This window comes from Phyllopteryx taeniolatus, chromosome 9 (assembly GCF_024500385.1).
Source record: "Phyllopteryx taeniolatus isolate TA_2022b chromosome 9, UOR_Ptae_1.2, whole genome shotgun sequence".
Taxonomy (NCBI): domain Eukaryota; kingdom Metazoa; phylum Chordata; class Actinopteri; order Syngnathiformes; family Syngnathidae; genus Phyllopteryx; species Phyllopteryx taeniolatus.
In genome coordinates this window covers 29785360-29923149 of record NC_084510.1, presented here as the reverse complement: position 1 = coordinate 29923149, position 137790 = coordinate 29785360, and the positions used below count along the sequence as shown (strand labels likewise).

Genomic DNA, 137790 nt, shown 5'->3' with positions numbered 1-137790 from the left:
AATGATGATCACATGAGTCAAAACAATTGATGGCTTGTTTAAATTCAAATTGTCCAAAGCCTTGTAATGATCCCGAGGGGCTCCCAGGCCAGCCGGCGTGTCCCGGGCCGTCCCCGGGGCCCGACCGCAGGTGACACTTCACTGAAATCGAAAGATGAAGATCAATTTTCAGGATGCTGCGTGGACCACAGGAGGAGAAAATGAAAGTGTGTGTTGAGTCATCACTCTGTGTGTGTGTACAAGGAAGTCATGACCCCCCCCCCCCCCTCCCCCACCCCCCCGTGGAGCGGTTGAGGTTTGCGCGCGACTGTTGCCACATTGCTGCAACGGAAGCATCTGCACAATCACAACGGAATCTGCGCTGGAAGGATTTAACACGAGCGTGTTCGAGTGACTTCATGTGTATATGTTGCTGTTGTTGTTGTAAGATAAACCATAAAAAGAAAGTAGACCATCTGTAGGCGGTGTAAATGTGCGCGGTGGGGGGGGGAGCCCACAACAACAACAAAAACAAGTGTCAGCAGCTAAGCTCATCTGTTCAGCTTTATTACCTCCAGCAAAGAGATTAGAGCGCTTTCATTAGCGCCGAATTTCTCGTTTATGTGTTCCTTTGCAACTCGCTGTCCGTATTGTTTTTTTTTAGATTGTCTGCTTTGTCTATACGCAGTATGTCTAAAGATTAAGAATATACACATTATATTATCGCATTTTTTTATTGTTATATTACATTTTGAAGTCAGTCGTCTCATTTTCATTGTTTCTGAAAAAGTCGACGACGATCCGCATCGATGAAAAATGCCTCAAACTGTCGCCTTGAGAGGCAAGTTGAATTTGTTTCCTGACCCCATTCATAAGTCAAAACAATCATATCTCATTCGTTTTCAGGCTTGTCCCCTCCCAAAACAACAACAACGTTTGTACTATTGTTGTTCGTAATCAGAATAATGTTATATTTTCTAAAAACGTACAGTAACAAATAGAATGTACAGAATGTTTTCACCATTTTTATTTTTTTTTGCTTCGATTCAATGGACATTGTGCTGCTCCTGGTGTGCACGTCTTGGCCACTTCGGGGAAGAAAAACAGCAATCTATAATATATTTCATAAAAAGATACAGTATCAAATAGAATGTACAGAATTAAGCAGTTTTTAACCGACTTTTTTTTTTTTTGCTTCGATTCATTGGACATTGTGCTGCTCCTGGTGTGCACGTCTTGGCCACCTGGGGGCAGTACAATACAGACAGAGACACGGGAAAAAAAATTCACAACTGACTCAGCAAGCTGCAGTAACATGAGGATCAAGAATGATTATTTATATATTGTCTGTCTGCACGACACCGATGCTATTCGTTAGCCTGTCTGTGGTGTTTCGCATTGTTTGTTAGCATTAAGCTAAACCGTCTTTATAGAGGCAAAGCTACAGTATGCGCTTGTTTGTTCTCGCACTTCCTGTCCTGGGTCAATAGTAACACGCACACACAAAAGGAAGGTTTACAAGACAACGCACACTTTTTGAGTAAGACAAAAGTTGGGTACACGCGGCGGTCTAGTGGTTAGTGCATCACAGTCGAGAGGTTCTGGGTTCGAATCTGATGTGGAGTTTGCATGTTTTCCCGTGCTTGCATTGGTTTTCTCCGGGTACTCCGATTTCCTGCCACATTCCAAGAACACGCGTGTTAGCTTCGTTTGATAATTGATGGACGGATTGACGAATCAACTTTTGGAGCAGTACGTTGGGGAATGCGATTAGCATGTCTGCCTCACGGTGTGATGTTCTCGGTTCGAATCTGGGTTGGGTTTTTGTCTCCGTGTACTTCGGTTTCCGCTCGCATTCTGAAAACATGCGCCCTCACTTGTCCGTTTCTTGAAGCGTTATAACACGACGACGCCAATGCTAACTGTTAGCCCGTCTATAGCGCTTTGCATTGTTTGTTAGCATTAAGCTAAGCGGACTTTCCTAAGGCAACTTTACGTCATGCGCTTATGTTAAATACAGTTGAGTTCAGTGCCACCATACGGAACTTTAGCTTGAGTTGCCTTTGTTTCCTTCTCCTCCTCGTCCTCCACGTGGACCCGCAAGCTGCTTCCCGATTGGCCGAGAGCAGAGCTTCCTCTCAGGCCATTGGCCGGCAGGGCAAACAGTCGATCACGGCCCCTCGTGTGCTGCGGCATGCAGGGATTGCATACGTACACATGCAAACACTCTGTACGATGTGCGCGCGCACTGTATGACCTCTTAGCGTGTGCGTGCGTGTGAATGTGTGTGTGTGTGTGTGTGTGTGTGTGTGTGTGAACGTGTTTCTTGGAAATGGGGAGTTCACCAAGTAGTCAGACTGACTGACAGCTGTTTTGCATTGGTTCTGATCGTTCGCTTGCAACCGCATCACATTTTATTCCAACTGTTGACACCGCGCCAAGAGCGTCTTTTCATCCTGTTTCTTTTTCTTTTCTTTTTTCTTTTGGTTTTTTCCAGTAGCCTCCCGCAGCAGTCCGCACATACGCGCATCTAAAAAAAGTACCCCCCCCCCAAAAAAAAAAAAATATATATATTGGCAGGCTCCGAAGGGCTGTTTCAGCCTGTTAGAAACTTGAAAAAATAACAGCGTCGGCCTTTGTTGTGCTACAGAGTTGATATTTGTTTTCATCAGCCGAGCTTTCCAACGATCAAAAGTCGTTTTTGCATTCATTTAGCCATCGTTTTTCCTAAAATCCGTTGATTAAAATGTCATTATTATTATTTTTTTAATAATTATTTTAGTTTTTATTCATTTATCGAATTAAATAATTAGATCATAATTATTCTTTTATGATTAAAATAACCTACAATATTTCTAAAAAAAATGATATTCATATATTTTGACAGTTTCTTTTTGTTCTCTAATTTTTTTTTTTTCTATGTTTTTTCAACCAGCAGATTTCTCATTTATTTATTGTTTTCATAAATAAAAAAAAAAAAAAAAATACCAAAACAAATCACTGCCATTTTAGGGCATTTTGTCTGTGGAAATGTCAGAGGAAAAATTTATTGATTCTGTTTTGAAATAAGGATGTAAGAACAAAAAATGTGGAAAGAAAGTGAACTTTTAGAGCTTTTTAGACTTTTCAGGGGAAGAATTTTTAGTCATTTTATTTTTTATTTGATCTTGGTGACGCACTCACTGTGATTAGTTAAGACGGGCTACCGAAAAGAAGAGGGTGGGGCTAAGCTATTGTTCTGCGATCTTGTGAGGAGGACCCCCGCCACCTTCACCTCTGCTGTCATCGGCCATTGTGCGCCCCCAAATAATGGCCTCCGTTTGATCATGTGTGCAAGTGGCGATGACCAGTCAGCACACTTTCAAGGTCTGAGCTCAAAACAAGACTGGACAATAATGAACAGTGAGGGGAGATCCTCACAGCGCTTTACGTGGGCCCCTTCATATTATAGAAGCTGTAAAGACCACCCCACCCCAAGCCCCAGTCACCCTCCTTTTTTTTTTTTTTTTTCTTGTGGCAGACTTTGAAAGGCGGTCGCGGCCATGGGTGGTACTGGGATGCATTCCGGAGAAAATATGGGGGGTTCTTGGTAAAACGTGTGTGTGTGTGTGTGTGTTTTATCCCAGAAACTCCATCTGTTCACGCTTGTTCCCAGATTCTCGCGTTCTTCTTGTGTTACGGCGGAAGAATTCTACGCAGATGCTCCACGACATCGATCGGCATTCTTTCAAACTCTGTGACACGCCACCTTTTGTGGGGGGAAGTATCCGAGTACAAATACTTTGTTGCTGTACTGAAGTAGATTTTTCAGGTGCTTTTTTTTTTTTTTTTAGTGTTGCTCCCTAAATTTTAAACCAGATACAATGGTGCCTTGACTTACAAGTGCCCCAACTTATGAGTTGAACTAGTTTGAACTAGTTTGGCCTGCGACAAGATTGAGTCCGACACCCCGTTTATAGAGTCCTATTTTGTGTTCCGAGCATGGTCACGGAACAAATTACACTTGTATCTCAAGACACCGCCGTACCTGTAACGGCGTGAATGTAGCTTGTTACTTCCCACCTCTAGGGTGCTGTATGTGGGCCACGAGCCATATTTTGCCCCACCCTTGCTTTACGCAGAAAGGCCTCCGCTGATGTTTTCCAAAATGTCCACCTTAAACCCCTTTTCAAAGGTTTGTTGTCATGTAATCGCTTCCAGTTGCTAATGCTAATGCTAAGGGGCCGCTAAGACATTCGAGACTCGGACGCCTTCTCCCGATTGGCCGCCTCCTTTGGAGAAGCTAATTGCATTTAACGCATGGCGCCAACGCGCAAGATTAGCGCGACAATTGCGCATTGAATCCCAAAATGAGTCTCGGCAGGAGGTGTCGGGGGTCCCGACGGACAAGACTCTTTTGTGGATCCTTCAAAGACCTTTGACCCCGTGAGGATTTTCCCTCATTAACTGCAGACCCCCACTCCGCACTCCACCCCCGCATTTGCGAGTCCCGAAGGCCCCCCGGAGTGGATTAAGGGCTGACCGTGAAGTGGCTCAGGATGGTGTCCCCGCTAGATTAGGAGTCACTCCGGTTTGTCCCACGAATGGCGCAGGGCTGCGCTTCAGGGGGGGTCGACGGCGCTCCCCGACGGCCCATCAGCTGATCCCGCGGAGCCGCATTTAAGCAGCTCGGCCCTCCCGCGGCCGCGTTTCCCCCCGCTCGCCGTCACTCGGCTGCCACTGAGGCGGGGGGGGGGGGAGCTGCGGGTACCCCCGGACCTCCAGAGCCGAGCGGGAACTTTTGCAACGGAGCGCACGTGGTGAAACATTTGAAGTCAAACGCACTTCTGATTTTCCCTTCCGTCTGTCTACCGCGACATTTCGCACGGCGACACGGCATTCAGTAATTCCGTAATTCCCAAAATTGGATGAGGTCGACAGCGGCGTCCGCCGCGATGCGTGAACGCTTTCAACACGACGGGGGTGGCGCCAGTGGGCGTCGGGTGTTGGACTTCACGCGCCCGTCTCGCTGTCGCTAACACCGACGCCGTCTCGTCTGTTGCGGCGCCGTGCACCAAACCGGGAAGAAATGCGGGAAAAAAAATCTGGACAAATGCTGTTGCGAAATTTGGGAATTAAATGCGCAACGGAGGAGGCGGAATTTATTCATTGAAATGTTCTCACAAGCACGAAATCATCACCTCCGAAATACACTTTTCACGTGTCCAAATGTCAACAAACATGACAAAGATCCATTTTTAAAGGTCATAAGTCTTTTTAAAGTCTTTCACGTCCGTGTGAGACAGCTGCGGCGTGCGTGTGGCCGTGTCAAATCATATCGAAGAAAAGAAACATTTTGTCTTCGCCGCTGGACGTCGGTTCATCTGTCGCCGCCACTCGTCTCGAAATGAAGGCTCTCGCTGTACACGCACGCACGCGCGCGCACACGCACGCGTAGACACTCGTTGTTCTGCTGTGCACAACCATTTCATTTGCACATGAACTCTCATCTAGCTAGCGAGCTAGCTAGCTAGCTATCTGTCCATTAGAACTTGGAAGTCAACGATAATTTTTCATGCTAATTTGTCAACGTGTCACTTCAGTGTGTGTGTGCGTGTGTGTGTGTGTGAGTGCGCCAGGCGTGCACAGTTGCGCACTGTTCAACTGTGTGTGTGTGTGTGTGCGTGCATGCGTGCGTTTGTGTGTTGCAGCTGTGCGCTCAACCCTCAGCAGACCGCCACTGTCGCTCTTTACCATTTGGCGCTGCCAGATGCTCGCATGCTAGCATTAGCGTAGCATTACGCATAAAGGGCATCAGTCTATGTTTGAATGAATCAAAATGCTATTAATCTGTTCCTGCCCCCCCTCACCCAAATAATATTGGGTTGCTTTTTTAATAAAGAAAAATAGAAAAATCTATTGTACAAAAACAATACAAAAAGACAATGTGACTAGTTTAAAAATGATCGTACTTACTGTGGTATTCAAGAGGTGGACATGTAGCTTTAAGGGGCGTGGCCTAGTGAGTGACATCAGAAGCGTGGACTCCGTCTGGTTGTGTGCCCTCCCTGCTCCCTGTGAGTGTTTTCATTTCGTATTTGTGTTTTTTGTTGACTTGGTTTTCCGGCGTGACATGTTCACGTCTTTTGCGCTGGTTTCGGTTTTCGTCGTCACCTCGTGTCGACCAATCGGCTCCCGACAGCCACTCGTGTCTTGTCCAGGTGTGCCCCGTTGTCTCGTCCATTTGTATGGAGTTCCCTGGGTTTGTTTTTCTCTGCAAGTCATGTTTCTCGTTTTGTCTCGTTTTCTGTTGTAGTGCACGTTTTGGTTCCTTGTGTTTCTTTCTTACTTTCAATCAATGGGCGAAGGTGTATCGGCAGTTGTGGTTCTCCTTGCCCGCACTTCAGGGCATCGCTGCCGCTTAATCGCTGCCGTTTTCTTTTTCCGCTTGACTCAGGTGGCGGCGTACGCAAAGTTGAGTTTCCACTTGTGGAAGCTTTGTGTTTGCCCACCATGCTTTCTCACACTCTCACACACTTTCGCTTCTTGCTCTGACTTCCCATCGTGTCACGCTGGCAGAGAAGACGAGGGTGGGGTCTTTCCTTCCTTTCTTTCTTTCTTTCTTTCTCTCATTCTTTCTTTCTTTCTTTTCTTTCTTTCTTTCTTTCTTTTTGTGTGTGGGCAACAAACAAGAACAACAGCAGCAAACACAGCTGGCAGGTTTCCCCATCATGGGGGCGGGGCGGGTTTTTTCATGCGGGGTGGGGGAAGGTTAGCGGGGGTCGAAGGCGCCCGGGGGGCGGGGGGGGGGGGGTTGCGGCGGGGCTCCGGTTTAACGACTTTCACAGCCATCACGGTAGTGGGGGAGGGGGAGGATGAAGAGGAGGAGGAGGAGCTGTGGACAATCCAGACAGCAGATCACCAGCGCAGTAGTAAGGCAAGAATTTCACATTTGATCACTTAACTTTAAACCCTAACGCTGGCTGCAAGCTCCAATTTAAAACCGTAACCGTGGTTTACCAAAATGGGAAACCTTACCTTCGTTTGCAACACAACCAAGCTTGAATCTCTCATTAAAAACTTCCGAATTTGAAGTACGAACACGAGCCTAACTTGAAGCCCTAACAGTGGTTTGAAACCCAAACTTGAAACCCTAATTTGTTTCTATTTTAAAACCCTACTTCGAAACCCTGACCCTGTTTTAAAACCCTAATTTAAAACCTTAACCCTAACTTGAAACCCTAATCCTGTTTCGAAAACCAACTTTGAAACCCTCACCCTGTTTTAAAACCCTACTTTGAAACCCTCACCCTGTTTTAAAGCCCTACTTTGAAACCCTAACCCTGTTTCCAAACCCTAATTTGAAGCCCTAGCCCTGTTTGAAAACGCTAATTTGAAACCCTACTTTGAAACCCTAACCCTGTTTCACACCCTAATTTGAAACCTTAACACTGTCTTAAAAGCCCAATTTAAATGCCTTAATGTTTAACCCTCGCAATCTAATCCTGGTTTGAACCCATAATTTGAAACTTCCAAATCCAAACTTGAAACCAACGTAATTGGCATTGCGACGTTCATTTGAAACCCGAACCCATTTCTTGAACCCGGCGACCAAATTTGAAAGCGTGCCTTCTCCGCTCCTGCGACCGCTTAGCGGCAACCGTTTTCACTGAGCCGCGTTTCGGTCGTCAAATGACGTCGACGAGCGACTCGATGTAAACGAGGGGCAGCACCGCGCCCGGAGGGGAAATCGAATATTCAAAACAGAAAAGCTTGAAAATTCCCCTCTGTTGTTTTCTTTTTCCTTTTGTCATTCGTCCGCCTACTGACGAGCGGCTCGAGTCGGAAGCTGCTTGCAGAAGCTTTCTTCAGGCCTAAAAATGAAAACAAAAAAACCCACTTCAAAATCTCCTAACATTAAGGGTTCATTGTCCTTGTGCTTCTAGAAATTAAACTAAAGAAGATGACTTCCTTCTTGTCGTATTTATTCCTCCTGTGTGAGTTTGTCATGTCCAAAGTGTGTGTTGATTGTGCGCAAATGTGACGGGCAACCCGCACGAAACAAAAATCATTCACGCCTATTGTAGACTTATTAGACTTTTGCATCTATTTGCACTCGTTTACTAACCAAAACAGCAGCACTTCCCAAGGCACATCAACCCTCTGTGGACTTGTTCAAGATGTGGCGAGTAGCGTTAGGCGCGGCCGCTCCGCAACGTTGTGCCGTCATGGATGCCTGACCCCTCTGTAGTTGAGTAAATAAGTACATTTGGGCATTTTTTTGGTCGATGTCCTTCAATTTGATTTATCGAGGGGGAAAATAAACGATTTAAAGCTACTCGGCCCTGTGTGAAAAAGTAATTGCCCCCCTTTGTTACATGAGGAATTAACTGTTGCTAATCCCACTTTTGGGTTCAGTTTCACTGACCACACCCATTCCTGATTATCCTATTATTATGAAAGTTGAACTTTTTGGTAGGCGTGTGCGTAAATGTAACGCAGCAGTCAAACATGGTGCTTGTAGTGTGATGATCTGGGACTGCTTTGCCCCATCAGGACCTGGACAACTTGCTGTGATTGATGGAACCATGAACCTCCTGAAGAAGAATGTTCAGCCATCATTTGGTGACCTCAAGCTGAAGCGCACTTGGGTTCTGCAGCAAGACAATGATCTGGGTTTTGACGAGTGACCGGTCCAGGGTGGATCCTGCTTCTCTTACCAAAATCACCCGAGATAGTATGTCTGAAAACACACAAACGCACACACGTCCATAGAGACCCACGGAGTGAGCCTGTCTTGCGCAAGACGCCAGAGTGATGCACCCCGCAGGAAGAAGCCTCACTTCACACTTTGACCCCGAGACAAACTTCGCGTATCTCGTATGTGCAACTGGCTGAAGAAGTGGACTCGTTGAAGATTTTCACTATAATTATTTGCCTCTCCAGAAACACTTTTAGTCCATGAAAAACACTAACAGTTTTAATTTTAGAGAATGAGAATAATATAATATGAAATTTGTGTGCAGACAATCCAAGCAGACACATTTCCCAACGCTCGTTCTTTAATTTAACTTAAAAAAAAAAAAAAAAAAAAAGTGCTGGTGAAAAAAAAGAACATCTTTCAATTCACAAACAATTCAAACTGACAAACCCCTATAAAAAAAAATTAAAATTAAAAAAAATAATTTATGATACAATTGAAAAATAAATGTGCATTTAAAAAAAAAAAAAAAAAAAATCTGTACAGTATTAGCCACTGATGAGCGGGTACGGGGGACACAGTGGGGGAGTGGCGGGGGCGTGACAAGGCGGAGGTAGCTTTTCAAATTCATCCCTGCGGTTCTTTTTTTTGCTTCGACGACCAACAACTTCCCGGCAAGACTGCGACGACGACGCTTTCCTCCTGACCAGAAGTCCCAACATTTAAGACATCAATCAACCAATCAGAGAGGATCACAGCAGCTACTTCCTGTTTCGTCAACAGGGAATGTCAGGAAGAACGAGAAGGGGGGAAAATTTTTTTTTTTTTTAAAATACATTTATAAAAAAAAAAAAAAAATAAAATAAAAAATAAACCTGATCCTGGCACATTTCATCACCTTCACGTCAGAAAACTCCGGAAATGGAACGTGCCGGTACATCAGGAAGTAGGAAAACAGCTAACTTGAGTGTCACAGTGTTCCTTCCGGAAAGTCACGACAAACTTTGGCGAGGTTACGGTACAGGTGTCAAACTCAAGGCCCGGGGGCCAGATCGGGCCCACCCAAACAAACCAAGTGTCAACTTCATCATGGATTTTGAAAAATTTATTTTCACTTGGGTACAAGATTTGGGCCAAAATTGGAATTTGTCATCACTTTTTAACAAATATTACAAGCATTTGTTTTTCTAATCAAATGCCTTCTAAGATAAATTGAACAATAGTTGAACAGTGGACCCCGTGAGCAGCAAAAACCTGGGAAATTTTTTTTGTTTCCTTATAATTAGGGACATTTCATACCTTTTTTTTTTGACCGATACCACTAGTAACCTTTACATGAAATTTAAATTACCACAGTGACAGATGTATTTAACCAAAGACCTTTCTTTTCGATGAGTCGTATGTGTCAAACAGCCGCAGTGTAGCGCCAACTACTGGCGAGGGGGACTTTTTGGGGGGGCCTAAAGTATTGGTAGCTGGTATCGGCCGCCTTAACAAGTACCTTATACCTTGAAGCAAGGCTGGTATTCGCCCATCCCTAATAATTACATTACACAGGTTAAGTCAATGCCATGAAAAAAAAACCTAATAAAACAGGTTGGGGTTCCCAGAAAAAAATGCGAATATGCGGGGTCCACTGTATACTTCAATATCTGTCACCAATTTCCATTTAGTGAGCAATTATGTATTGAATGATAAATCTTAAAACACCAAAATGATACAAAAATGAGTTTGACACCATTGCGAATCAAAGGCATCAAATGCCGACTAAGGAAGAAGTTCCTGGAACTTTACGTCTCCCGCAGAACAAAAACTAATAATCGGAAGGCCATCAACATCGCTGACGGCGGAGGGATTGCTGGTTGCTATGGCTAAAGACATCCTGAATACACTCCTCTCAAAATGTTCGGGATATCGGGCCTTGTGGGGTCATTTCAAGATGAATGCAAAATTCACCTTTTACAGGTGAAACCCACTTCTATGCCTTTCTGTGACTCCTCCGGTCTCTCAGGTTGACGTGGAGTCACTGAAAGGCATTTTAGTTCCATCCTGGAATTTCAGCCCATAGCCCAAAATCCCAAACTTTTTGCGAGTCGCGCAAGAACTGACTTCGTTCGTGTGTGTGTGTGTGTGTGTTCAAACAGTCAGCAGTCAAGGCATCGCAACGTGTCAAAGTCTATATTTGTGACCGAAATGTCCATCTTTGTGCGTACTTGTCAGAATGTCCTCATTCCTGAAAGCAAAAAGCTCATCTTTGTACGAAAAAAACAACAACAAGCTTCGTTCCTGAAAGCAAGAGCTTGTCTTTGTACAAAAAAACAACAACAATCCTCATTCCTGAAAGCAAAAAGCTCGTCTTTGTACGGAAAAATACGACAATCCTTGTTCCTGAAAGCAAAAGCTTGTCTTTGTACAAAACCAACAAACCAAAAAGTCCCTCCTTCCCTTTTTCCTCACGAGCGGGGCCGGCGTCCGGAGGCGCTGCAGTCGCGCTTTGAGCTGCTCCTGCCTGGCGCGCAGTTTGTCGCGCTTGGACTGCAGCTGGTGGGCGTGGCCCTCCAGGCCTCGGATGCAGTCCGTGGCCTTCTTCAGGATGACCACCTTGGAGGCTTTGTCGTTGCGGGACAGCTCGGGGATGTTGTCGCGGAGGCGCACGAAGCAATTCTTCAGCTCGTTGCGCCGCTGCCGCTCCATCACGTTGTGCGTCCGCCGCCGCTCCTCCTCGTCCTCCGCGTCCGCCGCGTGCCGCGATGACGGCTGGTGGCGGGCGGACGGCGAGGAGGCGGCGTGATGGCCGCCGCGGGGGCGTTTGTTGGACGAGGAGGGCGGCGGGGAGGCCGGGCGCGGCGCGGCGTAGTTGTGCTGCAGCTGGATCTCCAAGTGGTGGCGCCGGAGAGCGCAGCGCTCCTCCTCCTCTTCCCGCCGCTTCTGGCGGCGGGACGAGAGGTCGGCCGAGGGGCGCCGCCCCACCGTCACAACGTCGATCTCTTCCTCTGCGAGACGACAAGACGAGACTTTAATCACACCGCGTCACCCCCCAAAATTTTTGTATTCTTTTTTGGACTTTACAAACATTCTAAAAAAACAAATATTTAAAAAAAAAATTATATATACATTGCTTAGTTTGGGGGAATTAAAAATCATACATTAACCCTTTTTCATGTTTTAAAAAAATAGCATATTTTAAGTTTTATGATTTAAAAAAATATCAATTCTAATACAAATTAATTTAACATTTGTACAAAAAACAATTTACAATTTCATTAAAAATATTTTAAACTAAATTCAAGAATTCAACAAAAATGTTTAGTGCAATGAAGTTCATAAAATATTTTAGATTATCAAGATTTCTTTTCATTAAATTTGAATTTGTATCATTTAATTTGTCAGCGTTATTTTTTTCTGAATCCTAAAACAAATATTTTTCTAGTTTTTATTGACAAAAGTAAAAAAAAAAATGAATTTCTCCAAATTGTGTTCTGAAATATACTTTCATACTTTCATTTTATAAATTAAAAAAAAAAAAATTATGTTTTAAGGTTTCATGAATTAAAACTAATTTGTTTTATGAATTGAAAGTTAGAAATTATGACTATATATTGCTACCCCTTTTAAGTAGCTTAATGCTTAATTTTTCATATTGTATTTCATATGACAAATGCTTTTATACATTTATTTTTTTTTAAACCTGATTAAAAATCTCCTTTCCAAGCGTGTCCTGGGCAGGACAACGAGGAGTAAGGAACACAATTATATATATATATATTTTTTAAAATACATGAATCCTAATCTAAATCTAAATTATTTAAAATATTTTTAAATATATTTATTGTACGTCTCGAATTTTTTTTTTATAGTTGTGAGAAATAAATTTGCCACTTCCTGTGTGGTTAACGGTCAGCAAGCGGCATTGCCAGTGGACTGCAGTCAGTGAAATGAGTGAGTGACATGTTAATGGTTTGAGACACACAAGCACACTCGCGCTTCCGTTACGCTGTCAGTCCCCAGCGGTGACCCCGCCCACACTTTAAAAAATGTATACATATATTAGTATGCAGGAAAGCACGAGCGTGCCGAGACCCGAAAGAGCAACGACGCGTCGGGTCCGTCGATCTCACCGGAGTCGCTGGACGAGTACGTGGACATCTCTCCTCCGGTGGAGCAGTAGTCGGAAGTGGCTTCGCCGCTCTCCCGGCTCTCCATCAGGTCGTGGCAGTCCAGCGTGGAGCCGGCGAGCCCCTCGAAGATGGCGGTGTCCATGTCCGACAGCAGCGGGCTGGAGCCCAGCACCGACGACGCCGGCTTCTCCGACGCCAGGCACCGCCACAGGCCGTCCTCGCCGCTCTCCTCCTCCGAGGGCCGGCGTCGACGCCCCCCGCCGCCTCCGAAAGTACCCGCCTTCTCGTGGATGAAGGCGCAGTTCCAGTTGAGCTGCATGTCGTGGTCCTCCAGCAGGATGTCGGACACGAAGCTCAGCTGGTCGCCGCTGGAGAGGGGCTCGCCTCCCCGGCCGGCGGCGCCCGCCGCCTTCGTGGGGGGCGACTGCGGAGGAGTGGGCAGCGACTGGAGGTCCTTCATCAAGCTCTGGCAGAAGTCGTCGTCGAAGAGCAGCGGCTCAGAGTAGAGCCAGTCCTGCGGCTGGGCGAAGCTTTGCAACATTTTCAAACTGCAGACCAGAAAAATCAGGTTAAAATCCGGACAAGCGCGTTCATCCGAGCGCACGAACGCACGCTTGAGGGAAAGTCAACTCCTCCAAAGTCGGGTGCTCCCTTTTATTCGTGTTGACATCTCTGGGGATCCACCCATGGCTGCTAAACCCCGAAAAAAAAACAAAAAAAAACCACGCCCTCTTCTCCCCACGTCACAGCAACAGCTGGACGAGACATGGCTGGCGTTTCCACAATTGACATTTTTGTCAAACAGCAGCAGCAGCTCAGCGAAGCACACGCTCTCTCGCTTCGGACCAGGACACGCCGAAGCCGGCAGGGCGTGGAGGTCATGTCACAATCGCGTCACATGCTGCGTGGATGTGGCGCGTGCTCGCCGTGTACAACAAAGCCACACTGTGTGCTGCGTGCATTTGACGCACACACCCACTGTACAAAAGATTGAATGGAGAGTCGGGGAGTCATTCAACGCCCTTGTGTGCAGCGTGGAAACTGAATCCACGCGTGGGAATTATTATTATTATTTTTTTTAAAGTTCGTTTCAACAAAGCACACCGACGCCGATCTACTCTCCAAGACAAAAAAAGGAAGATAGAAGCCGCACAATTAGCAGAGAGTGACGCGGTTTGGGAGCAATTAAGCAGCTGGTGAAAAATACGCGCATTTCCTAATGAGGCTTTGGCGTAGCGCAGCTGCTCCTAAGTGAGCGTTAAAGAACGCCCGACTGCAGCGTGAAAGACAAGCCACGTGTGCGAATTTGTTGCATTTGAATTTCGTTTTAAGCGCACACACCGACGCCGATTCACTTTCCGGCACATTACACGACCGTAGACGGTGCACAATTAGCAACGAATGGCGTGGTTTTTGAGTAATTGCGCAGCTCGGGGCAAATGTGCGCATTTCCTAACGGGGTTCTGCATGCCGTCGACACCCAGCGGCGTCTTGAGCCACCACATTTACTCAACGTAACCCACTCACAGTTCAGTTCCCCTCAACCGGCCCCCGGTTGTCGTCAGGTACACTTTGAACTTACTCGTCACAAAGACAAAAAAAGGGAGAGAGAAGCGTTCTTACCGGTAGTCGTGCTTTCAAACAACCAGTCGGGATTTCAACGAAGTGGAAGAAAAGTATCCGAGAAGGTTAAAGTCCACGAGGGTCGAGGAGGACGACTACTCGGTGGTGAAGACAAGTCGCTGTGGTCGCGCGTAGTCGGAGCGGGAGCCAGGCAGCATGTTGCGGGGCGGTGCGGTGCGTTTTCGGGCTGAGCGAGCGGCCGCTTCGCTAGCAGCGCACAAAGTGGGTGTGGCCGGCGCGGCCGCAGCGCTTTTATGGGCGCGGCTCGCCGGTGGCCCTCCGCGACGAAAAACGGCGCCAAAACCGCCCAACCGGCCACCGATCGCGCACCGACTCGCGACCTGTCGTTTAATCGCCGCCGTTCGTCGCCCTTCGCATCCGGTCCGGGCGGAAGCACCGGCGACGAAGGCGGCACCGCGGCGTTTATCGCGGGGGTCGGGTCTAGCTCGTCTCGCCGGCGCAGGGATACCGGGCAGGGGCGCAGGCTGCGTTTCAAGGAAAAGGATGGCGGTAAAAAGGGAGCACATTTACACACGTGGACTGAGAGGAGACACCGCCTCGCTAATCGTTATTTAAAGTCGCAGTACACCAATCCCCATTCGACACAAGCTTTTTATTTATTTATTTATTTTTTATTTGTGTGGAATGTTTTCCTTCTGTTTTTTTTTTCAGAGTAATTCTTACATTAGAAGGATTGTATACAGTCTCAAACTGTACTTAATGATTTGTTTAAGATGTATTGCACATAACCAGTCAATAGAAAAATGCACCTGAATGTTTAAAAACAAACATTTGTTAAATATTACATGCAACTGTACTGAACGTAAAAGTTAAATACAACTGAACTCGATTTGGCCAGTGGTTCCTTTGTATAGCACTAGAGGGAGCCGAGTGCTCGTAGCACACTTTGAGAAACTGGTCTAAAACATAACTCGAGCACCCAAAATAGGTCTAGTAAAAAGCTGATTTCATTTTAAAATCAGAAGTCAAGGCAAATAGAAATTTTTTTCAACAATTGTTCCGTTTGGTAACAAAAAAAAAAAGGCTTGAAATATCTCACACTTTGCAAATTTGCTACCGATTTGACAGTCAGTGTTTGTATGTACACCATTGGTTTTAGCAGAGGCCCGCATCTGGTCCTCAGGCCTTGAGTTTGACACCTGTTCGATGAGCAGTACAGAAAATGGATGGAAAAAAAAAAAGAAAATGGATGGAAAGATGGATAAAATACATCAATGTATTAATCAAATGCATGTCCGTGCGCAGACATTTTTGGGGGCAGGTGCTCAAGCACCCCCCCCCCCCCAAAAAAAGGTCACCCAACGCCAAAATGATTCATAAAATGAGGACAAAAAACAGTAGTAGGTATTCAACTCATGCATTTATTTCTGTTAACACACTTAACACAGTCAATAATGCAACTATTAACAAAAGAGGTGAAGTTTGGCTAGAGTGGCTATAAAAAAAAAAAGTCAACACACCCCTGCTCAAATGGCAGCTTTTGGGAAGGAGAAGGAGGGGGCTTGGGTCAAGGCTCAACTCTCACAAGGGCTCAAATAAACGGCCATAAGATTTCAAAAACACTTTGGGTAAAGTGGAAGGAAGAAAAAAAATGGCGTACAACAACAACAACAAAAAAAAACAGCGTTTTTTTTTTTTTTTTTTGGGGGGGGGGGGGGGTTTCCAGGGCAAAGGGGCACGTGCTTGAGCACCACCTTGTGGCTATGTGTGCGCGTGCCCGATCAAACGAATGTAGGTAAATGGGTGACTGTGTTGTACTAGTTTGGATTCAAAGTGCAATTTGGTATTTTCCATTGACTTGCTCCCTATTTTATTCCATTACTGCACTGTTTTACTTCATGGCCCTGTTTTTGCTTTCTTCTTCTTCTGCGGTGGCAACGCATCAAGCGGCACGGGGACGTGTGAAAGAGGTGAAGTGTGTCCGAGTTGGCGTGAATCGAGCTCCGGTACCGCAGCAACTCCTCCTTCCTCCGCCTCCTTACATAACGGACGGGAGACTCTGTCTGTCGCGCACGTGCCGGCCCGTGCGGCCAATCGGAGCTGGCGTGGCCCGGCGTGCACGTGAGTGCCTCAGAATGCTCCGAGGAATGCTTGCTGCAAGGAGGCGCCGAGTCTTCCACGACCCAAAATCGACTCGAATACATCGGCAACACATACTGCTCATCAACAAACAAACAAACAAACAAACAAAAAATGGTGTTTCTGAATTGATGCACGCTCATTGGTGGATTTAAAAAAGCGTGGACCCCGTTTCAGGCCCCGACCCCAAGTTTGGAAAACACCGGTAAAAAAAAGGAATTGAAATTTATATTATTGATAAAAACATAACATATATGCAAAATGTGTTGTTTTAAACATAATCGTATCAAAAAACAAATCAGGACAAGAAATAAGTTGTCCATGAGTTCCCACATACAAAATTATTTGATTTGGTTTCATATTTTTTTTTTTCAGGATAATTGATGCTTGATTGTAATTTATTTGCAATTTAAAAAATGCTTTTTAAAGAAAAATACATCAAATATTTAATTACATTTTTATTTCAATGTAATATATTTTTAAGAATATTTATGTTTAATTATAATTTTAAGCCCGTTCCTCTTGGTTTGCCTGTGTTGCAGATACACAATTGTTTATTTGTTTATATTTTTTGATTATTTTTTTTTAAATATAATTTCTTTTTTAAGATAATTGAGTAATGTCATGTAATTCTAAATAATATTTGTATTTTTGTATCCCTTTTTTTTTTTTTTTTTTTTTCAAAGCAAGAAACATGTTGCCCAATATATATTCTGTGCTGGCGTCAACGTGTACGCCGCGCGTGTGCTTGGCGTGCATTTGTGTTTGTGTAGCTCAACATGGGTATAAGAATATGATCTAATATATATAGGCCATAATTGCAGCCTTGCAGGGAGTCTGGCACATGGAAACTATTTTTCAGCTGAGTGCAAATGCACTTTTTTGTTTTTGTATCTCCCTCAATGGCAGCAAATTGCAACGTGACGCTTCCGATGAAAGACGGCGCTCCAGATTGGCGGCGGTCGGGTGGCGGCGGTTGTGTGACACAAAGAAGGGAGGCGGCCCAGTCGACAAGTGGGTTAACGTGCCACCTACAGGCCGCCCGCCGGACTGACTGATTTAACGGCCTGCCGATTCACTGACTTCATTAGGGAACGACCGCTGCAATGTGCCGGCTTTCCGGCTTGTTCCGTGCCGGTCGCGCCGCCCGACGGATCTGCGGTCGCGCGTGAAATCCATCTGGTTTCGAGTCGGAGCGACTCCGCATGACGCCACGCGTTCTTTGTTCATGACGGATGGTGGCGGGAAGTCACCGAGTACAAATGCAGTGCGGGATTAAAGGGGAGGGCTCAGGGTAAGGGTTGGCAAAATTAGGTTAGGAGGTCAGAGGTTATGGGTTAGGATTAATGGTTAGTACCGCCCAAGTCACCGTAGGTTGGATTAAGGTTAGGAATATGGTTGGGGTTAGGGTCAGAAGGTTAGGGTTAGGGTCAGAAGCAGGTTTTCGGGTTAGGGTTAAGTACTTTGCCACGGTACTTGTTACTTTTTTCGACCTCCGCAAATGACAACATGACGTAATCAATGCTATCTCTAAAATATTGTCAAATTCTAAGCTAACTAAGGAGAAATGACCACGTTCGTCCTTCGTTCACATCCGACATTTCATTAAATGGGGGGAGCCGGGTGAGCCACCTGGCCTGGCAAACTCACGTAAGCGAGTCGGCTGGCATTATAGCCGCGGAGCATGTATGTGCGCCGCTGCGCGCCCACCCCAAAAGTCATCTCGTCCTTATTAGGTCTGTCCCGTCGGCCTGCCTGCTCCGCGCTTTAATTAGACCGTAGCCTCTCGCTTGGCTCACGAGCGCAAAGCGGATCTCTGGTCATCGAGGCTACGGGACTAAAAATGACTTCAGTTGAACCAGAAACGGGGGCGAGGTTTTGGCTAGCGGACGGATTTGGGATTAGGCTAAAGGGTTGGCTGGATGAGTGAGGTTACGGTTACAGCGGAAAGGGGATCCTTATCATTTTCTCTTTTGATCTGCTCCCCGTGTCGTTTTTCGGGCTTCGCTGGAACAAAAGCAAACTTTTCCAGACACTTTTCCTGGAAATGTTCAGTCCATTCCTTGTCGTTTGACTGCCAAACTCTTCACTATTCAGATATGTGCACCAGTAAGGACTGCAGCAAAACACATGGCTAACGAGTATTGCTGACTCGGACTCCCCCCCCCCCCCCCCCCCCTGCCCCCTCCCCCCTCTTGCACAAACTACAACTGGACCGAACGTAGAACTTCCTGTCGGGACGACGGACACTTTTATTTGGAGACGAGCAGACGTCTCAACGTGGACTCACGTCTGACGCTGCCTTACTTCCCTCTCAGAAAAACGGAAAATATCAAACATGGTCCAAAATAAAGCTATTTGAAAACGTGACTCACGCCAATGGTTCTTCACAGACCGTGAATAAGGAAAACATTTTCAAGGGTGCATTCCCATATTTCTACATAGAGCAACATTTGAGGGGGGTTGTTTGTTGACAGACTTGGAGACTTGCTAAAATGATTGACATGTGAGACTGACTGCTGCAGCAGGACTGCACGGTTAAGGTTAGATTTAAATTTGGGGGTACCTTTGGGCTTAGGGTTAGGCGACTGGGATTTAGAGGTTACAGTCGGTGGAGTCCCTTTATGTATGATGGTCAGTTCAATTCTTGTAAATAGAATGTATTCAAACTACACAAATTCTGTGCAACTTTAACCTGGGATAACTTAATGTGTTCTCCAAATGCAGCCTCCAGTATCAATAGGTGGAATATTCATTCTCGTGCGTAGCTCTACTTCACGCAAAAAGAAAGTGACACTTCCCTCAGTACCCTAACATATTCCGATGTCATCGAATCTGTTTAAGGGCACGTTATGCGACCAAACCTGATGAGAGGATTTCTGTTTTTATGCCGATTTCATCAGGTATTCCACACTACTGATGCAAAAAAAGATGAGACCTTTCGGATACTTTTCAAGTCTGGGGGGAAATGTTTGCGGTTCGAATTAGGGTCGACTTCAATCATCAGGTCTACAGACTTTTACAGCTGAAACTTCACCTCCACGAGTCGGGACCAGTCCGTTGTTTGTCTCTATGTGGCCTGACGTTGACTGGCGACCAGTCCAGGTTGCAGCCCGCCCAAAGTCAGCTCTAGAAAACGGACGGACGGTGTCGTCCTCCTACACATTCCTCTACACAATTTTACAAGCGGTGTCGCCTTGCGTCCACTCGCCGGTGACATAGTAGCACATTTACTCCCTGCCTGGCCCGTGGGGGTGCAGGGCGAAGCGGTGCTAAAGGTCAGCCCTTCACGTCTCGGCGGTGCGCGCATAGTTAGCATACCAACTGTATTTAGCATTTTGTCAACTCTCATTTGAAATAATACCCCAATCACAGGGGATTCTGAACAATTGAGTATTCTCGCAATTAATTTTCATTGTCATTAATAGCGTCGATCTGCAGTAGCTTTTCCCATTCTGAGGTTGCTATCTTGCTAAACGTTAGCGTAGCAAATCTTGGAACGTTAGCATTTGGTCAAGTTTCACTTGAAATAGTACCCAACTACAGGGCATTATGTAAACTCCTAATTGGGCTACTGTAGCGTTTGCTATACGTTAGCATAGCAAATGTCAGCAGGTTAGCGTTTTATCAATTCTCACTTGAAATAATATTCTTACCACAGTCCATGATGTAAAATTAGCATTTCATTCATTTATTTTCATGATCATTAATTTGACCAAGAATATCGATCTGCCGTAGCATTTTCCATACGCAAGTTGCTGATGTTAGCATGTTAGCATTTTATCCATTCTCATAGTAAATACTGAAAAGTGCTATTTCATTCCCTTCTGAAGGGGGGGGGGGGGGGGGCAAGGGAAGGGAAGGGGTGTGTTCTTGGGTTCGAGCCCAGTCCTGGAGAGCGGGAACCATACAGCAATGTGTGTGTGTAAAAGTATGTGTGTGTGTGTGTGTGTGTGTGCGTGCGTGCGTGTGTGTGCTGCCAAATAGGGGAAGAGTCAAAATATATCTATAGTGTCTGAATTTAGCGGCTAATCTAACACTGAAACCGAGCGGGACCAAAAGCTCTGAGGTGAACGTCCCGTAGGTTTTCGGAAGCGCCTTTCAAACTGCTGCGGTCCGTCAAAACAAAATCGAGACCACCGCGACATTTCCGCCTTGTGTGGACCAGGAATGCTAATGCTAAAAACAAGCCTAATGAGAAAAGACATTCTGCAAGACCTCTGTGGTAGCTTATCAGCGTCTTTAATACTGCGCAGGGAACTCATTTGCAGCAAGTCATTGACCTGAGAAACTGTTTGTGTGCCTGGACAGGTGCTGCTGTTTTGGTTCGCAACAGAGTTGAAATAGGCCCTTGTGAGACCACCTGACATTATGAGTTACTCCCCATTTGTTACCTTGATGGGAAACGGCAGGGGTTACGCGACGTTCGTTTTTGATTACGACAAGTACGAGACTCAATAGGCGCCGCTGTTCTGGTTAGCAACGGCGTTCCCGTTTCCTGCATTTGAAAAAGTCCAGCAAGCACGAGGACACGATGCGGAGTGACACAGAAAGGCGAGTGCGCCTCCTAGACCAGCTCTAACTTTGTCCCTTTTCTTCTGGTTCGCCTAAAAATAACGCAGGCCGGTAACACCACTCCACCGCACTAACCTCGCTCTCCCACTCGAGCCCACCTCCTCCTCCTGCTCCTCCTCCTGGTCGTTCCTTAAGTTCCTAGAATCTCGCTGCGGTTGTTCCGGGACGCCGTCCTGCGCTGTCCGTGGCTCCACATGGCGCTCGCATGTGAGTCGTCCCATTGGCCCGATGTGCAGAAGTCGGCCGTCCCCATTGGGTCGTGCGTCGTCTGTTGGATTGTTGGTTTTCCTTCTACCCCCCCCCCCCCGCCCCCCGCGCTCGCACAAATCTGCACATAAACACTTGATCTTCGTTTCATTACAGCGCTTTTCACAGGTTAAAGTCTTCAAGGTCAAAGGGCAAGGTCACAGCACGGTCATATAGGCAAAAAAAAACAACAAAAAAGACATTTCCCCCCATTTATTATTTATCTCATTCTCCTAAAACTCGGTCGTCACATTTTGCTGATAATTGAGTTTGACATGAGGGAGATTGCCTGAGGTCAAAGTTCACAGGTAACAAGGTGTCAAAAAAGACCAACCACATGAACTCATACCTCAATTTAAAGGTCGTGATTAGCGTTTTTGATCTAAATAACGTGCCCTCATACATACGTTGAGATAAAACATGCGCATACGGTGAACCCTGTGATAGGTGAAAATCTCGAAAAACACGTTTCCCCCCCCCCTCACGCTTGTTGTCGTGTGCGACAGAAAATATTTGCAAACAGGTGACTCGCCTAGTGATGTGCAAATACTGCATAATTCATTGGATTTGATTGAATTAAACCCTTAAACACAGAGGCTCCCTGCATCCTTCACGTGCTGTGCCGGTCAACGTCACACCCTCGCTAATGTCGTTAGGAAGTGGCCCATGTGATGATGAGACGTTCAGGGACCGCAGGGTGGGAGGTGGGGGGTCGGGGGTTAACTTCATCTCAGTGGGAACAGTGTGTCGTGCTGTTGGGCGACAATAGCGGCAGTGTGCAGCAGTAACACAATAGGTGCGACTGGCGGGGTGGTGAGAAGTTGTCGTTTATGGGCTCAACTACACTAACGCAAAAAAATGTTCGGGGTATTCGGCTTTGAGGTGGAATTCTACGATGAAATGTATATATTTTACGTTAGATTGAGAGTTATGCTACGGCAAGATTTAGATTCGCCTCCCGGTGCCACGAGATGGCGGCAAAGCGTTACTTTTGTCTAAATGACACTCCTCAACTCACTTCAACATAGTTCCTTGGCACCAAGATGCCTCGTAACACGAAACACTCGAATCATATTTGCCCATATTTGTCATCCATTGCAGCAGCCATCAAAGAAAATTCATTGTAAAATATTTTCAATCAAGAAAATATTTTACTTTATAAAAACATAGTAAAAACATCATCAAATAGAATGTATAACAGTTCGTGCGTCGTGATTAATTCATTGCTGCTTCTGGTGTGCATGACTTGGCCACCGGGGGGCAGTGTAAATACAAAGTCATGCAGACAAAATCGAAGAAGACTTTCACAACTAATGTAAGTAAGCCGCGGCAATATTTGTCGTTTATCGCAGAGGACAAAGAATACATGCCTGTGAGTATTGTTATATTATCTGTCTGCATGCTTCGCTGCACCGTTTGTGTTCAAATATCCGTTGCTGAAAGGGTTGTAACATTTGTTAGCCCGTTTATGGCCTCTCGTCCTACGTGTTAGAATGCAGCTAGCGTTACTTGAAGTTACTGTATGTAACGATTGTTTTATCCGATATTGCGCAACAGCTCCGCTTGCGACACCGGCGGGCGGCGTAACGTTCAAGCTAGGGCTCGCTATCGCTGAGCGGCAGAAAGAGGAAGAGCGAGAGAGGGAGAGCGCGGGGGGCCCCGGAGGCCCCTTCCTCTTCCTCTCCTCTCCCGAGTCATGAATGAAGAGGCCAGAGGCTTCCGAGCAGACTGAATGCAGAAGTGATGCGTTTGCACGCCGCGGGAACATTTTGTATCCTGCAGCCTTCCTGTTGATTCGCTCATCAGTGTTTGTGGTTGTTTGGAATATTTGGTAAGGTTCAAGACACAATTAAGGTTTCAAAGTTGGTTTACAAGCCAGGATGAGGGTTTTGAACAATAGTTACAGTTTCCAGATCGGATTAGGGTTTTAAAATAGGGTTAGTATAGGGTTTCAAGATACGGGGGATGGTTTGTAAATAGGGTTTCAAAATCATGTTCGGGTTTTAAAGAATGGTTAGGATTTCAAAGTCGGGTTTCAAGCCAGGGTTAGGGTTTTGAAATTGGGGTTCAAGACATGGTAAGGGTTTCATGATGGGGTTTCAAAGTAGGACTTCGGGCTAGGTTTAGGGTTTAGAATGATGGTTTGAGGTCTGGGTTAGGTTGGCAAACAAAGGGCGGGGGGTTGGAGACGCTCTCGATGCCCTGTGGCACATTACATTACTGCCTCTCACAGGTCAGCGTGGGCACTAACGGCTGCTCGTGTCCTCTTGTGGAGCCGCAAATCACCATCGTCCAATCCGGACTCAAGTGCAGCTCAAGTCATTGAGCTCCACTCGCTGTTACAGTCTGCTTGCATCGGGGCTACAGTAAGTGGCGCACCGACACAGAGCACGGCAGTCACAAAATGTGTGTGTCATTGCTGATAGCGCTCTGGGGGATAAAACAGTGTGTTTTCTGTTCACTGTTGATAGTCTGATCGTCGCTCGGGATTCACTTATCTGCCCGAACGCAGCCCACCAATGATTACACACACGCACGCACGCACGCACGCACGCACTGTGCAACTGATTTCCTCCGTAATCCAGCCCAGTTTTGTTGTGACACTTTCTTAACTGCCACTACGTATATACGTACATAACACATAAAGCCAAAGAAAAAGTCAAAGGTAACACAAGACCCTCAGTGGGCGGAAGCCCCGTGAGATTTGCTGAAGTCGGGCTTGATGGCACACGTGACGACGGTTTGAAGTCCAAATCGTTTTGACTTTGGGGGGCATTCGTCACGTCTGATCAGGACAGGCGACGTGGTTTAGTGCTGATTAGTGGACTTTGGCTCACTTTGATGAATTCAACTTTTAAGCGATCCGAGGAGGACATTGCAAGATGTATTGACTGTGTTTTAGGGTTTCAAAACCAGGTTAAGATTTCAAAGGAAGGTATCTAGCCAGGGTTGGCGTTTCAAAGTAGGAACTCCAGTTTTAAACGGGAATTAGGATTTCAAATTGGAGTGGTGATTAGGGGACTTTTTTTAATGATCAACATCACTGAGAAGAAACAGACGCTCACGATCCCGTCAAGAATTTTCTTCCCGAGCTCCACCCGAATCACTGGAAGCAGCCACAGAAGCAACTCCTGCACGGTGGTCTCTGCGGCCGCACGCCGGGAATATTCCCAGGCAGGGGGGGGACAATAGTTACAGGCCCGTCCCATTCCGCGCAACCTTGGGAAATAGCCAAACCAAACGCAGCTTCTCATTTCGGTCAGCCAAAGCAAAAAAAAAGTTTGACAATAGACGACTGGTTTGTACACAAACATAGCAGCACCTGACCATGAGGGGACCCAAAATGAAACCCTGCGGAACCCCCGTGACCGACTGTGGCATTTCTAAAACAGTCCTCTTATCTTAAATATCTTTCTGGTCAAAAAACGTCCAAGCAAAAAAGGTTGAATTTGGAATTCAAAGCGGAAATGATGAGACAACTATGATAACAGTTTAAAACCAGCAGCGGCTCTAAAATAGAGCTCTGCGGAACTCCTTCCACACACTTAGGAAATCCTATAGGGACAATTCAAGTCATATTTGCAAATTATGGTTTCAAGACAGTGTTAGTGTTGTAAAACAAAGGTGAGGATTTTAGATTAGTTTTTCAAACCTCGATTACGATTTTAAATAAGGGTTAAGGTTTCAAGTTAGGTATTCAAAGTAGGATTTCAAAGCATGATTAAGGTTTTAAACTAGGTTTAGCGTTTCAAACTCGGTTTCGAGCCAGAGTAAGAAATTCAAAGTAGGTTTCAAGCAGGGGTTAGGGTTTGTGGATTAGGGTTTTAATACGAAGATGTTGAGATTTTAAAAAAGGTTTATCTTCTCAAATTAGCGTTTCCAGCCAAGGTGGTGGTTTTGAATGAGGGTTAGGGTTTCAAACTAGGGTTTTCAGCCAGAGTTAGGGTTTTGAATTTGGTTTTCAAGACAGGTTTAGGATTCCGGTTCAGTGTTTCGAGGCAGGGTTAGGGTTTCAATCATGGGTAAGGTTTTAAACAAGGATTAAGGCTTAAAAGTAAGTTTTTAAGCTATAGCTGCAATTTCAAGTGACCCTCTTCTTCTTCTGTTCTTTGGGTTGACGTGGACTTCTTCTCGGGATGCGCTCTCAGTGACTTCCCGGGAATGTAGGAAGTCTGTCATTACGCTTTGGCGACAAGCGAAACTCGTAATTTGATGGGGAAGGATTGGACGACCGCAACCGGTCCACTCTCGCTTTCTGTGTGTGTGTGTGTGTGACCAGAGCGATGGGAACGTGACGGGTGTGTCCTGCGTCCGCAATACGCTGCTGTCACTGACTACGTTGTTGTTACGCTCGTATTGTAATGCGGTCATCTGACTGACTCAGTAGCGCCTCCCGGAAAGTCCAGCTCCTGGAACCAGTTTTGCCGATTGACACGAAACTCAGGACGCATAAAAGTGTCAAGGACCCATGCCCGAAGTTGAACCAAACGTCAGCCATTTTGGTTTGAAGCAGCCATTTTGGGCGCCTAATTGAGCTTTGCGTAGCCCCCCCCCCCCCCCCCCCCCGTCCCCCGATAAATACAATCACCATTAAAACACTGCATTTTATGTTTACTTGTGTTATCTTTGTCTGCTATTTACATTTGTTTGATGATCTTAAACATTAAAGTGGGGAACCCATGCAAAAATATAAGCATTTGAGATTTGTATGTGCAAATGATTGACAAGTGTTCTTATTTTTAATTTGTTCACATTGTCTTTTATCTTTATTTGACCTTTAGTGGCTAAAATAGAGCAATTTAAACTTTGAATAAATTATATATAAGGTTTAGCATAACGGCCTGCTCTGTGTGTGTGTGTGTGTGTGTGTGTGGGTGGGGGGGGGGGGGCGGGGGGTCGATGACTGATTTGGGGGCGGGAGGGGTGCCCGCGCATGACGCCGACACTGCGCAAAGTATTAAACTGGTAAGTCAAGGTACCACTTATAGCATTTGTTTGGTATTTCTCCTCCATTGCTTTCGTGCGCTCAAAGTGATACTTACAGTGATATTTTCGAATCTTAAATAAACAAATAACTAAATAAACCATTAGATGAGGGGGAGTGCGTGAAACAGGCACAGAGTGAGACAGCCGGCTTTTCCTCTCAATCCACGTGCGTCAGTGTCTTCGTTTTACCGCCATTCATTTCCTGGAATCTCAGCCTTTTTTTTTTTTTTTTTTCATGTATCCCTCCACCGGCTGAGACCAGCTAGACCCGATTTGAGCGATCAATTACACACGGACGCAGACACACACACTCGCCGTTGCCGCCTGTTTCCCCACCAGGACTAAACGGAAATGGCGATTTATTTTGTTTCAGAATTACGAAGTCGTGTGGACGTTAAAAGCTCGGTGGCCGGTTTGGACATTTTGCCGCGTTTTTTTTTTTTTTTTTTTTCTTCGCGGAGGGACACCGGCGAGTCGAGCGGATCGGAGTGCTGCAGCTCTCTGGGCCACGCCCACTTGGTGACGCTGCTGCCGGGCGGGTACGCGTGGACTTCCGGACACGCCGCCTCCCTCACGGGCGCGAGCGGTACTACTACGACCAACTTCTTCCCACCGAGTTGTCGTCGTCTTCGGTCACTCAGTGTGGACATTTACGCGGACCAACTCGTGGCATTTGTTGAACCCTGACCTCTTGGGTAAGAACGCGTTTTTAAATTGTTTTTTTTCTTAGGACAAGACAGAAATGTTCTCCATGTGCAAAACCGCTCATATTTGGAAAAAGCTGCTAATTTGCTAAAAAACAAAACAAAACCACGTCACTCCCAGATAACGTATTCGTCACTGTTTGTGTCATGCATTAAGAGTTTAGATCAGCGTGGGTGTGTCTGGTTATAAACGCATTTTTATGTTCTTTTAACGCTTGGACCTGTGTGCAAACCCTCATTGATAAACACTCACATTTTAACAAGCTTCAAAATTGCTTTAGAAAAAAATCTCCCCCCGGGTATTGTGTGGTAATTATGTTTAGGTAACGTGTTCGAGAGCAGATCGGCGTGGTTGTGTTGGGTTACGCACTCAATTTAATTTTCTATTAACTGTCGTTTGTTACCCACATGGCATTTGAACCATTGCGGAGATGTGCAAAACCCTTATTAGGAAAAGGTCCCATTTTAAACAATCTGTTGCGTTGTTCAAAAAGACACGGCATCAGTGTCATGTTAAAATCGGATTTAAAAAAAATAATAATAATAATTTTTAAAATTTAGAAAGTCACAAACGCGGTTTGCTCCCACGCTGCTCCATATACAAAACCCCTATTGCGAAATCCCAGATTTGAACAAAACCGCTTTCGTGTACACGAATCGTGTCACTCCCTGCTAATTGTGAGGCATTTACGTTTTTTGTGGTGTACTCGAGAGTAGATCGGCGTCGGTGGGTTTTGTTTAAAACTCAATTCAAACGCAAAAGAAAGCACGACCGCTTGTTCCCGCAGGGGCGTTCAACTCCCGGTGCAAAACCCTCATTAGGAAATTCGCATTCTTTAATCCAAACCGCTTCCTTGTACACGAACCCTGCAACTCCCCGGTTATTGTTTGTGACCGATGTTCGTGTAATGTATTTGAGCATAGACCGGCGTCGGTGTCTTTTTAAAATTGAGAGAAAAAAAAAAAAAAAATCCTACACGTGTCTCGTGTGTCCACGCTGCACAAGGGCGTTCTTTAACTCTGGGACGTGTGTGCTTATGCAGCACAGTGCGGCTTTGTTGTGCATCGCAAGCATGCTACACATCCAAGCGCCGTATGATTGTGACATGCCCTCCACGCCCTGCAGACAAGCGCAGTGTGTTGCATGTGAATGGCTGCAAACGTCCTGGTGGGCTTTGTGGCGTTTGCTCACCTAAGTGTGAAATGACTGAGACTTGACGGGAGGAGTTGGGGGGTGGGGATGGGGGGGTCAATTTAATTAGTGGCCACAATACAGATACAACATGCACACAAAATTCTGATTTGCGGCCATGAAATACTAAGTTGTCTTGGGCCGAATTAAACAAAATATTATTTTTTTTAATTTGCTTTGAGAGATGAGAGCGCTGTATGGTGGCATTCAATTCACAACAAGTGACACTTGTGACAAATAGTGGACAATTTAAAATAAAAATAAAAAGTGGATTCAAGCTGTTCAGTGCCACGCCCAGTTGAAGTTCCCTGTCATTTTGTATGCGCCTTATATCTCTATTTTCTGGCCGCAACTTAGTATTTTGTGAAGATCTTGTAACTATTTCGTGGCCACAAATTAGCATTGCGTGCACGTCATCTCTATTGTGCCAATTAAAAAAAGGTCCCACGTCATGTTTGGGGCTTGGAATGAAATAACCGCTGAGGCGTGGGGGGGGGGGGGGGGGGGGGGGGAACCTGAAAAACCCGCAAAGTCCTTAAAGCTGTTTGTTTGTAACGCTCCCTGCAGGAGACCATGTATATTTTGGAAAGAGGCATGGAGTGTCTGCCCCAAGTCTTCTCCTACTTCGACGACGACTTCTGCCAAAGTTTGGTGAAGGACCTCCAGTCGTCCCCCGTGAAGGCGGGCCTCTCCAAGGGCGACCAGCTCAGCTTCGTGTCCGACATCCTCCTGGAGGACCATGACATGCAGCTCAACTGGAACTGCGGCTTCCTCCACTCAGATGATGATGATGATGATGATGATGATGATGGTGGTGGCGGCGGGGGGCGTCGGCCGCCGGCTCTCGGAGGAGGAGAGCGGCGAGGACGGCCTGTGGCGGTGCCTGGCGTCGGACAAGCCGGCGTCGTCGGTGCTGGGCTCCAGCCCGCTGCTGTCGGACATGGACACGGCCATCTTCGAGGGGCTCGCCGGCTCCACGCTGGACTGCCACGACCTGTTGGACAGCCGGGAGAGCGGCGAGGCACCTTCCGACTACTGCTCCACCGGAGGAGAGATGTCCACGTACTCGTCCAGCGACTCCGGTGAGATCGACGGACCCGACCTGTCGCTGCTCTTTCGGGTCGAGATGCACTTTTTTTGCACAATAATATATACATATTTTTTTTAAGTGTGGGCGGGGTCACAGCTGGGGACTGACAGCTCAAAATAAGTGTGCATGCTCCTTCTGTCAACTTCTAATGACTCATTCACTGACCGGAGGCCTGTGGCAATGCTGATTATTAACCACACAGAATGAGGCGAACTTATTTATTCAGCAGCTAGGTGTTTGAATATTTATTATTGTTAAAAAACAAACAAACAAACCAAAAAAAATATATACATGTACATGTGCGGCACGGTGATTGACCGGTTAGCACCTCTGCCTCACAGTTCTGGGGACCGGGGTTCAAATCCCGGCCCCGCCTGTGTGGCGCTTGCATGTTCTCCCCGTGCCTGCGTGGGTTTTCTCCGGGTACTCCGGTTTCCTCCCACATCCCGAAAACATGCGCGCTGGGTTAACTGAAGACTCTAAATTGCCCGGAGGTGTGAGTGTGTGCGCAAACGGTTGTTTGTTTCTATGTGAACTGCGATTGGCTGGCGACCGGTTCAGGGCGTATCCCGCCTCTCGCCCGAAGATAGCTGGGATAGGCTGCAGCACGCCCGCGACCCGCGTGAAGAGAAGCGGCTCAGAAACTGGATGGACATGTATAAGTAACATTTTATATTTTTTAAATTTAGAATGTTTTGAAAAAAAAATAATGTATGAAAAATGTTTTTAGAATGTACTTTTTTTCCCATTTTTATTTTTTTTCTAAAAAATATACAATAATTAATTTGTATTTTATTTTCAGATTCAGAAAAAAATATTTTTAATATCATTTTAGGAATTAAAAAAAAAAATCAATAAAAATACAAAAGAATAAGACTTACGAAAATATCAAAAGGTTTAGAATGTTAAACTTAAAGAAATGCATTTAGAAATATAACATATTTTTTTAAAACGTAAAAATGTTTTTTTGAAGTCGAAACTAAGACTATGAATCTGAGAAAAACATTTGGAGGCAATTTAGAACATTTTTAAACTCTCAAAAAATGTATAAGTATGAATGTTTTTCGAATTTTGTTGTTGTTATGCTAAATTAGCGAGCCATGTAAATGCTTGTCAAAATGTACTTGTTATGGACACTTTGAATTATGTTCACAATAGAGCTGAACTTGCCACGTTCACCGTTTCTTTGTGTTGGCACGTGTGTCTCGTTTCCATTGGGGGCGCACTACTTCCATTTATGTGCGCGATTAAAGTCTTGTCTTTTGTTGTCTCGCAGATGAGGAGATCGACGTGGTGACGGTGGGGCACTGCCCCTCCAGACGGCGCCGGGAGGAGGAGGAGCGTCTCGCTCTCCAGCGCCACCTCCACTTCGACATCCAGCTGCAGCACAACTACGCCGCACCTCCTCCGGCCTCCCCGCCGCCTTCCTCGCCCACGAAGCAATCCCGCCGCCGTTACCGCCACCGCTACCGCTCGTCACGGAATTTGGCAGAGACGGAGGACGAACGGGAGCGCCGTCGGACTCACAACGTGATGGAACGGCAGCGGCGCAACGAGATGAAGAACTACTTTGCGCGCCTTCGCGACAGCGTGCCCGAGTTGTCCCGCAACGACAAGGCCTCCAAGGTGGTCATCCTGAAGAAGGCCAGAGACTGCATCCACGGCCTGGAGGAGCACGCCCGCCGGCTGCGGAGCGAGCGGGACGGACTGCGAGCCGAGCGGGAGAAGCTCAAAATGCGACTGCGCCGCCTCCGGACGTCAACCCGCTTGTGAAAAAGGATGGAGAGACTTTTGAGTTTTGCTTTCAGCAATGAGGGCGGACGGTTTAGGTTGACAAGTGACATGTTGACGGTGTTGTGATTCAGGACTTGACGTGTCGGCGAAACTTCAAGACAGAAGCTACCCTACTTAGCAACATTCAAACATACAAAGGGACTGCTGCGTTAGTTCATATTTTTGTTGGCAATACTTCCGCAAGTCCGAATTTTTTTTTAGGTTTCTCCTTCCCAAGAGAGAAGGGTGCTCGTCCAGACGGAAGGTTCTTGTTGCGAAGAGAAAAAAAAAATTGTAGTCCTGAGAGAGAGAGAGGGGTGCGTACCAGTCCGGCGGGAAGGTTATCATCGAGATTTCTAGTCCAGAGAGAAGAGGGTTTCTCGTTCTGGAGAGAGGTGGGTACTACTCCAGGGGGAAGGTTCTCGTCGAGAGCTTTCTTGTCTCCCGAGAGAGAGAGAATGTTTCTTGTCTTCTGCGGTTTCTTGCATAAAAGAGAAGGGTTCCTCGTCCTGAGAGAGGTGGTACTCGTCGAGAGGAAAGGTTCTCTCTGTGGGAATTTCTTGGACCGGGAGGGGTTTCTCATCCCGAAAGAGAGTCGCTTTCTTGTCTGTAGAAAGGGAAGAGTTCCTCGGCTGTGGAGACAGAAGGGTTTTCCGTCCCGAGGGAAGGTTTTTGTCAGATCTCCAGATTTCTTGTCCCTGGAGATCGAAGTGTTCCCCGTGCCGGGAGAGGGCAGGTTTTCATGGTGAGCTTCCTGGTCCTGAGGAGGGTGTTTTTGTCCAGAGCTAGTACAAAGTGCAATCACGAATTGCAACTTAAAGGAAGCAAGTGCAGTTCATGCGGAAAAGGCAGTAAGTACTGACTTTTTCATGTGAAGATGCTTGTCAATATCGCAAAGTGCCAAGGACCGGTACGTCTCCGTTGTTCTGCTTGACTATCGGGTCGGTCGTGCACGGTCACAAAGTGCAAAGAACTCAACAGTTGATTTCCCTGGTTGCCGAGTTCGTCGTCGTCGTCGTCGTTGTTGTGTTTCTTCTTCTGTTTAATGCCGCCTTCTGAGCTAGTGTTCCCAAAGCAAACGCCAAGTGTCAAATATCACAGGTCCTCGTAGTATATGATGCAATTTTCCACAGTTTCAAGCGATTCCTTCGTTTGTTCATAACAGACGCTACGCTTTACGCCCAATTGCGTTTTGCTGAAATCAGCCGGTTTTTTAGTGCCCGACTTGTCTAATCTTCGTCACTCATGTGTTGTCGTTCGTCTTCGTGACGTGCCTCATCAATGTTTTATATTTAGTATTGACAATTTGTCTTTTTGGACTGTTAAAACAATTGAATTAAACTTGTAATGCCTCGAAACAAAATGCTTTTGTCCTAAATTATGCACACATATTCAGTGCTGAAATCAAAGCGCTTCCTCCCTTCCTTGGTTCCTTCCATTCTTATTTCCTTTCAGACATCCTTGTTCCCTCCCTTCCTAGCTTCTTTCTTTTGTATCCGTCCTTCCAATCCATCCTCCCGTGTACATAAAAGTCGGTCTACTTTTGGCCAAACCAGATTGTTTCATGCTTAAGTGCCCCCCCCCCCCCCCAAAAAAAAATTTGTCAAATTGAGTCTGTTTGGGACACTGCGAGCAAACAATTTGATTGGCCGACTAATATCACGAGGGAATCACTCTTCCAGGACGAAAGAATCCCGCAGGAATGTGCTGACGTCACAGCTACGGGAAGTTACTCACGCAGCGTGTGCTTCGCCGACAGGACAACACCACCATCTTGTGGCCGACAAATGTCACTGCAAAACAAATCACCAACGTATGAAACGAAGAATGCATTGTGACTTGAATTTTTTTTATTAACCCTTGTGGCGTCTTGCGGGTCAAAAAGGGAGCCGCTGCCATGTTGAGCTGTAGAAAAAATAAAACAAAAACCTTCAAGAATGTTTTTCCAACTTGAAATTTGAAAAAGTGATGCTTTGTTTTTGTTTACGTTACACCACCAGGGTACAAAGGTTGTCTTATGGGTCATTTTTGAATTATAAAAGCATTTAAACACCAGGAAAAAAAAAAAAAGTTCAAAGGTTGAATTGATAAATAACAGGTTGCAAAATAGATTTTGGATTGAAAATTCAATTAAGCTCCTTTATTTTGGGGCTTTGGTCAGACAAGGGGAGGAAACAGAACGTGAAGCTCACACAAGGGTTCATTCTAATGGACACTAGCGAGTTTAAGCGCCCGTTCCTGCGCAAGGCCCAATACTCCAAACCTCATCAATCGTTCACACGTGATAATATTGTACACGTCAAACAGTTCCAACAGACTTGTTGATACTCATCGCAAAACAAATTGATATCGGAAACGGAAGCCTTCGGAATTGGACTGGTGAATCGTTATAAAATGGTACTCGGGGTAGAAATGCCGTCTCACCTTTAGCTTCAAGCACGTTCGGCAACATGTATATACTTAAAAGTCAGACTTTGTGCAACGTTTGCGCTCAAAAGCCACATTTGATTTATGAGACTACATGAGCCCAGCGATTGGCCGGCGACCAGTCAGGGCGTGACCCGCTGCTCTCCAGAAGTCAGCCGGGATAGACTCGAGTCTCACCCGCAAGCCGAGATCATGGAGCGCTGTAGAAAAGAGATGGATGGAGAATAGCTAAGCATTCAAGTCAATGTGCACAGTGAAGGCTGGTGACATTCACATTTATTGTCATTTAAAAAAAAAAAAACTGTTTTGAGGACAATCAAAATATAAATATATTTTTACCCTCACACAGTAGATACGCCGTACCTGATTTGAATGGGAAAGAACACCCACCGACTGCATTGTTCACACTTGAGTTCTTGGAGGCCTTCGCTGCCCGACGGGACCGTCTGGTCGAAAAATGTCAGGAGGAACCTCGTAGAAACACCGTCGGACTGTCTCAGGTTTATTAGAATGGAGATGCATACTGACCGATGACAACGCCAAAGAATAATCGGCGACAAGCCTTAAAAAGTCCCCCAAAAAAAGAAGAGAAGCAGCCCCTTGCCCGGAACAATAAAACAATCAACGTGATGCATTTACTTGCCTTGTCCTTCACACACACAATTCACACTCAACCTTATTATTATTATTTTTTTTAACGCTTGTTGATCTGATACTTTTGTGGCCATTAAAAGAAAATTCACTCATGTACAATTCCAACTTTATGATCTCAACACACACACACACACACACACACCTCGTGTTGGCATGACAAAGTAAATATTGATGTGAACATGTTATTAACGTAATGGGGAAAGTGAGTTTAAATGCAACGCGATGACGACGCGGGACATAAAAAGACAAACGACGCACACGTAGGACGGCACCTCAAGAAAAACAAGGGGCCCCGGATAAAGGGCGCAAACAAGGCACTGAGGCAAAGGCTGTAAAAAAGGGATGGAGGTGGTCGTAAAAGACAAAAATAACGGACGTAAACAAAAGGGGGAGGGGAGACGGGCACCAAGGAAAAAAAGACGATAACAACGGACCTATATGACGGGCACAAATAAGGAAGCTAAACAAAGTACACCAATGAAGGACCTAGACACAAACAATGGACCAAGAAGAAGGACAGAAACAAAGTACACGAATGAAGGACATACACAACTGACAAAGAGGAGACCACAAAGAAGGACACCTAAATAAAGGTCACGTCCATGAAGAAAGAGCGTAGCCACAGGCCTCGCTGCTGTTGCCATGACAACCCACGGCCGATGATACAGAGCGCCCTCCTGTGTTCATTTAACCGTGCCGGCGGCGTTGAGTCAGCAGGGTTAGAAGCGTTGCGCTCGCAGGAACGCAACGAAAAGGGAGACAGAGGACCTGGCTGATGTTGAAGTCCTTCTCGGTCAGGACGACGTAAAGATGCTCGGTCCTCTGCCCGCCTGCCTCCCGTCGGTCCGTGCGTCGTGCTCTCGGGGGGCCACGCGGAGGCCAGCGTGGGGCGGGGGGGGGGGGGACGCCGTTGTTAGGAGGCCTTCCCCAGCTCTATCTTCTTCTGAATGACGCGGGCCGAGTGGTAGACGAGAGAGTCGATGAGACCGCCCACTGCGGCGGGAGGACACGAGGCGGGTGAGAATTCGGCGCGGGACAAATTCGACAAGTGGAGGTGCTGGAGTTCCAGACTGACCTGTGAAGACGCCCCCGATGATGGCGCACACTCCAGTCAGGAAGTGAGTGAAGGATCTGAGGACAATGACAATGTTGAACTCAGAATGTAGCACTTGCATTAAAAGAACGGTTCACAAGTTGTTAATATTACCTACCTGTGTTTCTCAGTGAATTTCACCATCATTGGGGAGAGCTCGTATAAAACAAAGACTCCGGGCAGGCCCTGGTCGCCTATCAAGCCATTGGCCACTTTTTCATGTTTGGTGACCGAGAACTGGTTGGTTTTTACAACCTGCCGACAAGACAAAAAGCACGCATTCCTCATTCCGGCTCAGAGTGTTCGGATGATATTCCGATAACGTCGAGCTCACCTTGCCATCCGTTTTCATGTAAATGGTGGGGACAATTTTGACAAAATACTGGTACATCATTGATGCTATGGGACAGAAAACACAAGAACACCATAAGAGAAAAGCATTTATTTTCACTGTGAATTCATTATACATTACATATATGAGGATTAAACATGAATGTTCCAATGATGGGAATCAAGTAATTAGTGGAGGACACAAAAGGGGGCAACAGACAAAAGTACACAGAGAAGGGAACCTCGGAAAAGGACAAACAGGGGACAGAGACAAAAGTACACAAGGGCTCAAGAAAGAAGGAACAAAAAGGGGCACAAATAAGGGAGCCAAATGATGCAAACTAGTGACTGAAAAAGGACAAAAACAAAGGAGCCCGAAGGGGACACAAAATAGGAACAGAGACATCAAGACACAAACAAGGAACCTGGACAACGGACACATTAACTAATAATGGGAATAGAGTGAGTGGGGTGCAGTACTAAAAAGTTCCACCCTGTGTCGCTGTCTGTGTTCCCTTCGCGTTTATATGGCCTCTTTGGCTCGCTTCCTGTCTTCTTCTCTTTCCTACTTCCGGCTATGGAGCGCTGACAAAAGGACATTTAAACGCTCCTGCGCTCGAGTACGCCTCTTACACGTTCAACAGAGGAGCGACTAAAGAAGCTCAATTTAGAAACATTTGATTCACGGTAACGAGCATTTTATTTGTAGCTCCTAAAAACTAACGAAATAAAGCGTGGCGTGTTTTCCTGTCAAGGCCCCAAGTGACGTGAGCTCGCTAGTTAGCACGCTAATGCTATCGCATTGGAAGACGAACAAGCGTTTGGAAAAACTAATGCTCAACTCGCTGTGTTGTGTTGGCTGTTAGTGGGCTTATTTTGCAGCGTTTCTTAACGGAGTCTATGCGCCGTATTTCTCGTCCAGATGCCCGTGGCTGTCGCGCCGTATGGTCAGGGCCAGGCCCAGCCCAGCTGTTTCGACCGGGTCAAGATGGGCTTCATGATGGGCTTCGCTGTGGGCATGGCCGCCGGTGCCATGTTCGGTACTTTCTCCTGTCTCAGGTATTAAAGTAGTAGTATCATCGATGTGCACTGATACTCGCGTCTTCGATCAATAAAGTTGAGAATATTTGAATACATGGTTGAATGCTTATAAAGGCTGGGCCAAAAGTAGGCATACACTTGGAAATGTAACATACATTTCCATGTTTTTGTTCCCTTCATTCCCAAAGATTAGCTTTTTATTACTTCCATCCCTCCTTTGCTCAAACCCAGCTTTCTGCCTGATTCTTCTACCTTTCTGCTGTCTGTCCTGCCTTGCTTCACCCAAACCTTTTTCTTCATGCATCATTACATCGCTTGAACCTGCTTTTCTACCTTCCTTACATCCCACATGAGCTTTTTCCCCCCTCTTATCCTTTCTGCCTGCCTGCCTTCTTTAGACCTTTTTTTGTCTGTGGCATGTTTTCCTTTCAGACCTCCTTTCCTCGCATCTTCCCTTCTTTCTCCCCTTCACATGTTTTTATTCATCCTTCCATCAGTAAAACCTTTTCAGCCTTCCTTCCACTTCAGACCCGTTCTTTCTTTCTTGACCTCCTTAGTTCCTCCCTACCTACCTTGGTTTGTTCCCCTCTTCTTTTGCATCCTTCCTTCGCTTAAAACCACTCTCCCTTCCTTGGGGACCTTTCCTATAGCGACTCAGAATCCATTTCCTCTGTTCTTGATTGAAATTATTTGCCATTATTCACAGTACCTGTAAGAAAATAAATGTTCATTAAAAAAAAAAAAGTGTACACCTACTTTTGGTCCAGTGTCTACATACGCATGACCACATGTGATGTACATTTTGTATGCAATATACCATTGTGTTTATTTTTTTTCCAATTCCTGGAGTGTGGTATTTTTTTTTATTACATTCAGAATATTTTGAACTCCACTGGACAAAAACATGCCTTACTTCCAGTTGCACTGTATAATTCAGTCTTGTTTAGTGCAGTGTAAAAATTTGTTCTAACCTATTTTAATGTACAATGAAAATTAAAACTTATTTAGGACAATGTTCGCTGTGCATAAGACCCAACTTTTGTCATAAGTTTGTGACCAGTACACTGTGTTATGTCAGTACAGTGACTATGTAATGCTGCGCTGATGTTGCTTACATATTTTGCAGTAAAGTTTATTTTGTAGAGGTGTAGCAATTAAACTGACAATCAATTGTCAAATTAATTGAGAACTATTTAGGTAATTGATCGTTTAGAGACCTTGTTTAACTTAAAATGGTAAAGATCCTCAGAATTTCAGCTTCTCAATAGTAAATACTCAGATTTCTGCAGACCTCCATGAAAGCAGATGATTATTTTTGTGTTGAATCCAAATAAGACACTTGCATCTGCTTTTTACTTTGGAAAACGATCAAATGTTTTGCGTATTTGCTGACATATTAAAGACTAAACTAGTAACTTAGCCTTAATTTGTTTGTGCATTTTCTGCACTGTCAATTTGAAATCATTGTTTGTGAATAAAGGATGGAAATAAAAAAAATATTTTTAATCCAAATCATCGATGAATTGAAAATAATAATCAGGGGTTGCAGCCTGAAAACTTTCTCAAAAGTTCTTATAGTTGACCCAATTCAAAGAAATATTTATTTGACTGAGGGCTTTTCACTCGTTTGCAGAATTGGCATGCGAGGCCGCGAGCTGATGGGAGGAGTGGGCAAGACCATGATGCAGAGTGGGGGCACGTTTGGCACCTTCATGGCCATCGGGATGGGCATCCGCTGCTGAGGACGACGACGACTACTAACCAGCTCATCTGTGCGATCCAACTATAGCTATGGGACTTCTGCAATAGCAGCCGCGTCTTTCTGTCCGCTTGGCCGTGTCATCGCTTCTATTAAAAAAGAAACTAAACATCGCAGTGCGCTTTCGTGGCGTTTTTGCAGTCTCACTGACCTTGTGGCGCCGTCACCTGGGTGCCGTCCAGAGGGTTCACGATGCCGGGGTAATCCTCCCCAAACGACAGGTGTTTGATCAAATGGGTCATGTTGATCTAAACACCAGGTAAACAATATTTAGCAATGAGGGAATTCATTCAAATACGTCACAAGGTGGATAGTGGCCATCTGCATATTCGCCACACTATTTACAAATTTGCCCAATTATTGGGAGAACCTATATTCTGTTATTTGTTGGAAAAGCTCTCATTTGATTTTATGCTCAAGCCCAGCAATAAAAGTAATGCTTTGACGGCATCAAGTGGCATCTTGGTGCCAAGGAGCTTGATTTAGTTCTCAAACTTTTCACACCACTACCCCCTCAAAATATTTGGCTCACCATCACGAGCAACACTAAAATAGTTAATCGTAAACAAGCGGTTGTATTCCCCAAAAGTATATTAAAAACCACTGTTATTCCGTCTGAACATTAGCCCTCCGTTTAAATATGGAATAAACAGTACTTGATGATAAAATTAAAGTGTATGGCATGTAAAAGTTAAATGTACCCAACTATTAAAAAAAAATACAACTTCTTAAATGGACTGTACTGGAATAAAACAATCTCTAAAACATTGTGGTGGGAAATGTCACAGAGTAATATTTTATAAAGAAAACATTACAGTATTTCTAAACTGTAGCAGCCAAGAAAAAAAATTTTGAGGGAAAAAAAAAACTGGTGTGAGAAGTATTTCGTATGACTACCATTTAATAGTACTGTGAATTAACAACGGTATGTTTTATAAGGCAGCACGGTGTACAACTGGTTAGAGCATCTGCCTCACAGTTCTGAGGACCCGGGTTCAAATCCCCGGCCCCGCCTGTGTGGAGTTTGCATGTTCTCCCCGTGCCTGGGTGGCTTTTCTCCGGGCACTCCGGTTTCCTCCCACATCCCAAAAACATGCGTGGTAGGTTGATTTAAGACTCTAAATTGCCCGTAGGTGTGAATGTGAGTGCGAATGGTTGTTGGTTTCTATGTGCCCTGCGATTGGCCGGCAACCGGTTCAGGCTGTACCCCGCCTCCTGCCGGATGATAGCTGGGATAGGCTCCAGCACCCTAGTGAAGATTAGCGGCTCAGAAAACGGATGGATGTTTTACAAGTGGTACGGCCTGGGACACCTGTGGCCACTGAAGCTATAGAAACCCTTCCAATTTTAAAATTGACCAGAATGAGTTAAAAAAAAATTCATTTACTATAAGAAGAATATAAACGGGTGTAAAAACAACAGAACAGGCTAGCTTAACTACAACCCCAATTCCAATGAAGTTGGGACATTGTGTTAAATAAAAACAGAATACAATGATTTGCAAATCATGTTCAACCTATATTTAATTGAATACACTACAAAGACAAGATATTTAATGTTCAAACTGATAAACTATTTTTAATCATAAAATCATTAACTTAGAATTTTATGGCCGCAACACGTTCCAAAAAAGCGGGGACAGGGTCATGTTTACCACTGTGTTACATCACCTTTTCCTTTAGCAACATTCAATAAACGTTTGGAAACTGAGGACACTAATTGTTGAAGCTTTGTAGGTGGAATTCTTTCCCATTCTTGCTTGATGTACAGCTTCAGCTGTTCTACAGGCCAGGGTCTCCGTTGTCGTATATTACGCTTCGTAATGCGCCACACATTTTCAAGACAGGGCGACAGGTCTGCACTGCAGGCAGGCCAGTCTAGTACCCGCACTCTTTTACTACGAAGCCACGCTGTTGTAACACGTGCAGAATGTGGTTTGGCATTATCTTGCTGAAATAAGCAGGGGCGTCCATGGAAAAAGACGTTGCTTGGATGGCAGCATATGTTTCTCTAAAACCTGTATGTACCTTTCAGCATTAATGGTGCCTTCACTGATGTGTAAGTTACCCATGTCATTGGCACTAACACAGCCCTATACCATCACAGATGCTGGCTTTTGAACTTTGCGTCCATAACAGTCCGAAGGATTCTTCTCCTCTTTGGCCCGGAGGACTCGACGTCCACAATTTCCAAAAACAATTTGAAATGTGGACTCGTTGGACCACAGAACACTTTTCCACTCTGCATCGGTCCATCTTAGATGGGCTCAGGCCCAGAGAAGCCGGCGGCGTTTCTGGGTGTTGTTGCTAAATGGCTTTTGCTTTGCATAGTAGAGTTTCAAGTTGCACTTACGGATGTAGCGCCAACCTGTATTTACTGACATTGGTTTTCTGAAGTGTTCCTGAGCCCTAGTGGTGATATCCTTTACACATCGATGTCGTTTTTTGATGCAGTGCCGCCTGTGGGATCGAAGGTCACGGGCATTCAATGTCGGTTTTCGGCCTTGCCGCTTACATGCAGTGATTTCTCCACATTCTCTGAACCTTTTGATGATATTATGGACCGTACATGATGAAATCCCTCAATTCCTTGCAATTGTACGATGAGGAACATTGTCCTTAAACTGCTGGACTATTTTCTCACACACTTGTTCACAAAGAGGAGAACCTCGCCCCATCTTTGCTTGTATATGATTGAGCAATTCAGGGAAGCTCCTTTTCTAGCCAATCACGGCACCCACCTGTTCCCAATGAGCCTGTTCACCTGTGGGATGTTCCAAACAGGTGTTTGAAGAGCATTCCTCAACTTTCTCACTCTTTTTTGCCACCTATCCCAGCTTTGTTTGGAACGTGTTGCAGCCATAAAATTCCAATTTAATGATTATTTGCTAAAAACAAGAACGTTTATCAGTATCAACATTAAATATCTTCAATTAAATATAGGTTGAACATGATTTGCAAATCATTGCATTCTGTTTTTATTTATGTTTAACACAACGTCCCAACTTCATTGGAATTGGGGTTGTATTAACAGTGGTCAGCGTCTTTTTACACTGACCGCTGCTGAAATGTTACCAGGAGCTAAAAAAAGAATCCTTACATTGTCCAAGCCGAAACTCTGCAGGTCGTGAACTGCAAACAAAAAAACAAACAATCCGACATTTGAAAATGGAAGATTTCACACAGTTTTTGTAGAGTTGGACCTGTGTAAGTAATTTCAAGTCAAATGGGACTTGGAATGGTGAGGTGCTTATAAAAGTAACAGCACGGCACATGCGGTGGCGACGCAAGAGAAAAAAATGGCGGAAAGAGGAGCAATAGGCCGTTATGATAAGGATACGTTGTACTTCAGGCAGGCAATACATTATACAGTATACTATAGACAAAAGTATTTGGCCATGTGCTCATTCCACAAACTCTTCTTCTATACTTCAACATTTCAGCATAAATCAGGTTAAAACAACCTGATTTAATGCTTAATGAGCATCTCCCAAACTCATTGGGAATTTTGAGAGTATCTGCTTATTAAGTATTGGATACGTCACTCACAACATTCCTAGTAAATTGTGTGAAGGCTGAAGAGCACAAACTATGTTTTCCTGCATGAAAATTGGGTGCTATAAAAAGTACTGTTTACACTCCCCATTTTTCTTTGGTCCTAAAAACCTCCACATTTTGCAACTGATTTCAAACGTTCCAATTTCACATTGTTGACCTCATGCCGTCATTATAAACTATTTTTCTACATGGCACAAATTCCCACTTTTCCTGAATTTCACATTTTCTTTGGCAAAATTCCCACACATTTGAAGAAATTTACCTCACCCTTCCACATTTCTCAAGCGATTCAAACCATTGCAACATAAGCGCTTGGGTTACGCTCATTCAGGACATGGCAAAATTCCTCAATTAATGGGGACATCTGTACTCCCATTGCCATCTCGCTATACATTAGCATTTTTACAATTAGCATTATATTAGTGAAAAAAAGCATCCCCCCCACCCCAACTCTTAAATTTACTACATTTCAATACATTCTGTAGAATTTGAGTTCGGCATAAGCCCTTCAGCGTTTACACAACATTTCTACAGCAATTTTATTTTCTAGTTCTCATGATACTATACAATACTTTTGTCTATGTTGTGGAAGATGTTTTTTTTAAACATATAATATGCTGTGGACTAAAAGCTGTAAAAACAAGTGGTTAAAATGAGCTTTAAATTTCCAAGGGGAGAATCAGACAGCGTTAGTAGTAGCCCTTAAAAATAAAGAAAGTCTGCAAAGAAAAGATGGACTTACTTTCCACAGAGTGCACTGCAGAAAGAAGAGAGAAGAAACACCAGATGATTTTGGGGAGACAACACACCGTAAGTCATGTGCCCGCTGGGGCTGCACCGCACCGATCGCATACAACGGCGTCAGATTGCGTTCAAAACAGCGAGAAATTTCCATCTGATTCTGCTTTGGGTTGTGACCGTGCAGCCCCAGACGCAAACGATTTGAAGGGGAACACGCAGGCTGACGTTAATTCAGTGCTTCTCGTCTCTCGTCTCTGCTGCAGAGCACTGAGATGTGTCGCAAACAAAATGTGTTAGGATGTTCAGCGCAGGAAAATAAAAAAAGGGAACAGACACCGTTTAATGGACTTCAGTTGCTCGACGAGTAATGATCATAAATGGTGCCTACTGAGTGTTGTTCACTTACAACGAAAAGCAAGCGGCACATGCTTGCATTCACGGTGCTTTGAGCTTTTCTTACTTTCCTGCAGAAATCGACTGAGATGAGCATGGAGGGGGGGAGAGAGAAGAAAAAATATTTTCTTTTTTTTTTTTACTACTACAGTGAACCCCCGCCTATTTGTGGCTCGCTATTCATATTTCTTTTTGTAGAACCCCTCCTTTGCATATTTTGTACTCTTTTAGGAAAGAAGCGGTCAAGGAAGTATTGGCGAAGTGATGCATCTCGACTGAGAGACTAACATCTTTGTATGTCGGGGAGGAGCTAAGTTTTGCCCGGGTTGTTGGTGGAAGTTACGGAGAGTCTTATTTCCAATTCATTCATCTTTAATGGATATGTTCCAAATTTAAAATGATAAAGTGTTTTGGGAATCACAGTTTGTGGTATTGTCATGGCTTAAAATATTAAAAGGCAATTAAATTATATTTCCATTTAGAGGTATGTCAACCGATGCTTATTTGTCTATACGTGCCCTGCGATCGGCTGGCAACCAGTCCAGGGCGTACCCCGCCTCTCGCCCAAGCGACAATGTAACAATACTCACAGTAGGGGTGTGATAGGGCCTTTAAAAAAAGCAAGAAAAAAATATATATATTTCCAGGCCCCTCCCCTTCAATAAAGAGAAAAAGGTAAATGACAATGATAGAGGGCTAGATGAAGGTAGTAGTATGGTGTGGTAGAAGGGAGGATGCATAAAAGCCAAACGTTTCTGAACAGATATAAATATTTGTTTATCTATCTATGCCAGCGACATGTAGTGACCGGCTGAACAATGAAAAGCTCTTCCACTAGGTGGCAGAGGATGCAATTAAAGCGTGGCCATTCATAAAACAGAATTCAAGCCGGCCTCATTCGGTGTTCAGAAACCATGGAGAGGCCACTGTGGCGTTGATGAGCAGCAAAGACGGGACTGCGGGACTTACCGTGCACGTGCGACTGCTGGAAACTTTTTCCCGGAGCAAAGTGGAAGTTTCCCGCCACCTGAAAGTCAAAGTTGAGCGGCGGGGTCAATCCAAATAAGCAATGTAGTTAAGATAGGCAATAAAACAGTACTCACAGGCATATATTTGTCCACTAATCCGTGAAAAAGGCGTTGTATTGATGAAGTTATTGTCCAACTTTCTTCTTCTACTCTTTATCTTAACGTGCGTACCTTCATTCATGCACCGTACCGCACTGCCCCTAAGATTTGATTTTATCCATCCATCCATTTCTGAGCCGCTTACCCTCACGCGGGTCGCGCGCTGCTGGAGCCTATCCCAGCTATCGTCGGGCGGGAGGCGGTGTACACCCTGAACCGGTCGCCAGCCAATCGCAGGGCACATACAAACAACCATTCGCACTCACATTCACACCTACGGGCAATTTAGAGTCCTCAATCAACCTACCACGCATGTTTTCGGGATGTGGGAGAAAACCCACGCAGGCACGGGGAGAACATGCAAACTCCACACAGGCGGGGCCGGGATTTGAACCCGCAACCTCAAAACTGTGAGGCGGTGTGCTAACCAGTCGTACACTGTGCCGGCTATTATTTTAGTACATTATTTTACTTGTTAGTCAACTAAACATTCTTATCTTTCTTGGTTTCATTTTTGTATTGGCTCTTATTAAATAGTGCACGTGTACCTAAGGTAAGTGTACTGTATGTGTGTTACATATGAATTGCAGGCGTAAGATTGCGGGTACCTTGTTGACCTCCAGAACACCGTACACTTGGCAGCCTTCGTTCTTCTGCTCCTGCATCTTCTGCGTGAAGCCTTCTCGCTTGCACTGCTCGATGGTGTCGGCGCTCTTGAAGGCCCAGCCTCGACGCCGGTACGCCTCGCGCACGTCATCGCAGGTATTGCAACATCTGCGCGCAAACCACCATATATATAGATTTTTTTTTAATAATTAAGAGGAGTCCCAAAATGTCCCTAAGTGCGGTTGTTCCCTAAAATCCTCCTCACTTGAGTTCCTCCGTCTCTGCACCGTAGCAGCTCTCACACCGATTCGGGTCGAGCGTGCTGGGGTCAAATGCTTGTCCGTCGTCAGCTTTCCCGAGTTCTGCACAGAAATCATCGCCGTTAACAATATGTCATCATGGTCACATGAAAAACTGCTATGTGTAATGTATAACTTGGTCTGACCAAAGTCTGCTCGATTAATGGCAACACACAGTACAAAATGCAGAACAGATATTTGAACACAAACTGTGCATCAACTCATGTAAACAGACAATGTAACAATACTCAGTAGGGCTGTGATATGGCCTTAAAAAAAAAAAATTTAAATTAAAAATAAAAAAATTCCAGCCCCCGCCCCACACACACAAAAAAGATTTTAATATTTGTTTTTCTCTTTCTATGAAGAGAAAAAAAGTAAATGACAATGACATTATTCAAAACTTGGAGAGAGTGTCGCTTTACTGTAAAACCTAACAAGTTGAGTTTACTTGAAAAAAAATAAATCACTTTTTTTTTTAACATATCATAACACATTTGAAATGTTTGCCAATTTAACATCAACAAGTTAACCGCTGCATGTCTTCAGTGTAAACTGCGAAGGGGAGAGAACAAAAAGTATTGTTAAAGAAAAAAAATAGATTAAAAAAATATTGAATGAATCAACTAATCACCCAACCCCAACTCACAGTCCTATTTTCTTTATCCTCTACAAAAAACAACTATTACTGCAGCTTCCTGAGCAGTTGCGACAGTCTTCCTCATGTGTATACGTATGCAGGTGTTGTACTGCCCCTGGTGGCCAAGGTGCGCACACCAGAAGGAGCTGCCCAATCAATGCATGAAATCATGATGCACAAACCGTTTAATTCTTTAAGTGGTATTTATGTTTTTAACGTATACTTTGTATGAAGTACTATACGGTAGAGTGCTGCTTTTCTTATTAAAAAGCACATTACATGTTTTTTGTTGTTGTTGGTGTATTACACCAACATTAAATGGCATAAACTGCAGCTTTTCACAACAGATAGACTTTTTTATTTCGAAAAATAAAGAAAACAATAAACAAACAATGAACCAGGACATAGCGGTGGAACACTGTATGTTTGACGTTGACGTCGGTTCAGCCCACGGCGGAGGACATCTTACCGTGTTTCTCCGCCTCGTCCGTGACACCTTGTAGGTCTTTGTCCAGCCGCCGCTTGAAGAGATTGTGCTCCACATCCAGCTGCTGCTCGCCGGCCACGTCCATGGCGTCGATGCTGAGGTCTGACAGGACGCGGGGAGGATTGCGTCATCGTTGAGCAAGGTGGCAATAAATACAATCACAAAAAAAAAAAAAAAAAAAGCTACACGCACAATAGGTGAAATTAAATTCACCCGTAAAGGTTACAGTGCATCTTAGGTGCCCGTTACTCACAGGCGCAGGGCATGTGAGGGAAGACCACGTCGACATTGATCTTCAGCTTGTCTCCTCGGGACGTGTCGACGTACAGTTCGGGATGCACCTGCGGGGAAGCAGAAGAGCGCAAGTGTACCTAAAGATGTGACCCTTGACCTATTTAGACATCAATCCATTCCTTTTCTAAAGCGCTTGTCCTCACTGAGCCAACTGGTGCCGTTTCTACTTACACTCTGTTTGCCAACAGTTCATGAACCAAGGCCCATATTTTACATTGGCAAAATCTCACAACACGCTACCAAACAAAAAGTATATAGTTCTTTACAACAAATAATGTAAATTCCTACAGTGGTTGGGAATCACTGGAGTAATATATCGTTATATGTATCGTTTGCCCCAAAATCTACGTGGAATATTTGTCTTGGGAAGTTCTAACTTTGGTGCTGGGTGATGTCACATGAGACATCAGTTCGACGAGCACCAAGTGGTTGCTTTTTCTTTGGCTTTTTCCCCCAATAAAAGAAGGGAATAAAGACATGAATCCTGTATGTGTGTATATATATATATATATATATATATATATGTTTACCGAATTATTATTTTTTTTCTTCCAGCCATTATGGGTTTTTGCAAGTGGAATTCTGAGGACAAATTTGAACCGTTTTGATTTCCGAGTGGGATTGCGTTCAACTTCATAAGTTGTGCATCCACTATACGAGCAAAAAAAGTCAATCAAAAAAAAAAAATCATTTGTGCTCAAGGTGCAATTGCCACACTCGCATTTATGCCAAGACAGTAATTAGGATCTAGTGAAACCGATCCAGCATGGGAATCCTGAGCATGTTCAACTACGACCCACAGTTTGCGCAGCACTCTTCTTGTTCCACTCGACGGTGTTGCTATTTATTACATATGATGCATGAATATGCACACTCACCTCTTTAGTGAGATAGTACTGCAGCTCAGAAATGAAGAGGATTAACATGATGATGCCACTGATGATTGTCACTGTAGAGGAAAAAGAGAATGGTAAGGAAAAGTTGAGCTTAAAATGGAAAACATCAGCGTTAAATGTAAGCAAAAGGTACTTTCAATTTGAATAAATAGTAAACTTTTACATCTGGGTGAAATTGAAAGTAATGTTTACTTTGCATTTAAAGAAATTGAATCCGCAATAAATGACATGTACACACACACTGCTATCTGCAATTAGGATTTACATTATTTTCATACAGATTTTAAGCATATCTTATTTAATTTTAAAGAAACGGTAATAAGTTTTGCGGCTGTTAAATTTAGGGAAAGCTTACTTTGAATTTAAAGAACCAGTCAATTAAGACATTTGCCTTAAATTCAAGGAAAGTTTACTTTAAATGCTGAAAAGGCTAAAGTTTTGCATCTGCATGAAATTAAAAGGTTCATTTTACATAAATAAATATCAGTGCGTTGCATTTGAATAAACTATTTTATCGCTGGAGAAACTACTAGTTATACATATGTGCAAAGTTTTAATTCAAATGTACTTTGTAAAAATTGTACACATCAGTGTAGTTGTGTAGCGCAGTGAGGAGTGTTTTTACATTTTCTTAAACAGTCGCATTTATTTTCTACGTTAAATTTTAACAAAGTGCACTTTCAATTTAAAGAAACTGTACATTTTTTACATCCGTGTGAAATTTAACAAAGATTTACTTTCAATGGACATTTGCAGGTCGACTCATTCCGTGTCAGTATTTTTCCACGCAGAACAGTGACAAAGCAGGAAAACGCCGGCTTGAATAGGCCCCTTTCACACTTTTAGTACCTTTCACACATAACAGGACGACACGAGAAAAAGCAAGTTCGTAATAGGCACTTGCCCCTTTCAAATTCTGATACCTTTCACACGGGACGGCACAAGAAAAAGCCAGGAAAGTGACAGTTGCCCCTTTCACACAACAGCGTTGTTACCTTTCACACAAAAAGCCGGGACATCCGCCGACATGAATAGGCAGTAGACAGCGTTTCAGTATCTTTCAGACAAAACAGAACGACACAGGAAAAATCCAGGAACGTGCCAGCTTGAATAAGTACTAGCCCCTTTCACACTGACATTTCTTTGCTCTTCACACAGAACAGAACGACCCTAAAAAAAGAGGCATTAATAGGCAGTACCTTTTGAAGAAGAACAACATAAGAAAAAGCTGCAAGCTTTAATAGGCAGGAGCCCCTTTCACACAGAACACAACGACAAGGGGGTTAAAAAAAAAAAACAACAACACGAAAACGCCCCTTTCGCACTGTTTTGTCGGTGCCTTTCAAACAATGTAATCGTACGGCCGTAACATGGTACATCTCATTTGAACCCTGCTGTGTAGACGACGAAACCAAAACTCTAAAAACGGGGATTCGCTGTACGTGCGAGGTTAAACGGAATAACCGGCTAGCCTTGTTGTTCGCCGAGACAGCTAGCAGCGCCGGACTGACTGCTAGCCGACAAAACCAACACGCTCACCGGTCGCGCCGCCCCATGTCTTCACCCGGAAATCCTCCAGAGTTTTGGGATAGGCGTCAAACTGTTTGAGCTTGTTGAGCGTGTCCATTTTACGCGGCGGGCGGCCACTCGCCACCGATAGCCAAGCAAGACACAAACGCCGCCGTTGCTGGGCTCCGAACACACTTCAAGTTCTGGGGAGTTCTCTTCCGGGTTAGGAGGAATGGTCTTGATGCGTGGACCAATCAGAGACAGACGCGTCAGCCATCACCCCGCCCCAAAATTATTTGGCTGCGGTCCAATGTGTGGCGGAATTTCAACCAATGGAATGGTTCTTTGTTCATATGTGCCCTGCTATTGGCTGCCGACCGGTTCGGGGTGTACCCCGCCTCCTTCCCGATGATAGCTGGGATAGGCTCCAGTGGCCCGCGACCATAGTGAGGGAAATTGATGGAAATAAAATAAAATAAATATATGTGCATATTAAATTAAATGTTTAAAATACAAATATTTGAACTCCAACAATAAGGAAGTTATTTTACTCCGAGCCCTCCCTTAATTTTAACAAAAATGTAGGTGGTGAAATAAAAAAAAAAAATGTATAACTATAATATAATATATCATATCATATATCATGCCGAAAACAATGCATAACAATAATATAACATTATACATAAAACAATGTGTAACTATAATATAATAAGAAAAACAAAAAGCTATCAAATTTTAAATATAATATTCATCATTTATGAAATAAAATATCCAATAAAAAAAAGAGACAAAATGGTCTTTGTAAAATAAATCATCAAGCAAGCAAATGTAATCATTTTTATCACAGAAAATCATAATGTATCTAAATTTATTTAAAAGAATTAAGATGCAAATCGTCCCCCCACCTTAATTTCAACTATTAAAAACGTTAATTAAAATAGTATAGTAATTGTTCCATTTCAATAGAGGGACATAACTAGTGATTGATTTTTTTTATGAATTATAAAAAAATAATAATTCAGTTTTGTATAGCTCAGAAAGCAGAATCACAATATTCACATATGGACACATACACACATACATTAATCCAGTAAAGAGGAATATACTCCAAAATGATAAGGTGTAAACATTTTAATCAAGCTCATCACAAAACAGTTATAAAAGATACAATTTATGTATTATTGCTAATTGGGAGGTGAATGATTGTTTGTCTCCGTGGATGGATGGATGGATGGAAAAATGTCATTCCTCAACCTCAGCCTGCAGGTGACCCACGACCTTCCTCCCGAGATCAGCCACAGCCGACTGAACCATCCTCAGTCGGCTTTCTCGGACGGATCGTCTTAGTTTGGCCCGTCGGTTCTGAAACCATATCTACAAGTATAAAAGAACAAACAAAACAAAAAATGAAAAACATCTTTTCAATTCTGTGTTTGCATGTGTGGTCCAGACCTGTATGCGGTCCTCATCCAGATCCAGTCTCCCAGCCAGATGTTCCCTCAGTTGGATGCCTGGATAACAGTTGACCTGAAACACTGCTTCCAGAACATTCACCTACCACACATGATTAAAATAATGTAATCCGTGATCAATACAGATTACTAATGGATTCCTGGATTACTTGGCTGTCGGTGAAGGCAGTTCGAGGTCGGCGTCCGATGTACCAGCTGGACGGCGGACTCTGGAAGTTAACCCGGGAAGGCATGGCGATCGTGATGTTGATGGCAAACTTTGTTCTCCTCGTCTGACTCCTCCTCTGCACGAAAATAAGACAGTGAAACCACATGCTTGTGCAATTTTAAAAAAATATTTACATACAATGTAATGTAATAAACTAATGGTTAATAATAATAATTAAAAATAGGACCCTTTTTGTCTCCGAACCCCCTTTGAAATCTGATTGGTCAAAGAAACAGTCCCATTGCTAGTAGAGATTAAATTTCATGGGCCATCATGACCGATTCTGAAGACCCGGGGCAGCTTTGATTGACATGGCAACACATAGAGGCTGAAACCTGATTGGACAAAAAAAGCTAACGTACACATACTGAAAGCAGTGTAGCCAAGAGAAATGCTATGAAATCAGAAGAATCTACTCACGGAACAATTTCAGTACTTCCGATAGCGTTTAGGCCATAAGGCCTTGCTAGCCCTGACCTCCGACCCCTGTTGCCGTCAAGTATTTTATCCAGGATGCTGTGTCGCTGAGGCACAGTTTTTTTTTTGCGTGAAATATTCCAGGTTTTCTGTATATCCGCGTGAAATTGGCTTCACTCACCTGCCGTCTGGTCCCAAGGTCGGTGGAGTTTCACGCAGCTTCCGGCTCGTTTGCCCTCCGAACCCAAAATACGCTCCATGGAAAACGAGTCGTCTGTTACAGGAACCACGGCCGGGGCCGTGACGATGGAGCCGATTATTAGTGTCACTATTAACGCTATTGCACCGATGCTATCCTGACTTCATTGTTAATCATCGGGGAAAAAAAGAGAAAAAGTACACAATGTTCTGCAAATGAGAAGCTTCTGGCGCTGTGAGGGTGAGGAAGGTGCGAGGAAGAACTGACAACATGCCTCACGTTTAAATGGAAGGGGAAGGATTTAATGACACTCGCTGGCTACCAATGAGAACGAAGACGTGTTTGTTTCCATGTGAATGAGATTCCCTGAGGTTCCAGCTAATCTGTTGAGTGTGTGTGTGTGTTGGAAAGACAACACATTTGCATTCTTAGCGGGCTTAGTTCAACAAACTAATGTCGCGACTACACAGGGGGGCGCCTTCTAATCTTTTTCTGGTTCCGTTTTCCACAATATGAAAAAGTACAGCAGCTATGTTGGGGAATTCGTTTTAGCACTACGTAAAATCTCGAGGCACACCACCAAACACAAATGTCGCCGAAAGTATATACTGTAATAATGTTGATTTGCTCTCAATTTACTCACAAATGTATTTATGCAGAACACAGAGCTAATATTTTGTTGTATGGGTAGCAACAGGTGGATGCACAGTTTGAATGTTAACTAATGCAGTGGTGCTCAAACTTTTTGCATCAAATACAACCTAAAGTAATGACTTAGCTCTAAAAGTACCACAATCATGACCAGTATTGCACAACACCAAAGAGGTTTTATTCCTAAAAGGCATATTTACCATTATTGTAAGCTAACTCTGGCTGAGAGTCCCGTGAAGCCAGTGGAAAGTAAACAAAAACAGGAAGTAGAACTTACAAAACAAAGCAGTGAGAACGCGAAACACGGCTCAACTGAAGTAACGCTCCTGCGCAATTAAAAGCGGAAAACGAGTTCAGTGTTAATTACGGACAGCACTAACGATCCGGTGAGACGCGCTAATGCTATTAGGCTAATCTGCGCGACGTTGTCATGCAGATGAAGCCACGTAGCATGTGAATGCAGCGTGAAGCAGCGGGTGAGGAAAAGATTCTTTTCAGGGGGAGATTAGCGCCGAAGGAAGGCCCGCAGCAGTTTTGAATCGGCAAGCGCACTTGTTTGTTTTGTTTAAGGAAGGCTGGGATGGACGATGGGGGAGGGGGAGGGGGAGGGAAGGCCCACGGGGTTACTGCCTTTTGGAACGAGTGTACCAGCGTGTTCGGTATAAATTGTGGAGGTGCAATACGGACAACGCAAATTGAAATAATAATAACCCATATCCAACACTGACAACTCTGGTATCGATCCGGTACAGCGTAAATGCCGGGCCAGTATCGCAGATACTGCTACTGATATTTTTCAATAATTAAAGTGGATGCTCGATGATCATCGAGTTGCTAAATCTCAATGGATTTTCCTGACTTTTCATGTTTTTTTTTTGTGGTTTTTCCATTGGTTTATTAATTTGTTAAAAAATGTTCTTTTTCTTGTATCATGTGCAAAAACAAACAAAAAAAAACAGACAAGGTCAGGGTTTCAAAGTAAGGTTTCAAGACAGGATTAACATTTCAAGTTCAGGTTTCAAGTTAGGGTTTCTAGCGTTGTTTCAGGTTTCAAAATAGGGTCAAGGTTAGGGTTTCGAGCCAAGGTCTCGGTTTTAAGTGTTTCTAGCCAGTGTTCAGGTTTAAAGTGAGAGTTTCTTGCATTAAGGGTTAGGGTTTCAAATTATGGTTTCAAGCCAGGGTTAGGGTTTTTAGCCAAGCTTGAGGTTTCAAGTTAGGGTTTCAACCAGCCTGGGTCAGGGTTTGCAGTTTGACCTTTCCACCGACAGGGGTGTCCAACTTTTTTTTCTCTCGGGCCGAATTGTAGTTATGGTTTCCTTCAGAGGGCCGTTAGAACTGTACTGTTTATGTTCTCTGCACGTTTTAGCCGGTTGCCAACCTTTTATTGACCATATGCTATGATGAAATATCTTACGTAAATATGCAACTAAATCACATTGTACAGTTTGTCGTAGAGGTTTTTGTATTTTGTTTTACCCCGCTGTCCACAACCAGGTCGGCATTGCAAATGAGAATCTCAGTTGCTTTACCTGGATAAATAAAGGTTAAATAATAAATGTAGTGGGCGAGCGAGGACTCATGCCCGAGGCCCAAGTGCATCGCTGGGTGGCAATTTAGCCGCAGCCCAAAAAATCAGGAACACTAAAATGGTGAAAAACAGCTAAGCGCTATCTCTACAATTTAGCATTATATAGAGTAGTTCTCAGCCTTTGCGTGTTTTCAGCAGTTGTCTTCAAACTTATAATGTATTTCGAAAAAAAACCCTCTCATCATTTTTTTTTAATCCTTTTTTTCCCTCATCATTTATGTAATATGTTATTTGACTGACTATTTCCCCATTTTATTAGCTTGGTGTACAGTTCATATACATTTGCATTTTATTATTTTAACTACAGTATGTAAAGCACTTTGTGCTACATGAATTAAATTGCTTTACTTTAAATTGTTTTTCTCCTCAGGACGATGTAAAAATACTCTATGTACTATTTCGTGAGGGGCTGTTCAGTATTTTCTCCCGAAACAACACAGGTGGCTTGGCAGTGCTTTTTTTTTTTTTTTTTTTTTAAGTTAGATTATGAACCGAATCAGAGAGTCAAGGACTTTATGTACAAAAAAAAAAAAAAAAAGATCAAACAATCATACAGATATTTAGGTTTAGCACAATAATACAAAATGGATGGCTGGATAACAACACACTTCTACTTAACTCTTACAAACGTATATAGCACTACATTACATCCTATAAATACTTTGAGGTTGATTATAAAAAGAAGTTAGCTGTAAAATGTCACAACTGTACCCAAAAAAAAAAAAAAAAAAAAGGAAAAGGCACCTCCTCTCAGAGAGTATTATTGCTGCTGCTGCTGATGTTGTTGTTGATTTCCATCCTGGCAACCAGTTCGGTTACGAGTTGCTGCAGCGTGCGAGAGCGCTGGCGGCCCACCTCCAGAACGCCCTCGTGGTCCACGCTGTCCGGGTCCTCGTAACTCTTCACCACCTGACACAAACACAAATAGTACACTTGGCCTTTGTCGTGTGTGTGTGTGTGTGTGTGTTTACCTTATTGGTGATGAGAGAGAGGCCAAAGACCCTCAAACCGCAGTGGGTTGCTATGACGACCTCAGGGGCAGTACTCATGCCTGGACTCATTTTGGTTGCATCGAAAATTGAAATGGTACATGAGAGATGCAAAGACCATTGAATATGAAACAACTATGTTCATTAAGAGGTGTGTGCTTTTAAAATGTGTTCCATACCGACAGCGTCCACGCCCAGTCGATGCAGCAGTCTGCCCTCAGCGATGGTCTCAAAAGTGGGTCCCCCCACCATGGCGTACACCCCCTCCTGCATCACGTCGGCCACGCCCATCTGCTTTGCGATCTCCACGGCCAGGGAGCGCAATCCTTTGTCGTAGCATCCCGACATGGCCGGGAATCGCGGCCCGAACCTGCGGAAGCACTGAAAAAAGTCAGCGAGAAAACAAAAACAGCGGCGATAAGCCGGGCCGATCCTCGTCCGCCTCACTTGTCGTCGTTGGGTCCGCTCAGAGGGTTCAGACCCACCAGGCCGGGGAAGTTGACGTGGTCCTTGATGACCATGATGTCGCCGGGGCGCAGGCCGTCAGCCACTGAGCCGGCGGCGTTGGTCACGATCAAGGTCTCCACGCCCAGCAGCTTGAAGACTCGCACCGGAAACGTGGTCTGAAGAAGGCAAGGGGCGACAAGGTCGAGGAGTTTGCGACACCATTGTAGACCGTTCGATATAAATTATTGTATACACGGGACATTGTAGATTTTTAATAACATAAATGTACAATATGAATGTTTGTATGATGTTTGAGCCCACGTGGCATTATTGCATACGGGCCAAATAGTTTGGAATTGGGAACGGCTTGGAAGCCGATCAGCTTTACAGAGGGAGAGAACAATAGCTGCATTGAATTTTCGGCTAAAATGCTGCACGTGACGCCCCCCCCCCCAAAAAAAAAAAAAAAAAAAAAAAAAAAAGCTGTGCTGAGCTGTGTTCGCTCACACACACACAAATACACATCTAATCTATTTCAGCGCTGTGTTAGCATTAGCGGCTTAGCATCGTGAGATCACTTTCAGGTTTGTGGCACCGAAGTTGGCCAAAATAAGGCATTTAGTGGTAGTTCAGATGTATTAACACCTAAAGTTACAGGAACTTTTAGTTCCTTTTAACTTGAAATCCCACTTGGCAAGGCAACGCTAATTTGAAACCCTCGCCAACCTTGAAAACCTGAACCCCTAATTTGAAACCTAAACCCTGGTTTAAGAACCCCAACCCCATAATTTGACCCTGACCTGAACTCCTACTTTGAAACCCTAATTCTTATTAGAAACTCCAACCCAGCACCTATTTTCTAACCCTAACCGTGGCTTAAAACTCTACTTTGAAACCCTAACGGTGGCTTGAAGCTCTACTTTGAAACCCTAGCCGTGGCTTGAAAGCGATATTTGAAACCCTAACACTGACCTGAAGTGCCATTTTGAATCCCCAACCCAAGTTTGGACCCCAACGCCTGGCTTGAAACAGTACTTTGAAACCCTAAACTTTACTTGAAACCCGTGTCCTTGTTTGAAACCGTAACCCTGGAATGGAAAAATAGTTTTAAGGAAATTAGAAGACAACCATGACGTTGATGAATGAAAGTTTTCAAAACTTCGGTCCTTCGAAACGTGTTAAGCGCAGCGTCGCCCTTGTTTTGGGGGTGTAGGCGAAGCAATAAAACAGCCTCCAATTCTCTATGAAGCATCAAGATAGCCAAGTACCTTGCATAGCGAGTATCCTTCATACATGTGGAATCGGCCCTGCATGCACACGCACGTTTTCCCCTTCAGCTCCCCGAAAACCAGCCGGCCGGCGTGACCTTGAACTGGCGACAAGGCCGAGATCATCATCCAAAAAAATAAAAATAAAATAAAACCCAACAACCCAAAATGAACCACAAAATTTGTGTTCCCGCGCTGGACTTTTACCTGTGCTCTGCGGGAAACCCGGGATGTCGGCGTAAGGGAAGGAATCCTGGCACTTGAGGGCGTCGGCCAGCATGCCCAAACCCGAACCGCAGATGATGGCCACTTGGGGGCGGTGTTTGGTCTGAGACGTCAGCCAGTCGGCACACTTCTGGTACTCATCGTGGCTGACGCGGAGAGGAACGCGGAGGTCGTGTGCGACTGATCGTCTCGGGATTATTCCATTCATCGTCTCGGGAACGAGCGAATGATTTGAAACGCTGTGCTCCGAGTCATTCGCGAGACGATTCATCGAATACTCCCGAATCACGACATCAAGATTTTTTTACTTTTTACTTAGCTCCAGTACATTTGAAAATCTGTACTTTGTTAAAATAGGCTCAAACCTAACTTAAAACCCCACCCCGACCTGAAACCCCTAGTTGGAAACCTGAACGCTTGTTTGAAACCTTAACCATGTCTTGGAGTCCTATAGCCCTGGTTTGAAACCCTACTTTGAAATACTTAATACTGGCTTAAAACCCAAATTTAAAATCCTAATACTTGTTCGAAACCTGAATTTGAAGCCCTAACTCTATCTTGAAACCCTACTTTGAAATCCTAACACTGGCTTGAAAACATAACTTGATTCCCAACTTGAAACCCTAACCCAGATCTGAAACCCTAGCTTCAAATCATAATCCTGCCTTGAAACCTTAATTTGAAAATGTAACCTTGGCTGGAAACCCTAATTTAACAACTGTAATCCTGGTTTCAAACCCTAATTTGAAACCTTATTTTGAGACCTCACCTAAAACCTAACCCTTGTTTGAGCCCTCGCTCACCTTTGGAATGTCGCATTTGCAACAACGTGTGGCTAAATGCGCCGTCATTCAGAATAAGTGTGAATTCCCACATTTCATTTGTACATTAAACGCCCCAGAAAAGATGTCAAAGTTGAATTGGACTACAATTACTATGAAATGAAGTATTTTTAAGACTTCATCTTAGCCAGCAACAAAGGATCACAATTGAAGGTTTGATTTGTCGTCTGTTCACATTACATTTTCTTCAATTACATATAATTACTAATAACAGCAACAGTCTCGATGGTGGAACCCGATTCCTAGCAGAGCTCGAGAAGGATCGACAGTACGTAGCCGTCGTGTAAGAGAAACAACAATTTCAAAATGATTTTAGTTGTCTTTCTCTTACCTGATCTGTTTTTTGCTGTGCATGATGGACGACGCTCGACTGACGCGTGTGTACGTGTCTGCGCGTGTGTGTGTATGTGTGTGCGAGTGTGCGTCAGGCTGGTTCCCATCAGCCTCCTTATAGGCGGATCACATGCATCTGATTGGCCGACAACTTGTCCAACCAATGAATGAGGGCGCTCTGTGTGTGCGTGGATTCCACCCCGCATGAGAGTGTGGGAGTGTTGTGTCGTTTTTACGACAGCGTTACTAAACGTAAAGCACGCAGACACGCACAAGCTGCCGATAATCTACTCCAAATCTACATGTACAACTGGACCTGGTTCAAGCAGTTCTGGGAACTCGGATTCGTTTCAGAACTTTGCGGGAATGGAAAAATAGTCAAGAGTGCCGAACCCTAACTTGAAACCTGAACTCTGCTTGAAATTCTAATTCGAAACCCTAATCCAGACTTGAAAACCAAACCCTGGCTTGAAACCCTGATTTAAAACTCCAACATGGAACCCCTGAAGTGAATTCTAATTCGAAATCTTCCTCTCCCCATCTAACCATCATTTGAAAAACTAAATTCAGGTATTCAGACTTGAAACCTTCACCAATGTTTGAAACGCTAATCCGCGCACGTTCCAGGCGGCGCAGGGCCCTTGTGGATAGCCCATCCGCTTCGCCGAACTATGAGGTCGGGAGTTCGAATCCCACAAATCCCGTGTGGCGTTTGCACATTTTCCGGAGCACATCACATTCCGCTGATAACCTCGACTTCCTGATGGCGCGACGGCGGCACCACGTGCTTGCTTGCCGGCCGGCCGGCCAGCGCCGGGCTAACGAGAGTCAGCTGGGTCGAGATTGTGGCTGTCTCATGACCGCTAACGCGCTAACACGCTAACGCACTGCACATGCTGCTGTGATCAGCTGACTTCAAACGCCTCACGCGCGAATGACAAAGAAAACCCGAAAGAAAATTCCAATTCAAGTCAACTTCATTTATTTCACTTTAAGACTGTTTGTTTTTACTTAAGTGTTAATTCCCACTGTGTGTATGTGTGTGTGTGTGTGTGTTATTGTGATGAGGCTTCTATATGTTTTGATATTTTTGAAGAAGCAGTGGCGTACTGTAGCAGGCCCACAAGGAAGCCGATTAGCGGCTTAATGAGCAGAGCGCCGCGAGCGGTTACATGGAAATTGAAGGCATCGCCTCGGGGAGAAAAAAAAAAAAAAAAAAAAAGGATGTTTGACATTTAAGGCCCACAGGTGACGTTTGTGGTACACAAATGACAACCACCGCAATGCTTCCCAATTTGCATATATATATATATATATATATATATATATATATATCAAAGTTTGTAAACCACTGACGCATCGCTGTGCTGATTTGAGATCAGCACAGCTTTGGAGTAGAAGATAAAGATGAGAGGAATTCATCGCAGCTTGTGCTGAGGGAGAGAAATGGCGACATGTCGGGAGACGGCGGAATTGTCCGACTCCCTCTGCGAAAGTGAAACGGTAAAACAAGCTTCGTTTGTTTAATTTCTTTTTGGTCAATGTTGACGCTGAGGCTTTGGCTCGTTGGAATGTCGGGCTAACGGCTAACGGCTAACTCCGCACCTAACGCCGCAGTTTGCAGACTATTCGCGTTGGCACACACGTATCACTGAAGAAATAAGTAACCACGTCATAATTTGAATATCTTTCCACATCGCTTGTGTGACTGATTGTGTTTTTTAATCCAGCGTACAAGTGGCTTCCTTCAAAATGTCGTCATACTTGCATGTAAACAGAAGTCCATAAAACACATTTTGTGTGGCTGTAAATGACAATCCCCCCCCCAAAAAAAGAGGAGCCTCGACCTTGAAACGTTGCAATTGTTGTAATTATTCTTATTTGGGCCTCATGTCCGTCACGATGTGCACAATGTCAACTATGCGGGCAGCCGGTCAGTGAGACATTTGGAACTGGCGGCCGTATTGTCAGCGCTCGGGCGTGTCTAACAAAGCGCGCAGTGAGATGAGCGGCATAGAAGACGGATGGATGCGCGGCAAAACCGCGTCCTCCTTGTGCCCGTGTCGGGTGACTTGGAATTACTGTACAGGATCGTTTACCGACGTCTTGTGAGGATGCTTCCGGGACAGCTGTTATGGCGGAGGAAGAAACAACAGGAAATACAAGAATATCACCGTCAAACAATAAAAAAAACTCATTTGAAACCCTAACCCATATTCGAAACACATATTGAAAGCCTAAATATTATTTAAAACCCTAACTCAGTATCAGTAAACACTCATTTGAAAAAGAAAAAAATAATAATTTGAAACCCAAATTTGACGCGGGCTAACTTAAAACCCTAACCCTGCCTTGAAACCCTATCTCAAGTTTGAAACACCCAATCTGAACTCGAAAACCCTAACTCTTTTTTGAAAACATAATCGGACTCTAAAGGCCGAGTGAAATGCGACACGTTGCCTTCAAGTCCTCGTGAATTCTAAACACCATCCGTAAGGTTTCTAAATGACTAAAGCTGAGTTTATGATGCAAACCTCATGGTTGTCATGTGAGAAACGCTTGACGGTGAATCAGAAATGGCCAAAAGTAAGTGGTCACCTGGTGTAGAGCTTTGGCGTCCTCTGGTGGTCGTGGATAGTATTGCTTTACACAAAAAGTAAACTTTGCAACAATATATATTAACGTACTGACCAAATATAAATTCATATAGCACCTTCCGTCCTCCTGGTGTGTATCATAGATGGGTTTCTTCCCTAATATTGGTTATTGGTGAACAATGTTTGTAGATAAATAAATGCAATAAATTCATAAATAAAAAATGAAAGCAAACGTGTCTGTAAAATATTTTCTTCAAATTACATATTAATTCCTTCTCATTTTTTTTTTTTTTTTTTTTACAATTTTCTAATACATTTTATTCAAATTAATCAATTAGTTATTTAATGTATAAACATTTAAATTAAAAAGATACAGTTCAAAGTGTATTTTGATTTTATTTTATTCAATTAATTAATTATTCCATAAAATAAATAAAACTTGTTAAATTTGCATTCCATGTAAAATTGTTTAGTTTAGTAATGTTCCCATTTATTATTTACAATGACTAAATTAACCTATTAGTTAATGGGATTAATACAAAATGTTAAATTCAGATGTAAAGATTTTATACTCTAATAATACTATTACAATTAAAAATAAATTAATGGTTCGATACGGCTCGCAAGCAGGCAACAAAACGTTATGTAGCCTAGCGAGCTAGTGCTAGCACTGACGGTTGTACGTCAACATGCCGCCGTTCTGTCGTTTCATGCTCTAAAGTGAAGTCATTGGCTGAAGTCATTGAATTAAAAATAAAGTAATTGAATTACAGTAAGTTAGCACCCATTATTTCTGTCACGTTGTAATGTTGGTTAGAATACACGATCTGACTAGAGCAGTCATGTCCAACCTTTATGGAGGTTAACTAGCTAACTAGCTGGCTATTGTGCCACTGTGCAGCTCATGAAGTAGTGACGACACACACATAAACGCACACACGCGCGCACACACACACAAACACATGTGAATGGAAAAAGTCAATACTGTAACTCTTCTGCAATCACAGGCTGACTTCATCCTTCAACCAGCCCTGTGTATACGTGTATGTGCGTGGGCCTGCGTGTGTGTGTGCGCCTGTGTGTGTTGGTCAGCGTTGCGTGTTGATTGCACATCATTACGACAGAAAGCAGCCTGATGGTGATGGAAAGAGCGAGTGTGTGTGTTTTATTTTGTTTTGTTTGTTTCAGTGGGAGATGGAGTGCGTGCGTGTGTGTGTGTGTGTGTGTGTGTGTGTGTGTGTGTGTGTGTGTGTGAGTGATGGGTATTGCCCAAAGTTGCATTTGACGGGCGTACAGCAGGAGAGCAATCAAAGGATGGAAACACACACGCACGTTCCATTTTTTTTTTTTTTTTTTAATGTATTACTATTTTATGTTTATGTGTTGATGAAAATTGGGAAAGTTGTAACTTTTTTTTCAGACTCCACGCTTATGCTTGTGCATTTCCATGGCAACAACCCAGCCATTAATGTTGAATCTTATGAATAAGATTTGTGGCTGTATATGAAATCCAGTGCATCCGCGCTTCATGTTTATGTTGCAGTCCTATCACAAAATACAATGATCAGATTCCCCATAAAAAAAAGTTGTTTTAGAATTGTTTTGAAATAAATTGATTAAAAATGGAGAACTAAGCAATTACATTTTTTTCTGGAAAGGTTTTAGTAGTTAGTTGTAAATGTCTTCCAATTTACGGATGATGGAGGCCACTGAACTTCCCCTGAACGGCACCCCAGGTGCAGTACGTTTTGCGCTTCATTTGCAGGTGAATGTTTATGTACTGTACGCGTGATGTCTTCTTTAAAAAGAAAGAAATTCAAATAAAATGCTTTCCGATTTGTCACAATGGATTGTTATGTGGAGAAAAAAAAGAATGGTATCCATTTTTTAATAAAACCAATTGTTGACGGTTAATGATGCATAACACTTTTATAGTGCTTTTCAAGGCACTCAAAGACAATTGCACACGTTGTTAAGGAGGTATGTTTCTTCCCGATCTGCTCGAAAAACAATTTTTTTTTAAAAATAAATAAATGTAAAAAAATCCCAAATGTCAAAGCCCGCTACACATTATAACGAAATAGACAAAAAGTCAAAGAAAAAGCAAAACTCTTGGCGGAGCTGGTCCTTTCGCGCTCACTGGTCTGAGCTACACCGCGCACACGGAGACACTGGAAAAGTATCTCCTTATAACACTTTTGCATCATCCGTGATGACCTCTGTTTGTGGGTATTAACACACGCACACACACACACACACACACACGCACACACACACACACGCACATATACACAGTGGGCTGTCTGGGATTGTCTCTGTGATGAAACCGGCGGTAACTGTTGGCATGTCAACGCCATCCTCTGTGACATGGTGTGTGTGTGTTGTGCAAGTGTGTGTGTGTGTGTGTGTGTGCATGTGTGCAACCGTTGACCCTCTAGCAATGTTTATCAACACCACTGGCGTGAGTAACACATTTACAAAAACTAATGCCGGAAAATAATGGAAATTATGCAAGCGTGCCCGTGTTTGACGCTGGTTGCTAAGCGACCTAACAGTGTTGTTTTTTGTTGTTTTGTTTTTTTTCTTTTCTTTCTCCAGCCAGGTACCCTTTCTCACTGGTTTGGACGTAAAGTAGGCCTCAGATCGACGACACGTATTTCTCACCGAAACGGCCAAAGTGACCCTGAAATGACGACGTCCAACCAAGATGGCAGACTTCCTGTGTATTGGTCATGTCTACCAACTGTGACGTTTCTTTTAAGTGAAACTGGCTTCGGTGGTTGAATTTTCCTAAACTTCTGTTCACCTTTTGGGTCACGATGATTGGTTGTTTAAAGGCCAGATAGAGGGGGGGAAAAAAAAAAAAAAAAAAAAAAAGCAAAACAGAATTGACACACTTGGCTCCCAAACAAACAAACCAACAGCTTTTGCAATCATGTGCAACAAAGTGAGCCTGATGCTCCATCAGTTGCGTCTTGCAACGTTGCCACTTCGGGCTTTATTGAAAAGACGCGAGCGAGCCGGCGCCACTTTCGACGCGTCTCCCCAGGTACGTTGCATCAGTCGCTCGTTCGTTACGTCCGCTGCCACTAAAGACTCATTAAGGAAAAAGCCAGACTCCACGGTTTGTCTTTGCGCCATCCTGACGCCAGGCTGGGTCAGCCGGCCTCTGACATTCGCACACACACACACACACACACACACACACACACGCACGCACGCGCCCAGCGATTTGCAAACGATTTGATGTTTTGCCAATTAGTTTGGGACGTGCGCCTCCATCGGGCACTTTGATGCAGCATGAGACGATTCGTTGTAATTATGAGACGATTTACTCCAATTACGGTGCAATTCAGACCGATTATGATGTAATACCTTATACTCCAATTGCAATGTGATTCGAGTCACGCCGGTTCTGATCCAGTAGCAACACTAATTACAATATGACTTGTTCAAATTACAATCAGATTCATTCCAGTTATGGACATTACAATTCATTTCATTTACGGTGTATTTCAATCCAATTAGGATACAATTCACTTCAATTGCAATACGACTGCACATTTTTTGTGTGTTAAGTTAATAGCAAACTGACCAATCGTGGGGCAAATAAAAGTTTTCTCAATATGAGTCACTCCAATTACGATATGATAAGGTATGGGAATTGAAAAGAATTTAGCGATTCTGATCCCATCATCAGTCTGATTCCTTACCGATTCGCGTCTCATTGGGTGAGGGAATGTAATAATACAAAATAGGTTTTGGGCTTTTACTCTTAATAGCTTCATCTTTGTTTAGAAGATACAGTATATCAAGTATGCACTCATAATCTGTTGTTATTATTTTTCCCGGTAGCTTGGATCACACGGACAGTAGTTTTGAATTTCTCCGGCTGGAATGAATATGATTGATTCATTTGAGCTGTTGGGACGCCCGATGAAAGACACTCGTGTCTAAACGTTTTGGAGGCGCGCACACTTACTTGCAATTTGGCCTGTGCGGCATGCCCCGGAGCTACACGGACTAGAAAGCGCACTGCAGGAAGTAGATTCAAATCACAGGAAGTGGAATCGGGGCAGGGATCAAAGCAGCGCAGGTGGCGCAGTAATCCAGAGAATGAGGGTGTGAGTGTGTGTGCGCGCCCCCTCGTGTGTGTGTGTGTGTGTGTGTTGCTCAGGCCATCGTTAAGTCAGACACTTGGCCTCTGATTTCATCACGTCGCTTATGAATAAGAGGTTAACACACACACACGCGCGCACACACATACATAGCATACACTCTTCTGTTTCTTCAATATTTCATCATGTGCCATGAAAACACGCTAACCACGTGAAGATAACCTGCTGTGTGCGCGTGTGCGCGCGCATGTGCCAGCCAAACTTTGTCCTATCTTGAATAGGAATGGGAATAATAGCAATAAAAGTATTCAAAACAACGATGTCAGTTAATGTGAAAATCCCTCCGTTTGTCTGGAAAGGACCCCTGGAAATGGCCCAAATGACCCGAAAATGGCGACTCCGAACCAAAATGGCGTCTTTTCGGGTGTGGCTTCTTGAGACTTTTGGTGGGTCGCCTCATGTTGAGCAAATTTCCTGTTGCCGAGTGAAACGACAGGCTTCGGGGGCTGAACAAAAAATGGCCGCTTCAAACCAAAATGGCAGACTTCCTGTGTCTTTTCGGCCATTGTTGGGGGTGTACTCATACACGATAAATAAATATTTAATATTTTCATTTTAGTAAAAAAAATTAAGTAAAATGTGTGTGCGCGCATGTACGTGTAGAACCAGGGCAGCCAAGCTTTGTCCGCTGCAATCTGTCCAATCAACGCCAAGGAGACTACACGTACTGTATTACACACGCACGCACACACGTGCACGCACACCGGCGAGACAGGAAGGAAGCCTAACAGCCCGGTGACCGAACTTCCTGTGCAGCAGCAGGTCGTTAGTTTGCTTCCTGTGTCCACACGTGCACGTCCCGTCCTCGCTAAATCATCATCCTTCTCTTCCCATTATGGGAATTGTCCGCACGTTTGCTCACTTTTTGTGACAAACAAAATAAAATAAAATTAAAAAAAATTATATATATATATATATATATATATATATATATATATATATATATATATATATAATAATAATGTCGCGCCTGGGAGGGGCGTTCCTCCACACCAAACCCAAACGAGCACGCCCTGATGGCGTCACAATACTATCATCAATGAAATAATAATAATAAAATAATAATGCCAATAAACTAAACTAATAATGCACAGTAAAGGTTGATTAAGCATTTTTTTTTCGTATTCTGTACTGTAAAATATGTAATATATTAACTTAAAAAATACAAATATATAGTGAAGCAATTTACATATGCCAATCAATAACATCATATATTACATGAGAGCTAGAAGATAGAAACTACATTGATCAATACAAAGTATGAGATACTAAATGAAATATTTACAAGAAACAAATGTTCAGAACATTTATTTTTATTTTATTTTTTTTTCCCCAAAATGATCAATTTCATCCATTTTCTATTGAGCACGTCTTCAACGGGGCAAAATTGCATAGTCGAATCCATGAAATTTTCCAAGGACATCCACTTCCATGCCTTTCTGTGACTCTTCCAGTGTCTGTTTTGCAACCCGCTGCTGACACTGAGTGGCCACTCCCCTTTTTGCACCGCTTCAAACCGGATGTTCTCGAAAGGAAGTGGCCACTCAGCTTTATCAGCGTCAGCTTGTCATCGGCGTTTCTATTTTGGGGGAGTTCCTGAATGGATCCCAGCACCCCTGAATTTCGGAGTAGTGCAGTGTATACTGTATATATATGTATTATCTCAATACATTTCGTATTATTTTAATCTGCTAGGGATTCATAAGTGCGCAATCAACAAGGAAGTTGGGAAAAGGTCGTCTTGGAAGTTGATGCAAGATGTTTTGCTATGTTTATGAATGTTGTATCACATGTCGTGTGTATGAATGTGTGACGTGTCTGCTGCCTGACGACGGATCGACTCAGTATTGCAGCATCGAAACCCCGCCCCCTCCTCCCCCCCCCCCCCCTCCCACCCTTCCCGCCCAGCGCGATGACGTCACATCGCGAAGAGTCGACCCAAACAAAGGCGAAGTCGCTCGCTCACTTCTCGGTCGTCCCGGTCCGGATAAAAAGTTCTACCGGACCCGCACCGGACTCATCTATTTGGCTTCAAAAGGGAGCAGAACACGACTAAAAAGTCCGCTTTCGGATGTAAAACAAACTCTTTCTGCCTTGGTTTGCGCAACCGAGAAGCAGGCGTCACACCCCGGCCAGCCCGTTCAGCGTTCCCCGGGAGCACAGCTGCCGCTATGGCCGCGACGACTCGTCCTTAACGGGGCTTGTCGTTGTCGACCTCCGCCGGGTTCTATTGGATCTGGAGGTGCCGTCCAGTGCAAGGTAAGACTTTTACTTTAAAAAAAATAAAATAAAATTTAAAGCACTTTAAATGACCAAAAAAAACACAACTTAAATTAAAAAGGCTAATTTTGATAAGAAGTTGGATACAAAGTAGTAATTTAAGCAGGGCTTTTCAAAATGGTGAAAACATCACCCACCCCCAAGAGGAAAACGATCAGAAATGGGAAATTAAAATGTTTAAATCATGTGTACAAATTTATTTTTACAATACTTTTTTTCTCATTGTGATGCAAAAAAAACAAAAACAAAACAACAACAACCAAAAAACAAATCATCTCAAATCAACAAGAGGGGCAATATGGTGGTTTAGAAGTTTGTGCATTTGCCTGACAGTTCTGTGGTTCAGAGTTCGCGTTTGTATGTTTTCACATGGCTTGTCTTTGCACATTACAAAAACATGCACGTTCAGTCAATTGACCACTCTAAATTGTCCCTAGGTGTGAATGTTTTAAGGGCCTTTCAATGATGAGAAGTAGGAACAGTATTTCAATTTTGGGAGTTGGGTGCAGGGTTTCATAAAGTGTGGTCCATCCACGAGCGTGTTGTGAAATATCAAATGTATCGGCTGAAATGATGCTTACAATCAATTCATGCAGGTGTTTTTTTTTTTTTTTCTTCATCGCTCGTGAAAAGTGTGACCCAAAATATCCTGCCTATATCTGACTGATAAATGTTTGCGTAACTCACGCTGTTAGTCAAATAATTGAATGAGTATTGTGTTCAATTGCACTCTTTAGCGACCCAAGAACCGTTTTGACCAATTCGTACGCATTCATCAAACCTGGACGGACATTTTTGTCAACCCCAAGAACGTTTTCAACTGGGATGTAGCTACTCTTAATCCGACCAAGAAAAAGTGAATGTGCCCCCCCCCCCCCCCCCCAAAAGTTTCCCGCTGACGCGTACTTTCATCAATCCTATAAAAGTTTGAATCAACCCTGAAAGTTTCACACTGACGCATAATCAAAGTCGAGAAAGTTTTGGGCTGCTATATTAGTGCTGACAGTGAGGAGCATTATGACATCAAGTGTCAGTCACATGGCAATTAGTTTGTGTGTCATTGTGAAACTGAAGGTCCAAAAACCCAACCTTCCCTGTGTGTGTGTGCTTTGTGTTTGCGTGTGTCACAGGATGTTGTTTCCATGGTGACTCACTCTGCTTGTTTAACCAGAGCAGGGTTGGTCAACTGCGTCTCTTTAAAACGAAGGAAAACAATAAATCGGTAGTTTTCGGGGAATACGAGCGCGCTTGTTGACGGGTTGGTCGGTGTGTGTGTGTGTGTGTGTGTGTGTGGTCTCGCGTGCATGTGCGGCGTGTGCGGTCGCCGCTATTTAAAACGGTTAAAACTATAAAGCGTTGTGCTCTGATGCAACGATCTGAAAGTGTCTGTCAGCTTACAGGAAGTTGCATCATGGAGCCTATAGACATGCTAACGCGTGAGGGGCACAGTTGGAGTTGATACCCGCACGCGCCCTCCCCACTTTTTACCGCGGCGATATTTATGGGCCGAAGGGAAACCGCAGAGGGCGCGGTTGAGTAGAGACTTAAAATTCAGGTTCTAAGTGTCATTTCAAAGACGCCATTGTTGGCACGTCGGCCATTCAAGCTTCATTCAGCAAACGGTCATGAAATATGCGCGAAATAACCACATTCATACGCGAGCTGCTACGGCCGCCACTGACGCGCGGGCGTTTAGCGCGCGGTTTGGCTAACGGCTAGCCAGTTAACAGCCGGCCGCTTACCCGGCCGGGTTCACCGACTCTACGTTCTCGTTCGCTGACTCGCACGTCACGCACAAACTCAAACTCACTAAAAATATTTTACTGGAACGGGAGGATGGCGACCCCAAGTGGAAAGCGATAATACATCACGTGTACATTTTGGTGTTTTAATAAGGCCAATATCCAATTTGATTATTGGAAAGGATCATCTTTAGAATCATCGATAAGAAATATAAGCCGAGCATGAATTCCCCATGTATATTCGGTTTGCTATTCACAAATTCACCAACAGGGAGCTGCCGCTATTGACACCGACCCTCGAAAGGTTCAGCTTCAAACCGTCACGTCATCAACCTGTCGGTATGCCAGGAAGTCCGCTAACCCGTTTTGCACGTTTGGTCACGCGACGTTCCGCATATAGCCGATTGCCTCTAGCTGCCATAAGATGGCAGCAAAGCACTACTTAGGTCGAATGGAACGTGTGTATGTCTCAACTCACTGCAAACATACACTTTGGCGGGAGTATAAAGAGGCCTTTAATCAGTTTTAAGTTGTTGTAGCTTCTGGAATGTCAACAAGCCATTTCTCTCCTCCAATCACAGATGAGTGTGGGCGTGGCCGAGCGCTGTTTAAAGAGATTACTCGACGAGCCCCAGGATGCGTCGCCCAAATGCAAAAGAGTCTGTCCGGACGTTCCGCCGCCGCCTCCTCATCCTGACGCGAGCCCACCGCTTCACCTCAGTCCAGCCAAAAGCCCCTCCCCTCAGTCCAACCAAAGCCAATCGAAAGTCCGGGTTGGGCCTTACTTCCTGTTTGAGCGCTGCGAGGGCGAGGACACGTACAGAGCGGTGCACGCCGCCACACAGCAGCAGTACACGTGTCAGGTAACATTCGGATGCATTCACTCACTCTGCTTAGTCACTACATAAGGATGTTGATATAGTGGACCTAAATAGATAGATGGATTGACAAAAAAAAAAGAATTTACAATCAAGAAATTTAAAAACAATTTTTTTTTTTTTTTCATATGTACATTTTTGGCCAGGTAATTTGTATATAAAGATTCAAATGGCTGTGTAAAATGTGGAAAAAAAATAATTAACAAAAAAATTATAATTTGCTTGTTTTAATTGAGAGTTTAGTAAGTATATATTGTAATTAACCAATAGTTTAATTTATGATTTTTATTATTTTACTAATACTTTATATTATTTTATGATTGAAAGCGGCAATAATAATAATAGTATTCACAATAAGCAAATTGACCAATTATTTTATATGAGCAATGCATTTTTTTCAAATGTACATTTTTGGTCAGGTCATTGATAAAATAAAACAAATTAACTGAAAGAAATGTATACAAATTTGACTTACATTTTAATTCATCATGAATTTCATACTTATTGTATTATAATAAACCAAATTGGATGTTTAACATATGTAATAAAATTTGACTCATACTTTTTATAACTTTTATTATTTAGAAGAGTGGTCCTCAAACATTTTCCACCAAGTACCACCATTGACTTAAAGTCATCCATCCGTTTTCTGAGCCGCTTATCCTCACAAGTGCTGGAGCCTATCCTATGTTTTAAAAATGAAAATAATAAATAGAATAAACAACAGATAATAATAAACTTATACAATAAATTTTTTGGAACGATAAAATGCCATGTGATATGTTTGGCCTATAGGCTGCCGCCAATGCTCCCCGCTCACCTAACCCACCCGGTTGCCACGGTTACAGGTCTTGCCCCTGTCCAGCTACCAGGAGAAGTTGGCGGTCTACGCCCGGCTGGGTCGCCACGGCAACATCTGCGGCCTCCTGGACACGGTGATCCGGCGGGACGGCGCCTACCTGTTCCTGGCCGCCCATCACGGAGACATGCACGCGCACGTGCGCAGCAGCAAGCGCCTCGGCGAGGAGGAGGCGGGGCTCGTGTTCGCGCAGATGCTCGAGGCCGTGGCGCACTGCCACCGCAGCGGCGTGGTGCTAAGGGACGTTAAGCTGCGCCGATTCGTCTTCACCGACAGATTCAGGTGAGTCCAACCACGGCCTCGGAACCCGGCTGGCCTGGGAGCGTCTTCCCCCGAAAGAGCCGGACGAAGTGGCTGGGGAGAAGGAAGGAGGGGCTTTTCTGCTTGGGCTGCTAAACCCGCACCCCGAGCCCAGAAAAGCGCAAGAAAATGGATGGATGGATTTTTGTTGTTTGTGGAAGGTCTTGGTCCTTAAACCCCTGCGAATTGCTGGGGTTGACTAACTTTAGATCGGGTATCAGATTTGTGCAAAAAGGCCATTTTGCTCAGCCCTAATTGTATTGTACTATATAATTCGACCAACCATGAAAGTGACATTTTCTTCTCCTCCGCAGGACCCGCGTGGCCCTCCTCGGCCTCACCGACTGCGTCCTCCTTCAGCGCGGCGACTCCGACTCCATGACGGACCGCCACGGCTGCCCCGCCTACGTGGGCCCCGAGCTCCTGGCCAGCGGCAAGGCGTCGTACTCTGGCCGCGCCGCCGACGTGTGGAGCCTGGGCGTCTCCCTGTACACTATGCTGGTCGGACGCTACCCCTTCCAGGACACCCGGCCCGCCGCCCTCTTCGCCAAGATCCGCCGCGGGGCCTTCAGCCTTCCCGCATGGCTGTCTCCGCCGGCAAAGTGCTTGATCGGATGCATGCTCCGAAAGTCGCCCGCCGAACGCCTGCGGGCTTCCGAGCTGCTGGCGCATCCGTGGTTGAGCGATCGCCGCACGCTGCCGCACGCGACCCAGCGGCGCGCCTCGGGCCGAGCGCCGGAATTGAGACACGAGGACGACGACCAGGTGGTGCCCACGTGTGCCGAAAAACACTAAAAAAAAAAAAAAACAATCATAAACTACACACTACTCCGGAGTCCTGGATTACCCGACCCTCAAGTGCCTTCAGCTCCCTGCAGCTCCGGCTCCGTTTGAAAAACCAAATACTCTTTTATATTTTACCGATATATTTGCGAGGGACAGGGATCGAGCCCTGCTGCGAATAGTGAAAATCTGTGTGAAATTTATGCCCCACCCCCCCAAAAAAGATAGTTGTCTATAAATGCCACAAGATGGCGGCAAAGCACTATTTGGAATCAAAATGAAACGCCACATCTTACGTCAACTTAGTTTCTTGACACCGATATTTTAATATATTTAAGCATCTAAGGCAATTGAGAACAGTTTCTGTTTCATAATGCTGACTTAACTGCAGAAAGCAGAACAAAAAGATGCCGGCAAAGCACTCTTTTCGTGTAAATGAAACTCCCGAACTCACTTCAACATAGTTCCTTGACAACAAGTTGCCACAAGATGGCGGCTTAGCTCCATGACACTAAGATGCCACAAGATGGCAGCAAAGCATTATTTTTATCCGAATGAAACTCCTCGACTCAATTCAGCGTCGCTCCTTGACGTCAAGATGCCACAAATGAAAGTCCTCAATTCACTTCAACATTGTGGCCAAAATACAAATTTTTTTTTTTTTTTTTTTTTGTGGTGAAATATGTAATGAGTAGGTTATCCACTACATAGTTCACGATGTAAAACTCCTAGTGATCAAAATCCCTCTACAAAGTGATAAGGTAGGGAATAAATGAATGATTCTGAACACTTCAGCTTTTTGTGAAATGCCCTCAAATGCTCCAAGATGGCGTTGAAGACCTGTCTAATAGAAATGCAGTGCTTTGGCCCGACTTTGTGACATCCTGGTGCCAGGGAACTATGACTTTACTTGAATTAATCATTTAATTGATTGAGGAGCTTCTATGAGACAAGTAGAAAAGTAGTGCTTCGGTGCCATCTTGTGTCTACTACATGTCATAAACCTTTTTTGTGTGTGTGTGGGGGGGGGGGGGGGGGGGGGGTGTCAATTACTCGCAGATTTTCGCTATTCGAGGGAGGGCTCGCTCCCTGTTACATATTCACAATTTGTGTTGGGAGCAAAATGCATATTTGTCCCAAAACTGCGGTTCCAACCCCAAATTTGAAAACAGCAACCTCTTGTTCTGCCAGAGTTCTCCTTTTCCCCTCACTAGACTGACGTGTGGTTGTAGTGTGTGTCTTATGTTTACGCCGCTTGCTCCCGGTCTACCTCGGTTCTTGTCATTTCGCTTCGTTTCTCCAAGCTAGTCCCCCCCCCCCCCCTCACCTGACTCTTGACATGTGGTCGCGCAACAATGTTTTGTGTTAAAAGGTTTGAATTTTCCCACCACAAACTGACTTGGAAGCAGCCGATGTTTATTCGAGGCCTACTGTTAAGAAAACAAAACAAACAAAAAAAAGCCCACTTAAGAGCTGCAAAATGAATAAAAATGTTTCACAAAATGTTCTGTTTTGTTTGTGTTCTGTTGTACCGTTGAATTTTTTTTTTTGGGGTGATTGTTCAGAATAACAAAAACTATTGACTGAGTGTTCATTTCCTCACAGAAAGATGCCAGAAAAAAAAAATCCGAGCCAACGGATTCAGCGCGTATCGGTCGACTAATCGCTAATCGCAATGTGTTTTTGGCATGGCATCTTCCGATTTGCAGAGAACTTCCGCCTCGCCCGTCTGCTGATACCGCTCTCGATCAGGTTGGATCGGAAAGGAAAGTGAGAGTCGTGAATGTGACATCTGATAAGTTCCGAAAGACAGCCGTTGTTCATAGCGCCTATTTTCCCTACACCAGTGATGGTGATTCTGAAGGCCCTGGGCAGATTACTTGGATGTGGCAACACACAGAAGCTTAAATCTGATTGGACAAAAAAATCTAAAACAACTGGAAGTTGGATATTCAAGATACATGCTATGAAATGAAGACAAACAACTATTGGAAATAAATGAATAAATATTATTCTCTATATATTTTGTATTATATTATACATATAATATCAATATTAATAATCATCCTCAGTGTCACAGTTTGTCTTCTTTGCAAATGGATACGCACTGGAACACATCTCTGGCACAAATGTAGGGCTGTTCCGTGGTGCATTCGGTAAGACTCCATTGAAACCCTGTCATAAAAAAAACACACCAAAACAAATGGTTCATCTAAAACACTTTGGTCAACATTCACACAATATAAAAGGACATTTGAAGTCAAATGGATGGAAATGTCCTTCTCCCGAATCAAGGTGAAGGAATAATACGATTACCGTTTATCTGAATCGCTACACAGCCCGCGGGGAGAAATTCCTGAAGCTCAAAGTCGAAAACTACGTTTGAGCCGTCAGTCCACATCGGCTCGCCCTGAAAGACGAATATTGCAAAAAATGCATTTAAGTAGATTTTGTAACTTTTATGTCCAAGACATTTTTATTGAATTTTCTGTATTTACACCGCAGTGTTTATTATCACACTGTGCATAAATGTTTTTTTTTTTATTATCTTTTTTTAAATTATGGAATAAAAAGATTCAAACTATGTTAGATTATTTCGAATACTTGAAATGATATGTTCCAGTGCTTTGCATCGATGTTTCACCTGCACATCCGTGTAGAGTCCAATCCAGACGCCGTTTTCTTTGAAAGGCACTTCAATGAGCTCGTTAACCACAACAGTCTGCAGATGAGTATGAATGGACGCTAGTTTCCCACCGGAAAGTTTGCAAGCGCTCTAATTGGACAAAAAAAAAAAAAAAAAAAAAAAACATCAACAATCGTTGCCCGTTTCAAAGGTCCTTTCATGTACAATTCATGATGAGTAAAGTTGTTCCCCCCCCCCCCCCCCCGCCATCTCAGAAATCATATTTTGGGTGATTAGCACCACAACTTTTCAGAATTGCTTCATACCTCTGCTTGATCAAATGTCAGATATTCGTCTTTGTAGATGTAACAGCGATTGTTTAACTGAGTCCAGCCCTCAGGGCATCTATCACCTGCAACAAAACAAGTCAACACTGTGTTACACTGTGGTTCTGTTCATTTTTCACAAACTCACCTGTTCGCATTTAGTTCTGTGGACTCCATCCTCAGCAGTTGCCTAAAAAAAAAACTCACCCCGTTGTGTTTTTTGTGTGCTCTGAAACAACCTAAGATGCTGCCGAAGCAAGAAGTAATGGTGCTATCACCCTCCAGTTGATCAAGGCGTGCCGCAAGGCTCAGCAATTAGTCCCCTTTGCTTTGCTATCAAAATTCACCTACCCAAGGCAAGTTTTACTTGACAACATGGAATTTTGTCCGCATGCATGTCATGGGTAGACACACAAAAAAAGTCTGAAAATGCTATGCCTAAAAAGAAACAAGAAGCCTGCCATTTTGGTCATTTAAGGGTTATAGATTTTCTCCAATAGCTACCAAATGAAAGCCTCGCATAACAAACAGAAGGGGTTTTTTTTTTGTACTTTTTTCCAGTGGCTACCAAATTTAAATCTTGTATACTAGACAGATGGTCCAAGATACATTACAAAGCATTTGAGTTTTTGTCATTTCTTGAGGGTGACATCTTGTGATTATAATTACTGCTGATGCAAGTATGAGTCAGTACCCACTTTTCGATGTTGATGCATCCTGTGATGGAGAGGAAAACGATGTCAGCGGCGATCGGACAGAACGACTGATCTTGTTCAAGTTTTAATATCGTAATCTTTTGAGCTATGATAAATTCCTTATTTTAAATAGGTTGTCTTCATCTACAATGAACAGTCATATACATTATGACTCACAGCCCCAGTGAACAGTCGACTGCTCCCGCAAATGAGGAGCAGCAAGGTAAGAGCGAACGGCATCTGTTGAGTGATGCACAAATTCATGTGTTTTACATTTAGAAATAATGACGTCGCATGGAGAAAAAAAAAAAAAAGAGTAAAAAGTCAAGGTCTCACCTTTGCAGTGGAGATGCTCAATGCCGAGGACAGGGACGGGTCTTCTTTTTATATGTTGGCCACGATGTAAAGTGACTTGTTGGGCGAGTTCTACCGCAAAGAAACCGCTTTCGATTTACACATATGCAGGAATGACGATGAAGACATGACGTCGCCACTCAAATTTCCTCCTCGGCTAAAGGTTGACGCACGTTTCCGGATGTTTCCCACGAAGACTTAATTACGTTCTGAAACAAAAAGGCAGATAACTATAAACAATCAATCGCAAAGCAAGTCAAACTAGTCTAGTAGCATAACAACCAATGTTGTGGTTGTTACGTTGTGGTCGGTTAACATCACTTGACAATTGCAATGTGGGCATGAAATTCATTGCGGTGTGCTACATCGCTACCCAACTGTATTGTGGGCAGTTCTGATCTCCTTTAATGGAATAGCTATCGAAACTCTCCTCACAAGCTAAGTTAGACACCACATACCGCGCCGTCACCCGCTTCAACAGCCACTACTCTGAACTGGACTTCCTGGTCAATTGGCCCTCTCTTCACGGGTCCATGTTTATCTATGTTTATGGTGTTCTGATAGAGTCCGACCTGACTTTCAACAGTCGTAGCAAATCAATTACTAAAACTGCCTCCTACCATCCGAAGAACATATCCAGAGTGAAGGCTTGCATGTGTCAAGCAGACCAGGAGAAGCTCATCCATGCTTTTATCTCAAGTAGACTTGACTATTGCAATGGTCTTCTGACTGGACTCCACAAAAAAGGGCATTAAACAGCTGCAGCTCATTCAGAATGCAGCAGCTCGGGTTCTGACCAGAACAAAGAGCTCAGAACATCTTACTCCAATTTTAAAGTCTTTACAAAATGCTTGAAATCATGTAATCATCGTCTGTTGGTCAGGGAGTGTGCAACTGTGGAAAGACTGCAGACCATGTAAGAAGTGTACTTCTCCAATTAGGCTCAAGAAACTTTATAAGAACGCGACGGTGGGTGGGAAGTGTCAAAACAATTGTGAGACCGTTTTAGAGTTCAGAGAACCTCTTCTTTTCCTTTCGGCTTGTCCCGTTAGGGGTCGCCACAGCGCGTCATCCTTTTCCATGAGAGCCTATCTCCTGCATCCTCCTCTCGAACACCAACTGCCATCATGTCTTCCCTCACGACATCCATCAACCTTCTCTTTGGTCTTCCTCTAGCTCTCTTGCCTGGGAGCTCCATCCTCATCATCCTTCTACCAATATACTCACTCTCTCTCCTCTGGACGTGTCCAAACCATTGAAGTCTGCTCTCTCTAACTTTGTCTCCAAAACATCGAACCTTGGCTGTCCCTCTGATGAGCTCATTTCTAATTTTATCCAACCTGGTCACTCCGAGAGCGAACCTCAACATCTTCATTTCCGCCACCTCCAGCTCTGCTTCCTGTTTTCTCTTCAGTGCCACTGTCTCTAATCCATACATCATGGCTGGCCTCACCACTGTTTTATAAACTTTGCCCTTCATCCTAGCAGAGACTCTTCTGTCACATAACACACCTGACACCTTCCTCCACCCGTTCCAACCTGCTTGGACCCGTTTCTTCACTTCCTGACCACACTCACCATTGCTCTGGACGGTTGACCCCAAGTATTTAAAGTCCTCTACCCTTGCCATCTCTTCTCCCTGTAGCCTCATTCTTCCCCCACCGCCCCTCTCATTCATGCACATATATTCTGTTTTACTTCGGCTAATCTTCATTCCTCTTCTTTCCAGTGCATGCCTCCATCTTTCTAACTGTTCCTCCAGCTGCTCCCTGCTTTCACTGCAGATCACAATGTCATCTGCAAACATCATGGTCCACGGGGATTCCAGTCTAACCTCATCTGTCAGCCTATCCATCACCACTGCAAAAAGGAAGGGGCTCAGGGCTGATCCCTGATGCAGTCCCACGTCCACCTTAAATTCTTCTGTCACACCGACAGCACACCTCTCTGGGTACTCTGTCGTAGGCTTTCTCTAGATCTACAAAGACACAACGTAGCTCCTTCTGACCTTCTCTGTACTTTTCCATCAACATCCTCAAGGCATATAATGCATCTGTGGTACTCTTTCTAGGCATGAAACCATACTGTTGCTCGCAAATACTCACTCTGAGCCACAGCTCTGCACATCACCTTTGTTCTTAAAAATGGGCACCAGTACACTTTTCCTCCATTCCTCAGGCATCTTCTCACGCACTAGAATTCTATTGAACAAGCTGGTCAAAAACTCCACAGCCACCTCTCCTAGATGCTTCCATACCTCCACAGGAATGTCATCAGGACCAACTGCCTTTCCATTTTTCATTCTCTTTAATGCCTTTCTAACTTCCCCCTTACTAATCATTGCCACTTCCTGGTCCACCACACTTGCCTCTCCTACTCTCCCTTCTCTATCATTTTCCTCATTCATCAACTCCTCGAAGTATTCTTTCCATCTACCTAGCACACTGCTGGCACCAGTCAACATATTTCCATCTCTGTCCTTAATCACCCTAACCTGCTGCACATCCTTCCCATCTCTATCCCTCTGTCTGGCGTGCCTGTATAGATCCTTTTCTCCTTCTTTAGTGTCCAACCTCCCATACATGTCATCATATGCCTCTTGTTTTGCCTTTGCCACCTCTACCTTTGCCCTGTGTCGCATCTCAATGTATTCCTTTCGCCTCTCCTCGGTCCTCTCAGTGTCCCACTTCTTCTTAGCTAACCGTTTTCCTTGTATGATTTCCTGTACTGTGAGGTTCCACCACCAAGTCTCCTTCTCTCCTTTCCTGCCAGAAGATACACCAAGTACTCTCCTGCCTGCTTCTCTGATCACCTTGGCTGCAGTGGTCCAGTCTTCTGGAAGCTCTTCCCGTCCACCGAGAGCCTGTATCACCTCTTCCCGAAAAGCTGCACAACACTCGTCCTGTCTCAGCTTCCACCACATGGTTCTCTTCTCTGCCTTTGTCTTCCTAATTTTCCTCCCCACCACCAGAGTCATCTTACACACCACCATCCTATGCTGTCTAGCCACACTCTCCCCTACCACTACCTTACAGTTGGTAACCTCCTTCAGATTACATCGTCTGCACAAGATGTAATCCACCTGTGTGCTTCTACCTCCGCTCTTGTAGGTCACCCTATGTTCGTGCCTCTCCTGGGAAAAAAGTGTTCACTACAGCCATTTGCATCCTTGTTGCAAAGTCTACCACCATCTGTCCCTCCAAGTTGCTTTCCTGGATGCCGTACTTACCCATCACTTCTTCATCACCCCTATTACCTTCACCAACATGTCCATTACAATCTGCACCAATTACGACTCTCTCTCTGTCTGGGATGCTCAGAACTACATCATCTAGCTCCTTCCAGAATTTCTCTTTCACCTCTAGGTCACATCCTACCTGTGGGGCATAGCCACTAATCACATTACACATAACACCCTCAATTTCAAATTTCAGCCTCATCACTCGATCTGATACTCTTTTCACCTCCAAGACATTCTTAGCCAACTCTTCTTTTAAAATAACCCCGACTCCATTTCTCTTCCCATCTACACCATGGTCAAATAATTTCAACCCTGCCCCTAAACTTCTAGCCTTACTGCCTTTCCACCTGGTCTCCTGGACACACAATATATCAACCTTTCTCCTAATCATCATGTCAACCAACTCCCGAGATTTTCCTGTCATAGTCCCAACATTCAAAGTCCCCACATTCAGTTCTAGGCTCTGTGTTTTCCTCTTCTCTTTCTGCCGAAGAACCCGCTTTCCACCTCTTCTTCTTCTTTGACTTCGACTTCGACCCACAGTAGCTGAATTTCCAACAGCGCCCTGCAGGTTGACGGCGCCGGTGGCGGACGTTGTTAACCCGGGCCACGACCGATCCGGTATGGAATTCTTTGGATGAACGCTCATATTTGTTTGGCAAGGTTTTAAGCCGGATGCCCTTCCTGACGCAACCCTCTGCATTTATCCGGGCTTGGGACCGGCCTACAGTTTGCACTGACTTGTGCCCCCCATAGGGCTGCATTTTTAGAGTTCAGAGAACAAATTGACAAAAGTCGAAATAAATGTACATTTCAGAACACAAATGAACAAAAACCCGGACAGGGAACGTACCATATCACATATTGACGCATTATTAGGATTCGCACTTTCCTGGCAGGACACGCCCTGCTCCAATATCACTGGCTGCAGGCCATCCGCCGCTGAGCTACAATTGGCTGCTGTATCCCGGTAGAACCCGTCCTGCTGCTTCCAGACGGTTGGTTTCGAGTTTTGTTCATTTGTTCTCTGAAATGTCAAATTGCTTGAACAACTGAGCCTTTCGGGCACGCTCCCAACTGTTTGTATACGAGCAATTCAAAAGTCATTTTTCGCAATATGTTATCTCACGAAGATCATGACAATTCATACACGCTAAGCCATTTCATGAATTGTTAGTCAAAGATACAGTGAGCATTACAGGTCCACTCCGGTTTGGTGGCCTCAGAATTGCATCTCTGCTTTTTTCTTTTTGCGGATGATGCGGTTCTGTTGGCTCCAACTCTCACCGGAGCGGTTCGCAGTGTGAAGCGGCTGGGATGAGAATCTGCACCTCCAAATCCGAGACCGTGGTCCTCAGTCGGAAAAGGGTGGCGTGCCCTCTCCGGCTCGGGGATGAGATCCTGCCCCGAGTGGAGGAGTTCAAGTATCTTGGGGTCTAGGTTCCTACCCTCACCTATGAGTAGAGCCGCTGCTCCTCCGCATCGAGAGGAGCCAGATGAGGTGGCTGGGGCATCTGATTCGGACGCCTCCCCGGTGAGGTGTTTTAAGTGTGAATAAAATCCTTAATATTGAGTGACGTGTACTAGTGGTACATTTTTACTTTTCATGTACAGTAAACAAAATTTGTAATAAATAAACATGACTATTCACGGGGAAATGAGTTTGTTCTTTTGTTTATGAACTAAAACTTTTTCATTTACCTAAAAATTTTGCCTAAATTCCTCCCTGGATTTTAACTACTTGACAATGTAAAGATGAAAAAAATAAAAATCACAAAACAAATAAAGGAGACATGCAATTTTAAAGCGTTTCAAGGTGTGTTGATAAAATAAAATGGACATTCTTGGGTCATCACATCAAGCAATTCAAATTTCAATTTGCATATTATGTTGCAGCACGGCGACAGCTTCCTCAGTGCCACGTTTGGTCTCCTTTGCAAATCGATACACACTGCAACACATCTCTGGCACAAACATAGGGCTGTCTTGTATTGCAATTGGTCAAATCCCATGCAAGCCCTGTAATGAAACACGCAAAAACGCTTACTGAAACATGTTTTGTCTTCAGTATGAAAGGACATTTGACATAAGTTGAACTAAGTGGCCTTCTCCCTTACAAAAGTGAATAAATAATACCATCACCATTTGTCTGAATCTCTAAACAGCCCACGTCGGGCCATTCGCCGGAAGCTTCATCAGTCCATATTGTTTTGTCCTGGAGACCAATATTGACCGTACATCAGTCGTTAGCGTTCGTGGATCTCGCAGGAGAGAGATGAGAGTCACAAACATGTTATAAAGACACAACATTATTATATTGTCCAAAAGCCTCCCGGACCCTTCGCATCCCGGTCACCGGCTCTTCCGGCTCCTTCCCTCAGGTAGGCGCTAGCGATCAATGCAAACTAGCACTAGCAGACATCCCAACATTTTCTTCCCTCTTGCAATCAACTTCTTAAACAGCTAACGTTTGTTTTTGATGAAAACTACATTGCGGTATTTTAAGGTTTGCGAACCACCGCTTTAAATGATATGTTCCGCGGCTTTGTGTCAATGTTTTTACCACCTCGATGTTGGAGGGTCCAATCCAGACGCCGCTTACGTTGACAGGCGCGTCAATGAGCTCATTAACCACAACACTTTGCAGATTAGTACGGATGGACACCAGATTCCCACCGAGAAGTTTGCAAGCGCACTAATTGGACAAAAAAGAAACATCAAAAAGAGTTTCAAAGGTCATTTCATGTACAGTCAACCAAAGTGTGCCTCAGGGCTCCATGCTTATCCCCCTTCTGTTACCAAGGGCTGCACTTTCCCTGAGGTTAGTTTTCATTGCGATGATGACGCCACCCAAATCGTATCATCTCAGGCTGCTTCGTTGGGTGGAGATGCAAAAACAAAAGTCTCAATGAGCCGAGCCATTAGAAGTCTGCCATGTTTGTTCTTCTTGGTGGCCATTTCTGTTTCAAGCTCAGTGAGTAGCTTTCTGTATTGCGCCACTTTGAACGGGAATGAGGGATTCCAAAATAAAACAGAAAATTTTCATTTTGGAATAATGCTGTAACGGAACAAAAGCTGGAAGAAGTGAAGCACTGCAAATGCTTTTTGGAAGAGTTGTCTATTCATATGATAAGCAATTAGTTGTCGATTAATTGTAACCCATCTAAATTACAGTAGAAAACAGAAACGGAGCAAATGATTTTGGGTAATTAGCAATGCTGTTCATTTCGGGCATCTGTGGCATAAACATCCCATTTGTTTAGCACTCTATTGTGGTGCGCATCACAACGCCGTCGCAGAATTCTTTCATACCTCTGCATGCTCAAACGTCAAAGATTCATTTTTGTAGATGTAACAGCGATTGTTCAACTGAGTCCAGCCCTCTGGGCATCTATCACCTGCAACACACCAAGCCAACACGTTACACCGATTTCAAATCTTTCTTTCAGAATCAGAATCATCTTTATTTGCCAAGTATGTCCAAAAAAAACACACAAGGAATTTGTCTCCGGTAATTGGAGCCGCTCACTTAGCAATAAGGGTTGCTAGTTATCTGGTAATGCCGGTACAATGTTTTTTTTGACAATTGTGCAAAAAGATGCAGAGTCCTCTAGCACTTTGAATGACTAATATAGCAATAGTCCGGTACAGTACCCATTGTGCAAAGGGCACCGAGACTTCAAGCGAGTAGTGCGGTAATCTGGGACAATGTTGATTGTGCAAATGTTGCAGATACTCCTCAATCAGTGTGCAAATGGAGCAGATGCGACTCTGGCATGGCCAGTATTGGTCAACAACAGATATGCAACTAGTGCAGCGTGGCGGGACTACTACAGTGAGTGCACAAGTAAGATATAATTGGCCCGACAGAAATGTGACAGCAAACTCAGGCAAAAAAAAAATTGGCAGCATGTTGCAATGGAATTGGAGGTTGGCTGTTTAAGAAGTTGATTGCAAGGTGTAATGGCGACTGCTTTCGACATAAAGCAGTCGCCGTTACACCTTGTTACTGGCCACTAGCTCTATAAAGTCTTGTCTGTGGTTCACTATTCACAAATTCACCTGTTTGCATTTTTGTCTTCTTTTGGGGAACCCATCCTCTGCTATTACCTAAAAAAAAAATCCCCTTCGATTCCGCCAAATCATGTAGTAATTAGTGACAAGGAAGTATATGTTGAAGTGATCCTCTGCATCCTCTCAACAGCTTTGTTTTCACTCCTGGCGTTTTTGAACAGCTTATTACTGAGTCCACTCATACCTCGCTGCCAGTTCATCACCATCCAGTCATCCAAGGCATGCCACAAGGCTTGGTAATTAGCCCCCTTTTGTTCACTATTTACAGATTTTATTTGCAGAGCTTTCAAAATTCAACACCCAAGTCCAGTTTTACTTGGCAACATGAAATTGTTGGCATGTCTATCATGGGTAGAACCACAAAAAAAGTCTCAAGAAGTCAGCCCCAAAAAGAAACAAGAAGTCTGGCATTTTGGTCATTTTGGGGTAAAAAAAAATAAAAAAAAAAATCAACTCAACCTCGGGATTTTGTCCAATTCCACCAAGTATAAACTGCATATAATAGACAGATGAACAACTCTAATGGGAAAATATTAGATTTTTTTTTTTCATTCCTTAAGGGTAAAGTTTAATAACTCAACAGAGAATATTGTATGAGTGAGTCACAGGTACTGTACCTACTTTTTGATGTTGATCCAGCCTGGGCCCACTGTGAAGAAGAGGAACACGATGTCAGCGCCATTGTTCAGATCGGACAGAACAATTGATGTTACAGTTTAAGTATCGTAACATTATGACTTATGATTCTTTCATTATTTCTCTTTTTTTCTTCCCCTTCATTTACCATGGACATATATATTGATTTCCACTCACAGCCCCAGTGACCGGTCCGCTTATTCCACAAATGAGGAGCAGCAAGGCAAAAGGCATCTGTTGAGTAACGCCCACATTTCTACAGTACTGCGCGGTTTACATTTAGAAATAATGAAGTCGCATGAAAAACCAGTAAAAAGTGGAGGTCTTACCTTTGCAGTGGAGATGGTCGATTCCAAGGGCAAGTGTTCATTTTTATACGATCGCTGCCACGATGTTAGGTGACTCACCTGGGCGGTTCTGCCACAAGGAAACAAAAGCCATCTAACTCAAAATCAAGGTCACACCGGTTGACAATTTATCAAAAATGCTTATTACTCTTCTTTTTTTTTTTTTTTTTTGGCAATTCAGGACAGGGTTTGGCCCCTAAACCTTGTAAATACAATTACTCCATTCTATCAACTAGTGACAACATTACTCCCAAATTTCATCCATCCTTTTACATATATATTTTTTATCATTATTCCTCATAAAGGTTACGCTGAGCGGGAGCCAGGGTAAAATTTGGCTGCATGCTTTGAATGGGCAGAAGCAGCACCATCTGCTGGACATATACATACTGCAACTACTAAGTCCCTCCATTTTCTACACCGCCTGGATTTACAAATATGTAGGATGATGATGACGACGAAGACACGATGTTATAACTACAAATTCCCGCTCAGCTCACGGTCAACACACTTTCATTGCAATGGTAATTATGTTATGAAACAATAAGGCAGATAACAATGAACTATCGACCACAAAGGAAGTCAAACTAGTCTAGCAGCATAGCAGCCATCAAATGGAACAGAATTAGTTCCTTGCAGATATATGGTGCCTAATTACCGTGGCCGATCAAGGTACATCATTATCAACATCACACGACAAGTCGTCAAATTTAAATGTCAAATGAGCACACTTTGCACACTTATTTTATCTCCCCTTACCAGTCTTACCCCGTCATTTTTTCCCCACTATTCGACAAACCAAGCACTAGGGGTCTGATGGAAAAGGAGTGCTTTGACACAATCTTGTGGCTCATATAGAAAATTCGAAACCTTTTTAGTGTCAATTACTTGAATAGTTGCCATTGGCGGTAGGGCTGGTCATCCCTATATTACATCCTCACCATTTGTGAGACAACAAAAGGGATATTGTTCCCTAAAATGTGCGTTGAACTCCAATTTTTAAAATGAAAACCCATTAGTGGATTTAAAAACATTTTTTTTTTTTGCCAGGTTTCTCCAAGTTGGCCACTTCCCATTATTGTGTGACAACACGTGAATCAGCAATACCAAGCCTTTTTTTTTTTTTTTTTTTTTTGCGTCATAGACCGGTTTCATGTGACGACATATTTTTGGCAGGTCAGCATTGAAACAAATAAAAAAACAAATGGTTAAAAAACACAACTCACTATTTACGCTGAATGTCGTCGTTGCAATTCGTGGGAGCCCTGCACATTTTTATTTTCAACAAGCCTTCTTGTGCTTTCCCAGTGTTTAATTTCAACAAGGCATCCCTCAATGTAAAGATGAGAATCGTCAGCATAACATTGAAAGCTGATGCCATATTCATGTATATTTATATATATTATTTCTGTATTCTTCAGGCAAGATACCTTTAGTGATAGCAGGCATTAAAATGAACAAGAAATTGAAGAAACAAGGGTGTTCTAATCACTTTTGTCCATGACTGTAGATAGTGGACGATAGAGGACCAAGTACAGAACCCTGTGGAACGTAGGTAACATTACAATTCTTGGATGACAAATTTGAATGAATAAAAAAAACAACAACAAAAAAACAAAAATCACCATGTATGTAAAATCATGAAAAATAAGACCTGCCCTTGAGCTGCAGGATTGTGTGGGCGTCCGCTGAAGTCTCCGTTCGTTCGCGCACTATTTGCTCAAGTTTCTGTAATCAGCTACAGGCTGAAAAACATGTGTGGCTGTGTTTACTTAACAGTTAACTTTCCCGTGTCTCTGTTTTGCAGGGACTCACAAATAGCAGCAGCAAGACAAATTGCAAACAAGTAAATAAAATATTGTGATATTGAGCAGCAGATTTAAGGATTGTCATTTTTAAAGAGAAATACATTTAGGAACATTTAAGACATTTTAAGGATCCTGTTTATTGTTAAATCTTTTTGGAGTTTGGTTCCTCTGTTTTTCTTGCTGAACTTGGACTTCATGGCACATAATAAAGTGTCCATTATGGCGATGAACCAATCAGGAGCCGGAATCAGTGTCCTGGTCGTCGGTGTCGTCGCCCTCCGGGCGGCAGATTTCCTCCAAGGCCAGCTCTGACGGAGGTGGAGTAAGTGTCATTTTAGAGTCATCAAATCATTAAAAAATGTGATGTGTGTCATTAATGCGGGGATCATTGCGCTTTCCTTTTTTAACTAGCGATAAAAAAAAAAAAATTAATAAATGGGGCCAAATGTCCGGATCACGTAAACACGACCTATTTTTTTGAGCCAAGCCTTTGAATTGAAAAAAGACAAATCAGGGAGTTTTTATTTTGTGTGTGTGTCTATTAAATAAACAATTAACCAGTCACTTTTTCAAGTTTTGATTTTTGATCGCCCAATGAAAACGTAAAGGAGGGACGATCCTGTCATTTTCGGCTTACCTTCGCTCTCGCTCAGCTCGGGGATCTTCCTGAGAGTGTCGCGCACGGCCGGTACGGCCTGGTCGTACATGTGCAGCAGCGACCTGCAGCTGGCCGAGAAGCTGGCGTGATGGTGGAGGAGCCAGTGAAGAAGATGGAGGCACTCGCGTAACAGTGACGCCGGCGGGCGCCGCCACCAGGGCGCTGACCACGACGGGGCAACGTCAGGGTCAGGCGACCTGGCAGTCAGCTCGGGAGAGTCGCGAAGGTCCAGCCACTGACGATGGAGGATGACCACAGACGTCTGAACCAGCTGACCCGAGCGCACGCACAAATGGAGAGTTAGACGTCTAATGACAGGTCATAAAATGTGTGTGCGCAGACAATTTGTAACATATTTAATTTTAAAAAATTCAACATATTGAACAAAACAAACAAAAATTCAGTGTGTGTTTCCATTAGGTGCTGGCGAGCTAGACTTTACGTGTCAATGTCAGATGACAAATGGAGCCTAACTTGATTGGCTGGATGTTGGATGAATCGAGGAAAGTTCAAATGCTTCTACCTGGTTACCAGAATGTTAACCTCACATTCACTGCCATTGACGGCTTTAGAAGTCAAATATCCATGTTAACTGGGAAGGCTGGCAGTGACAGAGTTAAGGTATTTTTGGTGCCACGTGAGCTTGAATTTTTTTACGTCAAATTTTCAAACTGAATATTTGGATTGGGTTTTGAAATGTACATTTTTATGGTGATGCTAAAAAAAAAAATTCAAACTCAACTCAGATGCCACAGATACACTGTGTTGCAAATTATTATGCAAATTATATTTTTCACCAATTTCCCTAAGTAGTCAACCCAAATGAGAGTCAGCATAATTTTCAAGTTATTAACTGTAAGCCATAACAGGAATGTTTTTGAACAAACCTCCCGATTATAACAGTATTATTTAATTGAAGAAAAAAAAAAACGGTTACCAATTATTACACACAACAAAGTTTCAAGACATTTTATAGGTTTTAAAGAACAGAAAATGGCGATATGTTGAATTTGCAGCATTAGGCTGTCATTTACTGAAATCAAAAGCCATTTCAATCAAAAATAAATGAACAAGTTACATTTTAACATCGGACCCCTTACTTGATTTGATAGCAGTTTCACAAATCTTACACCCAGTGAACTTGTTTCCACTTGGGGGCACTGTGCCCACTTGGGGGCACTGTAATAAAAACAGTGTACGTGAAGCAAGTCACTCCTGAGGAAAGGCCTCTTTATACTCCCGCGGTCGCGCGGCCGACAACGCCCGCATTGCGTCACGTGACCGACGAATTGCCCCGCGCGGCACCTCTGCGTAGCTTGCCGCGCACCCGACAAAAATAGTTGCTGCGCGTCGTACGCCGCGGAGATCGTCTCTCGTGATTGGTCTGTTTTAGTCACATGCTGTGACGACGTACTCAGCGTGCCCCTTGGTTCTTCATACCATCTACGTCGCCGCATTCTCGATCGATTTTGCAGCATAATTCAACGTATCATGTGGTCATCTCGGTCCATTTGTTCTGTCGCGGTCGCCATTGCTGTTGCTTTGTTCCTTGTTACGGAAAGGAAAGTAAAAACGGCTACCGGAAATGGCCCGAAAAAAAATGCAGAAGAAACTCCACCCAGTGGTGTCCTATCCGATAGCAGCCGTAGCGACGCCCCCCCCCCCCCGCCCGACTTGGAGGAGAACTGCAGCACACTTTCAAAACAGCGCGCGTGGGTTGCGCTCGAGTATAAAGGCAAACTACGCGAGGGACAGCCACATTGACGTCAGCGCGGTCACCACCCGCGCGAGTAGAAAGAAGCCTGAAGCCGCTGTAATGTTAGTCGTTCTTTGCAGAGGGTAAAGAATGTGCGTCTGTAAGTAAGTATTGGTGTGTGTTACCTCAGTGTAGCACTGGCAGCTGCTGCTTTGCCAGCTCTCCGCCGTCTGAGTGAGCCGGTTGAACAATCGAACCACCTAAAGAAGCCGAAACAAGAGCGTCAAAAGTCTCAAACAGGAGCGTCGCAGACGACCACCAATTGGCCGAGCACCTGCAGGTCCAGTAGGATGAGTTCAGCGTGCGACGCCTGCTTAACGGGTCTGTTCCTGATGTGCTGCAGAAGCTTCAGGAAGACGCAGGGTTCTGCGGACAAGCGCAAACGTGTTACCGATGTGGTACAATGTTGAATTTGACGCGTCGTCACGCGTTCAATTGGCAAATAATGGGGGATTTCAGCTAAGACAGCAACAAAAAAATGTTTTTAATTTTTTTTTTAATCAGTCATGTACGCACACATACACTTCTGCTCAAAGCAACTAAAGGAGATCAACAGAGGCTTCTTCTCTAGCATTCTTTAGCTCAGAAGGGTACCGCTGATAAAGTGTGACAAAGTGAATAACAGAAAAAAAAAAAAAAGCGAAACAAAAAGTACGCAAAAGGTTTTTGCTGAGGGCATGTGGACAAAACCTCACCGTGCTGGGAGCAGAGTTGGCGAGTGAGCGAGGCGCGGTCGCACGCACACACCAGGGCGGCGGTGCACTCGGCGAGCACGCGGGGGTTGGCGTGGGCCGACACGCACGCGCACAGCGCCTGCAGCACGCGCGGGAGCCTGAAAGCCACACGCATACTGTCTGAATTATTTTTTGGGAAAACAAAATGTAAAGCTATGTGTACAGTAAACTACTGTAAACTTTGCAAATCACTACTTGAGAGTAGAGTAGCGGTGCAACAATTAATTTATCAAGTGGATTCATTCTCGATTCTGCTGTCTAGAAAACTACAGTAAGACACTAAATCCGATGCCGTGTTAGGTCAAACAATATTGCTAAGAGGTGGTACAGAAGGGAAGTTTGTTGAGGTTATTTTAGCCAGCTTAAGGCCGACTAATTTGGGTAATTTTTCTTGCACCTGTGTATAGTACGCAATTAAGCACCCTTGATATTGTTGATTTTTTTACCAAAGAAAAAGGAAACAAAACCAACAAGAAATTCCACTGGATGGAATTTCTTGTTTCCACCTGCCACGACATCCCTACCGGTCGACGTGCGCATCCGGTGCCCTCTCGATCAGGACGCTGGCCGCCTTCACGGCGCCGACCACTAGCTCTTCCAACTCTCCTCCAGCTCCACTGACGCGGCAGAGGTGCAACACGGACTGCAGCAAGGCATTGTGGGAGTCAAGAGCCTGCGTCGCAACGGCGGTGGCGGCCTGAGATGACGGCGTTTGATTGTTACTTCATACATGGCCAACATCATGAAAACTGACAAAATGTTGTTTTTACCCATGTACCGTATTCTGTTGCTACTTAAAAGGTAAACGTACTTTGCTGTTTATAGTTCCCAATATGTTCGTCTGTACCTGGTTTTCTGTGCTGCCTTCACTTTGTGTTGAGAGAACCGCCTGGACCACCTGTACAGCACCAAGAACATCAAGCCTCAGGTCTTCTCACACACAAACACACCGCCGTGAGCCCGCACACCTCATCGCTGTGGTCCGTCAGCAGGTAGAGGATCCTCAGTGCCGCCAGCCCGGCGTCTTCCAGACTATCGCCGCTCGCGACCGCCTCGTCCGGCCTCCCCGGTCCCGTGGGGGCAGGGCGTGTGTCCGGCAGAGACCCGGAGGCCGCGCCCCTAGCATCCAGGGCCTGGCAGAGGCGAGACAAGTGCAGGTCCAGCAGCGGGAGGAGAAGCACGGCTCCTGGACACCTACGTAACATGCGCACAGCTTTGTTTCTAATGTTGAACAGACTGAAGGTGATTTTTGGGTATCCTAAACTTGTGGGGACCCAAAATAGGTCACAGGTCAAACTAAATCATTAATTAATCAATAAAATTTAAAGCTCCATGAAAATATTATTATCTCTGTGAAGGTAATTTTTTTGTGAGATTGTGTACAGTTTACAGTGTGGAGTGTACATCAATTGGCCACAGAAGGGTGCTGTGGTCAGTGATCGTGTGTTTGGCGCACCCGTCTTTGGCCTTTGCTGCCCCAGGTCGACTTTGACTCAGCATGTTGAGTCCGGTTACCGCCAGACTCTGGACCGGACTGAGGCCCACTCGGGGGGCTCCGCATATCATCCTGCCCGCACCGGCCGCGCTGCACACAACCACATACGATCATCGAAAATCTCAAGGTGAATATGGTCCGAAAATTCACATTTGAACACGCACATCACGTGTCGACACACATATCAAACGTTGACACATGACTTGTTGACACTAGGGCTGTCACGACCAAATCTTTTTAGAAACGATTATCCTATAGATATTTTGTCGTGTACTTCAGTAATCCACCCCCCCCCCCCCCCCCCGCAAAAGATTTTTTTTTTCATTTGTTTTTTACTATTAACATGCATTTTATTCTCATTTTAAAGGGTGAACTTCTATCGTTAAACTGTATATGTATAACTGTCTAAACTCTGTACAGAAGTTGAGATAACAAAATCAACCTTTGATAAACGGTTAGCATTCCCGATTAGCGTTAGCACGCGAGCGATTACCATTTATTTTAAGTACTAAAAGAAAAAAAAAAAAACGTTTACTACCATTCAGCTCACTCACACATTTTATATGTACATTACACATCTAATAGTGTGTTAAGAATGACTCAGTCGTTTTTGGCAAAGTTTATCAGTGGCCGGACAATGCGTCCATCTTCAATAACTGTCTGTGTGAAACATTGGTTCTGGCGGCGCAAATACTGTTGCGGTGGGGGGAACTTTTTTTTTTTTTGTCTTTTTGGTCCCGGCGGAGCTTTGAGGCAGAAATTCTGTGTCAACCTATTTTTTAAGTTGACTTAGGAGAGTTATTTGATTTTTTTCCACAGCCCTAGTTGACACACACAAACACACGTCACACAAACACACAGTATGTATAATATAGCGTTTCACCTCAAGTCCCACTGTGCTGCGGTTGAGTCCGGCCTGGCCGTCAGGCAGGTGTCACTCAGGCTGACGGACAGCAGGTGCGAGAGGCAATGGCTGCTGGGAGACAGTGGCTGCTGCAGCAACAAGCCCAACAGGACGCCACCTTAGCGGACAACAGAAGAAAGTACACTTACAGGCCACCACAGCCCCGACACGCCTCAGATTGAAACATTGTTAAGTTTATTCAAGCGGCGACAGGGGGCAGCAAGAAAATGGGAGCACTGCAGCAAAGTGGAGATTGTGGAGGAGAAAATACCACCATGTCCGGTATCAGCCAATGTTATCATTTTTTTAGCCGAAACCAATGAAGCCGTGATTGCCAATGTGGCTGAGCAGTGAGTGACCAGCAATACTCTACGTCACCATTACTGACCTCGGTGCTGCCGGTGTGCCGGCCGGTCGCACTGGAACGGATCAGTCCAGGCTACTTCCTGTTTGTCAACGGCTCCTGCATTCAGACGTTCCCATGAAAACATCAGTTTCAACACAGCGTGACCGATATCGCGACTCACCGTCCCTGCGCATCTTGGCGGGAGTTTTCATCGACGCGTTTCTGGACGGGAGATGCGCCGCGAATGTCTCCTTGGTGATGAAACCACTTCCTGTTGGCGAGGAGGAGCTGCCACCGCGATGTAGCTGGGAAAGGCCGTTGGGCACTTTGGGGCTAAGCAACAATTTGAGATAATTTGAGCAAGAATTATCGATGTCATTCGACTACAAAATAATCTGAATTTTTTTGGGAACACCCTGTGTTATGCAGTGGCTGGCATCTTTGTACACTCGTAAGGCAGGATCAATAAAATCGAACGACCGACCTGTTTCGCGGTAGCGGCGACGCCGTCTTGCTCCTTTCAGCGCTCAGCAGCTTGCTCTTCATCTCGTTGATCTCGGCTTCTTTGAATTGCAGTTCCGACCGCAGCGACTGAACCTGCACGCAAAACGTCGCGGGGTCACTGCCACGCCAACTTGTACCACGTGTGTACAGCGTTCCCCCGCTACAGGGTATCGCAGTCCACCTAGGGCTGTTCCGCTATAGCGCAAATTTTTATCGTGGAAAGCCGCAATTTATAGCCACCGTTTTTGTGGTGGGTCTGGAACATATATGCCACACAATAAACGGGGGTTTCACTGTAAAGTGTTCGCCAGGACAAATCCTAAAAATGTTTATAAATCCCAACAGATGCTACGAGATGGCACAGCAAAGCACTACTTTTGTCCGAAAGAAGCTCCTCAACCCCCTTCAACATAGTTCTTTGGCACCAAGGCCCCATGAGATGGTGACAAAGCACTACTTTTGTTTAAATGAAGCTCGTCAACTCACTTCAACATAGTTTCTTGGCACCAAAATGACCCAAGATGGCGCCAAAGCACTACTTTACTGTAAATGAAGATTCTAAACTCACTTCAACATAGTTTCTTGGCACTAAGATGCCACAAGATGGTGGCAAAGCACTACATTTGTCTACATGAAGCGCCTCAACTCACTTCAACATCATTCCTTGGCACCAAGATGCCACAAGATGAGCACATACCAGTGATTGATGACTTTATCAGTGATGAATAACCTGAAGATAGGTCCCAAAAATAAATCTGTGAACAGGCGAATCCGTGCCTCGCAAATTTGCAGGGCTTGACAGTACTTGCCTTCTTGTTGAGCTCCTTCTCCTTGTCACTCTGCTCTCTCTGCTTCTGCTTCTCCAGCAGGGCCAGGGTCTGCCTCTGGGTCTCCTTCTCCTGCCGGGCTCCTCTCAGGGAGTCCCTGAGCACCCGGATCTCGCCGTTTTTCAACACAATCTCCTCCTCCACCTCCTTCAGCTAGCGACACAAAGACACCAGCGGCGTCACGCCGCTGCGTCCATCCTCCTCTACTGGGTGGACATTTGTTGACGCGCCGCTAGCTGACCTTCCTCCGGAGATCTGCATGCTGAGCCTCCAGCAGGATGTAGGAGTCCTCTCGGTCTGCACCAAGCTGCTGCGCTCTGTTGCCTGAACACACAAACAAAACAAACACACAAGCTCTTTTATTGTATCCAATGCACATATTTTACATTGGAAAAATCTCATGACATACCACCAAACAATAATTGACAAATGTATTCACTCAGTGTGAAATTTGTGCCTGGTTAGTTAAACATCAAACTATCTTCATGTTGTATGACTGCCAACAGCTAACACGGGTCATTCTGTACCTTCTGTCATCCCATGGAAGAGCATTTGATTGTTCTGCCTGTCACTATACGTCAGTGGCTTAGAAAGAGGTGCAAAGACACGCTATTTGTTGTAGTAAATAACCATTTTCAATTTCCCGCGGCACATCTTTCTCACGTAACACTAATGGGATCCCTGAAGGTATTTTAAGCTTTGGTCCTGACCAGAGACATTTGTGGTCGCATACTCACCCAGAGGCTCTCTGCTGCGTGCCCCCGAATGTCCGCTCTTCCCACCGAAGCCGCCCGTGTTCTCTCTGTCCAATGGCGGACGAAATCCTGACCCGTGCGCTCGCTCCCATCCCGGCCCGGTCGCCGATGCAGAGGTCAAGCCGATGGCTTGCGAGGCAATGGTGTCGATCTCGTCCAGGTCGTCCTGAGTGAAGTCGTCGTCGTCCCCAAAGGGGTCCGCCTCGAAGGGGTCCGCCTTCGGGATGTCCTGGTTCAGGCCTCGGAGGCGCTTGCTGGGAGGGCAGGTCATGCTGTGTGTGAGAGAGAGCTCACTGAAGAAAGTCCCACAAAGTGGGAATGCACTGTTCCACTTATTCATTAGGGAGGTTGGAGGCGGAGCTTACGGCTTATTTCAGGAACCAATCGTGTCTTAGTTACATAAATGAGTGAGACAGTCATCACCGCAGGTGTATTTGTGACTTTAAACACGGGGCTTTCCCTGCGTATAAAATTTGAAGTGACGAGTGGCTGCCATTTTTGTGGAATTTTCCCCCCCCCAAAAAAACAAAACAAAAAGAACAAGCATGGAATGAGCATTTCAAACATCTCTAAAATCTTCCATAATTAAATTCAGGGGGAAAAAACATTTGGTTACTACATACATGACCTGTTCTACTGCCCACAGTGCTCTTTTCATGAATAATCTTCCATTTGCGCAATTTACGTCGTTTTTTTAGGGCAAGTTATGCTGCTTGAAACGTCACATTAATTTTGACTCGTTCACTTGCCCGTACCAATCTTATTGGTGGATATTTTGAACTAAAACTTGTCAACCAATCGGAGAAGGAGATATGTTGGGAAATAATCAAGTTAGACTGATTTACTTTAAATTGAGGACTTTTTTTTGACTAGATTTTCTTTCTATAGGCAATATCACACAAATACATTCCCCAAAAGGCATTTGTTTGTTGTTGTTTTTACCTTTGAGTCCAGTGCTGTTGTTGCCCCCCCTCTGCAATTCGCCGATTAGCACAACCAGGGAGTTACCATCTGAACTTGTTCCAATGATTAGCAGCTTAGCCCGATGCTAGGCTAACGCAGCACAATCCGAGTCGACGTGATGTTTGAACGGCGTGTAACTACGTCGTTACGCGCAGAACCTCCGCCTCATTCAGACGCTGAAAGGCACGTGCGGAGAGCGAATGCGCCGTTTAAAGACGTTATTTCGTAGTTTAAAACCACACAAACAGAATGAATGCCAGTGGGACCAAAATAGTGTTTTGATCCCTCCCCCGGCGCAGGGCTGCAGATCTGACCAATGAAAACACGGCTTTGATTTGTTTCACCAATCAGAGGAGAGCCCATGCACCTAGTTACGGGTCCATGGTTAGGACAATTGACAAACCTAGCTAGGAGCAACATAAAACGATTATATATTCGTTACTATTAATGTATTAGTATTAGTCGTAGTAATTAAATAATACGGCATGGTTTATGTGTTAGCTATAATATGTGCTTGCTTACAGCACATCACATTACAAACTCATTTAAACTCGGTTTTGTGTCGTCTCCAACTTTTAATTACCTCCTTACAACGAATACGGGCAAATCATGTCAGGTTAGCTAACTTCTACGACTTCTTAACTTATATAAGAATGAGTATAAATGACTGAAAGGAACAAATAAAATGAACCGACATTGCTTCTTTGTTCTCTCAAGGCTAGAGGTCAAAAACTCATCAGTCCCAGTTACGACGTAGTATTTATGCAGTGTTCCCCCGCTACATGGCGGTTTATCGTTCGCGGATTTTCTAAGCAGTCGTTTTATGTGATTTTATAGTGCTCTTACTTACTAAGGAGCGCCCGTGTCGCTGATGCACCTTTCAGCCATTTATCGAATGGGACTACGGTACACATTCTACTGCTTTGGCTCTGAGTTCTGCTGTTAAATGGATGTGTGGGGAATTTTTTGTTTTGCAGACTATTTGCTCTATGCCTCTGTGAGCTGCTGGATGCCACCCTGCATCCGTCCGTGCATCTTCTCACTCAGCAACAGCAAGTGTGTGTTCCATTTATAGACACAGGCATGTCTGAGACACTTACTCCGTGCACGTGTGTGTGTGTGAGAGAGAGAGATACATTGCATACACACTATCTCTCTCTCGCTCTCCCCGCCTACGTTCTCGAGCACAGAAATGGCAGAGCTCAGCGAAAAGCACCATGATGCATTGCAGCCATCACGCACGCACACACACACACACACACACGCACACACAGAGTAAATCCAGTGACCATTTTGTGGCACCACAGCCTCATCTCCAGTCTTTGTGGATGAGAAAATTGAGTGAAATTAAAAAACACGCACACACATACTGGGTTGGTAACCATAGCAACTGAAGCACCAGCATGGCAGGATCGCTAATTGTGATGGAAGGCTTCATGCACGTGAGTGCGAGGCAGCGAATGACTTTATCCCGCCTTTGTTACGGCTTTGATACTACCTGCGAAGGCGGAAAATTGCCACGGGTTGGCTTTGACCCGCCCATTCCACGTCGGTGTTGTCTCGACAGAAGGGCAGCACTGGGAAAAAGGTGGGAAAGTGACATCTTTGCAACCGCTGTGGCAGGGGAACGAGGAGACTGTAGCCTCTTTCACACGGAGTGGCCGCAAAATTGCCGCATCGGAGCGATAACGGTAGTCTGCATTTATCCACCTTTGCTTTTTACACAGAACCAAGGGGAAGGCGGGTCGAAACGAAGGCTTAGGAGCAGGCATATGCGCAGGAATCCAAAAAAAGGACACCCATCGCACATCGGGGTGGGGTCAGGGGCGGAGTGGGGGGCTGCAGACAGAGTGTGCTGATTGGAAAACAATAATCATCGGGTCTTGGGGGTGGCAGGTGCTTGAGCACCACTTGGGGTCTATGTGTGCACGTGCATGGTTAGGATTAAGGGTCAAGTTGTTCGTGGTATTTCTAGTACATGCACTTACCTGTTATTTTTATTCACAAAGCTCAATACTTATTTTATAGTTTATAGTAATTTTGGAGTTGTCTGTTTTGGGAGAAATGGTTTTTCTTGGAGTCGTCTGGTTTTGCACTGAAATTATGTCAAAGTCTTCTTTGAGAGACTTTTTCAGTTTTTCCATATTTGTCTCTGAAGTGCTTAATTTATATAACCTTAGAGTCCACAAAATGAAATTGTGCGAAATGCAATTAAAAGGCGCATCTTCCGCGAAGATGGCTGAAGTGTTTCCTCTGCATTTGTCTCCGCAGCCAGGCTACCCCCCTTTGCACACGTCGCTTCTCCCTCGGAGGTCGATGACATCCTGAAGGGAGCCCGCAGCAGCTCCAATTGGCTCCCAGTCCAAGGATGCGGCCAATCGGATTCGTCCCTGGGCTGCGTGTGTTTCCCCTTCCCCGACTCCCTGTCTTGCGCATCACTTTCAGGCTCCCACAGTGCTACATGGATGTCCGTCGGCGCGACGGCGGGATTTCCGGAGCCCCGGTGATGGAGGAGGGGGCACATGATGCACAGATGCCGAGGCAATAGACGAGGAGAGCGCAGTAGAATTGTAACGAGACCTCAGAAGCGAGGAGGAGGAGGGGAGCGGCCGTCGTTCATCCACGCAGGAGCCCGGGCGTCTTCCGCCATGGGCTGCTGGCTCTCCGGACCGTGGGTGGGCGACCCAGCGGTGAGTAGCGCCAAGCCCCAATCTGCCAACGGATGCTGGGCACGAACGTGCGTTTGAAACCTCCCCGGGTTGTCTCGGGGAAGTACGTAGAGCTGCAAAATGTTGCTCCTCTGACCGGCACAGCTCTAAAATGTAAGCGTGTATGTGAGACTGCTGCATACGGTACACTCAAAATAGATTTCATATTCAGATTATCGTGTCTGTTTGTACCGAAGAAGCGTGCACTTCGTCAGCCATTTTGTGCTTCTCAGCCCAGTCTGTGCGTGTGTGTGTGTGTGTGTGTGTGTGTGTACACTGCCAGGCCACATTATTAGGCACGCATCTCATGATGTTCAATGGACGAATTCCACCTTTAAAAAGACAATGATATTCGGTGTGCACTTAGCGCATTAGTGTAATGTTACGTTTATTCAACGGATGGACATAACGATCAAGAAACCGATTTTTGACCGACAATACTGGAAGAATGTAAGTGGCAGCTGTTATTTCTTTTCCTAAGGGGAGGCGTTTGTTTGTTTAAGTGGACGACTCCCCCCCGCCGATTAACAACTCACAAGAACCTGACTCTTATTTATTCTACTGGCCTTTTCGAGAGGTGTCGATTTGAGGGGAGGTGTTTATTTGTTGGCGTGGACGATGCACCTGGTCTGTGGAAATCTGTAACCTGACCAGTATTCATTCCGATGGCCTCTGCGGCAGGCCTCTACGTGAGTGGAGGCGTTTATTCGTTTAAGTGGACAACGCACCTGAACTCCTGAGATTTACACCTTGACCAGTATTCCTTTGACCTTTTTGTAGGCATCTATTTGAGGGGAGGTGTTTAGATGTTTAAGCGGACCGGGATGCAACCGGGAGATCAATAACCTGATCTGTATTCATTCTACTGTCCTTTGTCGGGGGTTGCCTCATTGAGGAGAGCTGTTTATTGAAATAAATGACACTGTGGAGATTGGTAACCTGACTAATAGTAATTTTACTGACCTCTATTTGAGGACAGGCATTTATTGCAGCTGAACTCAGGAGATTTTTAACCTGACCAGTATTCATGCTACTGCTTTTTTTTTTTTTTTTTTTTTTTTGCAGGAGGTGTCTATTTGAAGGGAGGCGTTTATTTATTTAAGTGCACCCCCCAAGTAGCTAAGCAATGCAGCCTAAATATTAGGAACGGCTGTGGTAAAAGTTCAATGCTAAAAATCGTGTAAAGTGCATTGACCTCAATAGTTGGTCAGTATGTGTGTGCGTGTGTGCGTGTAGCTGAATGTAGAGGAGGGTGACTCATGTGATGCGCTGCAGCTCACGCGTCTCATTTCATGTGTGCCGCAGCCGTGTGTGCGTGTGTTTTGTGTGCGGGTGTGTGCCACCACGTCCGTCTTACTCGCGTCACACGGCTGCAGCAAACCCCAGGAAGAGGGCTGCGTGCGCGGGCGCGTTCTGACCCGCTTGCGTAACGGCGACTGCGCGGGCGAAGGGCGCGCTTAAAATGGAAGCCGCGACGCGCGAACGAAGAGACGACACGGGCCCATTTGCAAGCGAGTGTTCGATGCTTTTCCGGAATCTCACTTCACAAGGTGTGAACGAGCCAATTACATCACAGTGACATCAGCGGGTTTTTTGTTTTTTTTTTCATGTGTGAAAAATTAAAAGACATGGAAGAGGGGGAGGAGGAGGAAGAGTAGGGAACACCTGCTGTTTGCCTCCAGACTAGATCACACCCACTCTTATGTGGGCACAATCATCAAAGAACAACTAAATTTGCGACGAGGACGAGATCCGAGGATCGATTGCCGATCCGGGGGGGTCCCGAAGTTCTTATACTGTCGATCATTCATGATGCTGTAGATGTCTTGAATGACAACTGAAGCAGCTCCCTCAAGTAGACCTCTTCGAATGCTTGTTTCCAGCTGAGCCAACGCGACGCGCTTCGCATCCTCGCGGCGAGTCGGCTTCCCGTCACCATGCAGGTGAAGAGTCAGAGGGGCGGCGGCGGCGCCATGGAGGCGGACCCCCGTGGGGCCTGGGAGCCCCTGCCCCTCAACCTTCAGCACCTGAATCTGCCCCTGCCCAGGATGCCAGCGGGGCTCAACGCTGCCAGCCCCGCCTATCAGGACAGGTGATCGCCATTGTTTTTCCCATCACGTATTGGATGATATTGTCACCCCAAAAAAAGTACGAGTTTCTCTCTTTCCTCCAGGCATTATTTCGGCCACTTGTCTCTGCCGCAAGATCACTGCGACGGAGGACGCTTCGGCTACCTGCCCAGCTCCCCGAGGGACACCGTGGACGCGGGCCACCAGGTAACGCCCCGTAGCCTTCCACGTGGATGCCTACAGACGCTTCGTGCCTCCTCTCGTGTTCACTTTTCCTGCGTGGCGACTCACTCAGGATCCGGATGTGAGCGGGCGGCGAGCCAAGGAGCGCAACTGCCTGATGGGATGTTGCAACGTCAACCTCGACGAGCCCAAAGGATACCACGGCCAGGTAACCGGGTAACCCCCACCCCATTCCAGCTACTACGCGTGTCAAAATCACACAAGAGAAATGAACAACACTCATCATTAACTGCAGTATATACTGAGAGCTTTTGAGACCGTTTTCCCTCACGTGTTTGTCAACGTCTGTTATGTATGTACATAAATATGGACCTGCGTTTTGTGTCTGCTGCTGCGTCTGGGCCGGGATTCCCTCGAATAAGAGGTTACGTCATCTCAGTGGAATATTTCCTGATTAAATCAAGGTTAAAGAAATAAGAAGAGAAATACTTTGTATCCTGCTCTTCTAAAAATAGATGTAAATATGTTTCAAAATATTGACAGCCAAGTCTTATATTCTCAAGGGAAGGAATGCGGTGACCACCGTCAGTGGTGGGCGGAGCCTTAGCACTCTCTATTAACCAAAAATTCGCTTCTATAAATATTTTTAGCGGGTCGTCATTTACTTGCATTGTTTGTGCTATTTGTGGCAAACATACTTTTTTGTTGAGATTTTCTAATGTAAAATATCGTTGGCTCAATAAAAGTTGGGAAATACAAATACAGGCCAGATCCGTGTGGTAACAAAGAGGAGCTAACCCGAAACGTGTTCTCTGCAGCCGGACGATGACGACTTCATGCTGGAGAAGCCTTTGGGCTTCCTGCCCTTCCACCACGAGCTGGACAGCGGCCTTGGCTGGACCGACGGTTCCCTCCACCAAGGTGACCTCTCCGGCCTGGAGACCGAGGAGGCCGGCCTGGAGGACTGCCACTCCCGCGGCGCCCTGGGCCTCGGCGGCCGCGGGGCCTTCGGACCCGGCGGCGGCGGCGGCGGCTCGCCTTCCTCCGAGTCCTTCATTTCGTCGGAGCTCAGCGACTCGGGCTTCTACAGCGTGAGCACCGGAGAGTTCCGCCACTTCCAGAGGATGCTGGAGAAGCGCATGCGGCTGTACAACGCCAGGCTGCAGCACCAAGGAGAGACGTGCGAGAGGCGGGAGCGTCGCGACAGCTGCCCCATGAGCCACCGCGAGCTACTGGAGGCCATCCCCGAGACGCTCACCGTGCAGCCCCCGTGTCAGCGCCTGCAGATGGGGATGGAGGAGTCCCCTGGCGCCATCTTGGACGTGCCGAACCGCGGACTTTTCAGGTAGGTGGATGGTGAAAAAGGTGTTCAAAAGTGGAGGTGAACTTCTTAAAAGGGAGATAATCATCCAGAAGTGGGGTACACTCTCTCAATTCAGAGTCTTCGATGACGCTAACATGCATGTTTTTATGGTAGGAAGCCAGAGAAACGCAGAGATTCTAACCCCCAACTTCAGAACTTTGAAGCAGATGCGCTAAGCACTAGTTCACCGTGCCGACCTCGTGGCAGACACAAAGGCGCATTCGTTCAAGGCCAATGTGGACCACCTCAAACTGAGCTCATCTCACTTGTGTGACAGTTGGAGTGCGAAAAACAAGAATACTGTTTGAGCTATCTTCATTCAATTCACGTTTTTATCCTCTTTCTGTAACACTCTACATTGCCACAAGATGGCACCAAAGCCCTGGCTCGTGGGGAAAATAGTCAACAATATCAACAAAGTATGGTTAAAGTGATAAATCTTTTTGCATGTAGGGGAGGGGCTAAGTTTAGCCTGGGTTGTTAGTGGAAATTGTGCCGCGTCTGCATGTACACGTACACCCAAAATCAACCAAGCTACAGTTTATAATCTGCAAAAAGTGGCGCATTCGTAAGTAAAGGTGCCACTGTATACAGTAAAAACCTGTAAAAAACGACGGCCTTGGGAATGCGTCGTTCTTCTTAACTTGTTCTGACGTCGGACATGAATTTTTTTTTTCCAGGGTGTCATCAGTCCAGTTCCACAAAACGGACCGTCCCTGCCTGAACCGCCACAGCTCCAGCAGCGGGGCCCTCTTCAACCCCTCCCACGCCCACACGGCCGTGCCCCGAATGAGCGGCCCCGTCCTCTCCACCTGCAGCACGCCCTCCAGCCACCGGAGGCCGCTAGCTCCCACGCAGCAGCCGCACCACCAGGGTCCCGGCTCGGCGGGCATGCTGAGGAGAAGCCGTACCCTGCATCACCGCCCGCCGCAGCAAGAGTACCGGCGGAGGGCCAGCCACCCGGCCTCGCCGTCCTACTGCGCGGCCACCCTGCACCGCTGCGGCGCGGGCCCGCCTCATGGCCTCCTGCAGCCAGGGCTGCCGGAGGAGACCGAGATGGGGGCGGACGTGATGGCTTCCCCACTCTCCGCACAGCAGCACCCAGGTACTCTGGGCCACACTTGAAAAAATAATAATATTTGGAGTTGGGGTGTCTTAACTCTGTCGTCCAGCCTAGTTTCACGTGAAGAGGGCGGAACTAGTAAAATCATAGCATAATTATTATAAATAAGAGCTTTTGACACTCACACTGTTTACTTTACACTGTCCCCACTCACTTAAAAAAAAAATATATATATATATATATATATATATATATATATATATATATATATATTGCATTACGGATCGTGTCAAAGGTTATTTTTGGTATATGCCAAGGGTCACCAAACATGGACGGCGGGACACAAACGGAGCCCGATGCATAGTTTGAATTCCCCTGGTTTAAACTCATGCAAAAATGCAGTTTAGACTTAAGACAAATCGTCATTTGTCTTTTTTTTCAGTGCACATCCGGGTGCCCAGCGATCACGAGCTGCGCTACAACTCCAACCCCAACGCCCACCACGAATGGTGGCAGCAAATGACCTTGATGCCCGACCCGCTGGAGACGGAGCAGGGCGACCAAATGGAGAGGGACGACATGGAGAAAAGTCTGGAGAGGGAGGCGCGGATTCAGGAGGAGGTGGAACGAGACTTTCAAAGGAGCCGGGCGGCCAGGGAGCAGCGGCACCTCCAGGGAGCGGTCCACCTCGCCCAGCCGGGGGACGTCAACGACACGTGGCCCAAGCCGGCAAGCCGCCAGGCCCAGGGTGGCGGAGGAGGAGCCCGGGGTCTTTACAGCACCCTGGAGGGCCACACGGGGGCCACCCCTGCTACCGCATTGGATGCGAAGAAAGCGCAGCCGGACACGCAGCCGCCGACTTCCGGTCTTCAGCCCAAAGTGATCCCTTGCTCCAAACCCAGCACAACTTCCCGGGTGTCCAGGAACCAGCTCCTGAGGGACCGGGCGTCACAGCTGGCCGACGAGCGCAGCGGGATGAGCACGGACGAGGAAACCAGCGCGGACATGCTGCTGGGTCGGTACTGGAACCGGACGGAGAGGAGAGAACACTTCCTGCTGGCCCGCGAGCAGAAGCAGCAGCAGGCCAGGGGAGGGGCAGGAACCGGGCCCGGGTCCGGCCCGCCCCGCTCTCCGGTGCCGGACGCCCGGGCGGGCGGCGCCGTGATGGACGGGCGGTGCAACACGGTGCTGGAGATGAGTCAGAGGAAGCTGAGCCGGCTGAGGAACCGGAAGATGTTGGACGACTGGACCACGGTGGAGGAGCTGCTGACGCACGGAACCAGGCTGGACAGCCACGACCACCGCATGCTGTGTGCCCGCCCCCTGCTCACCGTCACCACTGTCTAAGTCTGGAGGTCTCAAACTTGTGGGGTCCAGGGACCCCTTCCTGGGGAGAATTTTTCCAAGGACCCTCTCATAAGCCTAACCCTAACGAAACATATCTACCATGCCACAGGAATGAAAAAGTTGACGATTTTCGGGGGGGGAAATCGTCACGTTACAATAACTTTTAGAGAACAAAAGTTTACATGTTATGAACGTAAAGTCGTATTTTTTCAAGAAATTTTTTTGGGGAATCTTCATAATCTTCAATCTTCAAAGAGATATTTTGTCAGGCTGAAAAGTCAGAATTGTTAAAGTCAAAGTTTAACAAGGAAAAAAAAGTCATTTTAACATTTTAAGTACATTTTAAAAATAGAACTTCGCCCTCATAATATTACGTATTTTATTCTGGAAAACATGCCTTTATATATATTTGAAAAAGGAATATATACAAAAAAAAATACGCCGGTTGTTCTCGAAAAATCAGACTACCGATTTTCTCCTCATATTTGCAATTGGGTACTTGCAAATTCTGCTATTTGTGGATTTATCATCCGTTATTACAACAACAAAAAAACTCACCTAAAAGTATGACTCGGGCGCCAAGTGCCAAGGAGTTATGTTGAAGTGAGCGGGGGCGCGTCACTTAGTCTCTTTCCCATAGAAAAGTAGTGCTTTGCCACCATCTTGTGGCATCCATAGGCAATTATGAATCTTTTTGGGCGGGCGCCATTTACTCGCATAGTTTTATTATTTGCGCCAGAGCTCTGTATATTCTCGAAAAAAAATAGGCCTTTTGTTCACGAGGTAGAGAGGTATCATTGGTTTATTTTGTTTGTTTTACATGTAGGTATGATTTTTATTTGTATTTTTTTTTCAACGATAAGGTATAATCATACGACCTCAAGGTACAGCTTGCAGACCCCCCCCAGGGATCCCCGGATCCCAATTTGAGAACCCCCGCCCACCCGGATGAACTCCACAGTCCTTTGCAGTGCACTGGAGCACACGAAGGCCACATGGTGCACTGGTGGTCTCCGAACTTTAGCAGCACTGTTGTTAACCAAAATCGCAAAAGCATGCGGCGCCTTTCGTCAGCTTTTTCAACTTCGCAGTTATTCCATTACCGATCCTTGCTGTAAGGCCGGCGAATTTACTACACTGCCTCATCGCAATTGTGTTTTCCCAACCTCCGATGTCACGTTTTATAGGGAAACACGACACAGGTGCCCCTTTACCATCCTCCCGTCTGGCAGTCAGGGTGTTCTGCACCTTACTACTAAGTGCACAAACATTTGTCGACGTTTCATAATCAGAAATGATTCGACAACAGGCGGGCTGACGGAGTTTCTAAATACGCAGGGGTTTCCTACAACACGTGCCCCCCACTTTGACACTCGTGATGATGAAAATATTGAACTCTTAGAGCAGGCATTTGCGCAAAGCCAGGGAAAGTCAATGCTGGCGGAACTCTATTAAATCTCAATTCCGCGGGGAACGCTTTACCCATCCAGGACAGTGAACAAATGCTTTCATGGTTAGCGTGTCTCGGGTGTTAAACTTCGCCTCTCACACATACACACCCCACTGGAGCAGTGTTTGACAACCTTTATTGAGCCAAGGCAAATATTTGACATGAGGAAAATCTCACGACACACCACCGAACATAAGTGTCACAAAATATTTTGTTTTGGAGTCAGCCAGCCCTTCCTGAAACATCTCAAAATGCTGCTGCTCGCCTCATCACTGGAACATATAGCACATAGTTGGTCCGTAAATGTTTTGTTTACTACAAATAATGTATCCAACTTCATCTATCTATGCCAGCGATGTGTAGTGACAGGCAGAACAATTAAATGCTCTTCCACCTGATGGCAGAAGGTATATTGTATTTTTTTTTTTTTTCAAATGTCAAATATTTACCTTGGCTCGATAAAGGTTGAGAAACACTGGTGAAACTATAAAAGTGAGCATGGCCTAAAATGCTACAATTTGCAACAACATTTCAAAGCGATTAGGATGATTATTTTTTCCCGAACAGTTAAATGCAAAACAAACCCAAAATATTTATGATCACAAAACGAGAGAAATGAACACACTTAATGCTCCTTCGGAGCCCCAGATGCCCGCTTGAGATGCATGCAGCACATGTCCGGCTCTCCGCGGCTGGTTGTTTACACATCGTACTCGCTCACGTGTTTACTGACCAACAATGCACTGACTGAAAGGACATGTCCACTTCGCTGCACGGATTGTGATGGAATCAACAGGAATACGCGCCAACGAGAAGGCGGAGTTTGCGGGATGAAGTGCAATAATACCTCAGTCTCAGTGCTGCAGTTTTTAAGTCAGACAGGAAAAAAAAGGTGCACAGAGATCCTTGTAGATATTTACATATTTTTATTGTAAATCCACAAGAGGGACCTAACCATTTTTGCACATTGTTTTTTTTTTTTTTTTTTTTAAATACAATGTTATAAAAGGTGTTCCCTACCTTTTGCTTGCAGGGACGGAGGCCAGTGGATGACTGTAGATAGAACACAGATAGTGTGTGTGTGTGTGTGTGTGTGTGTGTGTGTTGACGTTTTATTTATCAACTATCATAAAAAAAATCTTTACGTGTTTGAAAATATTTCTTGTACTGAATTTTCTTTTTTTTTCGGGGGAGGGGGATAATCTTTTGGGGTTTTATTGCACATTGTATAGTATCCAAAAACTGGTGACTTTTTTTTTTGAAATGAACAAAAATGATGTAAATATTCTTGTGTCTTGATTAAATTTGACTATTGTTTTGTGTGACCGGGACGTTCGTATGTGTGTACATATTGATTTTGTCAGATGCAGCCAGCAGGGCGCCGCTGTTGTTTTGGAGGCTGGGCACAGAACATCGACGTATTCGTTCAAGCACGAGTTCTGCCAGTTGAGCTTGATGTTTATTTTTTTGCAAAAGTCGAACAAATTGGACTACCCCAAAACGCTCCATGTTACCCATGAAAGAGTCAACAGAACCCAAGAAATGACCACTGGTTAGCTCTCGATACAGTGGTTCCTTGAGATACGAGTGGCGAGTTTCTCGAGATACGAACTGTGGTTCGGGCGATTTTTTTTTTTTTTTTTTTTTTGCAATGCTGCAGAAACACATGTAGACAGACAAGACAGGCAGGCATAGATTCTTTATCATCTGCCAAAAACGACCAATATTACTGCCGCTCACTCAGTCACTTAAAGTAGTTGTGAAACTATTCTTTGTTTGTGTTTGTATGAATGTATTATACTGCCCCCCTTTGACCAGGTGGCACACAGCAGAAGGTGCCGCAATGAATTACTCATGATGATAAACCCTGTTTAATTCTTTACATTCTGTCTAGTTATGTTATTACTAGATGGTTTTATCAAGTACAATGTTATAGAGTGCTATTTTCCATATTAAAAACACATTGCACAATTTTTGTTGATTCTTTGCGGAGGCTGGAACGGATTAATGGCATTTCCATTGATTTGAATGGGGAAATATGATCTGAGATACAAGTGTTTTGAATTATGCGTGTGGTCACCAAAACAAAATTAAACTCGTATCTCAATGCACCACTGCATTATGCCAATGATTCAGACGAAATCACGATACTGCTAATATTGATATCCCGGAACGACGCCATCGACTAAATGACAATATCGTATGACTAAAGAAAGAAAAAAAATACGTCCGAATCTACTGCTACGATATCAGTCGATGATAAGATATCACTCACCTGGCGATCTGTCACGCACGCTAAAGTGCATCTATCTATGCTAGCGACGTATTGTGACCGGGGTTTGGAAATCCTTGACCTAATATAGTCAGCGCAACATAAGTGGCAAATCAAACCATGTCTTATTTTAATTTAGGATATATTAAAAGGCCGCATGTTTTAGCCTTTTTAGCACACAACATGAAAACAGAGAGCGCTGAGGCAATTAGCTCGAATGTTAAGTCTTTTTTTTAAGACAGCGGCACACTGTTCGGTCAAAATCAAGAATAGTTAGTGGAAAGCACTTTTTACTGTATGTTCAATTTGCCATCACTTGACCTTGGGCTGAGCTAAGCTAGGCTAGCAGCTTTCCCTCCATTTTCCGTCTTCATGCTAACTCATGCTAACGCTACCGCCGATTAAATTGGTACGGAAACCCGTTAATGTGGTATTTCTGTGTGAGACGTGTTTTCAGGGGGACTTTTCATGGTTACGTGACAAGAGCGGAAGATTCCGAAGCGGATTTCCGCCTGGTTAGCGACTCTGGTTTCCCTGTCTCTCTCATCTCGGGCTGTGACGCAAAACACTCTGAATAATAGATGTCTTTTTTTTTTCTTCTTCTTCTTTTGTATTTTTCTGCTCTCTTACAACCAACACAAGGACAGAGGGGCTGAAAATAGCAGTCGTGCCCTCATGTGATGCGAAATTTAAAGCACACTGGAGCGGAGACTCTCGCTGCCAGGCAACGGCACACTCCTTTTTTTTTTCCTCGCCATCCATCCATCTGCCAGTTCATCCGGGCCTACGGCAAACCTTTTGGAATACGATGTAAATGCGTGCTGTAATAAGAGTAATAAATAAATAAAAAAAATAAAAAAAAGGGAGAGATTTTAATTAGCTCTGACCCCCTGGTTCTGTTCTGTGTTCACCCATGTGCTAAGGACAACACATGGCTGGAGTCACTTGGACCCCAGGCGGTTTCAGAATGAGGCTCTTGCCAGAATTAGTCGCAACAATGACTGGCGATGACTTTCATCGGAGAAAATTTGACTTATTTCTTTTCTTTTTTTTTCTGACCCAAAGATTGGCTTCCATCAAGTACAGTGGGAGGACCACCGATGATAATGTTTGTTTCATTCATTTTGCAGTTTTTCCTTGGAATTCCCTTTTTAAGTTTGTCAAATTAAAAGTATTGGTTTATCTCATTCAATAAATCATTAATTGATTTAATGTGAATGGTTTTGAACCATTGTACACACAGTATACATTCAGTTTTTTTTTTAACTATATCTGTTTTTTATTTTTATAAATACAATAATTATAAATAATAAAATAAAAATGAGAACGACTACTCATTGTATTATTAAAATCAATTTGTAGCAGTAGAGTTATTGTACACACAGTATACATTCAGTTTTTTTTATTATATCTATTTTTAATTTTTATAAATACAATAATTATGAATAATAAAATTAAAATGAGAACGACTACTCATTGTATTATTAAAATCAATTTGTAGCAGTAGAGTTATTGTACACACAGTATACATTCAGTTTTTTTAATTATCTCGATTTTTTTATTTTTATAAATACAATAATTATGAATAATAAAATAAAAATGAGAACGACTACTCATTGCATTATTAAAATAAATTTGTAGCGGTAGAGTGTGAATTGAATTTCTTCTTGAGGGATTATGAGTATAATACATTTTTCAGTTTGCCCACCCCTGATCTAGTGCTGCATACGTGGTATTGAATTATTTATCAGTAAACAATTAAACCCCTGAGCTCTTAAAACGCACATACTGTACATAATTATGACCCAAAAAAACCCCAAAACATTTTTGTGCTGATTTTTATACCGCTGGTTGGTGAGGAAGAGCACCGTCACCAAAAAGTGATACATTGAGCCGACAGCGGCCTCTGGTGGCCATATTAGGTACTACAGAAACAACCAATCAGACAAAACCTTTATTTAACCAGATAGATAGATAGATAGATAGATAGATAGATAGATAGATAGATAGATAGATAGATAGATAGATAGATAGATAGATAGATAGATAGATAGATAGATAGATAGATAGATAGATAGATAGATAGATAGATAGATAGATAGATAGATAGATAGTGTCACAAATGTGTTCAGCTGCTTTATCTGCTCTTTAATGGGTCAGAGGTTTAGAAGGCATTTTTGTTTGTAGATTGATTTCTTTTATAACTTGAATAGTTTATTTGTCCAGCACTTTTATTTCAGAGTAAAATGAGAAATTGAAATGCCTACAAAGACCAAAAAACACCAAATGCAACAACACATTTGTTACTGGACAACAATTGTATGTTTTTATCATTAAATGATCATTTCCGTAGGAAGGTATTAGTATTAAAGTAGCACATGAATTTCACTTCTGCACAAACAGAAACAAAACTTTTCACAATCGATAATTGTCGAGGTTAATCATATCGTTTGATTATTATTTCCATGAAAATAAACCAGCTTCGCGCACCACAAAATGCATTTTGGCTTGGACTTCTAATAAGAAGTCGATTCCACTTCTGTTCAAAAGTGATTGTGTACATTTGTCAGCCTTCATATAAATGCGTATGTATACAAGCAAAAGTTGCTTAATGGTATTTCGGAAAAAAATAAGATAGGAAATGGTATTCACATTTTAGATTCATGCATATTTTGTTTTTAAATACTTGATCATAAGTGCGCATTTTGGCGTGTAAAAGCGAGCTATAGTTTGTGTGCATTGATGAATGATCCCCAAGATTCCAGCATCATGCTACGGCGCTAACTGTTAGCCGAAGGTCTCCTGCAAATTCGCTTCTCATGAAGTTCGTCGCCGGTGGCAACCGCTTACATGACCCCCCCCCCCCCCACCCCCCCCTCGGGTCAAAGTTGACTCCGCACGCACACACTTGTATTGTTTGCTGGTGTGGGAAAGACTCTCACAGTGCTGCCGAGGGACAAGTGAAGCTGACCTTTGACCTGCGGCAATGTGATCACACGGTCATCATCCAACTTTCACACTTTTTAAGGCAAATCGGCAACTTTAGCACAAAAAACGGATGTTGTGCATTCATCATTCACAAACGTATACACGCAAAAGTTCTTTAGACTGATGTATTGTTATATTGAATAAACATTATGACAATCAATGCACTTATTGACAAAGGATTTTTGAATGTGATGTTTGAATAACTAAAAGTTAACAACAAAAATCCATTATAAAAAAATTACGTAAAACAATACATTGAATTTCAACAGAATCAATCAATCAAGTAAAAATCTCACATTTGTTGTTTTTCACTTTCTCATGAAACAATGTAAAGATTATAATGTGAATCCCACTGTTTTACCACTTATGTATTTTTTTTTTTAGAACCTGACGTGTGAATGTCAAAACTTAATCAGCAGTTCCATTGACTGATGCCATAAAAAAAAAAAAAAAAATCAAAATATAAATAAAATCAATATGATTACCAAAAAATGAATCAAATGTTTGAATAAAAACACGAATAAATACCTTAATCAAAATTAATAAATAAATAAAAACACGAAAGACATGAAATAATTACAAAAGAATAATAAGAAAGACAAAAGCTAAACATTTTAAATGTAAAAAATAAATGAACGAATGGTATGCCACTTAAAGGTTTGACATGACGAGCGTGTGAAAGTGCAGCGTGACGAGCACGGAGAGCGCCACCGGCAGGCCGCTATCCTCCAAACCTTAAAGGGATTGGGCACACTTCGGGAAGAACAGCTGCCGGCGGCGGCCAATGGCGCGCTTTCCCTCCAGATGTCATCCTCTGCGTGCGTGTGCGGAAAACACAATCAGCCCCCCTAAAGGCTCCGTTCACGTCTTTGTGCTCGCTGGACGGCAGCATCGAAGGCGCGTGTGTGGGAAAGCGGCCCGGAAGCTTCTCCTCGCAGCTCCCGGCCGTCGTCGTCATCATCATCATCATCATCATCATCATCATCATCACACACTTTGCACTCCTCCCAAGCGCCTGAAACCCTCACAGCGAGTTGAATCAAGAAAGTTGACACATCAACACAAGTTAACGTCGCTGCCAATCAATCGCAAACAATCGTAGCTTCGCCTCGGTTGTCGGGGGTACGTTGGGAAAGTCAGTCCCGACGCTCTCACCGCGCCCCGAGGTTGCGCAACTAGATGTTTATAAGGAGATCTGCGTGTGTATCTGTAATGGGATGCAGTCGTTTCTATCGATCTGAATCTAGGGCCTTGAAACCTGTTTAAGCAGGTTAAGGCCATTGAGAACAGTTTCCTACTCACAATACTGACCTGCAGGTCATTTGGGGTTCAGTGTCTTGCATCGGCAGCGCTATGTCCAAATGTCTGCAAAACGATTGAATGGTGAGCGGCGCATTCAAGTGTTCAAGAGCGTCGGAGTTGTGAAAACAATCAATTGTGGGGCAAATGCAACACGACACCAATGCTGACGACTTTTTGGAGAAGATCTGGGTCAATGTATTTTCAACGTTCCGAGTCACCAATGGCGGTGTCCACATACCCAGTGCCGTGGATAAAGATCTACGGCACGCCACCACCCCACGACCCCCCCCCCCCCCACACCGAGAATCCTAATGGCGTGTGCCAGGTCAAAGTCATTGGTGAGCGCTCTAAGGGTCACCACTTTCCCACGTGCGAATAAAGCATTTGGGGGCTGATTGTGTTACACACACACACACACAGAGGATGACATCTGGAGGGCAAGCGCGCCATTGGCCGACGATGGCAGCTGTTTCCTGGAGCGTGCCAAATCTCTTTGGCGTTTGGAGATTAGCGGCCTGCCGGTGGCGCTCCTCACGCTCGTCGCGTTGCGCGTTCGCCCGCTCGTCATATATCTCGAATCGCCGCGACATTAAACGTTGACAACCGACAACGTCAACATCAAGCACCATCCATGAACAGTTTATGAACAGTTTAAAACCTTTTTTTTTGTTTTTTTTCATTTCATTATTATTGTTCTTTATTTTGTTTGTGCGACGGCAACATCAGTCGAAGGAGCTGCTGATGGAAATTAGTCGTTCACATGTGCGGATAAATGCTGATTATCTTGCACTTGCATCAGGCTGTAAAAATAAAAACATATGCGATAAAATAGCGCATTTGAAATTGTTGTTTCGACATTGTTGCATAAGAAAAAAAAATTCATGTAATTTTTATTTTAGTGAAAACATTTACTTCAAGAAGTAACTTATCAATGTGTTTTTATTTTCATATGTTCTGTTTTTCCTGTAATATCATTGTTATGCACTTTGGCATGTTTACGTTCACATATGACCATTAGCATATGTGCTAACATGGCACATTCACGTTTGTGAAAAAAAAAGTGTTAAAGTCGGATCGCGACTGTGAGGTGACATAGCCCCAGGTCAAAGGTCATCTTCCATTGCCACTCAGCCGCTCTGAGAGAGACTCTGCTCGGCTTTCCCACAGCGGCGACAATACGAGCGCGTGGCATCACGCGGCACGCTAGCAAGCCGCGTTCACGCCCTCGGGCAACCGCCGGCGTTGGGCGGGCCGGGTCAACTTTGACCCCCGCGGGCGCACACGCGGTTCCCGCCGTCGTGCTTCAACAGGCGAAGGAGACGCTCAACACATGGGTGACACTTCACTTTCACTCCTTCTGTGTCCCCTGAGACGTCACTATTCCCCCCCCCCCCCCCCCCCTGCTCTCTGATTGGCCGCCATTGTGAGAAAGTGCGGTCGATACGGAGACGCGGGCCTACAAATAAGAGGCGTGAACGAAGCCGGGAGAGAACACACGTCCAGCCGTGGCGCCTGCGACCTCCGCGCAAGACTCTCCCACACAAGGTATGTTCGTCATTGTCGTCGACTCCCCGCTCCACAAGCGTCCTCATCCTCGTTTGTTCCCGTCGCAGAACCGAAAGCCTCCGGCGGAGGCGGCATCGAGCGGCTCAAGTCTCTCCCGGCTCCGGAGTTCCCCCTCCGAGATGGAGAAGGCCGACGTGCCGGAGATGAGCGTTTGCGTCTTCGCGCTCGGGGCGGCTTCCGTCCTCCTGGGCGGAGAAGACGAGAGAGGAGGACTTGTCCCCTCTCAGCTCTGCAGGCGGCAGAGAGGAAGAGAACTCTGCCGACAGCGCCCCCTGGAGGCCCTGGGAGACACAGACTGACATGAGTGGGTGTGACGTCACGCCCGCTTTGATTTCCTATATCTTTTGGTTGCATTTGCAATTGGCTACATTTTCATACTTCTTTTAATATGGAAATGTGAGCAAATTATGCTCATTTGTGATGTTATGATCATATTGGTCACATTTCTTTGCTGGTTGACTTCCTATGGAAACAAAAGCAGTAATATTACATTGTCATGCATGTTGTATGAGCAGTCTCATTGCTTTGGCAATCATTACTATTTTTTTATTTTTTTTAAACATTTTTTTAAGTTTTCATATGGTTTTATATGGTTTTATATGGTTTCATATGGTTTCCTGATCATATTGATCAGTTTTTTTTTCTTTTTTTTGAGAAAAACTTTTCCTATGGGGAAAAACAAATAAAAAAAATTTTATAATAATGTTTTTCTTTCACGCATGTTGCATGAATCACTTTTGATTGCATTCCCAATTCATGCTATTGATTTTGTTAGGCTATTTTTAATAGAAAAATGTGATCTTATTAATATATTATTATCATATTGATTTTGATCGTCACTTGACATAAATATTTTTTCTGGGTGTCTTTTCCTACGGAATTACTAAGATTTTTAAAAACCTTTTCATATATTTTTATATGATGATCATGATGGTGGTGTTACTTCATCATGATATTGATAATATTGATCTAATTTCTTTTGCTGGATGACTTCCTTTGGAAACACTAGCAATAATTTCTTTAAAATAACACTTTGTCATGCATGTTGCGTGATCATTCTGATTGCATTTGCAATTGTTTTTGTTGAATTTATCTTCTAAGACCTTTTCGTACATTATTTAGTCTGTGAACGTGGGCACATTGTATTTCATCACAATGTTATGGATCATAATGATCTCAATTGTTCATTCAGATGACGTGATTCGATGAGACGTGTCACGCCATTTGCGTTAAAGCTTTATAAGCTCTTTGTAAGATCACAAAAGTCTGTTTGCTCAAATTCAGTTTCACATTCTGACTTGCTTCCAGGTGGTTTATGGTTTGTAAGTTTGAACCAGTTGTGTTCCTATTTTATTTCTTTTGTAAAGACAAATGTGATTCCAGCTGGCGCATCATCATGACTTGACACGTTGTAAATAAACAACTATGTCAGCGTAAACACTTTGTGTTGTCATTTGATTCCACAATACAGCTATATTCCATAACCTTTTCATATTATTTCCTATATTTGTAAAAAAACCAAACAAAACAAAACAAAACAAAAAACTTTTTGTAGCGCAATTATAAAAAATACTGTAACTTTTGAAATTCTTTTTAGAGAAAGAGAAAAATATGCTAAACATATAAATATATATATATATATTTCATATATATATATAAATAAACATCAACGTATAAGTCAAGTCAAACTGGATTTTAAATGAAAAATATTATTTTATTAAAGTAAAATGTAGAGCAATAACAAGCGTCAATACCGGAACAAATATAAAGGTAGCGTACCGCTCCGGAATCTACAAATAGACGCACACAACACCGCCAAACTAACACAGATGGTGGCTACAGAGAGGAAAACTGCCGTCTCCACATTACATAATATCATTTTTAATACTTTGCATTGAGCTTGTTTATAAAATACAAGTGGCAGCCGGTAAGACTCCGTACTTTAATTTATTCACTCAATATACTCGGTGTAACGTTGTGCTAAGATAACCCGGAACTAACTAAGTTAGCTACGATTTAACTTTGCGCAAACGTACAACGTCCAGCGACGTTAATGTAACGTGGCATAGTTCTTGAAGATTTTATAAATATGCACTTTTTTTTTTTATTTTTATTTTTTACAGTTTTACTATATACCGAAATTTATTTAATTATTCTTTGTTGACAGACCTTAAGGACAAATTTAATTTTTTAATTTAATTTAATTTTTCACTGCGACTTTCCTGTTTTTAAAATTTGTTCACTTTTCATTTTATTACAAATAATAACAGTACAAAATAATTACATAATTGCTATTATTATTATTATTTTAGTTTTGCATTATAATCTCTTAAGCACTCACTTTACCAGTACGTTCATACATTATTATTATTGCTATTGTTGTTATTATTATTGTTATTATTATTATTACTGTTATTATCAGTCATATAATTTTCCCTTGGATTATTTGTTTCTTTATTTTGTTTCGCTTTAATTTGATATTATTATTTTCCAGTGTAAAAACTCTGGCAAACATTTATGCGAGTGTCATGTAGTGCCGGAAGTGGAGAAATATATATGTACAATAATAGTAATTATTTTATGATTGATTATCATTCCCTACAAAAAAAAAATAGAAATCACCCAAAATATTGGAAAGGGCTCTGAGCGTGATGCAGTGCAGTTCTACGCCACTTTACAGGTGTACCTAATGTTGTGGCCAGTTGGTGACTCAACAGTGTCGAGCTGTAACAAGTCAACTGAGTTGTAAGCAGCTCTTATTTTGGTTTGTCATCTCTCCTCCATCTGCGCAGAAGTTCGTCATTCCCCTCCACTTCGCTCTCAACTGAACACGCCCGAGTGCCGTCCGTCCCCTGATGCCCGTCGCGGCCCCATCCCTCGCGGGCAGGGAGCCGGGAGCCTCGGTGACACACGTTTTCCCACATACGTGAAAGGCGGCCGGCACAATAGAAACGTGTCTCCTCCCACAATAGCCTCTGCCGGATTCCCAGGCCGCTTGACCGAAGCCGCCATCTGCGCGGCGCCCGATCGTCCGCTCGTGGGAAACACGCGACGGCCTGGAGACGCGCACACGCAGGCACGCGCGCACACAGGGTCGAGTACCTATGTTACCATGGCAACAGCGTGGGAACAAGATGGGAAGATTGCTGGAAGATATGAGAGAAGGAAGATTATAATGACGGATGAAAGGAAAAATGGACGGCAGATACGCTGGGGAAAAAAAGTAATTTTCCCGCTGCGCATTATTCAAATGTGGTAAACTGACGCAATTGAACTTTACCTCGAAAATAATCAAATAACATTTGAATCATGTGCAACCAATCTACATAACTTTGAATTAAGTACGTTTCAAAAAAATATTTTCAGTGTTGGACAGAAAACGAAGGAGGGAATAAAGATGTGGAAAAAAGGAAGGAAGGTGCAGGGGAGATTGATGGCTGGATAAAGAAAGAAAGAAAGAAAGAAAGTGAAAAAGAAAGAGAGAGAAGGGTCAATGATAGAAGATGATGGAAGTGAGAAAGAAAGGAGGAAGAAAGGAAAGAGGGACAGCTGCGTGGATGAAAGGAGAGGAGGGATGATGAAAGAAAGGAAGACAGAAAGCAGGAAGGAAGAAGAGAGGGAGAAAGTTACAGAGGATGGATAGAAGGTGGAAAGAAGGAAAGAAGGATGGATGGAAGAAGGAAAAGAATGAATGAATGATAGGAGGAAAAGGGGGAAACAGTATAAGAAGGAGACATAGATTGAAGATAAAAAGAAAGGTGGAAACAAACACGGCTGGGTGGATGGAAGGAAGGAAAGAAAGGATGGATGGAAGTTAGAAACAAGGAGGGAGAAATGAAAGAAGGATGGCTTAAGGTTAATGAAAGAAGAAAAGGAAAGACGGAAGGACTGAAAAGAATAAGTGTCACCTGACAAATGAGTGATGTCATGCCCCTCCCACGCCGCAGCACGCCGGCCTCCCATTGGCCGAGGGGATGGGGGGGGGGGGGGGCACGGGGGCCTAAACGAGACCTGCCCCGAGCGGCACGTCAGGATTGCAAAGTGTGACACGTCATGTCACTTTATTAGGGACGCTGAAGATCGCAATGGCATTTTATTTCTATGGTAGAGATGTTCCTCAGCGTTTGGTTCCCTTATTCAACGCCACGAGAGGGTCAGAATATGAGGAACATCTGCAATTGCATCGGAATGAAGGCTGTCTGGGATGTTTTGGGCCCCTTATTGAGTAACTACGAGGGAAATCCTCAATATTAGGAACAGCTTAAATTGCGTCTGAATTCGGGCCGATCGTCATGTTTGCCCTTTTGTGTTACGACATAACGGAGCCAATGTATTGGGAGCAGCCATTCAGCTGTCTCTAATATTTGGGTTCCTACTTGACAAGAATGAACATTTCTTCTTCTCTCCTTCAGATGCAATCTGCGGAAATGCAGCGGCGGTGTGGAGAAAGTGCGCACCCTGCCGGAGGAGCTGGTACTGCAGCGCCACTTGTCATGACGCGTGTTTTTTTTCTTGACCTTGTTTTCATAGAATTCCCTTTTTATTTTAGGACACATTTTCCCCGCGTCCCTTGTGAATGTTCATTTCTCGCTTGTTATATTCCATCAGGTTTTATAGTGTAACCCCCCCATGCACAAAGACACACGAATGCACCTAAAAATACATTGGAAGAAAAAAAAAAAGCCGAGTAGCATGTGTTGTTGTTGTTGTTTTTTTTTTTTTTTTATGATTGCTTTAATGCGAATGCCTTGGTTTGCAAGCAATACATTCATTGTGACGGGAAGGCGCGCGCGCGCGTGCGTGTCGTCGTTCACCAAAACGCATCGGACACAGATCGTAAAACACGCATGTGAATCTCGAACATGTTCAACATGTATGACAATTGCTTCTTCATAGAGGAATTAAAAAATCAAATCAAATACAAATACGCCATTCCATTGTGTAATAGCAAATATACAAGCGCTCCCATTGGGAATCATTCCACTTACTACACAGAGTAAAACAGGAATATATAAAGTACGGGAAAGGGAATGGTTCACTGTACAAGCATTCCTATTAGGAATAATTCCATTTGCTATGCAGAGTAACACTGGACTACAAAGCATGGGAATCTTTCTTTTGTCTTTTTTTGAACAAAAAGAGCAATAATGCAAACATTGTCTGCACAGCAACACGGAAGCCTTCACAAAAGGCCGGTTTGACTCGATCCAAAGTCCCGACGGTCTACCAGGGCCTCCACGGGCCGCTCTTGGCCGAGCTGTCCTCCTTGCCGAGAGGAGACGAGTCCTCCTCTCTCATCTTGTCCTCGCGAGAGGAACCGAGCAGCCCCAAGCGCTCCTCCTGGGACAGGAGGCGCGGCGCCTCCCTGGCGCACTTGGCGTAACCCCGACGGACGGACTGGAGGCGCCTCAGGACGCAAACGCTCATCTCCAGCACGTCGGCCTTCTCCATCTTGGAGTCCGGGCGCTGCCGGAGGAACTCCGGAGCCAGGAGAGACTTGAGCTGCTCGATGCTGCCGTTGATTCGCTCTCGCCGTAACTTCTCCACCAGAGGCTTTCGGATCTGCGACGGGAACAAACGAGGACGGTGAGGACGCTTGTGGAGCGGGGAGTCGACGACGGCGACGGACATACCTTGTGTGTGAGAGGGGCGCGAGAGTCTTGCGGCGAGATCGCAGGCGCCATGGCTGGACGTGTGCGCTGTTCACGCACAACGTGATCTCTCCCGGCTTCGTTCACGCCTCCTATTTATAGCCCCGCGTCTCCGCGCTTTCTCGCACTGGCGGCCAATCAGAGAGCAGCACGGGTGGGGGCAATAGCGACGTCTCAGGGGAGCAGCTGGAGCGCCGCGTTGTTCTTCTCCGGGTATTCCGGCTTCCTCCCCCCATTCCAAAAACATGCATGAACGCTACAGAAAATGGATGCTTGCTGGAACTGGAATGCTGTGGAATTTATTCACATTGGGGGAACAAATGTTGAATGTGTGGCTCATAAAGTTCACTTTAATTGATTGAAGTCATTTTTTATTTTTTTTTAATCTATCCATTAATATGGACTCATTTTGGAATGGTTTGAATCGGTTGAGAAATGTGGAAGGATGAGGTACAGTAAATGTAGGAAATGTCACATTCATGTCAATGCGATTTATCTTCACGAAAATGTGGAATTGTGGGAAAGTTGGATTTGGGGAATGTGGAAAAATGCTTCCCAAGATGTCTTGAGTTTTCTTCTTCTTGTTGTTTAAAACCAATTGAGTCAAATTGGCCCCCCTGCGACCCCCCCCCCCCAAAAAAAACAAGAAAGACATTCCGGGGAGCATCGGGAGCCGAGCCGTAATGTCATCGACGTGTCGTGCAAGCAGACACGCTTCTTTTGTGCGCGCTGAATGGACGGCAGCGTGGGAAAGCCGACGGGAGCGACTCGCAAGCCCCCCGCGGGCGCAAAAAGGCCAAATGGGGAGGGGGGGCGCGGTCCCTTTGACCTGTTGACATCGAGCCCATCGTTCACAGCCGACGCTGACTTCCATACTCTTTTGCTTTGCATTTCTTTTCTCGAGCTTTGGGGAAAACAAAAAAAAGCCAAAACATTTGGGCTACTTTTTCAATGTCTCGCCCATACGTGAAATACAGACACGACCTTTTGCAGAAAGTACAAGAAAAAAAAGAAACTATTGATATGATATGATGATATTGAAGCCAATAGGCGGTGATGACTTCAAAATTAAAAAAAAAGTCAAATTAGCAATATTTCACATTCAGTGTGCTCGAACCTCAGGGGCGAAAAACCAACACGTTGATATGAGGATATGTGCAAATATTTTGCATCATTTCTGTCTAATTCACGCATAGGATCTTACATCATGTTTATTGTCATGCATGGGATGAATTGAGCAAAATAAAGTTAAAAAAAACCCAAATAATTATAGACACGATTAATCAGTTGTTTTCAACGCATATATGATAGTGTAACAATGCAATGTTAGGGTTGATGAGCTCAATTGTGCAGCCGTGCAAACATTTGTTTATGGCCGCAACTAAGTGATTATCTCAACGATCAATTAATCTATCCATTAGTTTGGTTCTCGATTAATCAGATTCAAAATACAAATTCAATTGCCGCCGCATTATTCAAAAGCAGGGCAATATTTCAAATTGACCAAAATAAATTGATTGTGATGTTGCTATCAATAAAAAAAAAAAAAGATGTTAATTGTTGCGCCTCTAGTCGGGTTCCATGTGTGTCATTTGTGCATTACAAAAAAAAAAAAAATCATAAATCATAATGCAATCAGTTGTATTGAACCAACAGCGGCTCTTTCGGTAACCACGCAAGATGCAGTCACAATCTTTGGCCCAATTCCTTTCTCTTCTCTTTGCAAGCATCAGGATGAAGAGGAGGAGGAGGGGGCGCACAAGTGGCTGTCGGTGGGCGGGGGGCCCTCTGCCCCGAATGACGGCGAATTAGCATTTAACGAGGCGCAGGCCCCCTGAGCGGGCGCCGGCCCCACCGTGTGAGGAGTGTGGGAACGTCGCGAGCGCACAAGTCTCAGTGCAGGCGGCCAGATTCACATCAGGACCCCCCCATCCAAAACAAATCGACCCCACTCCCACTCCCCTCCCATCCCTCAGGGGATTTGGCACACTTCATAAGGAGATTTTGTTGACGCCGTCCCCAGGCAGATGCTTTTACTTGCACTTATTTTATAGTCTTGTGCCTTTGAAAGGACTACTGAACATACACAAAGGGTCAAAAAAAATAATACAGACAAAAAAATAAAAATAAATACTGAATTAAATGAACAAATTTCGCTTTCTCTGTGGAATTGTTGCTGTGCTCGTTCCAAAGCAACTCCTGGGAATTAAAAAAAAAAAAAAAAAAAAAAACTTTGCTGTTGTGATGCAACATCGTGATCAGGATTATATGGCTACTTAATTATGTTTTTACATCCTAATATGCAGTCTCTCTTTTTTTACTCAGCTCGACAACCGCATTGCCAATTGTTTTTCTTTTTCTGCTCAATACTGCCCTCCAGTGTTTGATAGCATCTATCGCCCACCAATTAGGAAATACAGTACACTGCTGCAACACTATTTATTAGTTTTTTTAAGGGTCATTTTGCGAAAAATTAATCAGGCGTATGCTTTACAGCGAGAACGGGCATGCATTTTCTAACATACTTGCACGAGTATTTAAAAAATGATGCTGCAATATGCATCCCGTGAGCATTGTTTTAACTTTAAAATGAAACAAAACCGTCCATCCATCCATTTTCTGAGCCGCTTCTCCTCACTAGGGTCGCGGGCGTGCTGGAGCCTATCCCAGCTGTCATCGGGCAGGAGGCGGGGTACACCCTGAACTGGTTGCCAGCCAATCGCAGGGCACATAGAAACTAACAACCATTCGCACTCACAGTCATGCCTACGGGCAATTTAGAGTCTCCAATGAATGCATGTTTTTGGGATGTGGGAGGAAACCGGAGTGCCCGGAGAAAACCCACGCAGGCACGGGGAGAACATGCAAACTCCACACAGGTGGGGACGGGGATTGAACCCCGCACCTCAGAACTGTGAGGCTGACGCTCTAACCAGTCGGCCACCGTGCCGCCGAAACAAAACCGTATACAACTTATTTATTGAGAACACTTCAATCTCATATGTTTATATTTTAACATGCCGACTGACGTAAAAAAAAAAATAGCATGCAGCAAATATGCAAAACTTAAAAACACCACAAAAGAAATTTCAAATATAATCAGTAGAGTGAAATTGTTTGAATGCTAAGAAAAATGAAGCAAACAGAATATTGCTTATTTATTGATAAGGCTTCAATCGCTTTCGAACTAGAATGGGCATGCATTTTGAGATACTAGCGCTGCATCTTTGCCCGTGTAGCCTTTTGAAATGATGTTGTGAATGAGCAACGAGTTCAGAAAATATAGGAGTCTCATGACTGGTGAGTCAACATGTGAGGACAAATGTCATTGTTTTTATTTATCAATAATTAGCCTCACAATTTCCCCCCGCTCCTCTTCCCACTCCCCCCCGTCTGCCCAGTCTTCTTCGCAGAGGCCGCCCGGGCCGGCCCGCTGGCCGGGCGCCGGCTGCGGCGCGAGCCGCTCCGCGGCGTCGGCGATCCGCCGGAGGCTGCCGTTGATGGACGCGAGCAGCGGGAGGACGCCGCTCTGGAGGCTCCGCAGGTGGCTGTTGAGCGTGCTGAGCTCCCGCTCCAGCATCTCAAACCCGCCTCGCTGGAGATCCAGGAACGGCCGGTCCCCCCGCTCTCGCGCCCGTCTTCGGCCGGCCGGCCGCCGGTCGGGTGCGTCCCCGCCGCCGTCCGCCAGCTCCTCGCCGCTTCCGTCGACGCCCACGTCGTCTTCGTGCTCCTCCGCCTCCTCGGCCGCCGGCGCTCGGGACGCAGCTGGCGCAATGCGTGACGACACGTTCAGCAAAAAGATCTGCCAACTTGCTCGGTGTGCTATTCGTGATGTGCCTATAAAGCTCATTGTTTATTTAGATGGCCGCGTTCGCCGCGTCGTCACCAAATGCTCACGTGGCCGACCGCGAGTCACCGGGTCAGTCACGCCGACTTGCGTCGATTAATAACGGTAGTGTCGCGCTGCGTTACGTTACATACGCATTCTATAAGAACGATCCTACGAGCTTTTGCCGCATACCGAAGAAACCCGAAGCTCATCGGAAGCTTCGGATCGTGCCGCCATTGCGCGAGTAACGCGACACGAGTGGAACTACAGTGGCAGGAAAAAGTATGTGAACCCTTTGGAATTTCTTCCTAAAATGTGGTCTGACCTTCATCGACATCACAGAATGAACAAACACATTCTGCTTAAACTAATACTACACAAACTAGTATATGCACCGACCGACCATGTTTGTTTTGGGCAGTTTTGTATAACGGTAAGAAATAAACCTTTATAAGACTTTATTTTGCAATATAATATTACGATATTAGGTCTCGCATTGCTCCTATTTAAACTTGATATTTTTTTTCAAATTTGACGCAGAGGAAATGAAAGATGAATCCCACGTTTGCTAATATCTTTACAGTTCACGCCCAAATATTTGCCTGCGCTACGTTTGGCGCTATTAGCAACTAATAGGAGAGGACACAATGCTGATTAAGCCCATCAGCTCCTCTAAAATCTTTCTGTATTTTTCAGTATTTGATCTTCTATATTTCGTGTCGACCGGCGAGATTCCTGCGCTGGCCCACTTGGCGACGCGCCGCGAATGACGCATTTTACCTAGCAGTGGGCAGAACGCGGCTCCATGTCTCCCGTTTGTAAGAAGCCCAATATTGATCTGATTTATGATGATCTGATTTTGATTTGGCTATTTTGTGTTCCTGTAGCAGAAAATAATCGCACAATGATTACCGTGTAAACGAAAACAATAACTGGCTCGAACGAACGCAACGCGTCTTCCCAAGGATTGTTTAGCTGCCCAAACAATGTGCCTGATGTCAAATACACACGTTACAATGCAGCACTAATAGGGACTTGACAACAATTACCTGGTTCGAAGAATCCATCTTTTTTCCCCACCGGCTGTCCTTCAAAACAGAATAAAAGCATTGTAGAATCACATACAAGTGGCGTGAAATGCATAGCCTACATCGTAGCGACGCGACGCCTCTGTCGTTGTTATGCAGCGTTGTCGATCAAATATATCCGGCCGATTGGATGCATTTGGGACCCATTTGTCCGTAACTGCGTATTGGAGGCAAAACGTGGGTGCCACTGTTGTACAGAAGCTTTGCCACTGGCTAAAAACGCTTAACATAAAAGCTTAACATTGCTTGATGTCCAAAAACTGTAATCGATTGTCACCAAACTTTGGGGGAACATCTCGATTTATGCCCACTTCAACCTCTGAAAAAAATCTGAAAGATTACGCCAATATTTTGGATTTCGTGGACATGAAGGGTTTTCCTCTCCATAGGCGCTCACTATAGAGAAAAAGCTTAACGTCACTTAATGTCACAAAAATATTTGAACGCCTGCAACCAATATTTAGGATTTTATGGACACTAAACGCTTATAGCCTATAAAAGCCAAAATATTGAGCGTTCTGATATTTTCAGAAGCTGAAGCAGGCGCAGTCCCCTACGTCATATTGAAGCGACGGTTTCTGTTGTTGTAATACTGAATTCCAGCCTATCGGGGGCGACAGAACTTACGTATTGCAGTTTTACGCGTTTTAGACTGTCCCGAAGCTCGCTGCACATCTTTGCTTGGCATCAGCAGGCACAAACTTACAACGTGCGACAAAAAGCCAAGGAAACTAGCCGATTAGTTTCTGCCAATGCAATGCCGTACTATCAAATTGTGCTCATCGAGGAGGGTTCCGACGAGTTACCAGATATGCCGACCTCCACGCCGCCAAATCCTTCTCGGCTCACGGTGGGGATGGAAGCCACGAGCTCCTCGAGGGGGCTGAGGGAGGTGGTCGCCGCGGCCCCCCCGCGCGTCCCCTGCTGCTCTTTGCGGATACAACAAAGTTTATTTTTGGCCCTCCGTCTCACATCATTGAAGCGCTTCTTGTACTGGGCTGCCGTTCTCAGCAAGCCGTGGTTCGATTCGTTCAAAATGCTCGTGATCTCCTTCCAAGCCAACTTTACATCATCCGGCCGCGGAGCTCTGCTTGCGGTTCCGTACAAACGTTCTTTGCGCGCCTCCACCTCCCGGATGAGCAAATCGGTCTCTTCCTGGGAAAAATTGGGCTGTCTGCGCTCCGTCATGTCGAGACTTCGTGTCAGGGGGCGACTTGCGCGCCGCATTGAAATGAGAACGAGCGGTGTCGCTTTGTCTTCATCGTCTTCTTCTTCTTCTTCGCCCTGCTTCTTCTTCTTCTTTTTCCTGCTTCTTCTTCTTCTTCTTCTTCTTTCTTTCCCCTTCCGCTGATGGCTTCTTCTTCGATGGTGCTAAACGGCGTTTGGCATCCGTTGTGTTGCATTAACGCCATCTAGCGGTTGCTTCGCTGCCTTGATTCATTTCCGAGCGCCACTTCTAGATGTCCCCCCCCCCCCCCCCCAAAACGGTGCATTAAAACCATGGATCATTATTTTGAAATTAACCGTATATTTGTTCCTTACACAAATAGTAAACGGATAACAAAACATGATGAACTATAAATACATAATAACAATGTGTTTGTTGCATTATATGTGTACAGCATGTGGAAAACATGATAGCATGTAGACCTAATGAGAAATATGCACAAAAATATGCACAATTTACACAATATCGCTTCATGTGAGAAACCAGATAAGTGAATGTTCGATTAAAAATGTCCACAATTATAAAGATGAAACTGTTCAAACGAAAATGTTCTTTTATGTCTTCAAAAGTGTTAAAATCTCAGACAAAATAATACAGTGCACGCACGGTGGCGCTTCAAGGTCATATTTGGAAAAATATGTCACGTTTGTGACTACATCAGAATGGCACATGACCAGAGAGAGCCAATCGGTTGGCTTTAGAAGGAGGAAGTGATGTGAGAGAAAAATAAATCTTTTCAAATATAACTCAAACTGTAATCATGGAAATTTTCAAATGCAACTGTTATTTAATGACACATTTTCTCCCAGTAATGTAATGGATTACAATAGGTGTAAATGGTGTAATTAAATTACATAATCTCGTTGTAATTAGTTACTCCCCCAACACTGCAAGTCCAGTACTATTTAGGATATATAATTGCACTTCCCTTTATTCCCCACTGTATCGATAGCTGTGTAATATAACATAATTAACAGCATTATTCAATAATTTCAATTATAATTCATAACACTTTTGTGTTTACCATTTTCAAGTATTTGTAATTTAAGTGTACGTACGCACTGTTGGGACTATTTTTCCATCTTGAGCGGCAGTGTTCGGGACCTCGCCCACCAAACCCTGCGGGCTCGCTGATTGGCCAGATGGACGCATGTCCTTCTCGACGTCATCACGTCGTCGACTATGGCGGAATGTAGCCAAGTTGACAGAAGCGACGCCAGCCGTCATCATACCATGGATAAAAGCATCACTCTGCCTCCAGACGAAATATTCCGAAACTTGGAGAACGCCAAGCGCTTCGCCATAGACATAGGTACCCGAAAAGGTGGACGTTTACTTTCACGTTTAACGCTATTCGGCTAAAAGAAATTGAGCAAAATAGCAAATGGTGTTGCGTTCACGGACCGAGGGCACAAGTGAAAGTCAGTGTGACAGCAGGCTGCTTTTTAACACAACAATCTCCCCACCAGATAACATCAAGATGCTTCTTTTCAATCTCACTAACACGACCAATTTGTCCGATAATCCAAACAATCTCGGCACAAGCGCGGAGGTTAGCAGCTCAAGCTAGTAGCTGTGTTGTTTACGTTGCCGATTCCATTTTTTCGACTTCAGCGATTGCATGAATTTCTGCCTTTTTTATTCTTTTTCTCCATACAGGTGGGTCTCTCACCAAACTTGCTTACTATTCCACAGTTCAGCACAAAGTGGCCAAAGTTCGCTCCTTCGACCACTCTGCCAAGGTAACTCATGTTTTGCTTTTTTTTTTTTTTTTTTTTTTTTTTTTTTTTTTGCACCATCAAACTTTATTAGCGTTGACCTCACATTTGCCTTCATGGCTGACATCATTGTTGTGCTGGGAATGTATCGCAAAGATTCCTGTGTGTATTTACATGTATGTATTTATCAATAATGTATGTAATATGCTTCAACGGGTGTTTAAACTGAACTTTGTTGTTTTAACCGTTTCTCACTGGTGATGGTAAATCGTGGTTAAGGTTTGAAGCAAGGAATAGGGTTTGAAAACGGCATAAAAGCCTCAAGTTACATTTTCAAAGTTGGGCTTAAATTTATGGGTTCAAATGAGGGTTTTATGACAGTGTTAAGGTTACAAAGTACGTTTTGAAGACAGCAATAGGGTTTCATTTTAGGGTCCATGGTTAGGGTTTCAAGCCGGGTGTAAGATGTCAAAATCCAGACATCGTTATGGTATGAGGGGTGAGGATTCTGTCAATCACAATAATGATAAAGCTGTTAGGAACAGCGTGATGGACACACGAGGTCACGTGGGTGTTTGTCGCCCAGGAGGCGGCCGGCGACAAACTTTATGAGATCTCGGTTCAGGAGGAGGTGACGGCGCGCCTGCACTTCATCAAGTTCGAGAATGCCTACATCGAAACCTGCTTGGACTTCATCAAAGACCACCTGGTCAACACCGACACCAAAGTCATCAAGGCCACGGGCGGCGGGGCGCACAAATTCAAAGAACTGCTGGAGAAGAAGCTGAGACTCAAGTGAGTTAGTTTGGCGATAAGGAATATGATGTCGTAAGTAAAGACACTGTATGAAATTCCTGAGACATACAAGTGTTAAAAGAAGCTAATTGCTGCATGTTACAGTGCTAAATTGACTTTAATTGTAGGGTTTCAAGATTTGCTTTTGCTGAGTATTTTGGAAGTATGGTTTCAAGCCACGCTTCGGGTTTCAAATCGTCATGATGGAAAAATGCAGAGCAAAAGTCAAAAGTGTTCGTTTGTGTGGTGAGAGTGGACAAGGAGGACGAGATGACGTGTCTGATCAAGGGCTGCAACTTTGTGCTGAGGAACATCCCCCACGAGGCCTTCGTGTACGCCAAGCACGCCGACTCCGAGTTCCGCTTCCAGACCACGCAGCCGGACATCTTCCCCTACCTGCTCGTCAACATCGGCTCCGGCGTCTCCATCGTCAAGGTAGCAACGCGTCACTGCAAATTGTTTCAAGTGGAAATGAGCTTGAAACATGTGGAAATTGTTTAAGGGGAAAAAAAAAAAAAAAAAAAAAAAAAGTTGTTTTGAGGTGATAAGGCGTAATATAAGTGTAATCCAATAAGTTTTGACTAGAAAGACAAATATTCTTGGTCAACTTTGGCTTTTTTGCAGTGTTTACAACCTACAGTGCTACCTTGCTCAAATTTTTCAACTTTTTCCAGTTACGAGCTGTCACATGGGCAAATGTTTTTTTCCACCCCCTTTGTGTCGCAAGCCAAAATTTGAGTTGACGGTACTGTAACGCCCTCGCGTGTGGGCAAGGAGAGCCACAAAAACTGTCAAACACACAAATACAAAATGACGACGCTCGCAAGGAGCTGCTGTGGGCCACAGCTCACACGAAGATGCTCGCATGCACACTGCCAGCTCCTGATGTCACTCACAAGGCCACAGCCCTTAAAGGCACACAGAATGCATAGTAATTGGGTTTTATTAAACCCATTTATTTCTTTACATTCTCTTCCATTATGTCGTGTTGTGTGTTTTTTTAATATAATAGAGTGCTAGTTTGCTTTAAATATGAAAATATTTGGGAGGGCCTGGAACAGATGAATGGCTTTTCAATGAGGAAAAGATATTTGATGTGCAGTAATAAGTCAAGGCACCACTGTATCTGTGTTGAAATTTGTCACGTCCTTTCTTACTATCTCGTCTTGTTGACAGGTGGAATCGGAAGATAAATTTGAACGTATCGGAGGAAGCTCGATAGGCGGCGGGACGTTCTGGGGCCTTGGAGCCTTACTCACCAAAACAAAGGTATTTAGTTACCAAGATTTGTTTTCTCAACTCGACACCAGTGACAAGCGACCGGCAGCTAATCGGTCTAGCTAAGCCAGTGCTTCTCAAATAGTGGGGCGGGTGAGACCCTGCACAACATGATTTGCCGTACTCGAATAAAGTGTAATTGCACATCCACTGCAGTAGATGGCAGTCTATATCTCTTTCTTTTGCACTTTCTGCAATGTTTATAGGGATTAGATGAGATTAGCCTTTATATACAATGTTATATGGAGGTGTACTCGCGGGGGGCTGCAGGTGGGGGGGTTGCAAATAGTTTTTTTTAGCACTGAGCTAAGCTAACGTAACGGTCTACAGCAGGGCTGTCAAACTCATTTTTGCCAGTTTTGAAATCAGAAGCATATAAAAACTATTACATTTCTCTTCAAAGGGGGAATGGGTAACCAAAAAAATGCTTGCACATATCTCAGTGGTATTACACCAGAACCCAATGAGCAATTTTGATATGCTTTTTTCCCGTCCTGCAGAGGTTTGACGAGCTGCTCCAACTGGCCTCTAAGGGGCAGCACACCAGCGTGGACATGCTGGTCAAAGACATTTACGGAGGATCCTACGGCTCTCTGGGCCTCACCGGCGACCTGATTGCGAGCAGCTTCGGGAAGTCCGCCACCGCTGACAAAGGTGACGCACGGATTCGTTGTTTTACTCCAGGGCCCCTTTACCACTGCGTCGTACCGTTTCAGACTTCTCCAAAGAGGACATGGCCAAGAGTTTGCTGCACATGATCAGCAACGACATTGGGCAGCTGGCCTGCCTGTACGCCAAACTCCACCAGCTGTCGCGGGTCTACTTTGGCGGCTTCTTCATCAGGGGGCATCCGGTCACCATGCACACCATCACCTACAGCATCAACTTCTTCACCAAGGCAACGCTGACTTCGAGCAGATATTCAGATGCGGTTCAGTTCTGACTTTCATTGTTGGTGAAACGCTACTGTCAACTGCGTACAGGGGGAGGTGCAGGCCTTGTTCCTGAGACATGAAGGCTATCTGGGCGCCATCGGGGCTTTTCTCAAAGGAGCGGAGGAAGACAGTAAGAGCGAGACATCGGTTCTTGGTGTTGGAAATATTTCCTTTCTTTCGAGCATTTCTTGCAATTTCACGCCACACAGATGCTATTTTGGAAAACCCTTATCTTTCCCGCTCTAGCGTTAAAAAAACCAAAAACTGCTTCCTTTCTAGCTGGCTAGCTAGCGAGTGATATTTCGTCGGCTGGCTATTTGCGACACCGTGTTGGCTCATCTTTCTCTCACTCATTCTGCCGCGGTCGCCGTCCACCTCAGCGATGGCTCCCATTCGGCTAATGGACGCCTCCTGCGGCGATCACACAAATTTTATGCAGAGGTCCCGGTGGAGCTAGAACATCGTAAATACGCAGAAACTGTGCGCAGGAAGTCCAAATAGGGTCAGCCATAAAAAAACGGCTAAAAATCGCGAAATATATATATTTTTGAAGTAAATGCTGTGCGGCAGCAGAATAAAGTGAGTCGTATGTTATTTCTTGATTCGTTGTGAGGATTCAGCAATTCTGATTTGGCATTTGTGTTTTTTCGCTCCCCACCGATTGGTGCGTAGGCCTACTAATATATCGAACTAACTATCTAACTATATCTCTTTGATCCAGATCCGAACCAGTACAGCTGGGGGGAAAATTACGCGGGAAGCTCCGGCCTGATGAGTATTTCTCCGGATATGAATCCCACGCAACGTGCACGCAGCGGAACGGTGAGCCTATCGACACGCGTGAAACACGATCGTCATCCTCCCGTTTTCTTCCATGATATTTACTTTTAATCTTTACGTTTCATCTTTGATTGACTTTATCATGACATCACATCATCTTCTTTTTATTTCCTCCTCATCCTCCACACATTCTTCTGTCTCGTTAACCTTCAGTTTCCCGTAAGTACCCCCGTCTGGGCTCGCCCTCGTACGCTGCTGAGTCAACTTCTTGTACTTTGTGTTGTGCGCACGGTTTGAATTTGGCAGAAGATAATGTGACATCTTCCACTTTTATTGCCTTTTTATTGATAGTGAATATTGCGAGCGGCACGCGTGGTCCATGTAAAGCATCCGGCGTTAACATTTGAACATTTTCACCTATCGTTTGTTGTCGTTCGAATTTCAAAAGATAATGTCACGTGAATGAATTGATCACAAAACAAAAACTGTGTGGGCAATGCTTGAAGTAACATTTGAACATTTCTAATTGTCTCAGCAATGGCAAGAGATGTGAACCGCTACTGTAATAAAACCAGAATAAAGTAAAACTGCTCACCTTTTAAGAAAGACCTGGCAGACTCTTCAGGGAGAGGAAACAGGAAGCTGTTTTAAGAAAATCAAAAGAACCATTTTTTTTTTTTCCTCACAGCATTGATTTGCATCAGCTTCCACAAAAATAATACAAACAATACAATTTTATCTGGCGGCAAAATGGATGACCGGTAAGCACGGTTCCTCTCTTTTCGCAGCCATTTTGTTAGTGTAAGCAGTGCACGTCAGCGGGGATGTGCTTTAAAATACTGCCTCACAAAGAAAACAAGAAAAAAAAAGAGTTTTAAAACAATCGTCTTGACAAATAGCCAGACACTTTGCTATCTTGCAATAACTTTATGATTATCATCATACTTGTAATCTATCAGTGATGGCAAACCTCCGTAACATTTTGGTTTAATTAGAACGGTCTACTGTCGTTGGCTTTGTGTTCCCCGCCGTTCCAGTTCGACATGCTGGAGATGGACCGTCTGGAGAGGCAGCTGGTGAATCTCCACCTGCTGCAGGACCCGTCTTCCTACATCCCCGACACGGTGGACCTCACCGAGGACGCCCCGGCCCGTGAATACTGGTTGGACTGCTTCGAGGAGGCCCTAGACGGGGTGAGACTACACTTCAACGCAACACAGTGGGCCCACACATTCACAATATAGTGTTCCTCCACATAGTCACACTTTGGCATTCTCAAATTTTTTATTTTCCTGCGAACCTATCTTTCGTTATTTGTTGAGAAGCTCGACTATAGGCTGCTTTTGTGCTCAATAAAATTATTACTCTGGTTCCATCTTGGTGTTGTTGTTAGGTTCACGTCATTGACAGTGTCGGGGGGGGGGTCCTTGAACGCACCTCATGCACAGTCAAAAGTGAAAGTATGTTTCTGCTTAGCTCCAGATGCAGCTACTAGTAGCCAGTGTAGTCTACTTTACTGTTGCAATTGGCCTGTATTCCTTAAATCCTGTTTGGATTGAATCGAACGACTGAACTCGGTTGTTTATGTAATGGTGTTGATGCTTTATGATCCTCTCGTTTTAAGTGCTTTGCCTCCATTTTGTGGCCTCTATACAAAATTACAAACTGTTTTTAGAGGGGATCGTAATTAAGAGTAAGAAGAAGAGGCAGAGAAGGTCCCCAACTTAGCTCCAGTAATAGTCATTGTTCCCAGAGAATATATGCCAGTGAGTATTGTTGTATGCACTTTGTATGTTATCGCGTCGTGCGTTAAAGTAGGAGTTGTTTGAATGTTTGTAGTTACCGTAACATCTATGCTAATTCCCATTAGCCCGTCTTAGGCATTTTACATTATATGTTAGCATTAAGCTCAGGGGCTTTTATTATTATATCACAGATTTTCCACATATTTGCAGGTGTGTCTGGATTGTATCCCCCCCCGCAATTAAAAGGTTTAACTGTAAAAAGAAGCCGTGTGTACACGTGACGGGTTCTTGTGGTTCCGCATAGGTGGTAAAGCGGGCAGTGGCCAGCCAGCCCGACATGGCCGAGTCGGTGGAGCGGGCCGAGAAGTTCCGTCACAAGTACAGACACAAGCTTCAGACCCTGCGCCACCAACCCTTGTAAGAAACCACTACGGCACTCCGGTTTTGTTTATGGCTAACGTCGCATGCTTCTCTTGTCACCCAGCGCTTACGGATCTCTGACGGTCAGAAGTCTTTTAGACACGAGGGAGCACTGTTTAAACGAGTTCAACTTTCCCGACCCCTACTCCAAGGTTTGACTGCAATTTGCTCTCTTTTTAAAAATGTTTTCCTCTCTCCTCGATCTTCTGCACATGTCTTCCTTGTGTGTGTGTGTGTTTCCAGATCAAACAGAAGGAGAACGACGGAGCTCTCAAGTACTACCTGAAGGCCGTCCGGTCTCTGGAGGCGCTGGGCTGGGAGGAAAGACACTTTGCGCTGGTCCGGGGCGTCCTGGCCGGGAATGTCTTCGACTGGGGAGCCAAGGCCGTGTCCGAGTGAGTCCATTCAAAACGGTTCTTCTGTTGATTCACCACCATACCCGAACAGTGGTACTGCTTGCTCAGCTAGTTTTGTTGTTGTTGTTGTTGTTGTTGTTGTCTTGAGTTGTGAGCAGAAATTTGGTTATGAGCGCAAGATACACTTCACAACAAGCAGCAGTTTGCAGGATAGTAACAATTCCGTATTTTACACCCTTCCTTTATATACGGTCCCTTCTTCAACTTTACTTTAGTTTCTATAGTGCAGTGTTGTTGTTTTTTTTAAACTGAATTGTGTTTCATTATACTGTATATATATTTCCATGCAGCTCTTGTACTGGATCGCGGACTGTGCAGGCGTACCGAATGACGTGTCACTTAAAACTCTCCAAATTGTCTTTTCCCTCGTCACGCGCAGCGTCCTGGAATCAGACCCCGAGTTTGGCTTTGAGGAAGCAAAAAGGCAGCTGGAAGGTAGTAAGGCAACAGAGAAAGACACGAAAAAGTCGTCATGTACCGTCAAACTTCATTTCTTCGTGTCTTCCTCCCTTCAGAGCGGCCGTGGCTCGTGGATTCGTACGACCAATGGCTCCAGAGGCTTAAGGTCAATTGTTTGTCGTAACGCAACGTCCTCGTCACACTTCTTCTGTCCTGTCTGCTTTTTTTTTTACTTGCTCGCCGATGAGTGCTTGAATGCCGTCCTACCTGGTTGTGTCTTACAGGGCCGTCCTCACAAGTGTGCCTTGTTTTTCGTAGATAATAGCGGCGTAGACATCATTCTAGGAGTGATGCCTTTTGTCAGGGAGCTTCTCTCTCGGGGAACGGAGGTAAGACCAAGACGACGGGCTGCACGGACAAAAGCATCAGGACACACCTCCTAATCGCTCAGGCCTTGATTTACTGGATATGCATTTTTGGAACGATATTAAACCTTATTACCAGTATTTTCCAATTTATGTAGCAAAACCCAAAGAGAATTTCACATTGTATATTGAAAACACACCACATGGCTTTGCTTTAGTAAAGTCCGTTTAGCCTAATGCTAATCAAACAATAGCCAAATTCATAGACAGGTGTCATGGTGTTAAAACCCTTGAAGTAATGAAGATTTAAACACAAAGTAGAGCAACACATGTAGACAGATAATATAACAATGCTCACAGTCGTATTTCTTTATCCTCTGCGGAGAATGACGAATAGGAATGCGGCTTACTGAGGAGTGACCGTCCCAATTTATAGGGTGTATGTCCGTATTATACTGCCCCCAGGTGGCCAAGGCGCGCACACCAGAAGGAACAGCACAATGATCATTGAATTGAAGCGCAAAAAGTAGCAAACGGTTCACCTTTTGTGGGTTCAGTGCATCTCAGATTGTTCTTGAAAAAGGTGTACTTCAGTTGTAATCTGAAATGTAACGTTTAATGTAACGGTACATTTTCACCGCTCACCTGCGAGAATTATGACGTCCTCGCGGGCCCATATTGATAGAAAATCCAAAGTATTGGGGATTGCGTACTGATATTTGCAGAACTTGAAGTGGGCATAGGTAGAGTTTTGTGAACTTAAGATTGACTGTCCCCGACAAATGACATCACATCTATTCGCAACTGTTGTTTATCGTTTCCCTGGCGCAGGTGGTGCTGGCCAGCAACTCTGGTCCGGCTCTAAACGACGTCACGAACGGCGAGCTGCAGATTCTGACGGAACGAATCGCCGCCATGGATCCGGTCATTCAGTGAGCACCGGCGAAGACGCCGTTCAACTCTTCGTCTCTTCACTTTGAGATCAGCAGCTTGTGATCTTGTGCAGGGCGGGGCTGAGGGACGACAGGTTGACCTTAATTCAGAGCGGTTCCAGTTCTCCCTGCCTGGATCTGAGGTAGGTCGGCGGGTCGGTAGGGACGCCATTCGCGGCGTAACTCACCATTTTAACCATCCTGTTGTGCTAAAACTAAAATGCAATCAAAGAAAGGACCTATTTCTGTTTTTTTTTTTTTTGTTATTCTGCACCCCAAAAATAATATTATTATTATTATTATTATTCACCCCTCGTATGTTGTCCTCCTTCCACATTTCTCAACAGATTTAAACCTTACAAACGTCAAAATATTCAGCTGATTTTTTTACCCTTTTAAAAAAGTAATTTTGATGTGGGATGGTGAATTCACTATTGCTGTAATAATCATTGTTACGCCTGATATACAGCGGGTTGATGAAAGGAAGTATTGACCCCTCCTGTTATATTGCAGCTCGGAAACAGCAGTGATGCTCCCGGGTCAATTTGACACAGGTTATATTTATTTAGCCCAAAAAGTAAAAAAAAAAAAAAAATAATAATAATAATCTCATTATGAAATGAACTTGTCAAATTAATTTACGTGATCTATGATGATTACTTATTTAAGCCAAGCAGAAGTTTCAAACATAAAAACAACATTTAACTTCTTTTTTTTTTAATGGGTCAATTTGACCCGGAACACAAGGAGGGCTAATCGTACTTTATAAGAATACAGTGGAACTGCTAAGGTTGAACTCAAGTTGTTTTGAGTTTTCCGCATCGTTTTTCCCGTTGGAAATGAGGCCAACTGTCAACATCATAAAACCTTTTAGTCACTTAACTGTCCAGTTTAAAAACATCAAATAAAGTACGCTAACCACTGGCAAAATGAAGGTGAAAACAGTCAACCACTCAAATCGTATTTTGTGGCGTGTGGCCTCCAGCCGCCTGGACAAAGTCCTGGCCATGGTGGTGCGCGAGCGGCACACGGACCTGGTGATCATCGAGGGCATGGGCCGGGCCATCCACACCAACTACTACGCCACGCTCACCTGCGAGAGCCTCAAGATGGCCGTCATCAAGAACTCCTGGCTGGCGGACCGGCTCGGCGGGAAACTCTTTAGTGTGGTCTTCAAGTACGAGGTGCCGCCCGCGGGAGCCCACGCCAACGCCGTGTGAGCGCCTGGAGGCTTTTTGGGACTGAACATAATGAATGTAAGGAGGATGAGTGAATGTTTTACAGGAGCAAGGAAGTATTACATTTATTTTAAAAGCATCATTGATTTTATTTCTTTGGTTCATTTACTCCACTTAGGCTGGATTTACGTCGCATGTTCAAGTGCCCAATTCTCATTGAATGCATTTTTTTTTTTCCCCGTGCCGTATTATCACCGTCAACCGCCGCAAATAATTGACGCCTCTCCAAAAAGGATCTGTAATTGCCTTTGGCTGCCACAAGATGGTGATAAAACACTTGCATAAAGCATTGACACCATGCTTCTAGAATGTACGCGATCATAAAGCCACGTTACATAAACGTTTTATTTTAGCTGGCTGGATTTTTTTGGGATTTTTGACACATCCCAGTTGTGTCGCTTGAGAGCAAAGAAATGGAAATTATTTCCACTTGAACCTTTCGGCGTAAATCCAGCCTTAGTGTCACTCAGGATTCGGGAAGTTTGCCTGTGAAGTCGCGTGCCACTTCCCCCCGCCCCCCCCCTACACACCCCTGTTGAATTGCCATGTTCTTGTGATGTAAAAAAATAAAAAAAAAATCCCACTCCTTTCATTGAAAGCGAGAACAATTGAAGGCCTTTATCGTGATTACAGTGCACCTGCACAGTTATGCCTCATTTGTTATTGTACTGATCTTTTTTTTCTTCAAAAGCCCCCCGCTCCCCAAAAAATGAAAAAAAAAAAAAGAACCCCCCCCCCCCCCCCCCCTCCCAAATCATCCTACTGTGTGCGTTTGTGAAAGCGGATCATAAAGGAGGCCTCCCGTGCCCGTGATCCGCCGGCCGTGTTCAAGCTTGACACGGCGCCACGTGAGGCGTTTGATGCCTGCTGAGGAGCTGCGGGCTACAAATGTACGAGGCGGCCCACCGGGGGGTCTTCGCTGCTATTCGTCTCGCTCCACGCTCACAAACGCGCGTGCGCGCGTGTGAATTCTGCCTGACAGAGGCGACGCTGTATTCAACCAAAACTTCCCACCAGGAGTGGGGGAGTACAGGATGTCTTTGTTTTGGAGTTGACAGTGCCTGACGTATTTGTTACACCTGTATCACGTGTTGAGAAGATAATAATGCACGTTGACTTGCCGCTACTGACGCAAACGACGCCAAAGGGTGAGTCATTTAGTTTCATGATGACACCAATTGCAAAAAGTCACAAGTAGGGAACATTTGCCGGTTAGTCACTGACATGTGCAACATTTGCTGTTTTTGTGCTCAGGCCAAAGCAAGACTTGCACCAAGATGGCTTTGTCTCCCTCTTGTGGCAAGTCTTGGTGCCAAGGAACTATGTTGAAGTGAGTTGAGGCATTTCGTCAAGTGCTTTGTCTCCATCTTGTGGCATCTTGGTGCCAAGAAAATTCTGTTGAAGTGTGTTGAGGAGTTTCAGGTAGTGCTTTCTCACCATCTTGTGGCATCTTGGTGCCAAGGAACTATGTTGAAGTGAGTTGAGGCATTTCGTCTAGTGCTTTGTCTCCATCTTGTGGCATCTTGGTGCCAAGAAGGTTCTGTTGAAAAGTGTTGAGCAGTTACAGGTCGTGCTTTGACACCGTCTAGTGGCATCTTGGTACCAAGGAACTATGTTGAAGTGAGTTGAGGAGCTTCATGTAAGGCTTTACTGCCATCTTGTGGCATCTAATTACAGTTATAAACATTTTGGGGAGTCGTCAATTACTGGCGGATATTCGCGTAATAGTTTAAACCTGGTGTCAAACTGAAGGTTCAGGGTCCTGATCCATCCCGCCACACAATTTTTTCCAAAACTCCCCCCCCCAAAAAAATGAAATGGGGCAATTGATGAAAATGAGACACCTCAAGTTGAAACTGTAAGTACACCACAAACCATAAACCCACAACATTTTTCTATCATTTTAAACTCATTTTATATAGCATTCCCTTTAAAAATAAATGTTTTACAGATTATTTGATTATATATTTTTTTTAAATGCTCCGGAAGTGCACGTGCATGCACATTCGGCAAAGGTTCCGTAATTTCCACTAACAACCCAGGTTGAATTTAGCTGATCTCAATGGGGATGTATCACTTCAATGATACATCCGTGACACCAATTACTGTCCTTTTTTTAAAATTTTTATTATTAACCAGTGCTTTGGTGCCATCGTGTGGCATTTTAGGGCATTACCGTAATAGAAAAAAAAAAACCCACACAAGTATGCACAGGTGGCAGTTTACTGTGTAATAAAACTACTGCCTCACACTCACGCACGTAATGGAGTGACATTTTGGCTGATTGTAGGACTGTTGGTTCGATCAGTCAATTTTACTGTAATTGAGTTTGTACGATTTTATACGCGAGCAATTGTTTCGAACATTCAACGGCCTTCAGTCTCAGGGGTCCGACGATATTTATTACGGCGTTGGATGCCAAACTAAAGCTGGGCAGT

At 44.5% G+C, this 137790-nt stretch overlaps 12 protein-coding genes, 1 long non-coding RNA gene and 1 pseudogene across 27 annotated transcripts; 6 read left to right on the top strand and 8 right to left on the bottom strand.

Annotated features, from left to right (window-relative positions):
- Window positions 1-9749: 9749 nt before the first annotated feature.
- On the bottom strand, window positions 9750-14879 carry LOC133483902 (transcriptional regulator Myc-2-like). Its single transcript, XM_061785751.1, has 3 exons — window positions 14401-14879; window positions 12778-13325; window positions 9750-11652 (listed from the first exon to the last, which is right to left on the bottom strand). Exons 2-3 carry the CDS (start codon window positions 13316-13318, stop codon window positions 10991-10993), a joined length of 1203 nt encoding a protein of 400 aa, XP_061641735.1. The 5' UTR covers window positions 13319-13325; window positions 14401-14879; the 3' UTR covers window positions 9750-10990.
- Window positions 14880-26783: 11904 nt separating this feature from the next.
- On the top strand, window positions 26784-33004 carry LOC133483400 (transcriptional regulator Myc-like; annotated as a pseudogene).
- A 978-nt stretch (window positions 33005-33982) lies between these two features.
- ergic3 (ERGIC and golgi 3) lies at window positions 33983-49151 on the bottom strand. 2 transcript variants are annotated; one of them, XM_061784578.1, is made up of 14 exons: window positions 48950-49151; window positions 47393-47463; window positions 46474-46561; window positions 46203-46322; window positions 45060-45156; window positions 44797-44962; window positions 44031-44088; window positions 42670-42684; window positions 41470-41501; window positions 38522-38618; window positions 35575-35639; window positions 35359-35495; window positions 35223-35278; window positions 33983-35140 (listed from the first exon to the last, which is right to left on the bottom strand). In XM_061784578.1, the coding sequence occupies exons 1-14, from the start codon at window positions 49035-49037 to the stop codon at window positions 35061-35063; spliced, it is 1170 nt and encodes a 389-aa protein (XP_061640562.1). In that variant the 5' UTR covers window positions 49038-49151; the 3' UTR covers window positions 33983-35060. The 2 variants fall into 2 exon arrangements, with proteins under 2 accessions (XP_061640562.1, XP_061640563.1); XM_061784579.1 differs by lacking the exon at window positions 42670-42684 and having other exon boundaries at window positions 48950-49150.
- romo1 (reactive oxygen species modulator 1) lies at window positions 36099-38483 on the top strand. Its single transcript, XM_061784581.1, has 3 exons — window positions 36099-36257; window positions 36493-36629; window positions 38245-38483. The coding sequence occupies exons 2-3, from the start codon at window positions 36493-36495 to the stop codon at window positions 38351-38353; spliced, it is 246 nt and encodes an 81-aa protein (XP_061640565.1). The 5' UTR covers window positions 36099-36257; the 3' UTR covers window positions 38354-38483.
- A 1095-nt stretch (window positions 49152-50246) lies between the features above and the next one.
- Window positions 50247-57712, bottom strand: pnp4a (purine nucleoside phosphorylase 4a). 5 transcript variants are annotated; one of them, XM_061786109.1, is made up of 10 exons: window positions 56366-57548; window positions 56159-56262; window positions 54891-55066; window positions 54623-54813; window positions 54426-54505; window positions 54199-54363; window positions 51198-51290; window positions 50584-50675; window positions 50372-50473; window positions 50262-50293 (listed from the first exon to the last, which is right to left on the bottom strand). In XM_061786109.1, the coding sequence occupies exons 1-6, from the start codon at window positions 56652-56654 to the stop codon at window positions 54205-54207; spliced, it is 999 nt and encodes a 332-aa protein (XP_061642093.1). In that variant the 5' UTR covers window positions 56655-57548; the 3' UTR covers window positions 50262-50293; window positions 50372-50473; window positions 50584-50675; window positions 51198-51290; window positions 54199-54204. The 5 variants fall into 5 exon arrangements, with proteins under 5 accessions (XP_061642094.1, XP_061642091.1, XP_061642090.1 ...); XM_061786110.1 differs by lacking the exon at window positions 51198-51290 and adding an exon at window positions 57557-57712 and having other exon boundaries at window positions 50247-50293; window positions 50372-50675; window positions 56366-56529; XM_061786107.1 differs by having other exon boundaries at window positions 50247-50293; window positions 50372-50675.
- Window positions 57713-66076: 8364 nt separating this feature from the next.
- Window positions 66077-72680, top strand: LOC133483896 (tribbles homolog 3-like). The gene is made up of 4 exons (XM_061785740.1): window positions 66077-66592; window positions 68937-69218; window positions 70082-70374; window positions 70707-72680. The coding sequence occupies exons 1-4, from the start codon at window positions 66092-66094 to the stop codon at window positions 71185-71187; spliced, it is 1557 nt and encodes a 518-aa protein (XP_061641724.1). The 5' UTR covers window positions 66077-66091; the 3' UTR covers window positions 71188-72680.
- Window positions 72681-73163: 483 nt separating this feature from the next.
- LOC133483897 (galactose-specific lectin nattectin-like) lies at window positions 73164-75627 on the bottom strand. 2 transcript variants are annotated; one of them, XM_061785741.1, is made up of 7 exons: window positions 75159-75627; window positions 75000-75062; window positions 74826-74844; window positions 74128-74213; window positions 73820-73951; window positions 73492-73585; window positions 73164-73350 (listed from the first exon to the last, which is right to left on the bottom strand). In XM_061785741.1, exons 2-7 carry the CDS (start codon window positions 75060-75062, stop codon window positions 73250-73252), a joined length of 495 nt encoding a protein of 164 aa, XP_061641725.1. In that variant the 5' UTR covers window positions 75159-75627; the 3' UTR covers window positions 73164-73249. The 2 variants fall into 2 exon arrangements, with proteins under 2 accessions (XP_061641725.1, XP_061641726.1); XM_061785742.1 differs by lacking the exons at window positions 74826-74844; window positions 75000-75062; window positions 75159-75627 and adding an exon at window positions 74276-74819.
- Window positions 75628-80137: 4510 nt separating this feature from the next.
- Window positions 80138-83531, bottom strand: LOC133483653 (galactose-specific lectin nattectin-like). 2 transcript variants are annotated; one of them, XM_061785146.1, is made up of 7 exons: window positions 83457-83531; window positions 83305-83361; window positions 83113-83140; window positions 81730-81815; window positions 80984-81112; window positions 80560-80632; window positions 80138-80436 (listed from the first exon to the last, which is right to left on the bottom strand). In XM_061785146.1, exons 2-7 carry the CDS (start codon window positions 83359-83361, stop codon window positions 80330-80332), a joined length of 480 nt encoding a protein of 159 aa, XP_061641130.1. In that variant the 5' UTR covers window positions 83457-83531; the 3' UTR covers window positions 80138-80329. The 2 variants fall into 2 exon arrangements, with proteins under 2 accessions (XP_061641130.1, XP_061641131.1); XM_061785147.1 differs by lacking the exon at window positions 83457-83531 and having other exon boundaries at window positions 83276-83329.
- Window positions 83532-84715: 1184 nt separating this feature from the next.
- On the bottom strand, window positions 84716-94539 carry atrip (ATR interacting protein). 2 transcript variants are annotated; one of them, XR_009790170.1, is made up of 18 exons: window positions 94204-94539; window positions 93244-93533; window positions 92748-92830; window positions 92489-92659; window positions 91660-91772; window positions 91357-91508; window positions 91218-91292; window positions 90809-90947; window positions 89887-90015; window positions 89399-89624; window positions 89278-89328; window positions 88955-89127; window positions 88392-88528; window positions 87971-88062; window positions 87822-87896; window positions 85920-86211; window positions 84905-85590; window positions 84716-84805 (listed from the first exon to the last, which is right to left on the bottom strand). XR_009790170.1 is itself a non-coding variant. In XM_061785145.1 (17 exons), the coding sequence occupies exons 2-17, from the start codon at window positions 93530-93532 to the stop codon at window positions 85517-85519; spliced, it is 2271 nt and encodes a 756-aa protein (XP_061641129.1). In that variant the 5' UTR covers window position 93533; window positions 94204-94539; the 3' UTR covers window positions 84716-85516. The 2 variants fall into 2 exon arrangements, 1 of the variants encoding a protein (XP_061641129.1); XM_061785145.1 differs by having other exon boundaries at window positions 84716-85590.
- A 212-nt stretch (window positions 94540-94751) lies between these two features.
- Window positions 94752-106378, top strand: LOC133483650 (uncharacterized). Of its 3 annotated transcripts, XM_061785142.1 has the most exons (9): window positions 94752-94840; window positions 95202-95280; window positions 96496-96914; window positions 98816-99024; window positions 99106-99208; window positions 99297-99392; window positions 100003-100529; window positions 101228-101652; window positions 102053-106378. In XM_061785142.1, the coding sequence occupies exons 3-9, from the start codon at window positions 96747-96749 to the stop codon at window positions 102955-102957; spliced, it is 2433 nt and encodes an 810-aa protein (XP_061641126.1). In that variant the 5' UTR covers window positions 94752-94840; window positions 95202-95280; window positions 96496-96746; the 3' UTR covers window positions 102958-106378. The 3 variants fall into 3 exon arrangements, with proteins under 3 accessions (XP_061641126.1, XP_061641128.1, XP_061641127.1); XM_061785144.1 differs by lacking the exons at window positions 94752-94840; window positions 95202-95280 and adding an exon at window positions 95576-95666; XM_061785143.1 differs by lacking the exons at window positions 94752-94840; window positions 95202-95280 and adding an exon at window positions 95589-95915.
- Window positions 106379-114324: 7946 nt separating this feature from the next.
- Window positions 114325-117501, top strand: LOC133483834 (uncharacterized). The gene is made up of 3 exons (XR_009790212.1): window positions 114325-114462; window positions 115328-115758; window positions 116948-117501. It is a non-coding gene; the product is annotated as an uncharacterized LOC133483834 (long non-coding RNA).
- Window positions 117502-117746: 245 nt separating this feature from the next.
- Window positions 117747-118310, bottom strand: LOC133483833 (transcription factor HES-5-like). Its single transcript, XM_061785633.1, has 2 exons — window positions 118169-118310; window positions 117747-118097 (listed from the first exon to the last, which is right to left on the bottom strand). Exons 1-2 carry the CDS (start codon window positions 118217-118219, stop codon window positions 117759-117761), a joined length of 390 nt encoding a protein of 129 aa, XP_061641617.1. The 5' UTR covers window positions 118220-118310; the 3' UTR covers window positions 117747-117758.
- Window positions 118311-121331: 3021 nt separating this feature from the next.
- On the bottom strand, window positions 121332-124448 carry LOC133483832 (myb-related transcription factor, partner of profilin-like). Its single transcript, XM_061785632.1, has 3 exons — window positions 123910-124448; window positions 123065-123103; window positions 121332-121951 (listed from the first exon to the last, which is right to left on the bottom strand). The coding sequence occupies exons 1-3, from the start codon at window positions 124328-124330 to the stop codon at window positions 121521-121523; spliced, it is 891 nt and encodes a 296-aa protein (XP_061641616.1). The 5' UTR covers window positions 124331-124448; the 3' UTR covers window positions 121332-121520.
- A 1017-nt stretch (window positions 124449-125465) lies between these two features.
- On the top strand, window positions 125466-135965 carry pank4 (pantothenate kinase 4 (inactive)). 5 transcript variants are annotated; one of them, XM_061785393.1, is made up of 19 exons: window positions 125479-125655; window positions 125991-126073; window positions 126636-126844; window positions 127096-127279; window positions 128021-128113; window positions 128623-128776; window positions 128839-129020; window positions 129106-129187; window positions 129779-129879; window positions 130875-131030; window positions 131887-131999; window positions 132067-132154; window positions 132246-132397; window positions 132798-132853; window positions 132934-132983; window positions 133102-133206; window positions 134014-134114; window positions 134189-134257; window positions 135100-135965. In XM_061785393.1, exons 1-19 carry the CDS (start codon window positions 125514-125516, stop codon window positions 135332-135334), a joined length of 2355 nt encoding a protein of 784 aa, XP_061641377.1. In that variant the 5' UTR covers window positions 125479-125513; the 3' UTR covers window positions 135335-135965. The 5 variants fall into 5 exon arrangements, 3 of the variants coding, with proteins under 3 accessions (XP_061641379.1, XP_061641377.1, XP_061641378.1); XM_061785394.1 differs by having other exon boundaries at window positions 125480-125643; XR_009790189.1 differs by lacking the exons at window positions 134189-134257; window positions 135100-135965 and having other exon boundaries at window positions 125467-125655; window positions 132709-132853; window positions 133136-133206; window positions 134014-134082.
- The last annotated feature ends 1825 nt before the right edge of the window (window positions 135966-137790 follow it).

Bases quoted from the DNA above. Each gene is read 5' to 3' on its own strand.
- romo1 (XM_061784581.1), top strand. From the start codon at position 36,493: ATGCCCGTGGCTGTCGCGCCGTATGGTCAGGGCCAGGCCCAGCCCAGC. The intron at 36,630-38,244 runs GTATTAAAGTAG...ACTCGTTTGCAG, and splicing joins GGTACTTTCTCCTGTCTCAG to AATTGGCATGCGAGGCCGCG.
- LOC133483832 (XM_061785632.1), bottom strand. From the start codon at position 124,330: ATGCGGCGCGCAAGTCGCCCCCTGACACGAAGTCTCGACATGACGGAG. The intron at 123,104-123,909 runs GTAACTCGTCGG...TCTGTTTTGAAG, and splicing joins CGTGGAGGTCGGCATATCTG to GACAGCCGGTGGGGAAAAAA. The intron at 121,952-123,064 runs GTAATTGTTGTC...GCATTGCGCCAG, and splicing joins AGATGGATTCTTCGAACCAG to CTGCGTCCCGAGCGCCGGCG.
- ergic3 (XM_061784578.1), bottom strand. From the start codon at position 49,037: ATGGACACGCTCAACAAGCTCAAACAGTTTGACGCCTATCCCAAAACT. The intron at 47,464-48,949 runs GTGAGCGTGTTG...TTTCCTCTACAG, and splicing joins GACATGGGGCGGCGCGACCG to TGACAATCATCAGTGGCATC. The intron at 35,640-38,521 runs GTCAGTGAGACT...TCTGTCCCATAG, and splicing joins CCAGGTGACGGCGCCACAAG to CATCAATGATGTACCAGTAT.
- LOC133483902 (XM_061785751.1), bottom strand. From the start codon at position 13,318: ATGTTGCAAAGCTTCGCCCAGCCGCAGGACTGGCTCTACTCTGAGCCG. The intron at 11,653-12,777 runs GTGAGATCGACG...GTCGTCTCGCAG, and splicing joins GTACTCGTCCAGCGACTCCG to AGGAAGAGATCGACGTTGTG.
- LOC133483650 (XM_061785142.1), top strand. From the start codon at position 96,747: ATGATGCACAGATGCCGAGGCAATAGACGAGGAGAGCGCAGTAGAATT. The intron at 96,915-98,815 runs GTGAGTAGCGCC...GCTTGTTTCCAG, and splicing joins CGTGGGTGGGCGACCCAGCG to CTGAGCCAACGCGACGCGCT. The intron at 99,209-99,296 runs GTAACGCCCCGT...CGACTCACTCAG, and splicing joins CCGTGGACGCGGGCCACCAG to GATCCGGATGTGAGCGGGCG.
- pank4 (XM_061785393.1), top strand. From the start codon at position 125,514: ATGGCGGAATGTAGCCAAGTTGACAGAAGCGACGCCAGCCGTCATCAT. The intron at 126,074-126,635 runs GTAACTCATGTT...TTTGTCGCCCAG, and splicing joins CCTTCGACCACTCTGCCAAG to GAGGCGGCCGGCGACAAACT. The intron at 129,021-129,105 runs GCAACGCTGACT...AACTGCGTACAG, and splicing joins GCATCAACTTCTTCACCAAG to GGGGAGGTGCAGGCCTTGTT.
- LOC133483896 (XM_061785740.1), top strand. From the start codon at position 66,092: ATGTTTTGCTATGTTTATGAATGTTGTATCACATGTCGTGTGTATGAA. The intron at 66,593-68,936 runs GTAAGACTTTTA...CTCCAATCACAG, and splicing joins GAGGTGCCGTCCAGTGCAAG to ATGAGTGTGGGCGTGGCCGA. The intron at 69,219-70,081 runs GTAACATTCGGA...CCACGGTTACAG, and splicing joins AGCAGCAGTACACGTGTCAG to GTCTTGCCCCTGTCCAGCTA.
- LOC133483653 (XM_061785146.1), bottom strand. From the start codon at position 83,361: ATGCCTTTTGCCTTGCTGCTCCTCATTTGTGGAATAAGCGGACCGGTC. The intron at 81,113-81,729 runs GTATGAAAGAAT...TTGTCCAATTAG, and splicing joins TGACGTTTGAGCATGCAGAG to TGCGCTTGCAAACTTCTCGG. The intron at 80,437-80,559 runs GTGATGGTATTA...GTTTCATTACAG, and splicing joins TTTAGAGATTCAGACAAATG to GGCTTGCATGGGATTTGACC.
- pnp4a (XM_061786107.1), bottom strand. From the start codon at position 56,654: ATGAATCGTCTCGCGAATGACTCGGAGCACAGCGTTTCAAATCATTCG. The intron at 56,263-56,365 runs GTAAAAGTCCAG...CCTTGTCGCCAG, and splicing joins GGGTTTCCCGCAGAGCACAG to TTCAAGGTCACGCCGGCCGG. The intron at 55,067-56,158 runs GTACTTGGCTAT...TGCCTTCTTCAG, and splicing joins AAGGATACTCGCTATGCAAG to ACCACGTTTCCGGTGCGAGT.
- LOC133483833 (XM_061785633.1), bottom strand. From the start codon at position 118,219: ATGGCGCCTGCGATCTCGCCGCAAGACTCTCGCGCCCCTCTCACACAC. The intron at 118,098-118,168 runs GTATGTCCGTCG...TTCCCGTCGCAG, and splicing joins GCGCCCCTCTCACACACAAG to ATCCGAAAGCCTCTGGTGGA.
- LOC133483897 (XM_061785741.1), bottom strand. From the start codon at position 75,062: ATGCCGTTCGCTCTTACCTTGCTGCTCCTCATTTGCGGGAGCAGTCGA. The intron at 73,952-74,127 runs GTATGAAGCAAT...TTGTCCAATTAG, and splicing joins TGACATTTGATCAAGCAGAG to AGCGCTTGCAAACTTTCCGG. The intron at 73,351-73,491 runs GTAATCGTATTA...TTTTTATGACAG, and splicing joins TGTAGCGATTCAGATAAACG to GGTTTCAATGGAGTCTTACC.
- atrip (XM_061785145.1), bottom strand. From the start codon at position 93,532: ATGACCTGCCCTCCCAGCAAGCGCCTCCGAGGCCTGAACCAGGACATC. The intron at 91,773-92,488 runs GCAAGTACTGTC...TTTTGCGTGCAG, and splicing joins AGAAGGAGCTCAACAAGAAG to GTTCAGTCGCTGCGGTCGGA. The intron at 90,016-90,808 runs GTGAAACGCTAT...GGTTGTGTGCAG, and splicing joins GCAGCACAGTGGGACTTGAG to CGCGGCCGGTGCGGGCAGGA.